Genomic DNA, 138,982 nt, shown 5'->3' with positions numbered 1-138,982 from the left:
CCTCTAACGCGGCGCCGGGTGGTCTTGCTGGCCGCTCCTCTGGGGCAGCCCCTCCTGAGGAGATGGAGGGAGTGGGGGAGGGCTGAGGGGCGGCCCCCTCCCAGGAGAGCAGACTCCGGCCTGGCCCCCTCCTCCCGGCTGCACGGGGTGGGGGGGGACCCGCTCCCGGACTCGCTGAGCCTCGTTTCCTGAGCAACCGGGCCTGGATGCCCCCGGCCACCCCCCAGGGGGGTCCTGGGGCTCTGGACGTGGGTGGGACATATAAGAAGCACTCCCTAGACGCACTGGGCACTGCTCTCTCGGCTCCACTCCTACGCACATGGGGAAACTGAGGCCCAGAAAAAGAGCCATGGCTTTTCCCGGGCCGCAGAGCGATGTCCTGAGCCCTTCCCTGAACTGAACCCCGAAAACTCAGCAGCAGAGCTGGACCTGCTCTGAGGTGGACCAGACAGGGCCTCCCTGGGCTGCCTCGGTGGGGGTCCCCGGGGGGGAGAGGAGGGCAGCCACAGTCACAGCCCCCTGTGCTGGAGGCTTCTCTCTGGGTCCCGTTTCTCCGGGCAGGAGAGTTCATTGCTTCTGTAGCAGGGAGCCAAGTTCAAATCCCCGGCACTGCATATGGTCCCCGGAGCACAGCTGGGAGTGCCACCCCGAGCACTGACCCAGGAATAGACCCCGAGTACTGCCAGGTGTGGCTCCCAAACCAGAAAAACAAACAAAAAAAACACCTAATCGAATCCTGAAAAAGGCAGAAAGTGATGCTATTGTTCCCCCATTCCACAGATTGGGAGACTGAGGCCCCGAGAGGCACAGTCACTTGCCCAAGCTCATAGCAGGAGGATGGAGACCCTTGGATCCAGCCCGAATCCTTAGGTTGGGGGGCTTCAGTCTCCCCCACCACAGAGAGGGAGGCAAGGAGACGCCAAGTCAGTAGCAGGAGGATGGGGGGTCATTAGAAGCCCCCTAAGTGCAGAAAAATGTGAGCCTGGCACCTTTTACCTCCCCCCTCACAGGAGCCTCCTGCGACCCCACCCAGGGGTGCTCTCCTGACACCCGTTCACACACACGTGCACTGGGCCCCTCCCCGAGCGCCAGCACCCCCCTTTCCCACACTGCCCAGGACTCAGTGCACCCCAGGGGGACACGGGGTCTCTCTGCCTAAATTCCTGGGGGGACCCGCTAGTTCCAAGGTCGGCTTCCAGCCCCCTCCCCCTTCGCTCCCCCCCAATCCTCGGACCCTTCCCAGGGGGGTCCTCACCTGCGGGTGCCATTTGTCATAAAGCAGCCCCCCGGGACGCCTCTGCCCCCCCTTCCCAGAGCTCTTAGCCCAGGGCCAAGAGGCACCCTCCCCCCACCCACCCCCAAAGGCGAGCCCCAGGGGACTCCCAGCCGGCTTCTCCCTCCAGGGTCACACCGACCCTCAGCCCCACAGTCACAGACTTCCTTTCCTTTTGTCTTTGTGGCCACACCTGGCGGGGCTTGGGACTCTCTCCTGGCTCTGCACTCAGTGCTCACTCATGGTGGAGCTTGCGGGTCCCTTCTGGGGTGCCAAGGACAGAACCGGGGTCAGCCGCGTGCAAGGCCAGCGGCCCCCTGCAGACAATCCAGCCCCGAGGACTTCCTGTCTGGGCCCCACAAAACCTCCCGCCCTGCCCATCCCCGATAGCTTACCCCAAGTCTGCCCTGGAAGCGGGGGAGGGGGGAGGATTCCAGCCACCACCCCCCAGTGCTCGGGGGCGGGATCGGGGCTCACCGCAGAGCCCCTGCCTCGCCTCGCCTCGCTGAGGCCCTGGCTGCCCTCCCAGGAGGGAACCTGAGCAAGCCAAGGCCTGCGCACAGGGTTGGCACCGTTTGGGCGGGAGACAGCACGGCCGAGGGAGCAAAGGTCGTCCCCTCTGCCCCCCACGCTGCGGGAGCCTCACTCTCGCTGCTGCTGGAAGCTGCCTCACAGCGGGCCCTGGGCATGGCCAGGTTCCCCGGGGGCGGCAGAGGCTGCAGAGTGTGGGTCAGTGCCGTCGCCACCCCCCTCTGCAGCTGTGGTCCCCTGGGCGGCCACATACTGGGGGGTGGGGGGTGGCGGCGGAAGTCCGAGTCCCAGCCCGGGGGGGGCCCTAACTCCATGGGGCTGGAGTCCCGATTTGGAGCAGAAGAGGTGGGGCTGAGGGTCCTACCGGGGCCTCTCGGTCCCCTCCAGGCTTCATAGCCTGCAGCAACTTCGCCAGCCCCACAGATGAAGACCCCCGGGCTGCCGGCCCGCAGAGCCCAATGAAGGCAGCCCCCTCCCGCCCGGGGCAGGGAGCACTCACGCAGTGAGCACCCACCTCCTCAAACTCTTGCTTCCAACCCCTCCCCCTCTGCTCCCCTTCCCTAATCCCTGGACCCTTCCCAGGGAGGGTCCTCACCTGCGGGTGACAACTGTCATAAAGCAGCCCCCCGGGATGTCTCTGCCCCCCCACTTCCCAGAGCTCTTAGCCAAGGGCCAATCGCTGATTTTAGGGCAACTCTCCCCTGGGCCAGGGCAGTAGCACAGAGGGAGGGAGTTTGCCTCGCGCGTGGCCGGCCCAGGACCCAGCCTCGCAGCTCTTAGGGTCCCCTGAGCCCTTCAGGAGCCATTTCTTTGAAAACTTTCTTTTTTTTTTTTCTTTCTGGGTCACACCCGGCGATGCTCAGGGGTGACTCCTGGTTCTGTACTCAGGAATCACTCCTGGCGGTGCTCGGGGGACCATATGGGATGCTGGGAATCGAACCCAAGTCGGCCGCGTGCAAGGCAAACGCCCTACCTGCTGTGCTATCGCTCCAGCCCCTCTTTTAAAACTTTTTTTTTTTTTTAGGGGCTGGAGTGATAGCATAGCAGGTAGGGCATTTGCTTTGCATGCAGTCGACCCGGGTTCGATTCCCAGCATCCCATATGGTCCCCCGAGCACCGCCAGGAGTGATTCCTGAGTGCAGAGCCAGGAGTCACCCCTGTGCATCGCCAGGTGTGATCCGAAAAGCAAAAAAAGAAAAAAAAAAACTTTTAAAAAACAATTTTTTTTGGCTTTTTTGGGTCACACCCAGCGATGCTCAGGGTTACTCCTGGCAGTGCTGGGGAGACCATCTGGGATGCCGGGGATCGAACCTGGGTCAGCTGCATGCCAGGCAAGTGCTGTACTGTCGCTCCAGCCCCAGGAGTCATTTCTAAGCCCCCCCTGGGGATGACCCCAGAACAAAACAAAACAAACAAAAAAGCTGCATCTCTGCCAGCAAACCCCCACATCCAGCCCCGCTGGGCGGAGCCCTGAGACCCCCAGCCTGAGGCCTGAGCACTGACCTGTCCAGCTGCCCCAAGGCAGGCCGGGAGCGGGTCCTGGGCTGTGTGGGAGCTGGGGAGGAAAGAAATGAGAGGAAGAGGCCTCCGGGGACTCGCTCCCACTGCCCTCCCCCCTCTGCCCTCCTCCCCTCCCCCAAACCAGGTTGCCCCTCCCCCCTTCCTTCCCAGCCTCCCCAACAGTGGGAAAGAGCCTTGGTTTCAGCCGCCGTTTGGTAGTTTGTTATGGCAACCTGTGCTGACAAACACACCCGGGCTTAAATTAAATTCAACCGCATCAAATTGAATTAAATCAAAAATGTTCCCTGAGTCCCAGGACTCGGGCGCTCTTCGGGGCTACCGGATTGGACCTACCGGATTGGCCCCGGCTCGCCCCAGGAGGGAGCCTTGCGCGTGGCGGAAGGGCAGGACCATCCCCTGGGGGCCCGCCTGGGCCTTGTTGGTGGGCGAGGAGACCGGTGAAGAGGGGACGCCCAGGACCTGGGGACTTCACCCAGCTCCGGGGCATAGTAGGTGCTCAATGAACACACTGACACTGGTAGGTTATCGCTGGTACCTCACACTTGGATGTCACATCAGACGGACAGAAATGTTTATTGACTGCGTGCTAGAAATAGGTAAAGGGATATCCAGGACAACCACTCAGTATTTGTGTTGCAAACCACAATGCCAAAAGGAAAGAGAGAGACAGAGATGACAGAGAGACAGAGACAGAGAGAAACAGAGAGAGAGAGAGAGAATGAGAGAGAGACAGAGAGACACATACAGAAAGAGAGAGAGGGAGGGAGGGAGAGGGAGAAGAAGAGGGAGAAGGAGAAGGAGAAAAAGAGAAAGAAAGTGCCTTCCATAGAGGCGGGCAGCATGGGGGGGTGGGTGTAGGAAGGTAATTGTTGGTGGGACATTGTTGGTGGGAAATGTCCACTGGTGAGGGGATAAAGAGATGAGGATTGGAGGGACGGGTGTTGGAACACTGTATAACTGAAACCCAATCATGACCAACTTCGTAACTGTGTATCTCGTGGTGATTCAATTTAAAAAAAATAAAAAATAAAGGTTTATTGCTGCCAATATTTCATAGTACACTTCAGGGATCCGATAAATAGCCCCGTGGGTAGGGCATTGTCTGCACACAGCTGACCTGGGTTCGAACCCTGGCATCACATACAGTTCCCCCAAGCCCCACCAGGTGTGATCACTGCGTGTAGAGCCAGGAATGAGCCCTGAGCACAGCCATGCGTGGCTCAAATTCCCCAGGCCCCCAAAATCATATTACACTTGAGTGTGGCGGCATCTGACAAAACAGAGGCGTATTCCTGAAACCTCCAGATGGTGAGGGACGGGAACCGCAGTGTCGCCTCGAGGCATTAAGGATAACTGCTGAAGGGCCGGGGGATAGCACAGCAGGGAGGGTGTTTGCCTTGCAAGCCTCCACCCCCAATGCAACCCTCAGCACCTCCTAGGCTCCCCTGAGCACCGCCAGGAGTGATCCCTGAGCACAGAGGCAGGAGCAAGCCCTGGGCATCATCAGGTGCGGCCCAAACACTAAAAAGCATGGGAGAGGCCCAGAGTGGTATCACGGCAGGGAGGGCGTTTGCCTTGCACATAGTTGGCCTGGGTTCAATCCCCGGCATCCCATACGGTCTCCCGGTGATGCTCGGGATTCCTGAGTGCAGAGCCAGGAGTGACCCCTAAGCATCGCCAAATGTAACCCCAGAAGTAATAATAAACACATAAATGTCAATAAAGAAAGCTAAAAGCATGGGTGTGAGAGAGAAATTCATGAGGTAGCGTAGGGCAGGGACACAGCATGCATGTGACAGCGGTGGAGTGATTCAATGTCTGGTTGATGGTCCAAGGTCCCGCGCTGAGCCCCGATCCCAAGGGAAGAGGCAACTCTGAACCCCAGCTGTGACCTTTGCCTCTTGGAGCCTCCGTTCCCTGACCTGTGGAGTAGGAACTCCGAGGGCTCATCGTACAGATTAAAAATCGGGCCTTGTCAGGGCTGGAGCAATAGCACAGCGGGGAGGGCGTTTGCCTTGCACGTGGGCGACCCGGGTTTGATTCCCAGCATCCCATAGGGTCCCCCAAGCACCGCCAGGAGTGATTCCTGAGTGCGGAGCCAGGAGGAACCCCTGAGCATCGCCGGGTGTGACCCAAAAAGAAAAAACAAATCGGGCCTTGGAGGTGTGCGGGGGGTGGGGGGCTTGGCTCGAGAGATGACAGCGCGGAGGGGAGCGCCCTGTCTCAGCGGGTCACCGCAGGGCAGCGCACACTCGGTCCTTGTCCTGGAAAAGGCCTTCAGGGGCTGCAGCAAGAGCGCGGCGGGGAGGTGCTCGCCCTGCACCCGGCCAAGCGGGGCTGGTCACCCCCGCAACCCCCGAAAGAAAAGAAAAGGTCTTCACAGTGGTCTTGCACCTGCTTATGTCTCTGGGGAACGGCCTCCCCCCATCCATTTGTGCGTTTGTTTGCCCCCCCCCCGCCCCGGTAGTGTTAAGGGGTCGCTGGGGCTCCCTGCACGGGAAGCCATGCGGGGTCAGGGACGGACCCGGGGGCCCTGACGTCACTGGCGTTGGGCAGCCCTGCTGACCCTCCATTTCTCTTTGTCTCTCTTGGGGGCTGGGGGGGGCAGAGCTCCCAGCCTCAGGGCCACTCCCCAGGGTACTCGGTCAACAGTGCCAAAGGGTTCAGTGCTCGTCCCCGAGATCCCTGGACTGGGGTCCACCAGCGCCACCCCCGGCGGTGCCCGGGGCCCCGGATGGTGACGGGGAGGGAACTCTACGCCTTGGGAACTCAAAGCAGGTGCCTGTGACCTCTGACCCCAGCCCCACCTTCCCATCCAGGTGCAGGACCTGAGGCTGGAGCCTGGGGGCAGGTGCGCTGGAGATGGGGCTGCCCCCTCCCCCCCACCCCCAGCACTGGGGACAGTCTCGTGAAGGCCTGTTGTTCTGAGTCTGGCCCCGCTTGGCCAAAACAGGACGTCACCGCCCAGGCAGCTGCGTGAAGCGGGTCAGTGCCGCCGTGGCTACCTGGACCCTCAGAACCTTCCCCTATAAATGGCACCACCCTGGCAGCCAGCATCTCAACATCACCAGCACCCCGACTGGCATGGGCCAAGACCACCAGCTGCACCCCGGTTTTACGTCTGTCATATTCACGGGCCGGAGAGACCAGACAGGAGTGAGGCATCCAGCCGACCCCGGCTCAATCCCTGGCGTTCCATACGGGCCCCCTCGCACCGCTAATTAGGCCCCAGCATGGATGAAGCCCCCTCTCCGCCAAAGGATTGACATTCATGACGTCACTCCACGCCCCTGAAGGGTGCGATTGCTATAGTCCCATTTCACAGATGGGGACATCGGGGAACAGGGACCACTCACTACTATATGGCCCAGCCAGGATTAGTTTGTTTGTTTGTTTGTTTGTTTGTTTGTTTGTTTGTTTGTTTTGAGGGGGGTTGTTTTTGTTTGGGGGCCACATCCGGCACTGTTCAGACCTTACTCCTGGCTCGACACGCAGGGATCACTCCTGGTGGTGCCCAGGTGACCACCACATGGGTGCCGGGGATCAAACCATCAAACCAAGCTTATCTGTGTTGCCAGGCCAACATCCTGTCCGCTGTCTTAGCTCTCTGGCACCAAAGTTTTTTTTTTTCTTTTTGCCCTTTTATGGGCTTGGGTTTGGGTTTGGGGGTCACACCCAGCAGTGCTCAGGTCTTACTCCTGGCTCTGTGCTCAGTGATCAGGACTCCGGAGAGAGAGCAAATGAGTCACACACAGGGGCTGGAACCACAGCCTGCAGGGGGCGCTGCCCAGCCCTTTGTACTAACCCTTTTTGGTCTGGCTGGTATCAGCATCACACCTGGTGGGGCTGGGGAGACACTGGGGGACGGAAGCAGGCCTTCTGCACACCCAGCAAGTGCTCTAGACGGGCTCAGAAGTCCCAGTTCCCACGGCTGGAGGCTGCTGCCGGGTGATGGTGTCACTGAGTGACTGACCTGCCCCTGTGGCAGGCTGGCCCAGGCGGCGGCAGCTGCTGCTTCTCCTCCTCCTCCTCCTCCTCCTCCTCCTCCTCCCCTCCTCTTCCTCCTCCTCCTCCTCTCCTCCTCTTCCTCCTCGTCCTCGTTCTCCTCGTCCTCCTTGTCATTGTCCTCCTCCTCCTCCTCCTTCTCCTTCTCCTTCTCCTCTCCCTCCTCCCTCTTCTTCCTTCTTCTCCTCCTCCTTCTTCCTCCTCCTCCTCCCCTCCTCTTCCTCCCCCTCCTCCTCCCCTCGTTGTCGTTCTGAACTCCTCTCCTCTTCCTCCTCTTCCTCGTCCTTGTTCTCCTCGTCCTCCTCATCATCATCATCTTCCTCCTCCTCCTTCTCCTTCTCCTTCTCCTCCTCTCCTCTTCCTCCTCTTCCTCGTCCTCGTTCTCCTCGTTCTCCTCGTCCTCCTCGTCTTCCTCCTCCTCCTTCTCCTTCTCCTCTCCCTCCTCCCTCTTCTTCCTTCTTCTCCTTCTTCAACTTCTCATCCTCCTCCTTCTTCTCCTCCTCCTTCTTCTCTCCCCTTCTTCTTTTTATGGTGCACTGCAGGTTGAGGGTTTGGGACCACATCCAGTGATGCTCAGGGCTTATTCCTGACTCTGAGCTCAGGGATCACTCCTGATGGTGCCCAGGGGACCATATGCGACGACGTTGGAGATTCGACCGTGGTGGGCCACATGCAACGCAAGCACGCTCCCCGCTGTCCCATCTCTCCAGCCCTGAGATGATTCTTGATTCTGCAAGCTGTGCCCATGTGATCCTGAAATCCATCCCTCTGAGCCTCAGTTTCTTCTTCTGCAAAATGGGCAAGATAGCAGGCCTATCAGAAGGGAATGAATGAAATGTTTCCTGTAAAGTCCCTAAGGGTGCAGTATGTCAGAGCCGGAGCTTTCTTAGCCTCCCGCCCAGGAGAACCCCTGGGGTTTAATTTCTCATGGCAAGCTGGGAGGGGTCTGCCTGGACAGTGTGGGCAACCCTGGCCCCTCTCCCTCCTGGAGAGCAGGAGCACTCTCCTAGCTGCCGCCATCGGAGAGATGCCTGCAGACACTGCGACTGTCCTGTCCGTCAGGGCGGGGGCCCACGGGGATGCTAAATCGCTGGCACTAGGCGCCTCTGCTCAGAGCTTTTGTTGTTGGTAATTAACACCCTTTCCCCGCGGGTGGGAGAAGGAGGCATCTGATTGGCCCAGGCAGCGCGGCGCTGGAAGCCCGAGCTCAGGCGGCCACAGATGGCGCAGGCAGTGACAAGGTTTATTTCCTCAATAATGACATTTATGGGGATGAATGAGCCCTTTCTGTGCCAAGACTCGGGTTTACATTCTGATCAGTCTCCAGAGAAGCGCTGCCTGGAAATTCTTGCAGCTGCGTGGGGCTCTGGAGAGGGGTCCCGGGCTAAAAGCGGGGGCGGGGGGGGGGGGTTGCTCTGATTGCAGGATTTATAGAATTCCTCCCCCGCCTGGGGGCCAGAGAGGTAGTCTCTGACAGTTGAGCACCTGCTTCGTGCAGCAGAGGTCCAGGTTCCCGTCCCAAGCCCTCACGCTCCCCCACGCAACTGTTGGGAGCAGCCTCCAAGCCCAGAGCTAGGAGGACCCCCTGAGCACCCCTGGTGTAACCCCCCAAACAAAATGAATAGAAAAATATCGAATTGTTTTGCCCCTTTCTTAGAGGTGACTTTCTATAGTTTGAACCCACTAGTTGCACATTGCTGCAAAATTTTTTTAAAATATATACAGGGCCAGGGGTTGGAGTGATAGCATAGCGGGTAGGGCATTTGCCTTGCACGCAGTCGACCCGGGTCAAATCCCAGCATCCCATATGGTCCCCTGAGCACCGCCAGGAGTAATTCCTGAGTGCAGAACCAGGAATAACCCCTGTGCATGGCTGGGTGTGACCCAAAAAAGCGGAAATATATATATATATATATATATATATATATTATATATATACAGGGCCAGATAGGTCCTACAGCGAGCAGGATGTTTGCCTTGCATGCGACACACCCAGGTCCCATCCCCTACACCCCATCTGATCCCCCTGAGTCCCACCCGGGGTGATCCCTGAGCACAGAGCCAGGAGTAAGCCCCGAGCACCACCGAGTATGGCCTCAAAACACAAACAAAGAAGAAGAAGAAGAAGAATTGTTGGGCTTGGAGAGAGATAGTCTGATCACAAAATCCCAAGACAAACAAAAACATTTCTTTATTTTATTTGTTTATTTTTTACAAAAAAGTTTCTATGAAAAAAAGTGTTTCCTTGTTTGGGGACTGCAGTGCTCGCGTAAGAGTTCAGAGACTCACCCCGCATGTGGCAGTTCCTGGTTCAAACCTAGGACCAGATGATCCCCCGAGCACAGAACCAGGAGTACCTTCCTGAATACCACCGGGCGGGCGTGGTGCCAGAACAGAAAAAAAATGTTGTTGTTTAACTATTTCAAGTTGTTTTTGTTTTTGTTTTGCATCACACCAGGGCGATGCACAAGGGCTACTCCTGGCTCATGCCCTCAGGAATTACCCCTGGTGGTGCTCGGGGGACCCTATGGGATGCTGGGAATCGAACCCGGGTCGGCCGCGTGCAAGGCAAACGCCCTACCCGCTGTGCTATTGCTCCAGCCCCTAACTATTTCAAGTTTAATAGTTTTACCTTTCACACCCAGTCTGTGGCCCACATTAAACTTCCTTGGTGGAGGGAGTAGGGACAGGGTTAGGGCCAGGAGCTACACCCAACTCTGTGCCTGGTGATGCTGGGGGAACCCTGCGTGACAGGGGATCGAACCCGGGCCTTGTGCATGCAGAGCAGGTGCTCAGCCCACTGAGAGCTCCCTCCCTCCCTCCCTCCTTCCCTCCCTCCTTCCCTCTCTCTCTCTGGCTTCTGAATTAATTTTTTTTTGTTTTTTTTTTTGGATCACACCCGGTGATGCACAGGGGTCACTCCTGGCTCTGCACTCAGGAATTACCCCTGGCGGTGCTCAGGGGACCCTATGGGATGCTGGGAATTGAACCCGGGTCGGCCACGTGCAAGGCAAACGCCCTACCCACTGTACTATTGCTCTAGCCCCTCCGAATTAATTTTTGTATAAAGTTTGAGACTCAGCTCGAGCCATAGTACAGTGATGAGGGTGCTGGCCTCGTACACAGCTGACCCAGGATCAACCTCTGGCACCCCATAGGGTCCCCTGAGCCCCCCCACCAGGAGTGATCCCTGAGCACAGAGCCAGGAGTAACCCCTGAGCGCTGTTGGGTGTGGCTCCCTTCTCCCAAAAGGTTGATTTTCCTGCCTGAAGATGTGCAGATCGTTAGTTCCAGTGTCCTTAGTGAAAAGGCTCTCTCCCCCACGGGGCTCATTTTGCCTTTTTTTTTTTTTTTTTTTTTTTGCTTTTTGGGTCACACCTGGTGATGCACAGGGGTTACTCCTGGCGCTGCACTCAGGAACTACTCCTGGCGGTGCTCAGGGGACCCTATGGGATTCTGGGATTTGAACCCGGGTCGGCCGCGTGCAAGGCAAACGCCCTACCCGCTGTGCTATCGCTCCAGCCCCTCATTTTGCCTCTTGGACAAAAAAGAAGTCGGACGAGGTCAAGAGGCTGCATCCGGACTTTGCAGGAGGTCCGGGTTCCTTCCCGGGCACAGCACAATTCCTGAGCATCTGCAGGGCATGAACTGGAAGGAACTCCTCAGGCGGCCACCAGGTATTGCCCCAGGCCCACAGGAAAATATTCCAATAAAATAGAATAGTAGGGGCTGGAGCAATAGCACAGCGGGGAGGGCATTTGCCTTGCACATGGCCGACCCGGGTTCAGTTCCCAGCATCCCATAGGGTCCCCTCCCCGAGCCTGGCCAGGAGTAATTCCTGAGTGCATGAGCCAGGAATAACCCCTGTGCATCACCCGGTGTGACCCAAAAAGCAAAAAGAAAAAAAAAATAGAATAGTAAATTTGTTGAAGCTCGCTTTACAGTTCAGGGTTGTGTAAAGAGCTGCACAAAATACGGTTCAGTCTATTTTGGCGTCTGTTTTGTAGGCAGTTGAAAAGAAGGAGGATTCAGTTGTCACTTAGTATCCTACGATTGTGGATTCTCTGCCAAGTAGTTCAGTGGCTGAGAAAGGAAGCGTGGAAACCTTAGGAGACTGTGGTGGGCAGGGCTGGTGAGACAGGACAGTGGGCCGAGGGTACGTGCCTTGCACGCTACAGTGCCTGGTTCCATTTCCCTGCACCCCCTGTGGTCTCCTGAGCACTGCCGGGAGTGATCCATGAGCAGAGAGCCAGGAGTAAGCCCTGAGCACCTCTGGGTATGCTCCCCTTTAAAGTATATGATAAACAGGGCTGGAGCGATAGCACAGCAGGTAGGATGTTTGCCTTGCACACGGCCAACCCAGGTTCGATTCCTGGCATCGCATATGGTCCCCTCAGTACTGCCAGGAGTGATTCCTGAGTGCAGAGCCAGGAGTAACCCCTGTGCATCTCCAGGTGTGACCCAAAAAGCAAAAAAAAAAAAAAAAGTAAAAAGTATATGATAAACAAAAGTATAGTGATAGATTTGTGGTCGGTTTCTTCTTTCAGTTCTTTTCATTTTTGGGGGGGTTTGTTTTTGTTTTTGTGCTATACTATTGCTCCGGCTCTGGATTGCCCTTTTTCATTATAGAATATTCCGCTTTGTCTGGTAATTTCTCGTGCTCTAAAATACACTTGTTGAGGGGCCAGAGGAATAGCATGGGTGGGGGGCGTTTGCTTTTCACTCGGATGACTGGGTTTAATCCCCGGCATCCCATAGGGTCCCCCCAAGCACTGCCAGGAGTGATTCCTGAGTGCAGAGCCAGGAGGAACCCCTGAGCATGGCCGTGTGACCCAAAAAAGCCAAATAGAAAAAAGAAAAAAAAAAGAAAAGAAAATACACTCGTTGAAGGGGTAGAGGCTGGTGAAGTGGGAAGACAAATGTCTTACAAGTCCTCAACCCGAGTTCAGTCCCCAGCACCCCAAATGGTTCTCTCGGCCAGCCAGGAGTGTCCCCCAAGTGCAGAGCCAGGAGTAAGCCCTGAGCATTGCCAGCTGTGTCCCATAAACCAAAAAGCTTTAAAGGAAACCAAGAACAATAGAATAGACTCTGGGCCAGAGAGAGTGCACGGGGGTTCAGGCGCCTGCTTTGTACAACACCAACTCTCGCTCCAGCCCTAGCACCGAGGTTGATCCTCCAGGCCCCACCCTGAGTGATCCCTGAGCACAGAGCCAGCCGCTGACAGCCGCAGCCGAGTCCCGGGACGTGGCAGAGCCTCGCAAGGTCTGTGCCACGGGAAACGAGTGTACAACAAGGCTGCTTCATGCTTTGCACATACCCCGCCCCGGGCAAGGTGCTGGGAGCCCGGGACAGCTAAGATGTGGTTAGGGGCAGGGGGAGTAACGGAGACGGAGTCTGTGAGGAGTGACAGGACCACGTTTGTGTCAGCACATTGCTTTTAATTTTTTTTTTTTTTTTTGCTTTTTGGGTCACAGCTGGCGATGCACAGGGGTTAGTCCTGGCTCTGCACTCAGGAATTATTCCTGGCCGGTGCTCAGGGGACCCTATGGGATGCTGGGATTTGAACCCGGGTCGGCCGCGTGCAAGGCAAACGCCCTCCCCGCTGTGCTATCGCTCCAGCCCCACGTTGCTTTTAATTTTTACACCGCTGTTGGCTGTGGAAAGGCCCGATGGGACCAAGAAGAGAGGATGGGAGGTGCACCGTGGGAGGGTGCTTCAGAGCAGAGGTAGTGCAGCGGGCAGGGCGTTGGCCTTGCACGTGGCCGACCCCGGTTCGAGCCCCGGCATCCCATCGGATCCCTCAGTCTGATCCTCCAGCGTCTGGCCTCTGCCTCTCTCTTCTTCACCCTCGTGAGCCATCACCGCCCGGTGTGCAGGTAACACCCGGTGACACCGGCTCTGCCGGGGCCAGGCCTCTCTGTGCCCCCTGTGAGGTCAGACCTTTCTCGGGTCATCAGAAACCACAGGAGGTTTCCAAACGGGACGAAGGCAAGCACGCTGGAGGGAACAGTCTGCTCTGTAAGATGTTCCAGATGTGCTTCGGTGGGCCGAGGAAGGTCAGACATTAGTATGTCCTTTTTTTCATCTCCTGGGTTTTCGGGCCACACCTGGTGGTGGTTAGGGGCCACTGTCAGCTCAGTGCTCAGTGCTGTGTGGCCGAGGGGGGTGGACCCAGCGAAGAATGCATGCTAGGCCTTTCAGCCATTTGTCTGGTCCCAATATGCACTGTGTGTGTGTTTTTTTTTTTCTTTTGGTTTGTTTTATTGGACCACACACAGCTGTGCTCAGGGCTTACTCCTGGCGGGGTTCAGGGAACCATATGTGGTGCCAGGAAATTCCCCCCGCTCAGCTGGCAAGCCCCTTACCCACTGTAACTATCTTTTTGGCCCACATGTTCCCTTTTTTATAGCACTGTAGCACTGTCATCCCACTGTTCATTGAATTGCTCAAGGGGGCACCAGTAATGTCTCCATTGTGAGACTTGGACTGGAGCGATAGCACAGTGGGCAGGGCGTTTGCTTTGCACAAGGCCAACCCGGGTTTGATTCCATATCATGTATGGAATACTACCCATGGCGTATTCCATATGCCAAAAACACAGTAACAAGTCCCTTTTTTTTTTTTTTTTTTTGCTTTTTGGGTCACACCCGGAGATGCACAGGGGTCACTCCTGGTTCTACACTCAGGAATTACTCCTGGCGGTGCTCAGGGGACCATATGGGATGCTGGGATTCGAACCCGGGTCGGCCGCGTGCAAGGCAAATGCCCTACCTGCTGTGCTATCGCTCCAGCCCCAACAAGTCCCTTTTATATATATATATATATATATATATATTTTTTTTTTTTTTTGCTTTTTGGGTCACACCTGGCGATGCACAGGGGTTACTCCTGGCTCTGCACTCAGGAATCACTCCTGGCGGTGCTCAGGGGACCATATGGGATGCTGGGGATCGAACCCGGGTCGGCCGCGTGCAAGGCAAACGCCCTACCCGCTGTGCTATCACTCCAGCCCCCCTTTTTTATATTTTTAATTATTATTATTATTTTTTTTTTTTACTGAATCACAGTGAGATGCACAGTTACAAGGCTGCTCATGACTGGGTTTCAGTCATCTAATGTTTCAGCACCCATCCTTTTTATATTTTACCTGACACATTGTCACGAAATGATTTCTGAGGTGCAGGATTTGGGTTATGGTTGACTTGTCCTTTTTATGTTTCTTGTTCTGTGTTGGTTTTTTTTTTTTGGTGGGGGGAGGTGCATTGCTTTGGGGCCTCTAAGCGATAAATTTTTTTTAAAACTTTTATTTATTTATTTATTTATTTTGCTTTTTGGGTCACACCCAGCAATGCTCAGGGGTTACTCCTGGCTTTGCACTCAGGAATTACTCCTGGCGGTGCTTGGGGGACCATATGGGATGCCGGGGATCGAACCCGGGTTCGCCGCGTGCAAGGCAAACGCCCTACCCACTGTGCTATCGCTCCGGCCCCTCTAAGCGATAAATTTTTATTGTTTTTTGTTACACCCAGTGTTTCTCAGGGCTTACCCCTAGCTCTGTGCTTAAGAATCACTCCTGCTGAGCTCGGGGTACCCTAGGGGGCAGTGGGGATGGAACCCGGGTCAGGCACAGGTCAGGCTGACACTCCACCTGCTGTATGATTACTCTGACCCTGCAATCAACCTTTTTTTTTTTTTTTTTTAGTTTTTCGGTCACATCCGGTGATGCACAGGGGTTACTCCTGGCTCACGCACTCAGGAATTACTCCTGGCGGTGCTCGGGGGACCCTATGGGATGCTGGGAATCGAACCCGGGTCGGCCGTGTGCAAGGCAAATGCCCTACCCGCTGTGCTATTGCTCCAGCCCTGCAATCAACCTTTTTAGAAAGACTTTCAAGACCCGGCAGCAGGGGCTGGAGCGATAGTACTAGGAGTTAGGCACTTGCCGTACACACAGCTGCCCCCATGAATCCCTGGCACCACCAGGGGTCTCTTCTGATCCCAGACAGACCAGGATAAGCTCCTAAATACCACGGGGTGTGGCCCGTCCTCCCAGCCCTCTGAAAAAAGCTTCCCATTTGTAGCACATTCATCATTCCTAACTCCTGCTTTGCAAGGAAAGAAAATCCTAAAAATCAAAACATCCCCCAGCACTCTGCATCAAGATGGATCAATATAGGGTGAATATTAACATTTAACATTGCACAGCAGGTAGAGTGTTTGCTTTGCATGTGGCTGACCCGGGTTCGATTTCTCCGTCCCTCTTGAAGAGCCCGGCAAGCTTCTGAGAGTATCCTGCCTGCACGGCAGAGCCTGGCAAGCTCCCCATGGCGTATTTGATATGCCGAAACCAGTAACAACAAGTCTCTCAATGGAGACCTTACTGGTGTCCGCTCGAGCAGATCGATGAACAACGGGACGGGAGGACAGTGCTACAGGGCAACATTCTCTGAACTCTGTCCCCTCTGTCCCCCATTAGGGGTCTCGATTACTGAGATGACTCCAGGGGTTTTGAGACTTTCCTTTATTGAATATTATTATCACTTGTTAATGCTTCCGGTGAGCTGATTCCCTTGGCTTTCAGGTTGCCCTGGTAACCCAAGACTAATGTCCCCCGCTTGCTAAGAAGACAAACAAGAAAGATGACCCGTTCTGGGGGCCCTAAGTGCAGGTCCTGCAATGCTCCTTACTGCCACCACCTGCCTGCCCCGGGGACTTGGAATCACTCTCAGTTTTCCTCATCATTCAGTTCTCCTTCATTCAGCCTCCGTCAGTAGGCGAAATCATCAGCTCTGGAAAACAGGGGACGATTCTCAGCTCCAGCATCAGACCTGGAACCCTGTGCCTGCGTGCACCCAGACCAGGGTTCTTTGGGTCTAGAGTTCTGGTGAGTCTAAAAGTAGCCAGATCAGGGATGGAGTGATAGTCCAGCAGGGAGGGCACTTGCCTTGCACACAGCAGGCCCATGTTCAATCCCCAACATCCCATATGGTTCCCTGAGCACCACCAGGAGTAATTCCTGAGTGCAGAGCCAGGAGTGACCCGTGAGCATCACCGGGTGTGACCCAAAAAGCAAAAAAAAAAAAAAAAAAAAGTTAGATCGAGGGGCTGATTGATAGTACAGCAGGTTGGGCATTTGCCTTGCAGGTGGCTGACGCAGATTCGATCCCTGGCATCCCGAGCGAGCACTGCCAGGAGTAATTCCTGAATGCAGAGTCAGGAGTAACCCAAGTGTGGCCAGCTGTGGCCCTGAACTAGAGAAAAGTTAGATGGGGCTGGAGAGATAGGACAGCAGGCAAGGCATTTATTTGCCTTGCGTGCAGTTGACCCAGGTTTGATCCCCTGCACCACATATGGTCCCTGAGCGCCAGTGGTCATCCCTGAGCACAGAGCCAGCAATAAACCTGACCACTGCTAGGCTGCAGTGATAGCACAGCGGGTAGGGCGTCTGCCTTGCACGCGGTCGACCCAGGTTCGATTCCTCTGCCCCTCTCGGAGAGCCCGGCAAGCTTCCGAGAGTAACTTGCCTGTATGGCAGAGCCTGGCAAGCTCCCCGTGGCGTATTCCATATGCCAAAAACAGTAACAACAAGTCTCACCATGGAGACGTTACTGGTGCCTGCTCGAACAAATCGATGAGCAATGGGATGACAGTGATACAGTGATACGGCTAGGTATGACCAAAACAAACAAAGCAAAACAGCAACAGCAATAGATGATGGTCTTTTCCTAGCAGAGGGTTGGCTGTTTTTCTTCTGCTTCTGGGTTGCTTAGCTGACAGTTACCGGGCATGGGTGGGTGAGGTGCTGAGGTGGTATTAGGTACTTCCTGTACAAGAATGATCTCCCCCACCCTCTCACCAACCCCTCGGAATAAAACTAGGAACTGAGACAGGCAGCGGGAGGGGAAGCCTCGAGATCCCCATTACTTGGGCTTTGTCCCGTTCCTCTAGGGGTGTCAGCTTCAAGGAATCATGGGGACTTTTACACCATTTCATCGTTTGGGGCCCAGGAGAGAGTTCCTAGGGCTGGAGGCCATGTTCCAGGCCTGATCCCTCGTACCACATGGTCCTCCCAGCACTGTTTGGTGGGTGTTCCTCCCCACTGAAAACTTTCCTCACTTCGATTGGAAAAGAGGGTCCCAGAGAATTAGCACAGGGTAAAGAGTGCTTGGGCCTGGCCTGTGGTCCCCTGAGCACTATCAGGAATCACCCCTGAGCATCACTGGGTGTAGCACCACTCCTCCGCTCCCCAATAATAAAGCAAAACAAACCAGAAAGGGGGACCAGCAAGTCTGAAGTCCCTACTAGCTGCTGGATGCCTCCTATGCCTTTGACCATTGGCACGGCTGCACGGTAGCTGCCTCGCAGTCTCTGGTGACATACGGCCCAGTAAGAGTGAGCGCCGCAGCTGAAAAAAAAAAGTGTGCCCTCCCTTAAATGTTTAAGCATCAAGACCAGGCGTGTGCTGGGGCTGGAGCAATAGCACAGCGGGTAGGGCATTTGCCTTGCACGTGGCCGACCCAGGTTCGATTCCCAGCATCCCATAGGGTCCCCCGAGCACCGCCAGGAGTCATTCTGAGTGCAGAGCCAGGAGTAACCCCTGTGCATCGCTGGGTGTGACCTAAAGAAAAACAAACAAACAAACAAACAAATGGGGCTGGAGCGATAGTACATCAGGGAGGGCGTTTGCCTTGCACGCTGGCTGATCTGGGTTCGATTCCCAGCATCCTATATGGTCCCTCGAGCACTGCCAGGAGTGATTCCTGAGTGCAGAGCCAGGAGTTAGCCCTGAGCATCGCCAGGTGTGACCCAAAAAGCCAAAAAAAAAAAAATTTCCCCCACAAAAAAAGAACAGGTGTGTCCACAAAAAAAGAACAGGTGTGTGTGTGTGTGTGTCTGTGTCTGTGTGTGTGTGTGTGTGTGTGTGTGTGTGTGTGTGTGTAGGCAGAGACAGAACAGAGGGTAAGGAACTTACCGTGCACGTGGTTGACCCTAGTATTACATACAGTCCCCTGAGCACCTGCAGGAGTGATCCCCGAGCAAGGAGTTAGCCCTCAGCACCACTGGGTGTGGCCCCCAAAATAAAAAAAAAATTGTGTTTCCCCATATGATTCCCTGAGTCTTGCCAGGAGTAATCTCTGAGCACTGCTAGGCGGGGCCCCAAATCAACTGAACTAAACAGTTTCTCTTTGCTGTTGGAGCAGAGTCTGAGTGTCACCAGGGTCTGCACACGCACTGGAGGTGCCCACAGACATTGTGCTGTGTGGCGAGTCCTGCTTGCCATACCTGGAGTCACGCGGACAGGGTCCGGGTTGACCCGCCAAGATGTGCATTGGTATCGGGGCTCTTCCTGCCTGCAGAGCCGGGGCTCTGCCACAGGACACATCCCTGGCCCGAAACTCCTGAATCTCGAAGATTACGTGGTGGATGTCAGCACTGAGAGAAAGAGGGCTCAGAGTGGGGAGGTGACTTGCCTAAGGTCACACAGCTGCGACGGCCGGGAGCTCGAATGCAACGCCAAGTCTGTCGGAATCCAAAGCCCATGCTCTTTCCTGTCACTCAGCTCCGCAGGCATGTCCAGGGGATGACTAACTGGCTAGGCACGCAGACAAGGAAGAGCAGGGCTGGGCACGTGCTGGGAACCTGGGCCAGTGCTTGCTCTGGCTCTCTGATTTTCCATCCCGATGGGTGGAGTGAACTGTGTTTGTGACAAGAGCACATGCTTTGCACGCAGAATGCCAGCTTTGCTCCCCAGCACTCAGCTTGTTTCCTCCAGCACAGCCACAGGAACCTCTGAGCACTGGGCACTGAGCACTGGAAGGTATGGCTCCCCCCCAAAAAAAAAAAAAAACCCTCCACCAAAACCCTGTTTGGGTGCCAGAGGGTAGCATAAGGGTTAAGGTGCTTGTCTTACACGCAACTAATCCCAGCCTGATCCGTAGCACCACGAACCACGAGGTTCCTGCGAATCTCTAAGGAGTGCTCATCTTCGAGCACTACTGGGTATGGCCCAGATATGTGGGAGACCTGGGTGTGATTCCCAGTATCACATGGCCCCTTGAGTACTACTGGGCGAGATTCCCTGAGCACTGAGCCAGGAGTAACCTCTGAGCACTTCTCAGGGTGGACCCCGCCAAAAAATTGTTTTTGTTTGGGGAGGAGATAGAGGCCAGATCTACAAAGCGATAGATAAACATTAGCTATACTTTGTTTCCAAAGAAGCACTGGCAACTTGGTTTCCAAGTCCATCTCAAATACTTTCTTTTTTTTGTTTTATTTGCTTTTTGGGTCACACCTGGCGATGTACAGGGGTTACTCCTGGCTTTGCACTCAGGAATTACTCTTGGCGGTGCTCAGGGGACCATATGGGATGCCGGGAATCGAGCCCGGGTCGGCCACATGCAAGGCAAGCGCCCTCCCCACTGTACTATCGCTCTAGCCCCTCAAATACTTTCTTAATTTTTTCTTTTTTTTTTGGCGGGGGTGGGGAGGTGGGGGGGAGGGGGGAAGCAGCCAGGCCAGCAGGGCAGCGGCTAGGGAGTGCCGGGGAATGGAAGTGCCGGATATTAAACTTGGGGCCTTAGCCGTGCTCAACACACATGCACTTCTGTGCCCTCAGCTCTCTCCTGGGGCCCCTTCATCTCCTTTTTTTCCCAGACCCACTCATAACTCATTGTCTTTGTTCCATTTGAGGCAGGACTTGAATGGGGCGGGGCGGGGAGGGGGGGGAGAGAAAACTTCCCCCCAACCTCTTCTCAGAGTGGCTGAATAATGAAATTAACATCAGACCGATGATTAGGAAGGGAAAAAACCAAACCTTTCATTTCCTACATACTGGGAATGCACAGAGGCAAGCGGGAGCTGAGGAAGCAGAAGTCAAGTGAGGTAGGTATCTCTCTCCCCAGAGGCAATGGGCGAGGGACCGGGTTTTCCAGGAGAGAGGGTGGAAACTCACATGATGCAGAGGGGCTGATTCACAGGACAAAGGGCAGATGACAGGGGGCAGTTGTTCTGTTCTGGAGTTGTTCTGTTTCTTTTTTTTTCTTCCCCGTTGCAGTTAGAATGCATCTTCCTCTTGATAGCCTGGATTCTGCATCAACCCCTTAATTTTCATTCTTCTAAGGAATGAGGGAACAATCCAGGTTTCTTGGGTGCCTGCAGGAACCCGATTAACCTGGGATCAAAATGATCCAAGAGCCATGGGGGCCTGTTTCTGAACATATGGGGGAAGGCTGCAGAATTTCAGAATCAGGAGAACCATACATAACTTTTGTGCCTGTCCCCCTGCCCCCCTCCCTCTTGGCACGGCAGGGAGCCTGGTCATCCTCATGTTATTTAGACAAAATGGCAGACCTTGCTGTGGACGGGCGCCCATCCCTCAAGGAATTGGTCCTTGAAGCTCATCACTGCATGTAATGCAGACAGATGACCTGCCCACTGCCGTAGGAAAGGCGGTGGAACTTTTCCTTGGATCGGCCTTATCCCTCTTTTACTGAGGGCTTAGAAGCTAATTTGCTGTGATAACTGCCAGGATTCAAGGGAACTTTTTTTTTTTCCCCCCTGAGACTGACGTTTTTAAAACGAACACCCCTCCCCCATCGCACCCGCATTTGCAAAGATCCTGGCTTTGGGAAATAAGCCGCACCCTTCTCCAAGGCCCTAAGCTGATTCCTTAGGGCCAGTGCTCTAAAATCTCCATGTTGCAGAAAAGGCGGGCGGTTATTTAGCAAGATCAGGTAATAGTAAAGATAGGGAAATCCCGGGCCTGCAGAGGCCAGGCAAGCGCCCAGGACACAGTGAGACCCCGGCAGAGCGGCTGAGAGGGCTGGTAAGGGTTTGCGGGGAGGGGGCGGAGGAGGGGAGCGGTGGTTGCCAAGTTAGGAAGCAAACGCGCGAGGAGGGGGACCTAGGAAAAGGAAAGGGGCGCTCTATGTCCTTCATTTCCTCACCTGCGAAATGGGATCAAGACGGACCCGCCCAAGACAGAGTGGTGGGCCTATGGGAACAGCCCCACCCGGGTACTGGGAATATGACCGGCAGAGAAGGAAAGGAGGGGGAGGATCTAGAGTAGTCAGGGGCGGGACCTCTAGGACCAGAGGCGGGCATCATCTATAGTCGGGGCGGGATCTGTAGGAAGGGGGAGGGGGGGCTCAGCGTCAGGGGCGGGGCCTCTAGAATAAGGGAGGGGTAATTAGGATCAGAGGTGGGGTCTGTAGGACCACGGGCGGGGCCTTTAGAATCAGGGGCGGGGCCTCAGCGTCAGGGGCGGGGCCCTTGGATTCAGGGGTGGGGCCTCTAGGATGGGGGTAGGGCTTCTATAATCAGGGCAGGGCCTCTAGGACCAGGGGCGGGGTCTCTGATAAGCAGGGCGGGGCCTTTAGAATCAGGGGCGGGACCTCTAGGACTGGGGGCGGAGCCTCCAGGGCCAGGGGCGGGGCCTCTAGGGCCAGGGGCGGGGCTTTAACTAGGCCGTGGAGGGCCTCGGAGGAGGGCAGCGGGGCTCAGGGCCAAGGAGGACGCCGCCCGCGGGCTGGAATGGGAGCGGGCGGGGCTGAGAGGCGTTGGCGTTCGGTTTTCCAGGGGTTCTGGGGGAGGTCTCGAGGAATCGGGGGTCCGCGGCTCCACAGACCCTAGAGGGTGAATTGACAGGGCTCTAAGAATCCCGCCCGGGTTCCGAGGCGCCCGTGGGCGTGGCCTCAGGGGGCACCGCCTCCCTTCCCGATGCGCCTGCATCCCTCGGCGCGACCAGAGGGGGCGCCGGAGAGCGCGAGGCGGGGCCCGAGGGTGGGAAGCGGGCTTCCCCTCCGGAAGTGGGCGTGGCGCGGCCCGGCGGCCCCGGTTGGGCGCGGCGCGGCGCGGGGGCGGGGCCTGCGTGCGGCGGCGGCGGCCGGCGCCCCTCCCCCGCGCGGCGCTCAGTGCCAGGCGGGAGGCGGCAGCGGTTGGAGGCTTCGCCGGCTTTGCAGCGGGGACAGCGGCGGCGCCTCCGGCACCCGGGCCCTGGTGAGCTGCGCGTGCGAGCGGGGCGGGCGGGCCTGGCGCGGGGCGCGGGGCGCGGGGCGCGGGGAGGGCCCGGGCCGGCGGGCCGAGGGGCTGCGGACCCGCCCGCTTGGGTGGGGTGTCGGGCGGGGCGGGGCCGCTGGAGTGCGGGGCGCAGAGCCCGGGGGGCGCCGGGCCTGGGGCGGGGCCGGGGGCGCGGGGCGGCGGGGCGTGGGGTGCAGTGCGCGCTCGGGGCCCGGGAGGTCGGCGCGGGGGGCGCGGGTTGAGAGCGGGGCAATTGCGGGCGGGGGCGGCCCGGGCAGCGGGGGTGCCGGGGGCCCGGGGTGGCGGGAGCGCAGGCTGGCGCGTCGGGCGGAGCAGGAGGCGGTGCAGGGTCGGGGCCTGGCGCGGCGAGGGGCACGCGGGGCGCGGTGCAGGTGGGGCCCGCGGCGCCCGCCCGCCCCGAGGGTCTGGAAACGGGCTGGGGGGGGGCGGTCCGGGCTGGGTGGAGGGCAAGGGTCCGCGCTGCAAGGCGCCGGGGCGAAAGGGGCTCCCCGGGGTCGGGAGCCGCCGGCCCTGCCGGCCTTTTTTGGGAGTGTTCAAAGGGTTTTTCGCCGGCTGGAAAAGGAAACGTCGGCTTTCCTGCCTCGTGGCCGGGGAGTCGCATCCTATATATGGCCTTGGTGCCGGCCGCCCTTGTTCTGGCGCCGTCCGAAGTCCTCGCGCTACATGTTGCAAACGTGGGATCCGGCGTGAGAAGCTGAAATTGCAAGTTGCTGGTGGCGGCGAAGGAGAGCGAAATACAAAGTGCTTTCTTTCCCCTAAGATATTTGGAGCGCGGAGCAGAAGATTGTGTTGTTCCACTCGGCCTGGGGTGGGGTGGGGTGGGGTGGGGTGGGGTGGGGCTGGGGGGGTAAGGGTGGGGGGGCTCCGGGTGGGGGCGCGCGCGCCAAGTCCGATTTACTTTGGGAAATCATCGCGGCCGGAATATGAGCCCCCCCCCCCCCCCCCCCCCGCCCCGGCGCCTTTCCCGCCCGGGGTTCCACGCTCAGGCCGTCTCCTCGCCGGGCTTAGTCGCTCTATATAATAATGCGTGTCATTGTCCTTATCTGGCAGCCCTCTCGCTTCACACCAGGGCACGCTGGACCAGACAGAAACATGATTAAGTAGAAGCAGTTGCTTTGTGTCATGTGTTCAATGGAGAGGGCGAGGGGAGGGTTCCCGGCGCTCCCCTTGCCGCGCGCCCCGGGAGGCGCAGCCTAGCACAGAGCCCGGCTCTGCAGACGGATGTGAAGACAGGGGTGGGGGGGGCACGGAGGGACCCTGCGGGGTCTGCCCCGAAGTCCGAAGTCCGGCGGAACTTCGGGTCCCCAGGGGTTGCAGGGATAGGAAAACAACAGCTGTGCATGGAGTTCTATAGGAAGCCTCAAAGCACAAGGCTTTTTTGTTGTTGTTGCTTTTTGTTTTGGGGCCACACCCAGTGGTGCTGAGGGCTGAGTCCTGGCTCTGAGCTCAGGAGTTACCCCCTGGCGGGGGCTAAGGGGGATGCCGGGATCCCTGTGCCCTGGCCCTGGCCCCTCAGGGCACAGCGTTTTGTGGTAGATGACACCAGGTGTACCGAGACGAAGACGGGGCTGAGATTGGGCTAAAGGTTAGGGTCATTCCTTTGGGCCAGATCCCGAAGGTGCTTCGTCCGTATTTGTTTCCGATTGTTTGTGCTGTCAGAGTCACTGAAGTCTGCTGGTTTATTTTTGTTGTTATTGTTCTGGGGGCAACTCCCAGCCATATGGAACAGACTTGGGGCCTTGTACAGACAAGGCACATGTGTGCTCTGCCACCTCCCTAGCCCCCTAGAACCTGATGGGAAAAAAAAAATTTTTTTTTTGCCACACCCAGCTGTGATCAGGGATCATTCCTGGTGATGTGGGGCTAAGGGGACCTTATGCTGTGTCTGGGCTCGAACTGGTGACCGCAAGACCAGCACCTCACCTCCTGTACCCCGCCCAGCCCAAGCCTGATGAATTTTAACAGACACATCTGCGACACATTGTTGCCCACAGTATTAAGTGATTTTTGGTCATTTGTTCCTTTGCCCACAGAGTGCCCTAATCAGCGTCTATGCCTGTTTGTACGTAGTGCAGCAATAGATTCAGGATTGGAAAAAACCTTTTAAAAGCATTGTTGGATTTTTTTAAAATTATTTTTTAACTTTTGGGTCATATCAGACAGCGCTGGCAGTTTGTTTCCATTTGTTTATTTTTTGTTTTGGTGTTTGGGCCACACTGGTGGCGCTCAGGGCTTCCTCCTGGCTCTGCGCTCAGGGATCACTCCTGGCAGTGCCTAGGGAACCGTATGGGGCGCCGAGAATGGAATCCTGTCAAGGCAGGCACCCTGCCCGCTGTGCCCAGAGCCGGCAGGTGTGGGACTGTTCCCAATTCGGTTCTCCAGGGCCACTTGTACCCGGGGCTCCTGCAGGCAACCCATGCCCACTAGCCCTTTGAGCTGTCTCCTTGGCCCGTGATCTGAGTTTGATGCTTATTGCTTCTTTCACTTTGGGGATCTGGCCACCCTTCAGGTCGATTCCCTCTAATACCTATTATGAAATAAAAGATAAATTATTATTAGGTCTTGCTATAGCCCAGAACGTGGCAGTTCAGTTCTTTGGTAAAATTTTGGATACTGTGATTTGTCACCAACCCATGTTTTAGAAATAAATTTTTAATTGGCCTGTTTCAGTCCTGACCTTTTCAGAGCCAGTAGTACAGGGAGATCATTTTTCTACTCAGGATCCTGAATCTGTGTGTGTGTGTGTGTGTTTCATTGCACGACATCCTCTGCTGTTCTGTTTCGAAGTTCTGAAAACTCTTCTTCCCTGACGCTGTCTTTTTAAACTCAAGCTGCCTTTTCTCTATTAAAACATGGAAATCCTCATGAATATTTCAGTATGACCTAGTACCCAGCCCGTTAAGTAACAGAATCTCTCTGGGTTTTCACTGCCCTAGTTCAGGTCCTTGAGCATGAGTGAGCGGGCCGCGGAGGTGACTTACAGGTAGAGCGCCCACCTGCCCTGTACGAGCCCCTCGGTTTGCCCCCAGGTCCTGCCCTCAACGCCCCAAATAAAAACTGTTTAAATGAGTAAGACACGACCGTTCAAGTCCGAGACGTTATTTTGCATTTCAGGACGGTGTGTAATGGAATCTTCTGTTTTGTAACAGCTTTGCTGAAGTGTGATACACCATGCCGGTCACCTAGGAAGGCGTAAGATTCAAGGGGTCCATTCACACGCGACCCTCATTGAATTCTAGAACGTTCACATCAGCCCTCAGAGGAACCTCTCCCCCCTTTTGTAGCCCCTCCCCCCCTCCCCACGTTCCTTCTTCCCCTTGAGAGCCAGTCTCCTTTCTGCCCTTGACCTGTGTGTCCATCCTTTCATCTGAATGGAATCAGAAGGCATTTTTGCTGATGTTCTTAAGGTTCACGTTATTGCACTTATCATTGTTATTTATTGTTTTTTTGGGCCACACCCAGCAGTGCTCAGGGCTTTCTCCTGGCTCTGCTCGAGAATGACTCCTGGCCGTGGGTGGGGGACCCTGTGGAGTGCCGGGGATCAAACCCAGATGGGTCACCTGCAGGGCAAGGCACCTTACTCGCTGTGTTACCTCTCCACCCCACCCCCATCTTACTGACTGAATACTATTCTAACAAACTGTGATAGGCATGTTCTTTTTTATTCATCAGCCTATGAGTGTTTGGGTTTCTCCCTTTTTTGGATTATTTTGAATAATGCTGTTACAAGTTTTTTTTTTTTTATTTAAAATTGTTGTTTGTTTTTGGGTCACACCTGGCAAGGCTCAGGGCTTACTCCTGGCTCTGTGCTCAGGCATCTCTCCTGGTGGTGCTTGGGGGACCATATGGGATGCTGAATAGCAAATCTGGTTTGACTGTGCAGGGCGAGTTTCTTACCTGCTGTACTGTCTCTCTGGCTTCTGTGTTTTTTGGTTTTTTTTTTTTTTTTTTGCTTTTTGGGTCACACCTGGAGATGCACAGGGGTTACTCCTGGCTCTGCACTCAGGAATTACCCCTGGCGGTGCTCAGGGAACCATATGGGATGCTGGGAATTGAACCCAGGTCGGCTGCGTGCAAGGCAAACGCCCTACCCACTGTGCTATTGCTCCAGCCCTGGCTTCTGTGTTTTTGGAGGGGCGGGCGGGGGCCACGGAGCAGTACTCAGGTTTGTTCCTGTCTGGACTCAGGGGCCACGCCTGGCCAGGCTCGGGGCCGTATGGGGTGCGGGTGCCAGGCCGGTGCCCGCCCCCTCTACTCTCGCTCCAGCATTACGATTTCTGTCTTTGTTTCAAAGTTCCATTTTAGGGTGCCACCTGGCGGTGTTCAGGGATCACTCCTGACGGACTCGGGTGCCCAGAGGAGGTGCCAGGGATTGAGCCCGGGCCGGCCCCGTCTTACCTGCTCCACTGCTCAGGTTTCTGCAGAAACCTGTACGCTGACTTCATTTCTCCCGTCTCCGCGAGGAGATGCGTCTTGTTTCAGCTGCTCTCGGGCCACGCCTGGTGCTGCTCAGGGCTCAGACCTGTGTCTCAGCACGCACAGCCCCTGCTCCGACCGACCCGCTGAGCTCTCGCCCGGGCCCTCCTGCGAAACTGCCACGCCAGGCAGGCTTTTAATTTCTCCACATCCCGATCAGCGCCTGACTTGTGATTTTAGTCTTCCTAGTGGCTGTGACAGGCTGTCGTGTTTCAGGGGGCGGGTGTGGGTGGGTCACACGGTGCTGGGATCTCCTGACCCCTGGCTCTCACCGGGGGCCACTCCTGGTGGTGCTTAAGATACAGTGAGGTGTAGGGGATCGAGCCCGAGTTGGTTGTCTGCAGGGCGAGCGCTTACCCCATGCGCTGTGTCTCTGGCGCAGGATTGGGGGGCCAGGCACAGAACCTGGAGCTTCCTTGATCCCCCTCAGCTCTCCTCAGTTTCAGACTTCCTTTGGGTGTGCGGCCTGCGGGGAGCAGGGCGGGGGGTCTGCTTCTAGCTTCGTGTTTGGAGCTTAGACCCGGGGGTGCCTGGGTCCCCATGCAGTGCCAGGTCTCGGACCCAAGCCTCCAGCACTCAAAGCCTTCAGCCCCTTTCTCTCTCTCCCTCTCTCTGAGTCCAGAGTCAGACTTCGAGACGGGGCTGTGCACCCCGGCCCGTCTTACCTCCCGTTACTCGCCTTCCTGTGTCTGCGTTTCGGTGGCTGCTCCCTGAAACTTCCGTTCTTCCCACGGTGTGTTCATAACGAACCCGCCAGCTTTGGAGAGCTCCGGGGAGCCTTCCTTCCCCCCTGGCGGGCAGAACCTCGCCCCGTCCACGCGTGACCTTCAGCACGGCCATGTGCTGCCCGGAACTGCATCGGCACTTAAGGTGGCTCTGTGAAAGCCCCCTCCCCGCCCCCAAGTCAGAATGTGAGAGGGGGAAAAAAAAATGTCCCTTGGCAGGGACCTTCTCTCGCGCCTCCCGGACCCGCGGGGTCGGTGGGAAGGAGGCCGTGTCAGAGAGTCAGCGAGCGGGTTTCTCCCAGCCCTGCCACCTGTGCGGAGATCCACTGAGGTCCGGGTGCAGTTCCCGTCCCTCTCCCCCCACCCCCGCCCCGCCTTCTTGGCCCCCCAGTTCAGCTCTTACCAGTCGGTGGCTCAGATGGAGAGCCATGTGTCAGGCACGCTTTCCCCGGGGCAGAACATTCTCCCGCAGGTTCCCGCGCCCCCGGGAACAGTCATGACGGGCACACGGCCTCCCGAGGGGGCAGGTGGCCCGGGAACGCTCTGGGTTCCGTCGGGTCCCGCCACGCCAGCTGCAGCCGCGCCCCGCTGGTCCCGAGCCTGGGCCGGCAGCTAGCGGCCTGCCCCCGCACACCCGGGCGGGCAGGAGCGGCTCGGGCGCGGCCTGCTTTCCCCTCTTGGCTCTGGCACGTGCCAGTGATGGGATACTCGGGTCATACTTCGTTTGTGTTGTGTGGTCTCGTAGTCACTCTTCAAACAGTGCTCCGAGGGGGCCAGAGGGCTCGGCTAGTACAGCAGGGAAGGGCTCGAGGCCAACCGGGGTTCAGTTCCCCAGCTCCCCAGGTGGTGTCCCCTGAGCCTGGCCAGGAGTGATCCCAGAGCACAGAGCCAGGAGCAAGCGCTGAGCACTGCCAGGGGAGGCTCCCCCCAAACCACAAACCAGGTAGTTCACAGTACTTCACCTAGTATCTTCCTGGCTATTAGGAGCAACCAGCTGGCCCTTTGGGATACAGTGTGTCTCCCCCCTCACACCACCACCTTTTCTCATTCAGGTGGTTTGAATTTGGCCAGGTAGGCGGTAAAGAAAAGAGAAAGGAGTTTCCAATTTCCTCTTTGTCTCCTGAGGCAGGTGAGGCCCCCTCATCTCATTCAGCTTCTTGTTCTAAGTTTTTTTTTTTTTTTTTTTTTTTTTGCTTTTTGGGTCACACCTGGTGATGCACAGGGGTTACTCCTGGTTCTACACTCTGGAATTACTCCTGGCAGTGCTCAGGGGACCATATGGGATGCTGGGATTCAAACCCAGGTCGGCCGCGTGCAAGGCAAACACCCCCCCCGCTGTGCTATCGCTCCAGCCCCCTTCTTGTTCTAAGGTTTTGTGGCCAGAGTATCGTGGGCGGGAGGGAGGCGCAGGGGTGAGAGACAGCGAGGTTCCCGCTCAGAGGGGCGCACCTGGTGTGCTCAGGGGCCAGCATAGTACCCAGGACTGACCCAGCCTTCACGTACTCCAGCCCCTTGAGCTATTTGCCTTAAAGAAAACTACTCCTTGGTCCCTTGGCACTACTTAATATTAGTATTTGGGGGGGGTGCCGGGGGGAGTTTCCGGGGCCACACCTGCTCGTGCCTGCCTGCTCCTGGCCCTGGGCTGGGGTCGCAGCTGGTGATGCTCGGAGCGCGTGTGGTTTGGGAGGCGGCTTCTCCGAGCAGAGCCCGCCGGGCTGCTTCAGAGGCTGAGGCTCTGCCGGGACTTTGGCTCCTTCAGCCTGTTTCACTGTCTGTTGTGGAGATAGTGACACTACCTTGCTGGCTTACATGTCAAGATTAAAGAAGAAAAAAAGATGTAGTTTACCTGTTAATGACTGTATAGCACTGTCGTTCCATCCCGTTTATCGATTGGCTCGAGCGGGCACCAGTAACGTCTCCATTGTGAGACTTGTTGTTGCTGTTTTTGGCATATCGAATACACCATGGGTAGCTTGCCAGGCTCTGCCATGCGGGCGGGATACTCTCAGTAGCTTGCCGTGCTCTCCGAGAGGGACGGGGGAATCGAACCCTGGTTGGCCGCGTGCAAGGCAAATGCCCTACCCTCTGTGCTATCGCTCCAGTCATTAATGACTAGATACTGAATTTATACTCTTTTGCACTTTTTTTTCCTTTTTGGGTCACACCCGGTGATACACAGGGGTCACTCCTGGCTCTGCACTCAGGAATTACTCCTGGCGGTGCTCAGGGGACCCTATGGGATGCTGGAAATCGAATCTGGGCTGGCCGAGTGCAAGGCAAACGCCCTCCCCGCTGTGTTATCGCTCCAGCACCTCTTTTGCACTTTTAAGGTTTTTATTATTATTTTTTTTGGCTATACTGTTGGTGCTCAGGGGCCCTTTCTGGCTCTGCTCAGGAGTGACCCCTGGAGGTGTTCTGGGGACCATTTGTGGCACTGGGTTTGAACCCGGGACAGCTGCGTGGAGGGCTCTGTCTCCTGTCCTATCTCTCTGGCCTCTTAAGTGTTTGCTAATGAATGGACCTGCTGAGATTCCAGTAGAGCCAGTCGTTTGATGGAAGTAGTTTCCGATACTGATCTATGAGTGTATGGATTTCTCACACTCCTACCTCAGCAGTTTAGGCCTTGAATCACTGAAGAGGGGGGAAAAATGTCTAATTTTGGATTAGGAAGGTGGTGGTAAAAATAAGGCAGATTTTCCCCCCCCACCCCCCTGCCCCCCGCCTTTTCTTTTTTTTGCTGTCTCTCTGAATGGGAAATAACTTCAGTCAAGCGCCTATTATTTAGCCCTTATGCATCTATTCATTCTATTTTAAGGAAAACGGTTTCGTTTCTGGCAGAAGCTCCATCTTTTCAGGATTGGGGAGGAGGCTGCGGTCGCCACGGGCCACTCACCCGGGTGGTGTCGCCCGCCCTCCTGTGCTCGAGTATCAGGTCGGGTGTGGGAAAAGGCCCCCCCCCCCCCCGCAGCCTCTGGGGCTGGGGAAGCCGGCCTGTCATTTGACTTCCCCGTGGATGACCAGGCATGGCTCCCCTGCCCCCCACCGCGAAGAGAAACCACGGCCGACCAGGCGGGCGGGTCCACGTGAGGGACTGGGGGGGGTGGGCAAGCCCCTCCCCTGGTACTGAAACTTCGCCACTAACCTCCTCCCCGCTGGTCACTGCAGCTGCGGCCTCTCTCTTCGGGGACATTGTGGAGAACGTTTCATCGCCCCAGTATCTCGCTAAGGAAATCACTGGGAAGGGGGGGCGGGGTGGGGGGCCCTGATTGTCTGGCGGGGGGGGCGGGGTTGGAGCCTGGTCCACGCGCAACCCCATCATTAACCGTCCTGTGAGCCACAGTGCCTCAAATCAAGGAAATCCAGATTGGGAACAAAAAAAATCCCAGCGAGGGCTCTGGGATGTGATTCTCAGCCACCCCTCCCCCCCGGGCTCCGTGGGGGCTTTTAGAACCCCAGCCGCCCGGGGACAGTCCTGAGCTGCCCCCTCGTCCTCCCCGGTCAGGGGCACCTGCGAGCCGGCACTGTGCTCTCCCTCTGCACCCTCCCCCCCAACACCCGCTGTGCGGGGCACTGTGGGCTGAGCACTGGGAGTCGGGTGGCGGGGCAGGGAAGCTGAGGGGACCTTCTTGACTCAGACCTCGGCCTCGAGCACAGTTCTCGTCCCTCTGGGCTTTTTCCCTTTTTTCTTTTTTGTCTGTAGGGGTCACGCCTGGAGCTGCTCAGGGGTTCCTCCTGGCCCTGCACTCGGGAGTCACTCCTGGCGGTGCTCGGGGGGCCCTTGGGATACCGGGGGCCCGGCGCCCTCCCTTCTGGCCTGTCGCTCCGGCCCCTGCACTTCCCACCAGGGTTTTCCCCCAGGTTGGCGTCGGGCACAGAGGGCACAGCGTCCTCTCTTCTGCCTGTCACCACCGTTGGCCGTGACTAGCTGTGCCTGTGTGTCCCTCAGCTCTCGGTGGGGGGGGGCAGCTCGCACTCTGGACTTCACCCACTTCCGGGGGGCCTTTTAGATGCGCTCGGGGAGACACCTGGACCAGCTTTGATAGGCCTGCTTTCCCGTTTTCTTTTCCTTTTGGGTCACACCCGGCGATGCACAGGGGTTACTCCTGGCTCTGCACTCAGGAATTACTCCTGGCGGTGCTCAGGGGACCATATGGGATGCTGGGGTTCGAACCCAGGTCGGCCGCATGCAAAGCAAACGCCCTCCCCACTGTGCTGTCGCTCCAGCCTCCTGGTTTCCCGTTTTCATGGGAAGTTTCTTGTTGGTATTTACTCCTCCCCTCGATTTTTCTCAGTGCTCTGATGTGCCGTCTAGGAAGCCGTGCTTGTATGGATTTCTCTTTGATGAATATTCTTTTGGGGGGGTCACACCGGGCAACGTGCAGGAGTTGCTCCTGGCTCTGCACTCAGGAATTAGCCCTGGCGGTGCTCAGGGGAACCAGGCCGGGCTCGAACCTGGGTCAGCTGTGTGATGGCCAGCGGCCTCCCTGTTGGCTCTGGCCCCCATCGCTAGGCCGTTGGCACAGGAGAAGGCCGAGTTTGACAGGAGCAAGTCCAGGACTGAAGCTTCAGAGGCCGCAGGAGGTGTTCGTGGGAGCCCTCCCTGTTAGCAGAAGTTGGTCACTGCCTCGCCGTGTGACACTCTTGTCACTGGCATCCTGGGGGTGTGCGAGAAGGGCCTGTTCAGGTGACGCCTGCAAGAACAGAGCTGTCAGGCTCCAGTGTTCTTGTTTTGCCCCTTCCCCCCCCCCAAGTGCTCAGGGCTTAACCCCTGGGTCTCTGCTCAGGGGTCACTCCTGGCAGTGCCTGGGGGTGGACCCTTTGTTGGCCACTTGATTTTGGTGAAAGGACTGTCCCTGGAGGGAGAGTGAGACCAGAGAGAGAGAGAGAGAGAGAGAGAGAGAGAGAGAAGGTGTGTGTGTGTGTGTGTTTGACATTGTAGGGATTCTTGACAAAATTCACAAGTGCCATCTCCTTCGCACAAATGTTTAATCGCCATTATTTGCTTACTTCACGAGAAAGATACTGGAATTCCTTTTTATGATGGTCAAGCATTCTTTTCCAGTTAAAGATTCTGATTCCTTTCATTCTTAGGAACTGAAGTTGAGTCTGATTATTTTTTTTTCTTTCTTTCGTTCTTTTTTTAGGTAGTAGGAAAACTCAGATGCTGCCCAAGTGGGGACTTGGGAGACTCATGTGAGCTTGAGCGAGCATCCCGTTAAGCAAGATAATTTATTAGGCGACTAGTCACTTTACAAGCTAGATGGTGATTTAATTTTGTGGCTCGTGGTGTTTTTAGCTGAACACTGTCGTTCTCGTTTCTCTTGGCACGCGGGAGAGGGCCCGGAGCCAAGGCGTGCTGGCCACAGCCCTTTTGGGGTGGTGTTTAATAAGATGCGCGTTATCTGTTTCCGAAAGAGGAGCCGTCCCTGAGGCGTGCTTGCGTGGGCCTCCGCCGCTACTGCAGGAAAGCTGGCTCCCGGCCCCCCGCCGACATGGCCCGTTTGTGCTTACTGTCGGGGGCGGGGGGGGGGGGGGGGATTGCGCACACGTGGGCTGCCTTCCGTCGCCAGGTGGAACCCACGTTCCTCGGCTCTGGAGCCCGGGGGTCTCGAGTCAGAGGGCGGCCAGGTGCCGTCTGTGGCCGAGGCAGCCTGGTGCCCGTGCGGGCTCCCGCTCAGCCCTGGCTGGTGCTCCAAAGTCTAAGTCATTCGGCTGGAACTCGTGGCATTTCGTGTGTGCAGACTCAGAGGAAGTGGTGGGTACGCTCCTGGCCCAGACGGGTGAGTGTGTAGTTCACGGACGTGTAGCCTTGTGGATTCTTTTCTTTTCTTTTCTTTTCTTTTCTTTTCTTTTCTTTTCTTTTCTTTTCTTTTCTTTTCTTTTCTTTTCTTTCTCTCTCTCTCTCTCTTTCTTTCTTTCTTTCTTTCTTTCTTTCTTTCTTTCTTTCTTTCTTTCTTTCTTTCTTTCTCTCTTTCTTTCTTTCTTTCTTTCTTTCTTTCTCTCTTTCTTTCTTTCTCTCTTTCTTTCTCTCTTTCTCTCTTTCTTTCTTTCTTTTTTCTTTCTGCGTCACACCCGGCGATGCACAGGGGTTCCTCCTGGCTCTGCACTCAGGAATCACCCCTGGCGGTGCTCAGAGGACCCTATGGGATGCTGGGAATCGAACCCTGGTCGGCCGCGTGCAAGGCAAACACCCTCCCCGCTGTGCTCTCGCTCCAGCCCCTGCAGCACAACTCTGAAGCCGGTCATGGTGACAGTGCAGTTCAGCATCCTGGGAGCCAGGGAGCATGACCTGGAGCAGGGAACTGTTTGCTCGAGAGAAGCCCAGGCGTGGCGTCCCGTGGCCTTGCGCCACAGCTGCCTGCCAGCCTCTTCCTCCTCCTCCTCTTCTAACGGGAAGCTTGACTCCGGTTAATCCGATCGCTTTTAAGAGTAGTAACGGGACGGCAAGGTAGGACGGCGGGAAAGGCACTTGCTTCGCCCGCAGCCTACCTGGGTTCAGTCCCTGGCGCCCCCCCCCCCACCATGTGGTTCCCTGAGCCCCGCCAGGAGTGATCCCCGAGTGCAGAGCCCAGGGGTGACCCCTGAGCACTGACCAGGTGTTACCTAAAAAGCGAAAGGAAAAGAACAGGAGCAGAGCACACGGCTCGTGTGTGTTCTTGCGGTGCTGGTCCTGGCAGGCGGGCAGGCCCCGCCGTGGCGGGAGCACTGGGCGGCCCCTGCCAAGGGGGCCTTGCTCACCTAGCCCTTATCTGCTCAGGGGTGTGATGTTAATATTTCAGAAGGCGGTTCCTTAATATTTATGTTTTCTCTCTGAGAGCTAGTGACACACGGTGGCCGGGGGCGGGGGGGAGTGGGGCGAGAGCATGTGGGTGGGGTGAAGGCTTGTTCTGGGGGGCCGGCGGCTGCAAGGGGGTAGGCAGCCTTTTCTGCTTTTGAAAGGGCCTTCCTGTTCCCTCTGAAACAGTGATTGTCATGATTTTTTTTTTCCCCCTCCTTAAATACTCGTGATCCTTTTTTTTTTTCTCTCTCTCTCTCTCTCTCTCTCTCTGTTTGGGAACCGCAGCTTGAAAGGGAAAAGAGGGACTTGTTTTCTGTGACCTATGAGAAGGGAGTTCACGGCAGGGTCACGGTGACAGCCGGGGCAGCGGCTTCTGCTGGCAGGACGGGCCGCTCTCTGCAGACCTGTTTGTTCCCTTGTGAATGGCCAGAAAGTCCCCGCGTCCCTCGGCTCCGGGAAGCAGGTCGCCTTTCCTGTTTCATTACTGGCTCTTCCATGAGCTCAGGCCCTAGACTACCTGCTTTCCAAGAACTGTTCTCATTCAAATGTTTCATGGTGCTTTTAGGGTAATCAGGATTACGGATTTGAGTTTTTTTTTTCCTCCCAGTTTTTTTTTTTTCTTTTTGAGTCACACCCAGCGATGCACAGGGGTCACTCCTGGCTCTGCACTCAGGAATTACCCCTGGCAGTGCTCAGGGGACCCTATCGGATGCTGGGAATCGAACCCGGGTCAGCCACGTGCAAGGCAAGTGCTCTACCTGCTGTGCTATCACTCCAGCCCCCTTTCCTCCCAGTTTTATTGAGCCACACCTGGTGATGTTTGGGCTCGCTCCCGGCATACTTGGGGGACATTGAGGTACAGGGGTTCACCGTCCGGCCTCCTGCTTGCAGTCTGCTTGGCTCTTTGGGCTATCTCCTGGGTCCAGGGACTTATTTTTTTTTGTGGGGGGTCACACCTGGCAATGCACAGGGGTTACTCCTGGCTTTTCGCTCAGGAATTACCCCTGGCGGTGCTCAGGGGACCATATGGGTTTCTGGGAATCGAACCCGGGTCGGCCGCGTGCAAGGCAAATGCCCTCCCCGCTGTGCTATCGCTCCAGCCCCTAGGGACTTATTTTTTTAGGGTTTGACACTTAAATCAATTGCTGTGTGTTCAGAACTGTCAAGCGTAGTGCTTTGATTTACTTTTCAAATATGTAATTGTCAAAAGAAACCCAAACCTAACACGCTTCCCCCAGTGCCAGGGACTGAATTCGGTGGTAGGGACCGCCGGCTCGGGGAGCTGAGGGGGCGCGGTCACTGGGCAGTCTGCGTGGGAAGGTTACCTCTCGTTTTCATTATAAATAAAACTGTAGCAGGGCTGGAGAGATAGCGCAGGGAGTGAGGCGCCTGCCTGGCACACAGCTGACCTGGGTTCAGTGCCCGGCATGGGTTAAGGTCCCCCGACCAACACCAGGGGTGCTCCTTGGGCACAGAGCCAGCAGTAAACCCTAACCACACCTGGGCCCCGAAACCAAATAAAATTATATAAAATGTATGTGTGCATAGACACATTAATTCATTCAGACTTGTTTAGTTTATAGAGCAAAATTTAAAGTTCTGACGATTTAAAGCCTAGCTGTATGCTTTTGTTTTCTTTTTTGGGGGGGGTTTCGGGGGTATACTCAGCTATGCTTAGGGGCTACTTCCAGCTTGATGCTGAGGGGAGCTTTGGTCTCAGGGATTGAACCTGCAGACAGAGCACGAGCTATTTCTCTGGCCCTAAGCCTAGCATCTAAACTGTGGTAGGGTTATACCTAAGTAGATGTGGGGTTGTGTAACAATGTTGGGGTCGCAAAAATTTTTGGTAACAGTAAAAGCCTTCTGAACATGCAAGTACCAAAAATGAATTCAGAGTCTACCATGTAAGGAGTTTGAGGTGTTTCTGACAGCCTTAGACAAAAAGTGGTTGGATATGGAGAAATTTTTTTGTTTGTTTGTTATTTTGGTCCATACCCGGGAGTACTCGGGTTACTCCTGGCTTTGCACTAAGGAACTCCTGTGGCCCTTGGGAGACCATCTGGGATGCTGGGGATTGAATCCAGGCATCTAGGACCGGCCACTTGAGAGGCAGCTGTCCTACCCGCTGTGCTAGCACTCACCCCTGCAAGTGGAAAAAACTTCAGAAACCCATGTGAGGCATGAATTTCAATAAATAACGAGACACCGCATCCTGGCCATGTATTGTAAATTTGTGGAAGTGACTTGCATATGTTGGGTATATGAACAAATGTTGGTAGCAGGGAGTTTGTGATGGCTTTGATTTCGTAGTCGGGAGAGAAGCTCTGACGTCAGAACTAAGGACTGGGGCTGGAGAGACAGAACAAGAGCCAAGGTGCTCGCCTTGCATGCGGCAGACTCAGGGTCGCTCTCTGGCACCACGTATGGTCCCCTGAGCACCGCCAGGAATGATTACTGAGCACAGAGTCAGGAGTCACCCTGTGCATCGGCAGGTGTGGCCCAAAGACAAAAACAAAACAAACCAAAATGAAACGACGAAGTGACCTCCTAGCGTAAGCGTGCTTTCTTCTTGAATAAGAACTCTTTGTTGGGGCTGGAGCGATAGCACAGTGGGGAGGGCGTTTGCCTTGCACGCGGTCGACCCGGGTTCGACTCCCAGCATCCCATATGGTCCCCTGAGCACCGCCAGGAGTGATTCCTGAGTGCAGAGCCAGGAGTAACTCTTTGTTAATCGATGAGGAAGGCACCATCAGTTGTCGCAGGAGGAAGATTTTTGCTTAAGTAGCTATCCAACAGTGGACTGGCCTGTAACTGCACGCTCTTCTTACTCTGCAGTGCGTGTCTGACTGGGCAGTAGCCCGAAGACCCCCAGGGCTCAGGGGAATTCAGGTCAAGTTTCAGGACATCTGGTGGTTCTGGGAGCCCGAGGATTTAGTTCATTTGTCTCGTTTTTACTTAAGAATTTGATGAGAACTGAGCGGGAGAGTGCAAGTTGTTTAGCATTTCGGTTGTTGAATGGTCCTATCGTTTATTTCATTTGGATAATGTTAACATTTGAAGATCTGTAGACTCTGGCGAATATGATTGATGTGTGAGTGACCACAAAAAATTGTTCTGTGACTGTGTGTGTTCCCTTCTGGTGAGAGCGATTGTTGAGATTACTATTACAAACGATAAACATAGCTATTTGGGAGAGTTGTAGGGATAAGAGTTTCCCTGATCTTTCTGCTAGTCTTCTATTCCCGAGGCTTTAAAAAGGATTTTTTGCTGCTTTCATTAGCCATCTAATTTATGTTCATTCATACATTCATTCGTTTTGGTTTTGGGGCTGTATCCGGTGGTTGGTGCTTAGGGCTTCCCCCTGGCTCCGTGCTTTAGGGCTCACCCTGGCGGTGTTGGGGGATATGTGGTTAGGGGCATCTAACTAATTCGACATAAAAATTATGGGTTATAGATTTTCTTTGTAAATTTTCATACAGTTTGGGAGGATTTGAGCTGGTTAAGGTTACACTTTGACTAAAGTTGGGAAGGCTGGTGAAAACCTGTATGTGAGGGAGAATTCACTCCCAGAAAAACATTTTTTGGGGTTTGGTTTTTGATTGGGGGGAGGCGCTGGGGCCACTCCTGGTGGTGGTCAGGGCTCCCGCCTTGTTCTGTGCTCAGGGAGCACTCCTGGCGGGACTCAGGGGAACATACAGGGGTGAGGGGGGAGGGATCAAACCCAGGTGGACCCCGTGAAAGGCAAGTGCCTTCCTCACCTGCTGTGTGACCCCCTCACTCCCAGGGCACCTTACCTAAATGTTTCCCCCTAGAGGTGGGCTCACTTTGTTTCCACTCCCCTGAGGTGTTTTCATTTTGTTGCTGAAATGAGACCATCAAAGGCAAGGGGGGAGAGTAAAGTATTTATTGGATAGTAACCACTTTTGCTCCAGTGAGTTACATTCTTACACTTTCTCCTACTGTTTCAGATACTTATCCTGTGTGCCCCGCCCTCAGAAAAAAGGCACGCTATTAAGGAAAAAGTTTTAGAATCTTGTAAGGTACAGGATCAAACAAATGAATAAAACATTTATTTGTCCTAAGGTGCAGCAAAATTTTGACAGATAGGCTTGTGTGTTTCTTTATTTTTTATTTTTTTTTGCTTTTTGCGTCACACCCAGCAATGCTCAGGGGTTACTCCTGGCTCTGCATCTCAGGAATTACTCCTGGCCGTGCTCAGGGGACCATATGGGACGCTGGGAATCGAACCCGGGTCAGCTGCATGCAAGGCAAATGCCCTACCCGCTGTGCTATTGCTCCAGCCCCCTCCCCCCTCACATTTCTTTTTGGCCACATGGGGCAGGGCCGTTGGGGGCAGCTGTTGGCTTGGTCAGCACCACTGAGTGTGCCCCCCCCCCCAACCAAAAAGAAAAAGAAAAAGTCAAGGAGAAAATACGCCTTAGAAGCAAGCAGTGTGTTCAATTTCATTTTTTGTTGTACAAAGTTTTGTTGTTGCTGTTGCTGATTGTCGCGGGGCCATACCTGGTAGTGCTCAGGGACCACCCCCGGCCCTGTGCTCAGGGGTCACTCCTGGCGGTGGTGGGTGGGACCACGGGGAGCCGGGTCAGCGAGGTGAAAGCCTCATGCTCTCTCTCCAGATCCTGTTAGAAGACTCTTGCCTAAGAAGTACTAAAATTGGGGGGGCCAGAGCAATAGCACAGCGGGGAGCGCATTTGCCTTGTATGCCGGCCAACCCGGGTTCGATTCCCAGCATCCCAGATGGTCCCCCTGAGCACCGCCAGGAGTATTTCCTGAGTGCAGAGCCAGGAGGAACCCCTGAGCATCGCTGGGTGTGACCCAAAAAGCCAAACAAAAATAGGAGTATTCAAATCTCACTCCAAGAGAAGCACTGCCTTGCCGACAGGCCCAGGCGGCCCTACACCGTGTGCTTCCCCCAGTTGTTGGTAAGAGAAGTAGGTCGGCCGCGCAGAGCCTTGCAGAGCCCGTCAAAGCCCGGGCTCCCCCGGCTCCCCTCCCCCCTCGCCATTAATCTCTAAGCGGCGGTGCCGGGTCAATGGTGTCTGTGAGCCTTCTGCAGGAGGTACGGGAGCTCCTGGGACTCATTTGGCGCTTCCAAGACTGACGCTGAGTTCTGGCTCCCGCCTCTGCTCTCCTGTGATGCCCTCGGGGGAGAGAAGGGCCACGCGGGCCGTGTGTGCGGTTCCTCGGGCTTCTGCGGGCCGCGCTCCGGTCTCCCGGGAAGGGCAGGCGGCCGTGTTTATCCCGGTGCCGGGAGCGGTGAGCGACACGGGGAGACCCGAGGGCCCGGAAGCGTGTCCTGTTTGCTCATTATCGTCTTTTTGACGGTGCAGGAAAGTGTCATTGGCGAGGGGTGGAGAGATGCCTCAAGGGGCCGGGCGCGCACTTTGCCCGGAGGAGGCCTGGGTTTGATCCCTGCCGCTGGGTCCCAGCACTGGGACCCCCAACCCCCCCCCTGTCTGCCCCCTAGCCCCCCTCACCAGTTGTCTGTCACCGAAGGAGCAAGAGATCTGAACCCTTTAAATCTCAGATCTTTGCAGCTGAGCAACATTTCTGTAGTCAGGGTTTTCCAGTTAGTTTTAAAAGTGACTTAAGGCCACAGTGGGGCATGTTTTGTTATCAAGGGTCTCTCTAATACAAATGTGAGAGACCCAACTCCAGAGTTTATTTTCTTGGTGCCAGGAATTGAAGCCAAGGACTTCTGTGTGCGTCATATTCTGCCACTGCCACATCACTGGCTGCTCAGGGCTTTCGGGTTTTGGTACTTATTGTACAGTATTGTACAGGCAGGTCAAGTGGAACTGTGTTTTAGCTATTCTCTTTTTTTTTTTTTTTTTTTTTTGCGCTTTTTGGGTCACACCCAGCGATGCTCAGGGATTACTCCTGGCTCTGCACTCGGGAATTACTCCTGGCAGTGCTTGGGAGATTGTATGGGGTGCTGGGGATTGAACCTGGGTGGCTATGTGCAAGGCAAATGCCCTACCCGCTGTACTATAGCTCCAGCCCCGATTTTAGCTATTCTCAACATATTTGTTACATTTTCAAAAAGTCTTAATGAGGTATAATTGGGATAGAAATACACTTAGAATGTACATCAGATGAATTGTGTATGTAGCTCATTTCATTTCTTGTTAGACTTTATTTTTAGCAGTCACGTTCATATCTCTTGTTTTTCTTTTTTATTTTTTTCCCTTTGGTTTTTGGGCCACACCTGGTGGTGCTCAGGGCTGACTCCTGGCTCTGTGCTCAGGGATCATAGATGTTAGGGCTCGAGGGGTACCAGGCATCAAACCATGTCAGCCGTGTGCAAGGCTGGTTCCATACCTGCTGTCCTATCTCTCTGCCCTGTTGCTTCCATTCTGAATCATCAACACATACTTCAGTTGGTAGAGTAACAAATTCCTAACACATTCCTAAAATGAGGCAAAACTGGGAGCTCAAAAAGTAGTACTCTTAGTTGGGGCTGGAGCAATATAGCGCCTTGCACGCGGCCGACCTGGGTTGATTCCCAGCATCCCATGTGGTTCCCTGAGCACGCCAGGGGTAATTCCTGAGTGCAGAGCCAGGAATAACCCCTGTGCATCGCCAGGTGTGACCCAAAATGAAAAAAAAGTAGTACTCTTTAGAAAAGTAGTATCACTGTATCATTGTCATCCCGGTGTTCATCGATTTGCTCGAGCGGGCACCAGTAACGTCTCCATTGTGAGGCTTGGTGTTACTGTTTTTGGCATATCGAATACGCCATGGGGAGCTTGCCAGACTCTGCTGTGCGGGTGGGATACTCCCGGTAGCTTGCCGGGCTCTCCGAGAGGGACTGAGGAATCGAACCCGGGTTGGCCGAAACGCCCTACCTGCTGCGCTGTCACTCTAGGGCTGGAGCGATAGAAAAGTAGTACTCTTAGAAAGCTTTAAAAAGTAGAATCTTCTTGATCTCTGCGTTGCTCTCTAGACCTTCTGCGTGCCCTCTCACACGCTCCTTGCCCCAGTTCGGCACAGTATCTCTTGGCTTATCCCCGTTTTTGACCCCAGGCCGGGGTCGGCTTCCTTTGGCCTACCCGACGCTCGCTGCGGGTTGTGTCCGTACATGTGAAGGCTCACGGCCAGTTTCTGGTACTTGGAGTTTTCCATCTTCACTCACCCTCCTGAAGTGTGGGCAGAGTGTAATTCCATATTCCAGGGTTGTACGGACAGGCCGAGTGGAACCAGCAGCTGTCGGGGCCGTGCCCTCATGAAAGGCCCGAGGGGACCCTTGGCGGGCGGGCGTGGGCCGGCCAGATTGTGTGGACGGTGAGGAAGTTTGTCATGGAGCAAGTATGGGAGTCCAGGGGTTGGAAAGTCGGATTGCCCTGTACTTTGCGGTCTCCGCTCATCCTCTCTCCCTCTCTCTCTCTCTGAAGTTCTTTATTTTGGGGTGAGTCACATGTTTCCAGACTGAAATCTAAAAGTCTTGGGGTTGTCGAGCTTTGGAAGTTCTATCTTGGTGGCTCTTGGCAGATCAGCTCTTGCCTTTTCACAGGAACATTTACTTAAATATTTCTTGGGCCACACCCAGCAGTGCTCAGGGCTTACCTCCTGGCTCTGTCCTCAGGGGCTACTCGTGGCGGGCGCAGGAGACCGTTGGGGTGCTGGGGATTGAACCCGGCGCGCGGGCAAAAGCCCTGTTCCTTGTGCTGTCACTCAGCCCCTCTTTAAAAGTTTTTTTTGTTCCTTTTTTGTTTTTGGGTCACACCCAGCGATGCACAGGGGTTACTCCTGGCTCATGCACTCAGGAGTTACTCCTGGCAGTGCTCGGGGGACCATACAGGATGCTGGGATTCGAACCCAGGTTGGCCGTGTGCAAGGCAAACGCCCTACCCTCTGTGCTATCGCTCTAGCCCTGCCTCTTTAAAAGTTTTGATTTTTTTGGCTTGTACCCCACAGTTACCCCTGGCTCTTCCCTCAGGGGTCACTCCTGGCACTGCTTGGGGGACCGTGAGTGGTACTAAGGCTTGAACTGGTGTTGGACAGATGCAAGGCAGATGCCCTAACCCCTGTACGCTCCAGCCCAGGTATAAGCCCTTTTTCTAGGGGCAAAAAAGCCTTGTTTTTGCAGACACGTCACGTCGTTGCTGGTGTGCCAGTCATCGTAGAGCCGCTGTGTTAGGATGAGGTCTGCGCTGTCTGACTCAGTGCTGTGTTCTGTCCTTCACGTGGCCTGTGCCCTCACTCTTCTTCATTTTGGGGTTGGTTTTGGGGCCACATACCCAGTGGTGCTCAGGGCTTACTTCTGGCTCGGTGCTCAGAGGTCAGACCTGGGGCAACTGTGTGCAAGACAAGTGCCCCTTCCCGCTGTGCTCGTTTTCTGGTTCCTTCTCCTTCTTTTCTTTTTTACATGCAGCTGCTATTTCTGGAGGTAAGTGACACACTTAGGTTTTCTTAGAATGTCTCATGTACAGACCTGCTGATCAGGGAGTGAAAATGATTTGTTAGGTAAACTCTTTGGGTATTATTGGTGTTTTTCTTTTCTTAATTGTTTCTCATCTTTTTTTTTTTTTCTTTTCTTTCTGGGTTACACCCAGCGATGCTCAGGGGGTTACTCCTGGCTCTGCACTCAGGAATTACTCCTGGCGGTGCTTGGGGGACCCTGTGGGATGCTGGAAATCGAACCAGGGTCGGCCGCGTGCAAGGCAAACACCCTACCCGCTGTGTTGTCGTTCCAGCCCCCTAATAATTTCATCTTTTGAGTCATTCCTGGCCGCCCTTGGGGGCTTCTCCAGCTCTGTGCTTGGTCATTGCTGGGGGTGGGACCAGGCCTCCGGCTGTCACAGCTGTGCTCGCCTCATCGATCTCTCTGACCCTTCATGACTTTTTCCCCTCTTGGTATTGTTTTGGGGTCACACCCGGTGGTGCTCTGGGCTCCGCCTGTCTGTGCTCAGGGGCTTGTGGTGACAGGAATTGGGGCTGGGGCCTCCCCCCGGCGACGCCCTCCGTCCGTCTGGCCCGTGGAGCGCGCTCCCTGGGGGGAGTTTGATGCTCCATCCAGAAAAAGCTCAGCGTCTCCTGCCCAGAAATGAGGAGTCGGAGTTCTGTGTGTAATTAGGGCGCCGCCCGTGTTTGTTTTGGGTGGCTGCTCCCTCGCGAATGTATATTCTCTTACGCGCCGCCCCTTTTCCAACCCCGTCAGCGGAGTTCGGAAACCACCGGCCCTGCTGTTCCCGGGAGCTGGTTTCAGGGTGCCCGTTACCACCTCTGCTGCTCTCAGCAGCGTTCTTCCGCATCCAAAACTGCTGCCGGGGGCTGGAGTGATAGCACAGCGGGGAGGGCGTTTGCCTTGCACTCGGCCGACCCGGTTCCATTCCCAGCATCCCATAGGGTCCCCTGAGCACTGCCAGGGGTAATTCCTGAGTGCAGAGCCAGGAGTGACCCCTGTGCATCACCGGGTGTGACCCAAAAAGCAAGCAGCCAGCGTGCGGGCACAGGCGTGTCTTCCCCCCCCCCCCCCCCCGTGGGACCGTCTGCAGTCCTGGCTGCGGTCACCACGGGCCAGGGGAGCGTGCCCAGCCTGGGGAGCCGCCGCGGTGAGCGATGCCCCGGCACAGCCGCCGTGCCCTGGCCCTCGCCCTGGCAGGGCCTTTCCTGTGCGTGTCCCAGCAGGACGCGCTTCCTTCCCGACAGGCCGCAGAGCGCGTCTGCCGCAGCCTCGGCACAGAGGACTCCCCAGTAAACAGGAAGGCGGCAGAACCGCGCTTGGTGAAGCAAAGAAAGGAGGCCGATGGCAGGAGAAGGGAGACGCTGTCAGAGCCTTGACCCACGTGGTCGGGGGCTCTTACTGGATGCCACTCCGTGCAGTGCCCCGTTGCGTCTCCATTCCCCCCTCGGCTCTCTCTGTTTCTTTCTAACGGACTCACGGTGAGGTCAACCCTTCCAGAGCTGTTCGTTTCAGGCACAGTGTCCCAACACCCGTCCCTCCCCCGGAGCACGTGTCCAGCCCCCGGGTTCCGTGTTCCCCCTTTGGACACCCAGCTCCTCTTCTGTGACCTGTGAAATCAGGTTCATCTCTTTCAGTCGACCTGGCAGTACCGGAAGAAACGAGCCTTTCCCCTCTCCTGCAGGGTGGAGGAATTTCTTTTCTTTTATCTTTTTTTTTTTTTTTTTGCTTTTTGGGTCACATCTGGCCATGCACAGGGGTCACTCCTGGCTCATGCACTCAGGATACCCCTGGCGGTGCTCGGGGGACCCTATGGGATGCTGGGAATCGAACCCGGGTCGGCCGCGTGCAAGGCAAACGCCTTACCCACTGTGCTATCGCTCCAGCCCCAGGGTGGAGGAATTCCAACGGGCCGGGAGATGGAAGCTTTACTCAGAATGGTTGTTGTAAACTGTCTCTGGGCACTTTTAAGTCCCCAGCACTTGGCCTCATCTTGAGGTTTTGGTTAAGGTGTTTGCTTTTCCAGTATATGAGGTTTTGTGTGTGCATGTGTGGGTTTAGGTCGGACCCTTAGAAAGTTGGGGGGCTACTCAAGGTGGTACTCGGGATCAAATCCAGGGCTCCCGTGTGTATACACTCTGCCCCATTGAACTTCATGTCTCTCTGGCCCATACAGTTTTGGTTGTTTTGTTTGTTTTCTTAGATTTCCTAGATGATCTGTTAAGTACTGCAAATAGCACTTGTCAGCATTTAGATTTTTCTTGAAAATTTTGTTTACTTTTGTTTTCGGACCATGCCAGCAGTGCTCAGGGCTGACTCCTGACCCAGTGCTCAGGGCTGACTCCTGGTGGAGCGCGGGGATGGAACCCGGGGCAGCCGTGTGAGAGACACGGGTCCTACTGGCTATACGCTCACTCCGACCCCAATCCCTTAAAAAAATAAAAACTTCCTTTACGGCGCTGGAAATTGAACCCCGAACTTCTTACGTGTGCAGGGAAGCAGGGCCTCAACCACCGAGCCACATCCCCAGCCCCATACCTTTCTTTGTGGTGTCGGTGCTTCGGGCCATCGCTGGGGTGTGTGGTGCTGGGGATCAGATCCGGGTCAGGCGTGGGCCAGGCCAGAGTCTTCCTCGCTGCCCTGTCTCTGGCCCCCACTCCCTCCGTAGATTGCTTTGACGTGAAAAATGGGAGCGTAGATGTTATCTGCTGGTCAGGAGTTCACTCGAGCACTTTCCGGACAATCAAGCCCTACGTGTGGGTTCTCTGTCGGCCTTGGCTTCCGCCCGGGGGCTTGAGGGCCAGCGGCCGTCCTTGTTTCGAGAGTTCCAGAGGGAGCCGCCTTCTCGCTTTGACCCGGCGATGCACAGGGATATCACTCCTGGCTCTGTACTCAGGAACTACCCCGGCGGTGCTCAAGGGACCACATGGGATGCTGGGAATTGAACCCGGGTCGGCCGCGTGCAAGGCAAATGCCCTACCCATTGTGCTATCACTCCAGCCCCTGGTCTGCGTTTCTTACTGAAGATGGGTAGAATAATAAATTGCATTTTTTTGGGGGGGGGGGATTAGGGTGTTGGCCCACACCCGACCGTGCTCAGGGGTCACTCTTGGCTGTTCCCGGGGCAGTGCCAGGGATCACACCGTGGTCCCCTGTATGCAAGGCATACACCTTGTGCTGCCTCTGTTGCTACTTGGCATCTCAGGAGGCCCTTCTGCGTCTTAGAGCTACGGTTCGTGACGCACAGTCTTACGGAAATGAAACGCGATGTTGCTGACCTGGCAGGAGGTTAAGGCCGTCCCTGGTTTGATTGCTGGCACAGCACTGTCGTGTTGTGCCCGGGCAACCCTAGAGGAGCCCGGGCATCGCCTATGTGCTCTGCAGGACCGAAGCACCAGAGGGGAGGCCTGGGTGGTCCCGGGCACTGCAGGCCCTGCCATCACCGAGGCACCCTTGGGCCCTAGCCTGGCGCTCCCTGGCTCTGTCGGATAAATGACTCGTAAGCACTTCCCCGTCCTGTGGATCGTCCTTCCACAGCCCAATTTTGTTTGTGTTTTGGTTTGGTGCCACACCCCTCGATGCTCAGGGCTGACTTCTGGCCCTGCGCTGAGGAATTACTTCTCGTGGCGCTCAGGGGACCCTCTGGAATGTCGGAGAATTGAACCTGGGTCAGCCACATGCAAGGCAAGCGCCCTACCTGCTGAGCTATTGCTTGGGCCTGTTTGTTTTCATGCCACATCTGGAGATACGTGGGACTCACTACTGGTGGTGCTCGCTTGCTGCAGCCTTAGGGGTTGGACCCAGAGCATCTGCTCCAGTGGCTTTGGTCGCATTTCATCTTCCGGATGGAAGCACAAAAGTCTGGTGAAATCCAGCTCACCTCCTTGCATTGCTTGTGTTTGCTGAGTGGGCGTGGCAAGATTGGATGTCTTTTCTTCTTTGCTCTTTTGCCTTTTTTGGGGGGAGGGACTGGAGCAAGAGCACAGCAGGTAGGGCGTTTGCCTTGCATGTGGCCGACCCAGGTTTGATTCTTTTGTCCCTCTCGGAGAGCCTGGCAAGCTACCAAGAGTATCCTGCCCGCACGGCAGAGTCTGGTAAGCTACCTGTGGTGTATTCCATATGCCAGAACCAGTAACAACCAGTCTCACAATGGAGACGTTACTGGTGCCTGCTCCAGCAGATAGATGAGCAACGGGACGGCAGTGCAGTGCTATTTGGGGGTGGGGGGGGGGTCACACCTGGCGATGCTCAGGGGTTGCTCCAGGCTCTACACTCAGGAATTACTCCTGGCATTGCTCGGGGACCATATGGGATGCGAGGGATTGAACCCATGTCGGCTGTGTGCAAGGGAGTCTCCCTCCCCGCTGTACTGTCACTCTGGCCCCCATCTTCCCTGGTTCCTGTGGTGTAGACGCATAGTGCTAAGATGTGTTCTCCATGAGAAGGCGTCTTTCCCATTGAATATTTACAGCACTTTTGAAAAACGTCAGCTACGCTGGAATAAACCTAACCAAGAAGATAGATGTGAGGCCCCAGCACTGATGACTATAAAACTCTGCTGAAAAGTGACCAGAGGACAGTGAACTTAGAAAAGCATCCTGTCACAATTCCAGTTTCTTCATAAGATCTGACCGAGGAATTTGAAAATTCATCTGAAAATTAAAAAAAACCCAACAAAATAGGCAAAAACAATTGGATTCTTTTTTACGTATTTTTTATGTTGTTTTGATCTGTTTTTTGGGGGTTTCCCTTCCAAGTGAGTTCTATTTTTTTATTTTATTTATTTTTTTGCTTTTTGGGTCACACCCAGCAATGCTCAGGGGTCACTCCTGGCTCTGCACTCAGGAATTACCCCTGGCAGTGCTCAGGGAACCATATGGGATGCCGGGGACCGAACCCGGGTCGGCCGCAGGCAAGGCAAACGCCCTACCCGTTGTGCTATTGCTCTGGCCCCCCCCCCAAGTGAGTTTTAAAATCACTTTGTTGTGGGAAAGATGCCTGTAATTCTAATTGGATGCCTTACATTTAATTCTCTCTCCTTTTTTAATTTTTTTTTTTTTATTGAATCACCGTGAGAATTTCTCTTAATTTTAGAATCAGTGCGTCAAGTTTTATAAGTAAGTTAGCTGGGACCCTAATAGTAATTGCACTTTTACAGTTTTTACATATTTGGGAGGTGCTCGTGCGCCAGGCAGTGCTCAGGAGCTCTCTGGTGCCAGGGATCGAAGCCAAGTCTCCAGCAAGCGAAGCGTATGCTCAGTCCATCTAGCTGCCTCTCCATCCCAGCTGTGCCTTTCATTTCATAGATGAGAATGCTGAGGCCCAGAAATGTTTGTAGGGGCTGGAGCGATAGTTCAGCGGGGAGGGTGTTTGCCTGACATGTGGCCGACCTGGGTTTGATCCCCGGCATCCCATGTGTTCCCCTGAGCACTGCCAGGAGTAATTCTTGAGTGCAGAGTCAGGAGTGACCCCTGTGCATCGCTGGGTGTGACCCAAAAAGCAAAAAAAAGAAAAAAAAAAAGAAGTAGGCTTTGTAGTATGTCAGTAAGCAGATATGTATATAGTATTTCTTTTTTCCCCCTAGAAGCAAGTTTATGGAGTGGAAGGAAGAGACTCCCGTGGGGGCGGGGCTGGGGCGGGGTGTCTGTAGCATCTCTCGGTGGCTGCCGTCGAGAGCTTTGCGTAGCGCCAACACCTTCCAGCACTCGACGTTTTGTGTCGGGGTTGATTGTTGTCGGAGATGAGTCGGTTCCTGGCCTGCTGGAGTCAAGAGGAAGGTGGCTGCTAATTTCCAAGTGAGCGACCTTGAGCGACCTTGCTCGCCCGCGCCTCGCCCGGAGAAGTAGGGTGCGAGGGTCTGCAGAGACCCCCCCCCCCCCCGGGCTGGGCACAGACTGGCTGCTGGCTGCGGCTGCTCCCGTTCAGTCGTGTTGCCTGGAGTCTTGCAAGGTGCAGCCTGGGGGGCCCCCGAGCACTGTCCGGTGAGCCGCTGGAGGCCCTGGGGTAATCCCCAGCAGCCCGAGGCCCTCCTGCCTGGCCAAGCGCTGCTGGGGGGGGGACGCGAGGGACAGAAACGTAGACTTGCTCCGTGTCCGGGTGTGGGGCCGGGAGAGGGGGTGCGGTGAGTCCTGGTCTACGAGGTGGGGCCCCCGGGTGGGCGGGCGGGCGATCCCGGAGCCCTGGAGCTCCAGGTGGTCAGTGGCACCACGGCTCACCCCTGCGTCAGCCGTGCTGGCTGCCCTGAGGAGACTGTCGCCGGGAGGAAGGGTCTGGCGTCCTGCTCCTCCTGCCCCTCGTCCCTTCAGGCAGGCTCCAGTACAGCCCGCCCCTCTCGGGCCCTGGAGAGACCGTCTCTCGGGAGGGCTGAGCACGCGCGTGTGTGTGAGAGAGAGAGAGAAGAGAGAGAGAGAGGGAGAGAGAGAGAGGGAGAGAGAGAGAGAGAGGGAGAAAGAGAGAGGGAGAGAGAGGGGGGGGAGAGAGAGAGGGAGAGAGAGAGAGGGAGAGGGAGAGAGAGGGAGGGAGAGAGGGGGGGAGAGAGAGGGAGAGAGAGGGAGAGGGAGAGAGAGGGAGAGGAAGAGAGAGAGGGAGAGAGAGAGAGGGAGAGAGAGAGGGAGAGAGAGAGAGGGAGAGAGAGGGAGAGGGAGAGAGAGAGGGAGAGGGAGGAGGGGGGGGAGAGCGCGCCAGGCCTTGGCATCCTGTCGTAAGCCTCTTCTCCTGAGACTGTTTCAGTCACATCTGCTCCCATTGAGTCTCTTCTTGCCTAATGGGTCCCATTTGCGCCTCTTTCTTCCTTTCTCCCTCTCCCTTTCCTTTCCCTCTCGCTCTCTCGCTCTCTCCTCTCTCCCCCCTCTCCCTCTTTCCTCTCTCTCTCCCCCTCTCTCTCTCTTACTCTCTCTCTCCGTCTCTCTTCTCTCTCCCTCTCTCCCTCTCTCCCTCTCCCTCTCTCTCTCCATCTCTCTCTTTCTCTCCCACTCTCCCCTCTCTCTCCCTCTCTTCTCTCTCTCCTCCCCCCCCAGCCACGCCCAGCGTGCTCAGGAATCTCTCCTGTTGGTGCTTGGGGGACCGTAAGGGACGCCTGGGACTGAACTGGGGTCTGCCGTGCGCAAGGCCAAGCCCTGCCCGCTGGGCTGTTGCCGCTGTCCCCCCAGGCGCTCTCCCCAGGGCTCCCTCTGTCGCCCGGCTCTGCGCTCCCTTGCTTTGGTGTTCGGGTCACACGTGGTGTTGCTGGGCTGCCACGGCTCTCGTGCTGGGGGCCCTGGTGGGGTGGAACCCGGGCCGTGCGCACGTCCCGTCCCTTTTTCCTTTGGACTGGGGCTTGGGGAAGGAGCGGGGAGAAATGCCACGTGTGTTTCCTGTGAGTGACCTTTCCTGCGGCCCTGGGGAGGTTTCAGTCGAGGTGTTCGTGTTTCAGATTTGTATAAACTTGGCCCATCAGGGTGGGCGCTGGCCGGAGGGCCTTTCGTCCCTGTGAACTTCCAGTGTCCACTCCCCAGGATGCCCAGCAGACTGGGCTGGAGGGCCAAGCTGGGCTCAGCAGTGCCAGGGAGCCCGGGGCACACCCACCGTCTGTGCTCAGGGGACGGGGAGGCGGGGAGGTGCCAGGGTTTGAACCTGGGTTCTGTGCGTCAGGGTTGCTGTCAGGGGAGAGCCTAGAAGTGGGAAATTCACCTGGACGGACCAGGCAAAGCCTGCCAGTTGCGGTGGGTTTTGTTTGTTTTTGTTTTTGTTTTTAAAGTGGGGGCGACTCGGCACCGCTCAGCCTGGCGGGGAGGGGGAGCCTGCGCGGGTGGGGTCTGGCAGGCCCCCCCCTGGCGGTGTTGGGGAACCCGGCGGGCCCGACCTTCCTGCAGCATCAGGCCTCCCAGATGCCTCACCTGCAGGGGTTTCTGCGTGCTTCCTTCTTGGCCTCTTTCTCTGTGCTGGGGGCTCCTGGCTTAGTCACCGAGCCACGCCTTACCCTTGGGGTCTTTGTCATCCAGGGAAGAGGTGAGGGGGGATGGAGGGGTATGTGTGTGTGTGTGTGTGTGTGTGTGTGTGTGTGTGTGTGTGTTGTGTGTGTGTGATTCTGTTCCAGGATGGAGGGGTGTGTGTGTATTATTCAGTGTGTGTGTGTGGGGTGTGTGTGTGTGTGTGTGTATGTGTTATTCTGTCCCAGGTGTGTGTGTGTGTGTGTGTGTGTGTGTGTACTATTCAGTTCTTAACCCTTCGTGTGTGTGTTATTGTGTTCCGGGTGTGTGTGTGTACTATTCAGCTCTTAACCCTTCGAGTGTGTGTGTGTGTTATTCTATTCTCTGTGTGTGTGTGTGTGTGTGTGTGTGTGTGTACTATTCAGTTCTTAACCCTTCCGAAAGGTTAAGTTTTCATTATTATTTTTATTATTGCTGTTCTTAGTTTTGCCTTAGTCTTTCTCCTAGAACTAATTGAAACAGTTGAGCTGTTCTGGATCTTGAAATGGGAGTTAAAATATATATATCTTTTTTTCTCTGTAATTCTTTCTTTCCCTGATGCATTTCACAGTTTTCTCTGGGTATGTGCAGCTGAGGGAGATTTGGTTTTCCTGTTTGGCTACTTTCAGGGGAAAGGGGGCAAAACCCATGTCCTTTTCTCCTCCCTGCGCCCCCTACCCCGCCCTCTTCCGCCCGGAGCTTTCTGTCTGTAAAGCTCTCCGCCAGACCTAGCTACCCCTCACCTGGTCCTCGCTGGGCCCGGCTGACCCTCTCCTGGTCCTCGCCGGGCCCGGCCGACCCTCTCCTGGTCCTCGCCGGGCCCGGCCGACCCTCACCTGGTCCTCGCCGGGCCCGGCCGACCCTCACCTGGTCCTCGCCGGGCCCGGCCGACCCTCACCTGGTCCTCGCCGGGCCCGGCCGACCCTCTCCTGGTCCTCGCCGGGCCCGGCCGACCCTCTCCTGGTCCTCGCCGGGCCCGGCTGACCCTCTCCTGGTCCTCGCCGGGCCCGGCTAACCCTCTCCTGGTCCTCGCCGGGCCCGGCTAACCCTCTCCTGGTTTTCCCTCTCCTGCAGACACGATGAGGCGAGTGGTGCGGCAGAGCAAGTTCCGGCACGTGTTCGGGCAGGCGGTGAAAAACGACCAGTGTTACGACGACATCCGGGTTTCTCGCGTGACCTGGGACAGTTCCTTTTGCGCTGTCAACCCCAGATTTGTTGCCATAATCATAGAAGCGAGCGGGGGAGGCGCCTTCCTTGTGCTTCCATTGCACAAGGTAAGTAACCCGACTCTCCGTCCTGCGCCCCTCGGGGCCGGGGTGGGGGAGGGCCCAGCAGGACAGTGGTCTGGAGGTGGCCGGTCGCGGCGGGGTCCCAGAGGGCTGCGTCCAGCACCCCTCACTGGCTGTGAGTCACTGGTCGTCTAGTGACGCTGTGGACATAGGCAGGGGCCCCCGAGTCAGAGGGTCAGCGTCCACGCTCACCCAGAGAGTGTACCGAAAGGGGCACTTTCAAAACAAGTATTTTGTGGGGGCTGGTGAGGGGAAGAGGGTTTGGGGCCACCCTTGGTAATGCCCGGGGGCTACTCGCAGCTCTGTGCTCTGAGGTTTCTGCTGCCTTGGAGTTTGGGGAGCCAGGCGTGGCACGGGGTGAACCCTGGCTCAGCCCCGTGCAAGGCCGGCTCCGGATGCCAGCCCCAGCAGGTTGGAGTTCGTGGGTGGCAGGTGGGACGGTCACTCAGCTCGGACAGTAGGAGCAACGTAGGGGAACCGGTAAGTCTGAGTGTAGGCTCCACGGAGGGGGGAGATCAGGGGTCTCCTCCGCTCTGGGCTGCTTCCGGGAGCTCCCCCTGCAGCGGGCTTCCTTCCTGGCTCTCCTTCCTCCGACTCGGTCCTCCAGGCGCCTTTTCCGGGGTGGGGGTGGGGGAGAAGAGAGGAGACTTGAGGCCTCTCAGCTGTTCTGGAGTATCGCAGGCGGAAGTGGCCTGGGCCTTAATAAGAGGCCCCGGGACTGCTGACTCGCGGGCGTCATGACTGCTTGAGCCGAGGAGCCGCCGAGGGCTCCCCGAAGAGGCCTTTCCCCCGTGCTGGGCGCGGTGGCCCCCCCCCCCTGCACCTGGACGCATTGCGTTCTGGCCCTCGTGATTCCAGCAGCGGCCGCCACGCAGGAGATTCCTGCCCACGTGGGGCTTCCCCAGCGTATTTTGGTGTTTCTCCCTAAGGACAGTTCTCCCTGGGAAAAGGACTCCTCTCAGACGCTCGTGACGGGCGAGGTTTCGCATCGGATCTTGATGCGTGTGGCCGGGGCGGCGGGGCCGTGGGGAGCAGGACGTCTCGTCACGGGAACGGGAGACGGGAGACGGGCGGCTCCGGGAACACAGCCGCAACTCGGCAGAATAGGTGGTCCTATAAATAGATTGAGTTTGGGGGCCCTGGTTGTGGTCAGGGACCACTTTCGGACCAGCGCGGTGGGGGGGGTCAGTCCTGGGGGTCCTTCGGGGACCCTGTGGTGCTGCTGGTGGCGGTCAAACCTGGGCACCTGAGCGCAGAGTGTCTGCTCCGCCTCTCGAGCTCTCTCTGACCCCTGGGTATTGTTAAAGGCTCTTTCCACCCCCCTTCCCTGGACATTTGGTTTTCTCACGGGGCATTTTTATTTCCATGAGGACAGTTGCCCCTGACTGGCACCGAGGGCGCCGGGCTGTGCCAATGCCCACCTGTTTGGGGCGTGGGCGTTTGCTGGGAATATCAGTTGCATTCCCATCTGCAGAGAGACCAGCTCCACAGTCTTTTTTTTTTTTTCTTTTTCCAGGGGGAGGGCACGCCTGGCAGTGCTTAGGGAGCCACGTCGTGCCAGGGACTGGGCCCCGGGCTCCGTCGTGCAGCACATGTGCTCTGGGACGTTGAGTCGCCCTCCCTGCCTCAGTCTCCAGGGCCTGGCGCCGTCACGGAGAGCAAGGCGCTTACGGGACGCTGGCGGTTTGGGAGGGCTGCGGGGAGGCCACACCTGGCAGTGCTAAGGGGCTGTTCCTGGCCCTTTGCTCGGGACTGACCCCTGGCAGTGCTTGGGGCGGGGTGGGGGGGCACCACATGCAAGCCGAGTGCTTTACACTCTGCATCTTTTTTTTTGCTTTTTGGGTCACACCCAGCGATGCTCAGGGGTGACTCCTGGCTCTGCATTCAGGAATTACTCCTGGCGGTGCTTGGGGGACCATATGGGATGCCGGGGATCGAACCTGGGTCGGCCGCGTGCAAGGCAAACGCCCTCCCCGCTGTGCTATCGCTCCGGCCCCCACTCTGCATCTTTGTTTTTTTTTTTTTTTTTTTTTTTTGCTTTTTGGGTCACACTCGGCAATGCACAGGGGTCATTCCTGGCTCATGCACTCAGGAATTACCCCTGGCGGTGCTCAGGGGACCATATGGGGTGCTGGGATTCGAACCCGGGTCGGCCACGTGCAAGGCAAATGCCCTACCCGCTGTGCTATTGCTCCAGCCCTCACTCTGCATCTTTGAGCCCCAGGAAAGTTGATCTTACAGCCGTGGGTTTTGTTTCGGTGTTTGGGCCGTACCTGGTGGGACTTTGGATCCCCAGGGGTGCCGGGGACTGAGCCTGTCTCAGCCGGGTGGCGAGGCAGCTGTCTTGCCTCCGGCTCTGTGGAGGTGGGAGTTTTGGTGGAGCAGATGCCTCAGCTGCCAGCCAGGGCCAAGCTCTGGAGCACTGTTTTGGAGTTAACGGGTTTTGTTCCCCATTTTACTGACTACAGGATAAATTAGACGTGTTTTCCCGTAAAGCAATGAAACAAGTAGGTTAAGGAGTTCTGGGTGAGCTTAGTGTGTACATGCGAGCGGGTGGGGGCGGCGTTCCCACAGTACTCGGGGGACCGGGCAGTGCTGGGAACCGAATGTGGGACTCCCACGTCCCAAACAATTTTTCCCCCAGCCCCCTGAACAGGCACCGTGTGAGTCTTTGCTTTCGCAAACCTCGGGAGACTTTCCCTTTCACTGATAGAGACCCTTGAAGGAGAGACCCCTGCGCGGTCCCCAAGCTACCTGGAGCAGAGGTGTTTCCACTTGCAGTAAACAGCCTCTAGATAATAAACGCACCTTCAGTGCTCTGCTTTTTAAGCAGGTTTACAGGCGTTCTGTTCGAATAGATGGTTTCAGTGATAGGGTTTGGGTGAAGTGGCCATCGAGAAGGCTCTTGGGGGGTCTTTCTTTCCTAAGCAGTGCCGTGGTGTTGCTTGGCTTCGGGAATTCTCGTCCTAGCCCCAGGACGAGGGGTGGGTGGGCGTGGTCTTCACTGGGGTTAGTTTCCTGGTGTCTGGAGGGGGTGGGGAGAGGTTGGTGCTGAGGTGTTTGGCGCCTCTCTGAGGGAGTGCGGCGTGACGGAGGTCAGGCGGTGCTTTCGGACACTGCATTGTCTTGACGAGTTGCAGATGGTCTGGGCACTTCTCCTTTTGCTTCAGGGATCGGCCGCTCTGGGTGGTACCCAGCGCCGGCTCCAGACCTCAGCCTTCTGCGTGCAGAGTGCGGCCACAGCCTACCGGGCTCTCTCTCGGGCCCCTTTGGCGTCGTTTTATAGTGAGCCGCTGCTTTCATTCAAGAGCAGAGGAACACCCAATTTCGACATCTGTTACGAAGTGACACTGGAGTCAGGCGCTGGGAACTGTCGCTCCGAGTGTTCGCTGGGCTTCCGTACGGTGGCCAGCAGCCAGGGCTGCTCTGAGCAGGACCCTGAGCAGGGAGTGGGTTTTATTTTTTAATTTGTATTATTATTATTATTATTTTTGCTTTTCCGGTCACACCCAGCGATGCACAGGGGTTACTCCTGGCTCTACACTCAGGAATTACCCCTGGCGGTGCTGGGGGACCATATGGGATGCTGGGATTCGAACCCGGGTCGGCCGCGTGCAAGGCAAATACCCTACCCGCTGTGCTATCGCTCCAGCCCCATTAATTTATATTATTTTTTTATTATTATTTGGGCCGGGCTGGAGCGATAGCACAGCAGTAGGGCGTTCGCCTTTCACGCGGCCGACCCATGTTCAATTCCTCCGCCCCTCTTGTAGAGCCCGGCAAGCTACCGAGAGTATCCCACCCGCACGGCAGAGCCTGGCAAGCTCCCCGTGGCGTATTGGATATGCCAAAAATAGTAACAATAAGTCTCTCAATGAGAGACATTACTGGTGCCCGCTCGTACAAATTGATGAACAACGGGATGACAGTGACAGTGACCAATATTTGGGCCACCTTTGGCAGTGCTCAGCGTTTACTCCTGACTCTGCACCCAGGGTTCAATCCTGGGAGGGCTTGAGGGACCATATGTGTTTTTTTTTTGCAGGGGGTGTTGGGGAGGAGTCACACCCGTCAGTGCTCAGGGGTTACACCTGAACTACTCCTGGCGTTGCCCAGGGGGCCTATGGGATGCTGGGGATTGAAAGGCGAATGCCCTCCCCGCTGTCCTGTCTGTCTGGGCCCACCAGGGACCCTGTAGGGTGTCCGGCGAGCGCCTTGCTGAGTGTCCCCTCGCTCTGGCCCTGACTTTTCTTATTTTCCCACACTCATGCCAGCAGTGACGGGGCCTTGCCCTTGCAGCCTCACCAGCCTGAGGTTAGAGTCTGGGCCCGTCGCGGTGGCTGTCGTCCAGGGCTTAGAGCTGGCAAGCGGGAGGGACGGGCAGACGGGGTGCGTGCACAGGAGGTGCCCGGGAACACGCGTGTTCAAGTCCATGGCCCCTGGGCTGGTGTGGGAGGCATCTAGGTGTGGGTGTTGTGCGTTCGCTCTGCTGCAGGGCACCGGGCTGGGGTGGCGGAGCCCGCCCGACCCCACATGCCCTGCGCAGACGTCTGCTTCCCCTGGCCTTCGGGAGGACGAGTCTGGAGCAGCAGGAGGCTCTGCGCCTGCGCTGAGGGCGCCCTCACAGCCGCACAGGTGTCAGTCGGGTGCGTCGCTGCGCGGGTACCAACAGGCTCAGACTAACCCAGCAGTACTGGGGGCCGGCGGCTGCACTGTGAACCTGAGCCCCCAGGGGCTTGTGGTAGGGACCCGAGTCCCCAGGGGGGTTGGGGTAGGGACCCGAGCCTCCTGGGGACCGGGTTGACCCTTAGCCTCGGTCCTCTGGCAGTCGGGCTGGAGGACGCTGCAGAGCTGCAGAGTCCCTTGCTTGCTTCCTCCCGTGGGCCCCCTTTCTCCTTGCATTGGCAGTGTTGCGAATCATCCTGCCCGTCGCCGTGCCAGGGGCCGGGGTGTGGCCAGGTGCTGTTGCTGACCTTTGTCACTGTCCCTGCCGCTCCCTTGGGGAGCTCGGTGTAACTTCTCAGGAATCCGTGCTGGAATCTGGCCCTCCGTCCGCACCATCCTCTCAGCTGATTTTACAGCCGTTCTCCTGATTCATGGTTTCTTCTCTTGAGGATGATTACATGGCTGTATGCTTTAGGTCAACAGCAGAGAAATTAATCATTATGTACTTATAGTAACTGCCTTGGGGCTTATGTCTCAATTAAGTTGCTTTAGAGTTTTTTCCAGCCTTTTTTTTGTTTTTGGGGGGAAGGTTTGGCCACACCCAGGGGAGCTCAGGACTCACTCCTGTGGCTCTTGGGGGGTCATAGGCGGGGTCAGCAGCATGCAGGGCAAGGGCCTTACGCCTGTACTGTTTCTGTGTCTCCTCTCCCCCTCCTCCCCTCCCCCTGCCCCGGCCAGGGGCCCATGTGGTGCCAGGGATCAGACCGGGGTCAGCTGTATGCAAGGCAGATGCCTTATCCCTGTACTGTCTCTCCAGCCCGCCTCAGTCATTTTTATCTTGAAAGAAATGTTCCCAGCCATGGTTTCGCCTCTTCTTACTGGTCATCTCCCCGTCTGGTGTCACCTTGGAGTGAATGGAACACTGACCACCCACCCGTGGGGTCCCTTCATTGTTTCTCATCCCACTAGTTTGTCTGTTTCTGGTCTGGGGGCCACACCCAGCTGTGCCGGGGCTTACTCCTGGCTCTGTGCTCAGGGATCACTCTTGGTGATGCCCCGGGACCCGGGGTGCATGTGAGTCAAACCCCCCACCGCTGCCCCACTGTCTCCCTCCAGCCCTGCCCATCCCGCGAGTCCCACACTGCCACGTCACGCCGTGCCAGGAGTATTAGTCACTTGACAGACGTGCCTGGAACAGCTCTCGCCTGGGCCGTACGGTCCCCTCTGGGCTCTCGGGACATGGGCCCCGGGAACACCTGGGGAAATGGCACAGTGGAGAGTCATGGCAAGAGAAGGGGGCCGGAGTCACGGCACAGAGGGGCGGGCGTTTGCCTTGCACGCGGCTGACCCGGGTTTGATCCCTGGCATCCCATACGGTCCCCCGACACCGCCAGGAGTGATTCCTAAGTGCAGAGCCAGGAGTAACTCCTGAGCATTGCTGGGTCTGACCCAAAAAAGCAAAAAAACCAAAACAAAACAAAAAAAACTACACAGATACACAAACACGCAGTCTGAGAGGTGGTCGGCGCGTGAGGCTGCCCGCCTTGCATGCGGACGAACCGGTCAGTCCTGGGCACCACGTAGGGTCCCCGTGAGCACCTCCTGAGTGATCTCTGAGCATGGAGCCAAAAAAACAGAGACTTAAGTACCTAAATGTATTGGTTTCCTTTGGTACTGTTTCTCTGACCCTCGGGAAACAAGTCTTCGATGGTTCTTAGCTGAATGGTCGAGGAATTCTCTCCAATAGCAAAAGAAAGTTATTCTGGGGACCGGAGAGAGAGTACAGTGGCAAGGGGGTTGGCCTTGCACACAGCCGACCCTGGTTTGAGTCCCAGAATCCCAAGGGTCCCCCAAGCACTGCCAGGAATAATTCCTGAGTGCAGAGCCGGGAGTAACCCCTGAGCACGAGCATCGCTGGGTGTGACCCAAAAAAGCACAAGAAAGAAAAAAAAATAAAGGAAAGTTATTCTGTATAGCAAAACTTACTTGGTTAGTCCGTGTTCCGTGAAACACAACGGCCAGTGGTGCCGGAGCTCGCGATAGCCGTGTGTGTGTGTAACTTCAGATCCTGTCACTGGTCTGGGCGGGGAGGTTTGGCATCTCAGCGACGACGGTGTTACTGAAGGTGATCTTAGTGGCTTCTTGGTGCCTAACCTGTAATCTAGTGTTTTTCTTTTTTTCTTTCTTTCTTTCTTTTTTTTCTTTTTGGGTCACACCCGGCGATGCACAGGGGTCACTCCTGGCTCATGCACTCAGGAATTACTCCTGGCGGTGCTCAGGGGACCATATGGGATGCTGGGAATCGAACCCGGGTCGGCTGCGTGCAAGGCAAGCGCCCTACCCGCTGTGCTGTCACTCCAGCCCCAATTCAGTGTTTTTCAAGGAAATAACTCAAAGCGTATACAGAGACCCACTCGGTGTTCAGGTTTTAAGCAGAGCCTACCTGATGCTTGAAGACTGTCATACGCACGAACTCCTTCCCGACACAGGCGCCCCCGCCGTCGGGCGGCCCCCCGTGAGCACACTCAGCGCTGTCGGGGAGCAGCCAGGACCCAGGTCACCAGGCTGGCCGTGGCCTGGTGACAACACGGAGGGGACCCCCCACAGTGCCCTCGAGCCCTGCTTCCCGGGCGGCGGGACGTGTTTGGTGGGGTCATGAGAGGCACCACAGGAGAAAACTGCCCACCTCGACCCTTTGTGGCTTCGCCTCTGCGGGCTCTCATGCAGCCCTGGCGTTCCCCTTCCTGGGATCTCCCTCGAGAGGGCCAGAGCTGGCCCTGCTCCGCGCCTTAGGGTCAGCACTCAGTTAGGCCAGAGAGCATCCTTCCTGTTCCGCCCGAGAACAGGCAGTGACTGCGTGTCGTAGTCGTAAAACTCAAACGCTGGAACGGCATCGGCCTTGTTTTCTGCACAGGCGGGATGTGCCACCGGGCCTTTGCTCCACTCTGGCAGGATGGGAGGCACAAAGCGGGTCTTCCGTGGCCAGGCACACTCAGCACTCGGCAGTGACCAGTGTTTCACCTGCATGGTGGTTTTTTTTTTTTTTTCCTTGCTTTTTGGGTTACACCCTGGCTCTGCACTCAGGAATTCCTCCCGTGGGTGCTCAAGGGCCGTGTGGCTCGGGGGACCACAAGGGATGCTGGGAATCGAACCTGGATCAGACGCTTGACGGCAGACGCCCTCCCCGCTGTACTGTCGCTCCAGCCCCTCACCTGTGTGGTTTTGCTGTACAAAGTTACTGCACCGTCACCACCACCACGGTGCCCGGGGCCCCCCACCCCTGTCCCTGCTCACTTCTAGCCCCCCTGGTCCCTCCACCCGCTCTCCCACTCCCCCCTTTATTTGATTTCTGCATTTGGACGTTGTGACCGTAATCCTGGACTATCTGTGTGTGTATATTTTTTGGTTTTGAGCCACGCCCAGCTGTGCTCAGGGGTTACTCCTAGCTCTGTGCTCAGGAATCACTTCTGGCACTGCTCAAGGGGACGATATGGGGTGCCGGGAATTGAACCCGGAGCGTCTCTGCACAAGGCAACCCTGCCCCCCCCACCTGTGTTGTACGTCGCTCCCGTCCTCTCTGTGTATTTATTTCCCGTCTTTATTTAAGAGAGAGACTGTGTGTATCTTTGACAATTTTTTCCGTTAGTGTGAAAGGTAGGTTCTGGGTTTTGCTGTTTTGCTGGGGGGGCAGTTTTCGAAAGGGGTCTGCCTGACACGGAGTCCCCCGCATTCTCTCTTTGCGATTAGACGGTTTGATCACCAAGGCACTGCCCGGCGGGCTCTGATTTCCCGGCTGGGGAGCCTGCAGGCCGGGGGAGCCTTGTTCCGGGCCCCGCCTCGGGGGTGCGGGCCTGGCGGTTGGTGCTGATGCAGCCCCCGGGCCGCCCCCCCTGCCCTCTGCCCCTGGGCACTTCCCAGAGTGCCGCTGCGTTTCGGGCCAGGGTGACCCTGCCCGTGTCCCCCTGGACATCAGTTGGGCCCGTGGTCGCTTTGGGGCTTGGGGCAGGATTTTGTCTGTGGTCCTACTCCGGCCAGCCCCCCCCCCCCTCCGGCTCCCTGCAGTCGCCCTTGCGGGGGCTGTGACAGGCGGGGAGGGAGGGGGCCCGCGGGGGGAGGGCACCCGAGTAGAACAATGCCTTGGGGATGATGTCACGCGCTGCCCGGCCGCATGACCGCACGATGTGGCACAGAGGCCATTCATGTTCTCCGGGTGACAGGGAGGGGCACCCCCTCGCCCGCCCAACAGTGGTGCAACAACGGGCGCAGAGGCTGGCCCGGGAGCCTCACCGCGGGCCCCGGGGCTGTTCTTGATGACCGTGGCAGTGAGTCACCAGGAGCTGGGCGGGTGCCGGCCTCACCCCTGCCCTGGAGATGAGCAGGCCCTGTCCTTTGTGCACCAGCCCGGTTGCCGGGTTCCGGCTGCAGCTTGCTGATCTGTCCGCCGCGGCCGCCCGCAGGCCTGCCGGGCCCTGATGGTGGTTTTTACCATATATGGCCATCAGCGCGCTGGGGCTGTCAGCTGGCCAGCAGGGCTTCCTTCCCGGGACTGGATTGGCTGCACGCTGGGGCCTGACGGCACCCGGGAGAGCAGGAGCCACTGAGTCAAGCGTGGGGAGCGTTTAACTCCTTCCCGGGGTCCCCTCGCGGTCCTGCGGGGTGCAGGCTGACAACCCCGTTTGCCGGGAGTCTCCGGCCGGCCGGAAGCCGTGGAGGCAGGGAGAGGGCTCAAAGGGCGGGCGTGCGGATTTTGCCTGCAGGAGCCCCAGGGATGCTCCTGTGGTCCCCAAGCACAGAGCCAGGAGTCGCTCTGAGCACTTCGGGGTGCAGTCATGAGACTGGTGGGGGGGGCGTGCTGTGGGAGAGGAGCAAGTGCCCCCGTCAAAATCAGCCACCCCCCTGTCCCAGCTTCCCAGTGGGGCCACGAGGCCGGTTCAGAGTGTTGGAGAACACGCCAGCTTTCTCAGGAGCGGCTGAGCACTAAGCCCCGAGTCAGCAGTCTGGGCTGCCGGGGTGTCCCCTCCGGTCCCCCGGATCGACTCCGACTGACACTGCCCGTTGTGAGCTGCTCTGGTCAAGGCCTCCGCCCCCCACCTCCCTGAAGAGAGGCACGACCCCTTGGCCTTTGTTCACACCGCCCCGCCCCCAAGGCAGGTGGGGTTCAGCTGGAGAAACCGGCCCAGAGCTGGCGCCTCGAGGCCCCACCGTGGGGACACATGTCTGGCGTCCTCCGCTTCACGGCGGGAGGGGGCGAGCCCGGCACAGACTGCCTCGTCCCCGTTCCCTCCCTCCTCGCCGTCCCGCTGAAGTTGAACTTGCCGGGTTCTGCGCGTCTGGTCGTGCTCAGGTCCTGGGTGTGCTGCGGAGTCGCCGTCTGCAGCGAGGGGGCTTCTGTCTGCATTTCCCTGGCGAGCCGGGAAGTCAGGCAGTGCCCTCTCCCCGCGGCGGTGGACACACCCGTCCCTGGACTCCCTTTGCTTTCCGGCTGAGTCCCGTGGCGTTAGTCACCCCCCTAAGCTGGGTTTGAAAGCGGCCTTTCTGCGGGAAGCCCACCTGGGCCCCCTGACGGTTGGTGTGGAGGGTTCCCCGTGCCCCTTGCTGTCTGCTCGCAGGCAGGTGATGAGACTCCTCAGCCTGGCACTGCCCCTCCCTGGCACGCCGGCTGCTCACCCCCTGGGGCTGGTGTCCCGGTCTGTGCTTGATTCTAGAGCGCCTCTGCTCCCGTGAGGGCGGGGGTTCCCTTCGCCTTAAAGTTCAGCCTCTGCAGAGCTGGGGCGGGGGCCACACCTGGGGGAGCTTGGGGGCTACTCCTGGCTTGTGCCCGGGTCACTCCCAGCAGTGCTCGGGGACCCCCGGGGTGCCGGCGTGCCAGGCAGGCGCCTGAGCTTCTGCCCCATCTCTCCGGGCCCTGCGTGAGGTTTGGTTCCCGGGCCAGGAGGTGCCCGGGTGCCGCTGCCCTGCAGGAGACCCTGTCCGGGTGTCTGTCCGGGGGTCTGCAGCTGTCCTGCCTCTGGGGTCGGAGGGTCCAGCGGGCCGTGTCACACGCCCAGTGCTGTGTCACACGCCCAGTGCTGTGTCAGCACGGAAGGGGAAGGCCCTTCGGGACGCAGCCTTTCTGGGTCCCTCTGAGCTCCATGCGGGGAGAGCCGGGCCCTCAGGCTGGCCCGGAAGCTGCTCCTGGGCTTTCGAGCACGTGCTGCACTTCTCCCTTCTCCTGGCCGGGCTCATCATTCCCGGCGCCCGGCCCCAAGGCCATGATGAGTTGTTAACGGAGAAAACACCTTTTTTTTTTTTTTTTTTTTTGCTTTTTGGGTCACACCCGGCCATGCACAGGGGTTAATCCTGGCTCTGCACTCAGGAATTACCCCTGGTGCTCAGGGGACCCTATGGGATGCTGGGAATCGAACCCGGGTCGGCCGCGTGCAAGGCAAATGCCCTCCCCGCTGTGCTATTGCTCCAGCCCCCCGAGAAAAGACCTTTTAACTATGGACAGTGTGGTGAAGATGATACATTCTGGGTGCAGAGAGTGATTTTAATCATATTTTTCCTAAATCAAAACGGCTATAAAAGTAGTGTGTGTGTGTGTGTGTGTGTGTGTGTGTGTGTGTGTGTGTGTGACTGTACCTGGTTATGTGCTCCTGAACCAGGCAGGACCAAGGATTGGACCTGGGGCTCCTACATGCAAAGCGTGTGCTCCAGCTAGTTAAACTTTTTTTTCTCCCCTTCTTCCTGGTGCTGCCAGGGATTGAGCCCAGGGCCTCACGTGCTCGGCACGTGCTTTACCACTGGGCACCATCCGCAGCTAAGGAAACCCCCCAGTGTCTCTGGTTCGGGAGTCGGGATGGCGTGAGGGCTGTGGAGATCGCCTCTGTCTGAGGGGGTGTCCCTGGTGTGGGCGCCAGACACACGCTAGGGCCCTCACGAAGGGGCTGGACTTCACGACGGTGCCGCCTCGCCGCTGGGCAGGACCTGGGAGGCTGCCGCGCCGTTCCGGAGGGGGCAGCAGAGTGGACGGTCGAAACCCAGACCCCTCGAAGGGGTGGGTCTGCTGGGAATTGAACGTCGGGAGGAGAGCGCGGGAAACAGCGAGTCCCACGACTCGAGCTTCTCCAGGTGGGAGAGTTCGCTCTGACTGATGAAGCTGTGTCCCTCCCTTGATGACACGGGGTGTGTGGTTTCTGTTTGCTTTCGCCACACTCAGCGGTGCTCGGGGCTTCCTTCTGGCTCTGTGCGCAGGGATGGCTCCTGGCAGGCTCGGGGGACCATCTGGGGTGCCTCGGAGAGAGCCGGGGCCTGCTGCCCGCAAGGCCAGCGCCCCGCTGTGCTGTCACCTGGCCACTGCGGTTGGTCACTTTTGCGGAAAGCACTTTATTTATTTATTTATTTATTATTTTATTTTTTTTTGGGTCACACCCGGCGACAATGCACAGGGGTTACTCCTGGCTCTGCACTCAGGAATTACTCCTGGCGGTGCTCAGGGGACCATATGGGATGCTGGGATTTGAACCCGGGTCGGCCGTGTGCAAGGCAAACGCCCTACCCGCTGTGCTATCACTCCAGACCCCGCGGAAAGCACTTTAGTTGTAAGGAAGAGTCAGCTTGCCCGGCGAGATGTGGGCCTTTAACAGAATGTTACTTTGCTCAGGGGTGACTGCTGGTTCCAAGCTCAGGAATCACTCCTGGCAGTGCTCGGGGGACCATATGGGATGCAGGTGATCGAACCCAGTCAGCCTCATGCAAGACAAATGCCCTCCCCGCTGTGCTGTTGCTCCGGCCCCTCAGCCATCCCCTATGATGCCCAGGGAGCCACTCCTGGCTCTTTGCCGGTGGGATGCTCTCCGAAGGTCTGGGTGGGGCGGGGGCGGGGACGGCTGGGGAGAGGGTGCGAGGTCAGGGGTTGAACCTGGGCTTCCCAAAGGCAGAGCATTCACCCGGCTCTTTGAGCTCTCTCGGCCCTTCAGCCCCGTCTTGAACGAGCTCTGAGTCGATTGGAAACAGGATCCCCTAGAAAGGGGTGGCTCCTGGCGGTATGAGTCATGTTCTGGGTGGTCTTTCACTGCGTGCATGTGCCACACCGGAAATGCCCCAGTGCTGCATTTGGGGGTTTGGGATGGCGAGGATGTCTCTGTCCATCTGTACCGCAACTGCAGTTAAAGACGCTTCCCTCGGGCCCTGGCACTGAGCTGGACGTCCGGTTGGCCCAGAACCTCTGGGAGTGACCCATGGCCCCTGAACATTGCTTGGAAGACCTGGGGCTGTGTCCTGGGGGGCGGGACCCACACAGACTCCCTTGTAAGAACGTCCCTGTGAGGAACTGTGATTTGGAATGTTTCGAGTGCATTGCAGTGACCTTAGGTGCAGGAAGCGTGCACCTCAGGTCTGGATTCCTGTTTGAAATGGGGCCCGAGAGAGAAATAAGATTGAATATCCTATATAAGACGGAGCAGTGATGGTGTTCCCGTCGAAACTGGTAAGAAATAGCCGTTTCGGGGGCTGGAGCGATCGCACAGCGGGGAGGGCGTTTGCCTTGCACGCGGCCGACCCGGGTTCGATTCCCAGCATCCTATATGGTCCCCTGAGCACTGCCAGGGGTGATTCCTGAGTGCATGAGCCAGGAGTGGCCCCTGTGCATCATCGGGTGTAACCCAAAAAGCAAAAAAAAAAAAAAAAAAAGCCGTTTCATCAGAAATACAATTTCATGAGAGTTATGTGGAATTTAGTGTTTTTGGACAGTTACTTAAAATCACCAGCATTCATTTCGCTTCTTCCTAAAAAATTTCTTTCTTTTTCTCTTTTTTGGCCCTCGCGCCCACACTCATTTCAGAGCACGTAGATCAGTCGTTACGTGTCTAGTGCTGCTTTGTTCTCGTTTTCCCCAGAGCCCCTTCGAGGAAGGCGCAGCCTCAGCCAAGCACGGGGAGTTTCCAGGACCTTCTCCTGAAGCCAGGGCGAGGCTTAGGGCTGGGGTCTCCCCAGCGGGTTTCCTGCCTTCCCGGCTGGAAGCTCCCTCGGGCCAGCTCGGGTGGAGAGTACCAGGCAGCCCGTGGGCCCCTCTCCGTGCCACCTAGCGGCTGGGGAGCACGGGGAGGCTGTAGGAATGGCTCTGAGCTAGTGTCTGGTCTGTCTCGGGAATTGCCGTGTTTCTTCTTTTTAAAAAATTTTTATAAAATTGTTCCCGGCAATCTATTGCATTCAGTATTCCAGCGCCAACCCACCACGGTTGCACCTTCCCACCACCATTATTCCCTACTTTCCCAGCCACCACTCCAGCCTGGCCCAACAGCAGGCCGTAAATAATTTAGTATTGCTTGTTATGAATAATTCACTAAAAAATGATGGAATAAAGATTTCCTCAGGAGAGAGTGTGTGAAGATTGTTGTATCTCACCCTGGAGCCATTGAAACAGTCGCCAGGTTTCTCAGCCAGACTCTGGAGCCAAGACTGTGGGGGGTGGGGGTGGGGTCCTCAGCGCTGGTCATTGAGCCCCTGGCTGGCGAGCACCCCCAGTGGAGTCCTTTGCTCGAGAAGGTCAGAAAAGCTCTGTCTGGGCTGGAGCAATAGCACAGCGGGGAGGGCGTTTGCCTTGCATGCGGCCGACCCGGGTTCGATTCCCAAGCATCCTATATAGTCCCCCGAGCACTGCCAGGAGTAATTCCTGAGTGCAGAGCCAGGAGTAACCCCCGTGCATTGCTGGGTGTGACCCCCCCAAAAAAGAAAGAAAAGCTCTGTCCTCGCCTGGGATCGGGGCTCGTCAGTGCGAGTGACCGGCTGGCACTGTGGACGCTCCCCCGTGAGAAACGGTTCCTCGCTGCTCCTCGGGACTGGGCAGGCAGCAGCGGCAGGCCGGCCCATGAGGGAAGCCGTGCACAGGCGCCTCGGAAGGCGGGTGGGTAGCTGGTTTCGTATTTTCTTCCCGTTGTGGGGGATTCCTGGCCATGCTCGGGGCTGCCTGGGGAGCCACGCAGGTGGGGACCAGGCCAGAGGCGCCCGCGTGCAAGGCGTGTCCCGTGGCCCTTTGATCTGTGTCTCCCCAGCAGCCCCAGGGTCATTTATTTTTTTTGGGGGGAGGCACACAGTGGGTGGCACAGTAGGACACTCCTAGCTCAGGGGGCCTGGCAGTGCTGGGGGGGCACCTGCGGCCCCGGAGTCGAGCGAGGGTCGCAGCTGCTGTGTGCAAGTCCTTACCCTGCGGCTGTTTCAGTGAGATAGTTCTTCTTTTTTTTTTTTTGCTTTATTGGTCACACCTGGCGATGCACAGGGGTTACTCCTGGCTCTGCACTCAGGAATTACTCCTGGCAGTGCTCGGGGGACCCTATGGGATGCTGGGAATCGAACCCGGGTCGGCCGCGTGCAAGGCAAACGCCCTCCCGCTGTGCGATCGCTCCAGCCCCCATCAGTGAGATAGTTCCTCCAGCAAGTCACAGCTGGGCATTCCTGCCGCTCGGCTGCTCTGCAGGCCTCGGGCTCCACAGCTGGGCGCGGCAGGTGTGCCTGACCCACGGCGCCTGCCGTTCCGCGGCCTCCCCGGGGTACTGGGGCCCAGAGAACGAGCCTGTCCTGGAGAGACGCCTTCTCGCCAGCTCCTGGGCTCTGAGCAGGGAGGCCGCCCCGCTCTGACCGTCTGAGGCCGTCTTTGGCTGGCTTCCTGGCTCTCTACACGTGTGGCCCCTGGGCGGCTCCTAACTGCCCCCCCTGCCCCGCCCTCCTGATAGCAGAACTGCTCGGCCCCAGCCTGCGCCCCCGGGAGGTCACCGGGAGGTCGTGCTGCCCCGTGATTGGCTTGTGGGTGAGACTCTGACACCGCAGGCCCTGGGGAGCAGTGCCCGGGCCCTGGTACCTGGCCGGGCACCGGGAACCTCCTGTCCGCGCACAGCCGGTGTGTGTGTAACCTGCCGGTTTTTCTCACACTTGCTTCCCCCTTCCACCCCTTCACCAGAAGCCTTTAGTCGGCTCTTCTCCCTTGCTCACTCAATGCTGCGTTTGCTGCTGCCAGAAGAGTTTGTGACGGCGTCATAGCCAAAGGACAACACGTCTTAGTAGCGTCGTGATTCCTTCCCGTGACCGGCTGCCTCTGATGTCACCTCGTGGGTGTTTTCTGCTGTCGGAAATCTGGTGTGGATGCCGGGTGATGCTTTAGCCGTTTGCCTCCCGCCTTTCCGGGCCACAGTGTCCTACCAGTTCGCACTCATCGATGTCCCTCCCCCTGCGGGTGCTGATGTGGGGGTGGTGACCGGCAGCTGTATGAAACCCTGCACGTGGCTCCTGGGCCCTGATTCACGATGCTGGCCCTGGGGGTCACACACGTCACCTGCACACGGCCTCATGGGGGCTCTGCTCTTCAGTTGTGGTGCTTGTGCACGTTCAGGCAGGGTCACACTCCCAGCCACAGTGCTCGCACATCCCTTTGGCCGTGGTGCTCGCTGGGACTCAACACCCTTTGGTTGTATACTTGCATATACCTGTCGGGTAGTGTGGGTTGGGGGGTGGCCCAGGACTGTACTTGGTTCATGCAGTCGCCCCAGGTATGGGGTTCGCAGTCTCACTCATGCATGCAGTAACCCCAGGGTGGAGCTCTCAGCCTTACTCTCGGCACATGCATGCAGTGACCCCAGAATGGAGCTCTCAGCCTCAGTCATGCATGCAGTGACCCCAGGATGGAGCTCTCAGCCTCACTCTCGGCACATGCATGCAGTGACCCCAGAATGGAGCTCTCAGCCTCAGTCATGCATGCAGTGACCCCAGGATGGAGCTCTCAGTCTCACTCTCGACACATGCAGTGACCCCAGGATGGAGCTCTCAGCCTCACTCTCGGCACATGCAGTGACCCCAGGATGGAGCTCTCAGCCTCACTCTCGGCACATGCAGTGACCCCAGGATGGAGCTCTCAGCCTCACTCTCGGCACATGCATGCAGTGACCCCAGTATGGAGCTCTCAGCCTCAGTCATGCATGCAGTGACCCCAGGATGGAGCTCTCAGTCTCACTCTCGGCACATGCAGTGACCCCAGGATGGAGCTCTCAGCCTCACTCTCGGCACATGCAGTGACCCCAGGATGGAGCTCTCAGCCTCACTCTCGGCACATGCAGTGACCCCAGGATGGAGCTCTCAGCCTCACTCTCGGCACATGCAATGACCCCAGAATGGAGCTCTCAGCTTCACTCTCAGCACACGCAGTGACCCCAGGATGGAGCTCGCAGCTTCACTCTCAGCACACGCAGTGGCCCCAGGATGGGCTCGCGGCCTCGCTCTTTAGGGCGTACTGTGCTCTTGAGCCCCTCAGCCGTCTCTGGCCCCTGTGACTCTTTTCCATTCTGTGTGCCTGTGTGTGTCGGGGGGCAGCCTTCTCAGTTGTGAGGTTGGCACCCAGCTCTGCTGCTGTGGGTGGGCCCGGGCAGGCGCTGTGGGTCACGGGTGCTGGTGCTGCCGGGATCTTGCCGCACTCCTGTATTCAGAGACGTGGCAGAGCAGCGGGCAGAGGTAACAGAGTGGAGACGTCAGGGTCCTTTGGAGCTGCTGCCTGTAGTAGGCGCGTCCACAGAGGGTTGCTTGTTTTTGTTCTCGGTAGAAAGGAAGGGAACAGGCGGCAGCTGCCCTGTAAGTGACGCTCCACCCAAGACCCTTCAGACGACGGAGCAGCGTCCCCAGACGCCGGCCTGACAACGTCTGTGTTACAGACGTGTCGGGGCTGACTGAGCTGAGAACGGCAGAAATGGGTTTTTGCCACCATGAAGTGTCGTACTTGACTGAAGAAAACTGGTGAATAGCTCTTTACTTCCAGCCAGACTTCCTGAATTTTAACCAAAAAAAAAAAAGTCAATTAGTAAGCTTCTCCGTGTGTGACCCAGCGAGTGTCAGTACTTCCACGTTCCCGACTGTGCCGTATAGCCAAGCTGAAGTTCTTCTTGGCCGAGAGAAATGTCCTCAGTGTCCTTGGCTATTCTCCGTCCCCTCAGGTCTGGGGCGGAGGGTGGGGGGAGGCGAGGCTAGGGCAGGGGCCCAAGGGAAGAAGCGGCTGCAGGTCAGGGGGTGGCTGAGGGTTGGCCTCGGCACAGCCCCCCTTGGGCCTTCGAGCACCCCTGGTAGTGGCGCCCCCCCCCCCGCAACCACGAAACCCAGAGAGAGAAATGGTTGCCTTAGGCCCATGTTTTTGTTGTCGTTGCCGAGTTGTTTTTCGACTTAAGGTTAGTAACTGTGCGTTCATGTTTTCTCAATTCATTTAAAATTCTTTTTTAAAAAAAGTAGGAAAGAACTCAAACAAAACAGTAGGGTATGCATTTACTCAGCCACAAGATTAACCAGATGTTCGAGAGTTCCACCATGTTTCATAATCTCATTTTCAGAAAACAGCAAAGCATAACAGATGTAGGGAAGCGCCGTTCCCCTTCCCTTCCTCTCCCCTCTCTCTGAGGTGATTCTTCAAAGTCGGCGTGCATCATATCTTCCTGGACTTCATACGTGTGTGTCACAAGCCATGGTGGTATTTGTTCCTGTACCAAAGTCCCATCTGGGTCGCACGGAGATTAGTTTGGGCTGGAGCGATAGCACAGCGGGTAGGGCGTTTGCCTTGTACGCGGCTAACCCGGGTTCGGTCCCTCGGAGAGCCCGGCAAGCTACCGAGAGTATCCCGCCCGCATGGCAGAGCCTGGCAAGCTCCCCATGGCGTGTTCAATATGCCAAAAACAGCAATAAGCCTCACAGTGGAGACGTTACTGGTGCCCGCTCGAGCAAATCAATGAGCAGTGGGATGACAGTGCTCTAGTCCTACGGTGATACCAAAGGACCGTTGAATTGCTTTTGATTCCCCCCACTATTCAGATGGTGCTCTCATCCATACCCAAGTTGGGCAGGATGCCAGCGCCTCTCCCACCTGCCCCCGGGGCTCCTGAGCGGGCTGCCGTGCCCTCAGCCCCGCTGTGAAACAGCGAATTCCCGTAGTCTCCTGGGAGCGGGTTTCTCTTCTGCTCCGAGGCCTCACCCTGCAGTGCTCAGGGGCTTCTTCCATCAGTTCAGCATTTGGGTGAAACGGTTTCGCTCCGAGGCCGGAGCCCAGGGCTCCCACGTGTGACGCTTGCACACCAGCCCCCTGTGAGCCGTCTGCCAAGTGCCCCTCTCTGTGCCGGCTTTTATGTGACACTTCTGTTCTCAGGTGTCAGGTGGTACCTGTTTGTCTCGTTTACGGTTTCGCTGACCCCGTGGATCTGGGTGTCTTCCCGTGCACCCTCCCCCTGCACCCGTTCGCTTCCCCACTCCTTTCTTCTGAGTCCCCTGCTCAGCCTGTTGTCTGTCTTCCTCTTCGCTTGTCTTGACTTTGTCAGGTAGATACAGTGTGATGCGTGTAGCGCGGGGGGCCGTATGGTATGTCGGGGATTGAACCCGGGTCAGCCGTACGCAAGGCAAGGGCCCTACCCGCTGTGCTATCGCTCTGGCCCTATAGAGACTTTCTCTAAGACTTTCTCTGTCGGAGGCATTGTTTCCTCTACGTGATTCTCTGTGTCCCTGCCTTCAGCAGGGTCCTGGGGCAGGTTTGTCCTGGGGCATCTCTTCCTGACCGGAAAAGGCCCCTGGACTGTCAGCTGGCCGCGTGAGTCGGGGCATTTGAATGATTGACTGATGTGGCCCAGGTCTATTGATCCCTTCATGTATTTACGCGTTGACACTTTTTTCTTGGAGATTGTATGGCTCATCTGGAGAGTTCCGTTTTCCCCATCAAGTGCGTGTTGTATTTTGTAAATGTCTGCCGTATTTGTAAGTTTATGTCACTCTTATGTCATTTTATTTTGGAGGTGTCCGGGATTACTCCTGGCTCCGCACTCAGACTATATGGAATGCCCGGGATCGAACCCAGGCTGTTTTGCATGCGGGGCGAGTGCCCGGCCCGCTGTGCTGTCCCTCTGGCCCCGGCTTGTGTCTCTTTTAAGAAATGTCTGGTATTTGTGACTTTCCTTCCCCTGCCCCAAAACTATCCAATTTTGTTGCTTTGCTTTCTTAATTGTTTTCTTTCTCACTAATCTCTTTCTCAATTTTATATTCTTTGGATGCGCTATTTAATGTTTAACTTCTCCAGCTAGATGCTCGGCTCCTTCTCCCAGTTTGCTTTTGAGCTCTGGGCCAGGTCCGGGTGCCGGGGCCGCTGCCCCCGTCCAGACACCGACCAGGCCCGGCCCCGCTTAGCGCCCAGGGTCGGGTGACATCAGGCGAGACGGGGCGCCTGCAGGGTGCTGTGGCCCTGGACTTGGGGCTGCTTCTGACTCGAGAGGGTGGGCGCCTGGTGGTGCTGGGTCGGAACCGGCAGCTGCAGTGCGCAGAGCCTGACCCCAGCCCGCGGGCTCCTGCCGCGCCCATGGCTGAGTTCCGTGTTTTATAATGTCACTTGATAGGTCACTTTTTACTGGCACATTTTTACTGGCCGTTATAACTTGCTATGTTATTTTATAAATTGGATTTTTGTCAGATGAGTGTTTGGGAAAAGTTTTGGTTTTAGTTTCTATTAATTTTTAGTTAGACTGTGCTCTCTGACAGATCGATTTTCTGCTATTTTTGCAGTTTGATTTGTGGTCTCCTAATGGATTATTCAAAAAAAAAATTGTGTGTGTGTGTGTGTGTGTGTGTGTTGGAGCCACACCTGGCTGTGCTGAGGGCTTGTGTGTGTGTGTGTGTGTGTGTGTTGGAGCCACACCTGGCTGTGCTGAGGGCTTGTGTGTGTGTGTGTTGGAGCCACACCTGGCTGTGCTGAGGGCTTGTGTGTGTGTGTGTTGGAGCCACACCTGGCTGTGCTGAGGGCTTGTGTGTGTGTGTGTGTGTGTGTGTGTGTTGGAGCCACACCTGGCTGTGCTGAGGGCGTGTGTGTGTGAGTGTGTGAGTGTGTGTGTGTGTTGGAGCCACACCTGGCTGTGCTAAGGGCGTGTGTGTGTGTGTTGGAGCCACACCTGGCGGTGCTGAGGGCTTGTGTGTGTGTGTGTGTTGGAGCCACACCTGGCTGTGCTAAGGGCGTGTGTGTGTGTGTGTGTGTGTGTTTTGGAGCCACACCTGGCTGTGCTGAGGGCTTGCGTGTGTGTGTGTGTGTGTGTGTGTGTGTGTGTGTGTGTGTGTGTTGGAGCCACACCTGGCTGTGCGGAGGGCTTGCTCCTGGCTCTGCCCAGGGACCATCCTTGTACTCCGGGGCCCGTGTGGGGTGTGGGGGCTCAAGCCCAGGTGGCCGCTGTACTGTCTCTCTGGAGCGCGTCACTACGAGCTCCTGCCACCCCGGCAGTGTTGGGGTCCCGGAGGGGCTGGGCTTTGAGCTCGCCGGGCGTGTGCTCCCCCCCGGTCCCGGGATGCGCATCGCTCGTGATGAATTCGTCCGTGTTCCTGGCAGAGCCGCCCGCCCGGTATACGCATGTTTTTCTTTTTCTTTCCTCTTCCTAGTGCGCTGGGTCAGATTTTCTTGTTAAAAAAAAAGTTCTGGCTCCCTCCCTTCCCGTCTCTCCTTCCTTCCCTCCCAACGTGCTTTCTGAAAGTTAAACATTCTCTTTCCTTTCAGTGTTTGTGCTTTCACGCTCTTACGTAACCTGCCGTCTGAACCCAGCCCGCCGCCGTTGGAGTCTGACAGTGCTCTGACGTGCTCTCGTTTGATACCTCGGCCCCGCCTCGTTCTGTCAGCACCCCAGTTAGTCACCGTTACTGCTGTTTGTACTGCCAGTGCCAGTGAACTCTTAACACATTTATAGATTGTTGTTTTTTTTTTTTTTCCCCTTGCTCATTGTTGTTCTGGAGTCCAGGTTTATTCTAGTTCTTGTTATTTTCCTGAAATAAGCCATTAAAGTTCATTCGTAATCTTTGGCATCAATCTTAGGTGTAAACCCCTAAAGGCTGTCTATGGTCAACTGCCTTTTTGTTTTTTTATTTTGAGCATCATCAATTTTTTTGTTTATTTGTTTGTTTGTTTTTGCTTTTATGGGTCACACCCAGCGGATGTTCAGGGGTTACTCCTGGCTTTGCACTCAGGAATCACTCCTGGCAGTGCTTGGGGGACCCTATGGGATGCTGGGAATCGAACTCAGGTCGGCCACGTGCAAGGCAAACGCCCTACCTGCTGGAGCATCATCAATTCTATTTATTTATTTATTTATTATTTATTATTATTATTATTATTATTATTATTATTTTGGTTTTTGGGTCACACCCGGCGATGCACAGGGGTTACTCCTGGCTTTTCACTCAGGAATCACCCCTGGCGGTGCTCAAGGGACCATATGGGACGCTGGGATTAGAACTCGGGTCGGCCGAGTGCAAGGCAAACGCCCTCCCCGCTGGAGCATCATCACTTTTGGACGGTAGTTGTATCTGGCTATAGAGTACCGGGGTGATGGCCCGTCTTAGCCTTCCGGGATGTTGCCCCTTGACTTCTGTGGCTGCTTTGGAGAAGCCTTCTCCCTTCCAAGGAGTCTGGTCACTCTCGGTGTACACCGGTGTTCTTCAGCCGCCTCACTCCTGGGCTGAGGCAGATTTGGTCCGCAGGTGTAGAAAAGCTGGTGAATGCTGGTGGAAATACTCTTTTTTTTTTCTTTCTTTCTTTCTGATTGCCTTTTGAGATCTCCCCCCCTCCGATGTGCAATGGTGGCGTACAACAGCCAGTCTTGCACACCCGCACTCGTCTTAAACCCGGGCCCGCCGGCCTGGGTCCTGCCACGGTGGGCGCAGGCAGCTGGGAGGCCGCCGTCTCTGGTCTCCGCCGGCAGAGGGTGCAGCCGCAGCTGCCGGTTGCCCTCTGACGTCAGCCCCGTCGGGTTCTTTCTGCCTGTGCTGTTTGGGGCTCGGGCGTCTTGGGTTTGAGGCCTTAACTCCTGGACTTGGGAAACTCGCAGCCCTCTCTGCAGCCTTGCCTCTCGCCCGTTCTCTGCCTCGGCTCCTTCCGGAGCGGCGGCTGGAGTGTGCAGGAGTGTGTGCCCTTCCGGTGTCGGCAGGATGCGAGTTAGGAAACGTCGGTCTGAAGGCTCCGTCGCCTCTGCTCCAGCTGTAGGTCATACCCGGCAGCATGTCACACGAGGGGGCTGGAGCCACAGCACAGCAGGGAGGGCGTTTGCCTTGCACGCGGCTGACCTGGGTTCCATCCCCAGCACCGCCAGGGGTAATTCCTGAGTGCAGAGCCAGGAGGAACCCCTGAGCATCGCCAGGTGTGACCCAAAAAGAAAAAAAAAACAACCAGCATGTCACATGGAATGCAATGTGCAGTGATCTGTGTGGGGCTCCTGCCAGCCTAGTGTGGGGGGGCTACGGCCACCGGGCGTTGGGGCCCTGGTGGTGCCAGGCATCGCCAGACCCGCGGGCAGGGAAGGCAGAGCTGTGGGATGGTGACGTGGGTCCGTGTGAAGCCCCTGTCTGGGGCCCTGCCCGCCGGCCACCCTTCAGGAGACAGACAGCGTTCCCGCCCTGCCCGGCCTCTGCTCTGCTCCCCCCGCCGAGGGCCCCCCCCAGAACAGCTGGGTTCTGTACCCACGGTGCTGTCCTGTGTGAGTCCCCCGCTGGGGGGGAGGGGGCCGGAGCGATAGCACAGCGGGTGTTTGCCTTGCACTCGGCCGACCCGGGTTCAATCCCCGGCATCCCATATGGTCCTCCAAGCACCGCCAGGAGTAATTCCTGAGTGCAGAGCCAGGAGGAACCCCTGAGCATCGCCGGGTGTGACCCAAAAAGCAAAAAAAAAAAAAAGAAAAAAAGATGGTGGGGAGGGCTGTTGGCCACGAGGTGTGCCGACCCAGCGGGGACCCCGCCTTCCTCCCGAGAAGCTGTCCCCGAGGCCCACTGGAGGGGTCCTCTGGCCCGGCCTGCCCAGGAGTGGCACCCGCATGGCACCCCCGCCACCCCGCACTGGCGCCCTGGTTCCTGGCTTCCTGCCGGTTCCCGAGGGCTCCGGGCCGGAAGTGCTCGCGGGGAACACACAGGTGTTCTCTGTGGTGGTTTTGTTTCGGGCCCCGCCTGGCGGTGCTCAGGGATGACTCCTGGCTCTGCTCGGGGATCACTTCCTGGCAGGGCTGGGGGGACCAGAGAGGGGCCAGGGATCGACGTCGGTTGGCTGCGTGCGAGGCAGGCACCCTACCCGCTGGCCTGTCTCTGCAGCCCCAGGGCCGGGTGTTCCTCGAGTGTTCTCTGCATTCCCGTACGTGCCGTCGGAGGAGCTGGGAGTGTTTCACTGCACAGACAACAGGCTGGAGGCCGTGACTGAGGCCCGGTGCTGCCCAGACAGCAGGTCCCAGACCTGACCCCAGAGCTCCGAGGCTGCGGCTGTGACCTTTGCACCTTACACGCCCGCTTCCCTGGCGGGCCCCCGCAGCCTGGCAGCCTGGTCGGAGCAGAAAGGATCGATCCGGCTTGAGATAAGCAAGTCCCGTCCCAGGGGTTAGTGGCTGCAGCGAAACCGGGCCCATCGCTGTGTTGCAGAATCACCGTTTGCAGCCCTGCTTCTTGAGCCCGCTGACCCTCAGAGCGACCGCCACTGGCCTGTGGGCTTGTCTTGGCTGCCAAGGCAACTGTCTGACAAGCTGGGCCGCTTGTTAGGGCCGGCATTAGGTTGTGTCCGAGGGTCATTACCGAGGCAAAAGAACGTGTTCCTGGCCGGGGTCTGAGAGCAAGCACAGCGGGGAGGGCATCGGCCTTGCGTGCAGCCCACCCACATCCCATCCCCGGCATCCCATGTGGTCCCCCGAGCCTGCCAGGACGGCCCCCTGAGCACAGAGCCAGGAGCAAGCCCAGAGTGCCTCCGGGTGTGGCCCCTAAAACCAAACCACCGTTCTCCCGCTGCTGTGTCTTTTGCGGTTGGGTTTGGGTTTGGGGCCACTCCTGGGGGCCCAGGGCTGCTCCCCACTGTGCCCTCAGGAATGGCGCCTCAGGCGTGGTCGCTGTGTCCTCCGTGTGCCCGGCCGCTCCCTGCCACCCCCTTGCGTGTTCCGAGTGGGACGGTGGGGGATGACCGAGTGGGAGTGGGGGATGACCGAGACGTCGGCGGGTGTGACTCGGACAGCCTGGCACTTGGGTGAGAGGGGACAGGGGACAGGGACCCGGCGTACACTCAGCTCTGGGCCCCCAGTCAGTTCCCCGGGGGGCAGGAGGCGGCCTGGCCCCGGCAGGCAGAGGCGCGGTGTGGACGGGCGTGCTGACGGCGGCCTTCCTTCCTGTCTTGCAGACCGGCCGGATCGACAAATCCTACCCGACAGTATGCGGCCACACAGGACCCGTCCTCGACATCGACTGGTGCCCACACAATGACCAGGTCATCGCCAGCGGCTCAGAAGACTGCACGGTCATGGTGAGCCCCGGGGCGGGGGCGGGGGCGGGAGCGGGGGGGGGGGGTGGGGGGCAGCACACGGCCCAGAGACTCGAACTCGGACCCTCAGAGCGGCTTCCAGTGTCCACTGACGCGGGCCAGGATTTGGCCACGCTGAAGTTTAGTGACAGCTGAATCTTTGCACGGTACTGTAATATCCAGACCTGCTGCTGAAGGGTCTTCTTTGGGGGTCTGTGAGTGAATGGCTCACACGTCAGCTCTGTGGGGAGAGTTGATTTTATTTTTTTCACAGTGAGTCAAATGTTCTTTAATTTTTTTAAAAAAATTTTTTTCACCAGTGCCCATATCCCACCACCATCCCACTGGTGAAGGGATGGTTGTTTCAGCATTGTGTAACTGAGACTTAAGCCTGAAAGCATTGTAATTTTCCACATGGTGATTCAATAAATAAATAAAAATTAAAAAAACATTTTTTTAATGAATCACTGTGAGGTACAGTTACAGACCTACAACTTTTGTGCTTACGTTTCAGTCGTACAATGATTGAGTACCCATCCCTCTGCCAGTGCCCGTTCTCCACCACCAATGTTCTCAGTATCCCTCCCTCCTCCCTCCCCCACCCCCCACCGCCCGCCTCTGTGGCAGGGCATTCCCTTGTACTCTCTCTCTCTCCTTTAGGGTTTTGTGGTCTGCAATACAGGTATTAAGTGGCCATCGTGTTCGGTGTATAGTCTACTTTCAGCCCGCATCTCCCATCCCGAGCGGGCCCTCCCAGCACCCTCTACTCGGTGGTCCCTTCTCTCTCTGAGCTGCCTTTTCTTCCCCCAACATGCAAGGCCGGCTCCCAAGCCATGGCGCCATCCTCCTGGCCCTTATCTCTACTATCCCTGGGTGTCAGTCTCCCATTTTGCGTGGGAAAAGTTTAGGGAAAATAAAATGACCTTCTGTTGAACCTCAAGCCCGCTCCCCAAAAATTACAAGGAGAGAGAAAAGTCAGGGCGAACCGTGTGTTAGGAAGTGGAGCGAGGTGGGACGGGTTGGACAGGCGGGCGGGCTGTGTAGGCGGGGAGAGGGCAGGGGCCCCGCCCGTCCCTCGGCGTCTCCCGCCCGAAGGTGTGTTCCCTTGGGCCCACCCAGGGCAGACACACAGACCACCTGAGAGAATTGGGGCAGGGGTGGGGTGGGGTGGGGAGCCCGCCTGTGGAGGGGGGGCTCGGGGATCACTCCTGGCTAGGGCTGCGGGAGGGGCAGGCGCTGTGCTCGGCGAGTGCCCTCACCCCTGCGCTGTCCCGCCGGCCCCGCTGAAGTATTTCTCCCGTGAGTTCTTCACATTCCCTTCTCAGATTCCCACAGGAGATTCTGTGTGAAACTGAACCCCGGGGTCCTGTTCTTCCCCGTTTTTTCCCTTTTGTGGTGCTTGCTGGTGGCTAAGCCCAGGGCCCGCCTCACCCCTGCTGAGTCACATCTCAGCCCTCGGGTCTGTGTAAATGTAAACTTTCTTGAGGATTTGCTTTTGTGGGTTTTTTTTTTTTTTTTTTTTTTGCCACACCTGGCTGTTCTCCGGGCTCCGAATTCGGGGACCACTCTCGGCGGTGCTGGGGGACCACACGGGGTGACGGGGATGGAAGAACCCAGGCGGGCCCTGGCAAGGCAGGCGCCCTGCCCGCTGTCCTCTCTCTAGCCCCCTCCAGCGGGAAGTGTTTCCTTCTTCCGAGCCTTAAAGTGCTGCTGGTGTGGGTCAGTTCTGACCTCGCCCAGGTCCGCGGTGGTGCTCGGGCAGCCGCCGAGGCGGGCAGAGCCGCAGGGGGCGAAGGGGGTCCTTGCTGGGTGAGGGCCCCTGTGCCAGCCGGGCGGCGGTGGCACCACGCTGCTTTGGATTGCCCACCTCGTGTTCTGGGAACTGAACCTGACGGAGAAGCAGTCTGTGTCGAGACCCTTCTACCGCGACACCCTCTCCTTAGCTCTGTCGTTGAAACGTTGACCCCGTTTCCCTCCCCGGCCCTGGGCGGAGGGTCTCGCCTCCTGTGACCTTCTAACTTGGGCACCCAGAGCCTCGCACAGAAACATGCGGCTTTTAAAGCAACGGATCCCCGTAGCGCACCTGCCAAACCGATCATCATCGTTAAGTGGCTGCGGACACGTTCTCTGAGGACGGGGACGGGTTGTTCCATGAGATCCCGGGCCCTCTGGGTCCCACATGGCAGCGAGGCTCCAAGCTGCTTCCTGGGGGTAGCATCAAGTCGTGTGTAAACCCCGACCCCAGTCTCATTGTTCCTGCTCTCTCGGGGCTTCTCCGGAGGGAGCCGGGCTCGAGCCCAGGGCTGCGGGGCCCAGGGGCCTGCGGCGTTGGCCTTTATCCACGCAGCTGGTCACTTTTAGTTCATAATGCCCGAGAGAAATCCTCCTCCTCCTCCTTCAGCCTCGTGGGCGTGGCACGGATGGATGTTTCAGTCACTTGCAGCCTCTCTTCCCCCGCGTTTGTTTATGATTGGGGTCGTCCTAAGACACCGCCACCGCGTAGCATAGAAACGGACACACATGCTTCATCTTCTCCTACATACCTGCTGAACGCCTTGTTTCCTACTTTGTGCTCCTGGAGGGGGGGAAATATTGCATGGTTAATGAATTCTAGATTTCCCCCATCCCCTTGGCTGTCAGAGGGACACTCCTGCTGCAGGTAGGTTTTGTTCTCCTTGTGAATTCCCTCCGCTGGCTTTGCTTGGGAAGAAGGCGGGAGTGATTCTGCAGTGATCTCGGCCCCTCTCAGGCTGAGCCTGTTGGTTTCAGCCTGTGCCGACACCCCGGGCCGCTCCCCAGCAGGGGGGCAGGTCACTTCTTGACCCGGGGCAGGTCACTCTTGGTTTACTCCACCTGGATGTTGCCCCAGGTCTCCCAGGCCTTGAGGCGTGGCCCCTGTGGTGGATTATCCTGGTGGATTGTCCCCAGGTTTCTGTAGGGAATTGTGCTGTCCTCTTTTTTTTTTTTTTTTTCTTTTAGGGTCACACCTAAAAGAATGCTCAGGGCTTACTCCTGGCTCTGCACTCAGGAATTACTCCTGGCGGTGCTCAGGGGACCATATGGGATGCTGGGAATTGAATCCGGGTCGGCCGCGTGCAAGGCAAACGCCCTACCCGCTGTGCTATTGCTCCAGCCCCCCATGCTGTCCTGTCTCCTTTTTTTTTTCTTTTGCTTTCTGGGTCACACCCAGTGATGCACAGGGGTTACTCCTGGCTCTGCACTCAGGAATTACTCCTGGCAGTGCTCAGGGGACCATATGGGATGCTGGGAATTGAACCCGGGTCGGCCGAGTGCAAGGCAAACGCCCTCCCCGCTGTGCTGTCGCTCCAGCCCCTGTCCTGTCTCTGAAGGCGTCTCAGTCCCTCAGATTCCCTTTGGAGTTGGTTACCGCTCCGGGGGAGGGGAATAGCCTTCTTCTGGCCGTCACTCGAGTGCCGGTGGCGAGTTGGCGGTGGGCGACCCGCGGGGGGACGCACTGTGTCTGGGCGCGCTCTCTGCGAGACTGTGTCTGAGACGCTGGTGCCTCCAGAGTGCTGCTGGCTCGGAACCCGAGTCTCTCCGTCCCCTGCTTCTCCCTTGGCGGAGCGGCTCTCTCCCTGCATCTAGGATTCCTGGGCAAGGAGGCTGCCAGCCATCGGGCTGTTCTTTTCCACACACGCGCGGTCCCGCGTTCGAGGTGCCGGCGCCGTGTGAGCCCAGCCTGTGCCTGCTGCGAGTTTTCCCTGAGTGACTCGCTGGTTCATCCAGACACCCTCGGCGCTGGGGGAGGGAGGAGTCTCCACCGCCCCCTCCCTGTCCCAAACAGAGCTTTGCCTTCGTCATGTGTTGTCCAGATCAAAGATCATTTCAGGAACAAGCCTTTATTTAAAAAAAAAAACAAAAAAACGGGGCTGGAGCGATCGCACAGCAGGTAGGGCATTTGCCTTGTGTGCGGCCAACCCGGGTTCGAATCCCAGCATCCCATAGGGTCCCCTGAGCACCGCCAGGAGTAATTCCTGAGTGCAGAGCCAGGAGGAACCCCTGTGCATCGCCGGGTGTGACCCAAAAAGCAAAAAAAAAAAAACAACAACACAGTAAGCTGGGGTGGTTGGCTTTTGTCCCCCTGCCACACCCCCCGCACCCGTTGCAGGCCCAGCCGAGGGTCTCCGGTGCCCACCCCTGGCGTCTGCGTTCGTGCGGCCTCGGCCCGGCCTGCAGACCTGCGCAGTGGCCAGCGCTGCTGTCTGGCCCTCACTGACCGCGGCATGAACCCGCGCCTTCCACACACGATGCGAATCAGGTGGTGGGTTCAAGGAAGGACAAGCGCCGTCCTCAGAGCCCCGCTGTGGTGCGTGGGGGGCCGCGGGAGGGCCAGGAAACTAATCCCAGACGCCCGCTGGCCCCTTCTCCCGTCCCGTGGCAGTTGCTCAGGCAGGAGGGAGACACGGGCCAGGAGCAGGGGGGACGCCACAGGCTGTCCCCGGTGTCTCCCCAGGAGGCTGAGGGGCCCGGCGCGCACACGGTGGGACAGGGGAGGCCCCTGTGAATCCCTCGTTACTTGGGGGCCGGGGCGGGGCTGGCTCACCGGGCCTGGTGCTCAGGGAGCCGTGCGGCGGGGGGGCCCGTTCCCCCGTGCCCGGCAGCAGGGCATGGCCCGGCCCTTGGAGGCCTCGCCCGTCCCCGTGAACCTCCTCGTCTGTGAGCAGGTGACCCGGGAGTGTCCCGTGTCCCCGTGGCCGGCCAGTGTTCCTTTCACCACCCAGGCCGAGGCCCAGATCAGGCCCGAGTGCGAGGCCCCGGGCGGGGCTCCTGCTCCTGTTTGTTCCCAGCTCCTACGAGGGCAGAGAGCCTCCTAATGACCAGGTGGGGAAGGGGGCCCAGGTGGGAGGCGACAGCTCCCCCAGCCCGCCCTGGCCTCTTGTCACCCGTGTGGTCAGTCCCTCCCCGTCACTCTGTCGCCTTGCCCCTGCCCCCAGCCCCTCGGCCACCCTTCTGGGCACCCGCTCTTTGGAGACCCTCCCGCCGTGGCCCGGGGCAGGTGGGCCTCAGATCCACCCCAACGGGGGCTGGTGGGTCGTGGGCCCCCCGTAGCAGGAGGCGGCCAGGGTGAAGGGGCCCGAGGGTCACGGGCCGTGGCAGCAGCATTCGGGCCCGCACTGCCTCACTGCAGGACCCATGCTCTCGGCACTGGGCCTTGTGGTTCCGGGGGGGAGGGGCTCCCTCGCTCCCCAGCAGCCCCCGCAGACCCACTGGCCCAAGTGGCCGCTGGGGGGTGGGGGTGGGTCGTGCCCGGCCCCCCTTTACACTGGACTCTCGGGCGCAGGCCCAGCTGTTCTCTCGCCCTGGCTTCTCCCCTGGCCTGGCCGAGGGCCCGTCTCCGAGTGCCCGCTGCAGTAACATGAGTCCGTGAATGAGTCGCCGGAGGCGGCCAGGCGGGCGCAGTGCCCACAGCCGGTGCAGGAGCCCGAGGGCCACTGCATGGGCTGGAAGGAAGGGGAGTGAGCGGCAGGACCCGGGCCTCAGGGCACTTCCAGTGGGGCTGGAGAGAGCCCAGCGGGTGAGGTGTTTGCCGTGATCGCGGCCCAGCCGGGTTCCATCCGTGGCACCCAAGAGCCCCCCAAGCACTGCCGGAAGTGGCCCCTGAGCATGGAGCCCGCAGTCAGCCCTGGGCGCCTCCGGGTGTGGGGCGCACACACAGGCGGTTCGCAGTCGAGGTGTCCCGACCGTTCAGGGAGGAGTGGGATGGAGAAGGGAGAGACGGGAGAACGGGGTACGGCCCTGGGTGAACTTTGCCTCTGGCATGTGTCGGGTTGGCAGTGCTGTTGGTAACCGGCCTCACCCTGGGCTCCAGCCTCCCCGGGGACGCAGAAGACGCGCTGTTTATTCAGGGTGCAGGAGGCGGCACTCGGCTGGGCTGGCCGGCCCGGGCAGAAGCCCCAACCCGTGGCGGCGGCGCCCTCTGGCGGTGGCAGGTGGCATGACCCTTTCCGCTCCAAGCCGGCCACAGTGTATCCTTATCCTGCGAAACGCATTTCCTGTTTTGTCTCTCAAGGCCCCTCGCAGAACCATTTCTCTGCCGGCACCTTTGCTTGGATGCAGTGGGCAGTCGCGCCTGTTCTTCCCGGTCAGAATTTCATCCCTCCCCTTTGTGCAGGGGGGCCTGTCCCGTTTGGAGCTGCGTGCTGGGTCTCGGACCCTGGCAGGCCGGGTAGGGTGCTGAGGGGGCCGAGGAGAGCAGGTGTGCAGGGCTGGGGGTGGGATGGGGGGCGTGCAGAGGGACAAGGCGGCCTTCCATTTGGCCTTCTGCAGCGGTTCCCGCCGGCCTTGTTCAGGGAGGAATTAGGTGCCGGCCTGACCTTGGGCCTCAGGAAGCCGCTGCATCCCACCAGGATTTGCAGAGGGGCTATATTTAGCCCGGGAAGAACTAGCTGTAAAAACGATCACTTCAACCAGAGGCTTCCAGACTTATTTCGTTTGCTGTCCCCTTTTCAGGGGGAACAAAACCCCCAACCCAACCCAATACTCTGGCAGCCTGGCCGGCTGCCTCGATTGAGTGGGCGAGGAGAGACCCCAGCCTGCTCCACGTGGCCCCAGGGCTCCTGCCACCCACGTACCCCCCCATCACTCAGCGTCCCCTAGGGGGCGGGGTTGCCCACTTTGGGAAGTTCTTGCTTGAATCATGGCTTTACCCCAGTTATCAGAACAGCAACATTTTTTCTAATTTTTTTAAAAAATTATTTTCATGGGGCTGGAGCGATAGCACAGCAGGTAGGGCGTTTGCCTTGCATGCAGCCAACCCAGGTTCAATTCCCAGCATCCCATATGTCCCCTGAGCACCGCCAGGAGTAATTCCTGAGTGCAGAGCCAGGAGTTTCCCCTGTGCATCACCAGGTGTGACCAAAAAAAAAAAGAAAAAAATTATTTTCATAAAGTTGTTCATGATAATTGATTGCATTCAGTATTGCCACCCCAACCCCACCACCTTCCCACCCCCGTTATTTCAGAGTTTTCTCACCACCACTCAAGCCGCCCCCCCCCCCCCGGGCAGATGCTAGATCATTTATGTGGCATTGCTTGTGTAGCATGAGCTCCTGGAATTCTGAAATGTTACACAATTAGTGTCCGGAGAGATCTCTGCCGAGAGCCGCTGGGTTCTGAGATTCATTGTGGGTCTCTGGGTCAGGGCCGTTGCTGCGCTTAAGTGGCCCCCCGGAGGCAGCTGGTGGGCGTGGCGGCCAGGACCCCCGTAGGGCGGGGAGATGGGAAGGAGCGGGCAGTCCCCGGTCCCTTGAGGCCTGGGGCTTGCAGTCACGGGGCCCGCAGACCTGGCTGTTGCATTAGGCTCCGGAGGCTCTCGGCAGGTGGAGGGACGAGGCTTGCTCCCGTTTGAGGTACCCGGGTGAAGTCGGCCTGGCGCAGGGTCCGGAGACATCTCTGCGGCCAGCTGCTCGGGTCGGACACTCATTTTCCTAATTTTTTGAAAGACAATCAAGTTGAACTTAAAGACTTATTTATTTATTATTTTTCATGGGCCTGAGCGATAGCACAGCGGTTGGGCTTTCGCCTTGCACGCGGCCGACCTGAGTTTGATTCCTCCGCCCCTCTCGGAGAGCCCGGCAAGCTACCGAGAATATCGAGCCCGCACGGCAGAGCCTGGCAAGCTACCCGTGGCGTATTGGATATGACAAAAACAGTAACAATAAGTCTCTCAATGAGAGACGTTACTGGTGCCCGCTCGAACAAATCGATGAGCAACAGGATTATTTTTCATGTGCCTTTTGGCCATTCGAATTTCTTCTTTGAGAAAGTTTGTTCATTTCTTCGCCCCATTTTTTGATGGGTTTGGATATTTTTTTCTCCGAGGGTTCAACCAGAGCCATGTATATCTTTGATATTAACCCCTTATCAGAAGGGCTTGGGGTGAATAATCTTTCCTATTCCATAGGCTGTCTGTGTATCTTGATCACTGTTTCTTTTGAGGTGCAGAAGCTTCTTAGTTTAGTGTAGCTCCATTTGTTTATTTTGGCTTCCACTTGCTTGGTCAGTGGCGTTTCATCTTTCAAGATGCCTTTAGCTTCATTATCGTGGAGGGTTTTGCTCATGTTTTCCTCCATGTACCTTATGAATTCAGGTCTGATGTTGAGGTCTTTAATCCATTTTGATCTGACTTTTGTGCATGGTGTTAGATACAGGTCTGAGTCTTTTTTTTTTTTTTTTTGCATGGAGCTGTCCAGTTTTGCCACTTAAACTTTCCTTGTTCCACTTCACATTTCTTGCTCTCTAATCAAAGATTAAATAATCATAGATTTGACAGTCTGTGCCAGGATATGCGGGTCTGTCTTCAGCCCAATACCTGCTGTTTTAATTACTACTGGCTTGTAGTACAGTTTGAGGTTGGGGAAGGTGATGCCTCCCATCTTCTTTTTCCAATAATTGCTTCAGCTATTCGCGGGGGTTTATTGTGCCATATGAATTTCAGGAGTGTTTGATCAATTTCCTTGAAAAGTGTCATGGGGATCCTTAAAGGGATCGCATTAAATCTGTATAATGCTTTGGGGAGTGTTGCCATTTTTGACAATGTTAATTTTCCCAATCCATGAGCAGGGGACGTATCTTCATTTCCTTATGTCTTCTTTTATTTCCTGAGGTAGCGTTTGTAGTTTTCTTTGTGCAGGTCCTTTACCTCCTTAGCTAGGCTGTTTCTGAGGTACTTGATTTTCTGAGGCATGATGCGAGCAGGATTGTTTTTTTAATATCACTTTCTTTAAATTTTTTTTTTCTTTTTCACACCCAGCAATGCTCAGGGGTTACTCCTGGCTGTGCTTGGGGGACTTTATGGGATGCTGGGGATCGAACCTGGGTTGGTCATGTGCAAGGCAAATGCCCTACCCGCTGTGCTATCGCTCCAGCCCTTAGTATCACTTTCTTCCCTTTCATCATTTGCATATAGGAAAGCTCTGGACTTTTGGGTATTGATTTATAACCTGCCACTTTATTATACAAATCTGTTGTTTCTAGGAGCTTCTTGGTAGAGGCGTTAAGGTTCTCTAAGTATAGTATGTCATCTGCAAATAGTGAGAGCTTGACTTCTTCCTTTTCTGTCTGGATGCCCTTAGTATAGTTTTCCCTAACTGCTACTCAGGTCCTTCCCGTACTATACTGAACAGAAGTGGTGGGAGGGGCACCCTTGTCTCCTCCCTGACCTTAGAGGGAAGGCTTTTAGCTCTTCCCCACTGAGGACAATGCTTGCTGTGGGCTTGTGGTAGATGGCTTTGACTGTATTGAGGAAAGTTCTTGAGTTCCCATTTTGCTGAGAGTTTTCATCATAAATGGGTGCTGGATCTTGTCAAATGCTTTCTCTGCATCTGTTGATATAATCAGATAGTTTTTATCCTTTTTTTGGTTGTTGTTGATACGATGAATTATGTTGATTAGCTTGTGACTGTTAAACCATCCTTGCATCCCCGGGGTGAATCCCACGTGCTCGTGGTTAAACACTTAATCCAGAATTGTGTCTCCTTTAAAATTCCCAGCAAAGGGGAGTTGGGTTTCTCACTTGTGCCACTGCTGAACATAATGTTTCACTGACAGGCATGATTTTTATATGGTTCCTGTAAGAGGTTGTTTGTTTGTTTTTTTAATTTTTATTTTTTTTGCTTTTTGGGTCACACCCAGCGATGCACAGGGATCACTCCTGGCTCTACACTCAGGAATCACCCCTGGCGGTACTCAGGGGACCATATGGGATGCTGGGAATCAAACCCGGGTCGGCTGCGTGCAAGGCAAACGCCCTACCTGCTGTGCTACTGCTCCAGCCCCTGTAAGAGTTTTTTGATGGTAGACTTTTATGTTTCTGTCTTGGTGTGTAAAAGGCCAGTTGACTTTGAAGGCCGGCCTTCTCTCCCATTCCTCCTGGCATAGGATTGCTCTTCCCTGGTGCTGCCGGGGTTCCAATTGTCCTGTCCTCACAAGAGGCCATCCCCCCTCCTGTACACCCACCCCTTTATGTGAGCCTCCACTGAGCCCCCAGTAAGTCTCCACTGAGTCTCTGGTAAGTTTCCAGTAAGTTCCAGAGTCTTTAGGGAGCCCCCAGTGAGTCTCCAGCGAGTCTCCAGGGAGCCCCCAGTGAGCCCCCAGCGAGCCTTCTGTGGCGTCTCCACTGCTCTTGTCCGCCTTCTCCTCCTGGGTCTTCCCCTTCTCGAGCGCCTCTGTTTACATGGTACAAGTCAGTGTTTGGGACCGTTCAGACGTCATGCCGTTAGCCGTCACTTCCTCCGTCTGAACAGGGCCGCCCCACGGTTTGAGTGCCTTAGGTTTCCTTGTCCTGTGCTCAGTTTGACTCACAGCTACATGCTAACCACCAGCTTTTGTTTTCGAGCAGGTCCTCAAGGCATCTGCAGAGATGATTAGTCACTAGGGAAACCCTGGCCGCACATCCTCCCACGGCGTTAGCAGCCCTTTTAGAATGTGTCGGCCAGGTGTTCCGGCTGCTACTGGAAAGCCCCCCCAAAAGAGAAAAGAAAATCCACCCTTTCGCACCCTGGGCCGCGGGAGGAGCGGGAGAGGGCGGCCTCGGGAGCCCCCATGGCCCGTCTATTCTTCCCATTTGGACGGGGCTTCTTATAGTACAGTTTACAGAGCTGTTACTCCTGTCCTCATTTTCCAAATGTAAAATTAAAAAACAAAAAAACAAAAAAAAAAACGAGGATTTTTGTTTTGTTGCGGGGGGCCACACCCAGCAGTGCCCAGAGCTTCCTCCTGGCTCTGGGCTCAGGGATCACTCCTGGCAGTGCTCAGGGCAGCCGTGTGGGGTGCCGGGATCGAACCAGGTCAGCCGTGTGCAAGGCAGACGCCCTCCGCGCCGCCCTGTCCCTCTGGTCCCGAAATCCAGGATACGTTAGCGGCCCGAGAGAGAAAATTCCGCGTCCCACACACGTGGCTCAGTGGCAGAGCACCTGCTGTGTGTGTGGGGCCCCGGGCTCCAGCCCTGGCTCGGCCCCAAAAGAGAAAGCAGGGGTGGGGGGAGGGGGGGAAACGGAAGAGAAACTCCGTATTCTCTACCCACCCAGCTGTTGTCGGAGCGTCTCTGGCTTCCTGCTGGGGACCCCGCGTGGTGTCCCACACACTGCTGGTGCTGTCCCCCGCCGGGCCGAGGGGCGGGGCCTCGTTGGGACAGCCCGTTGTGTGCACTGTTGCGTGCATTGTTGCGTGCACTGTTGTGTGCACGCTTCACGCCGTGCTTGTTCTTCCGTTGCTGGACATCGGGGCTGTTGCCAGTTCTCCCGAGAACAGGCGTGACTCCAGGTGTGCACACCAGTGTCCTTTGCCGTGTCCCGTGGCAGCTCCGGTCAGACTGTGATTCTCTCGTCCGAGGGGCCCACGCCCTGTGTCCTCCCCCCCCCCGGGAGTGTGTGAGGGTCCCTGTGTCTCCACGGTGCTCTGCTGCTCACTCTCTCGCTCACCAGCCTCCGGGGGTGAGAAGGGATGTTTCGCTTGGTATTTCCGAGTGACTAATCGCTTTTTCACATGCTCTTAGCACCTTCTCCTGTGCTTCGGGATCACTGGTACAGCCTCCTGAAAGCAGTGTCTGTTTCCTGCCCAGAAAGAAAAAATGCATGGGCTGGAGCAATAGCACAGCGGGGAGGGCGTTTGCCTGGCACGCGGCCGACCTGGGTTCGATTCCCAGCATCCCATATGGTCCCCTGAGCACCGCCAGGAGTAATTCCTGAGTGCAGAGCCAGGAGTAACCCCTGTGCATCGCCAGGTGTGACCCAAAAAGCCAAAAAAAAAAAAAAAAACACGCAGGGGCGGGGAGGGCAGGATTATTTCTCTATTTAATTTTTTTTTTCTTCTGGGGCTTTTTGGGTCCCACCCGGAGATGCTCAGGGGTGACTCCTGGCTCTGCACTCAGGAATCACCCCTGGCGGTGCTCAGGGGGCCCTGTGGGATCGAGCCTGGTCGGCCGTGTGCCAGGCAAGCACCCTGCCTGCTGTACCGTTGCTCCAGCCCCCGGATTATTCCGCCTTTTGTCCTGGATTTGCAGGAGTTCCTTATAGACTCTGGATGCCAGACCCTCGCCTGGCATGTGATTCGCAAGCCGTTCCTCCTCTCTGCCCCCTGGCATTGGTTTGTGCCCTACCGCCGGGCTCACCTCGCAGCAGCCCGTTCCTCCCCGCCTGTGTCTGCGTTGCGTGGGTCTGTGCTGGCTGATGCCGTGGTGCCTCGAGTCCCCGCCCGGCCTCAGGCCTTCTCTCGGTCTCTGGCCCCGCCCTTCTCTTCTTTGACCGTGTGCTTGGAAAAAAACAGGAGTTTCTCCCCCTGGTGAGGGCCCCTCCAGCGTCTGCTTTCGCAGGCACCTTTTTATAGCCCGTGTTACAGGTCTGTTACTTTGATCCCCGTTTTCCAAATGTAAAATTACAAAACGACGTAATGTCTCAGGAGCTGTCTGTCTGACGGGCCGGGAGCCCTGGGTGGCTGGGGTCAGTCCCTGCGACAGCCGGGGACTCCACTCTGGGTTTCCGCCCCACGCTGCCTTCGTGGATGCTTCTGTTCCTTTTCATAGCCGTTCACAGAATAATTCCTGAGTGCAGGAATTACTCCTGGCAACGCTCGGGGGACTGTATGGGATGCCGGGGATCGAACCCTGGTCGGCCACGTGCAAGGCAGATGCCCTACTCACTGCACTATCGTTCCGGCCCCCAAACTGCATAGTTTTATCTTTTTTTTTTTTTTTTTGCTTTTTGGGTCACACCCAGCAATGCACAGGGGTCACTCCTGGCTCATGCACTCAGGAATCACCCCTGGCAGTGCTCAGGGGACCTTATGGGATGCTGGGATTTGAACCCGGGTCGGCCGCGTGCAAGGCAAACGCCCTCCCCGCTGTGCTATCACTCCAGCCCCAAACTGCATAGTTTTAAACGTAATAGGTAATTTAAAATAAAATCGCAGCTAGTAGTAAATAGAAGTGGAAAGTTCACATTTTGCAAGCCTTATGGATAGCCCAGCGGGGAGGGCGTTTGCCTTGCATAGAGCCGACCCAGGTTCGATTCCTCCGTCCCTCTCAGCCCGGCAAGCTACCGAGAGTATCCCACCCGCAAGGCAGAGCCTGGCAAGCCCCCCGTGGCGTATTCGATACGCCAAAAACAGGAGCAACAAGTCCCACAATGGAGACTTTGCTGGTGCCCGCTCGAGCAAGTCGATGAGCAACGGGACGACAGTGCGACAGGGCTACGGTAACTCCGGTCTCTAACCTCCAAGTGCGCCTGGATGATATTCACACACGTCGGTCCAGTGTCCCCCTTTCACCCGGCGTCTGCAGAGCGGTTGTGATGCAGCCGTGAGAGGCCGGCGTTCGCGTGGCCTCAGGGATCTCTCTCTCTCTCTCTCTCCCCTGACAGGTCTGGCAGATCCCCGAGAACGGGCTCACGCTCTCCCTGACGGAACCGGTGGTGGTCTTAGAAGGCCACTCCAAGAGGGTCGGCATCGTGGCCTGGCACCCGACTGCCCGCAACGTGCTTCTCAGCGCAGGTGAGAGCCCGGCCGACCTCTTCTCCGGCCAGTAGCCCCGGGGGCGCGGCAGGGGTCTGGGGCAGACCATTGGGGCCACGGGGAGTGCACGTGCCCTGCACGCAGGCTACTTTCTGCGTGGCACGAGGAACAGGTCCCCCCTGCCTGCAGTTCCAGCATCTGCTTCCTGCCGGCAGCTTCCGGGAGCCCCAGCTCAGTGACTCCTGATGCAGTGCTCCTGGTGCAGGGGACGGGTGGCCAGTGGCACTGGGGACGCCGCCAGTCTGAGGTGCTCCTGTGAGGCAAATGGTGCTCCTTTCAAAAAGAAAACAGACCTTTGGGCCGGGGTAGGGAGGGCGTCTGCCGTGCACACAGCTGGCCCGGCTTTGAGCCCTGGCGCCACGTCTGGCCCCCCCGACCCCCAAACCTCACCGGGAGCGAGCACTGAGCACCCCTGGGCGTGGCCCCCAGGCAAAGCAAAAACCCCACTTGAACTTTCCTCCTCAGGCAAGCAGTAGGTGCTTATTGCGGAGAGTGTTGGTGAGAGGGAGAAAATAGGAAAACATGCTGCTCTCTTGTCCCAGGGGAAGCTACGGTATTCCCACTGGGGGGTTTGTTATTTTGTTTCTGTGTTCTGGGCCACACTCGGTAGTGCTCAGGACTTACTCCTGGCTCGGTGCTCACTCCTGACAGTGCTCGCGGTCCGTGCTGCGTGGTGCTGGGGATCGGACTGGGGTTGGCCTTGCCGTCTGCCGCTCCAGCTCCTCTCTTCCTGCTCCAGTGTGCTGTTGTTTCTTGGGAGACATTTCTTTCTCTTAAAAGTTTCATAATCCTAATGGTCAGTAGCTGCTGGCCGGCCCAGTGGACAGTTCAGCAGTGTCCTGAAGGCCCCTCCCCGCCACGCGCGCATGCTTGGTAGCGCTGCTGCCGCCAGTCAGGCCGACACAGCCTCAGACCCGCATCTCGGTGTGACAAGTCAGTAAAAACCCTGGGCGCACCAGTGGTCTGTGTCACTTTAAAAAAAAAAAAATGGAGCAAATACTAAACTAAGTTCCAAGGGACAGAGCAGTAGTACCAGCGGAGAGGGCGACCCGGGTCCCATCCCGGAGTGCAAAGCCAGGAATAAGCCCGGAGCCAAAATAGCCGGGTGTGGCCCGAAAGCAAATTAAAAAAATAAATCAGGCCTGGGGCGCTACCGGACAGCAGGTGGCGCATTTGCCGTGACCGAGGCTGACCCGGGTTCCATCCCCAGCATCCCACATGGTCTCCCAGGAGCAGCGTCGTGAGTGCAGAGTCAGGAGTAACCCCTGAGCATCACCAGCGGTGACCCAAAAACAGAATTAAAAAAAAAAAATTAGCCCAAGGCCTTCCCGCTGGCTCTGGAGCGGGACTGTGACTGTGGCAGTCTGAGTACTCTGTCCCCGGTGGGCTGGGTCGGTCGCTTCTCTCCCTGTCGGCCCGACTGCGGCCATCCCCGCGGTGCAATCTGCTGACCCTCTCCCATGGTCTAGCGGGGCCCGCGGGGCGGTCCTGCTGTGCCAGCTCCCCTGAGCGGGCGTCCCCTGGCCCAGCGTGTGTGTGTGTGTGTATGTGTGTCTGTCTGTGTGTGTGTGTGTCTGTGTTCAGAAATCCAGCTCCTCTGAGCGGGCATCCCCTGGCCCAGCCCCCGGGTGGAGGAAGTGGGTCTGCGCAGAGCAGGGCCAGTGGAAAGAATTCCTTTTTCTCGTGTGTGTGTGTGTGTGTGCGCGAGAGAGAGAGAGAGAGAGAGAGAGAGAGAGAGAGAGAGAGAGAGAGAGAGAGAGAGAGAGAGAGAGACAGACAGACAGACAGACAGACGAACGGACGGGTGGGGGAGGACATGCCCATCTGTGGTCCGGGATTGCTCTTGGCTCTGTATTCAGGAATCACTCCTGGTGGGACTTGGGGGACCCTGTGGGGTGCCGGGGGTTGAACCTGGGCCCGTCCCACGTGAGGCAGGAGTTCTGCCTGCCGCGCTGTCCCTCTGGGCCTGGAGCTGACTCGGAGTCTTTTGAGTGACTCCCCGGGAGCATCTCGGGAGCCTGGGGCCCAGAGGTCGGGCCCCCGCTGGCCCCGGCATCCTGCTCTGGCTCAGAGCCCCATTTCCGGTTCCCCCGCAGCCACGGAGCCGCAGCTGCAGCAGGCCCGGCTCACCGGGTGCCGTGCAGGGGGTCGGCCCTGCTGGGCACGGGGTCACAGACCTCCTCAGGGACGTCCCTGGACAGCGTCCAGCCCTGCTCTGCGCCTCCAGGAAAGCCACAGCGTTTGCCCAGAGAGGGTTCGTTGTCTGGCCGCCTCTGCCCGTCCCCTCCGTCCCCTGCTGGCCAGCCCTGCGGAGACGCCCCTGACTGAGCCGCCGCTTCCCCGAGCTCTCCCCCCAAGACAGAGTCTCCTGACCTGACTTAAAACCCAGGGGCCGGGGCTGGAGCAATAGCACAGTGGGGAGGGCGTTTGCCTTGCACGCGGTCGACCCGGGTTCTATTCCCAGCATCCCATAGGGTCCCCTGAGCACCGCCAGGAGTGATTCCTGAGTGCAGAGCCAGGAGTAACCCCTGAGAATCGCCGGGTGTGACCTAAAAAGAAAAAAAAAAACAAAAACCCAGGGGCTTGATCTTTTCGACACTGCACAGGGCACCAGGGGGCAGTGTTCTGTCTCCCGATGCTGACTCAGGCTCCGTGCTTCAGTGAGCGCATCCTGGCCGTCCTGACTCGGTGGGGCACTGGGGAGTTAGGGTACCTAATGGCAGGGGCCTACTGACCCCAATGACTGTTTCAAAAACCCCCTAGGGCTCTCCTTATTCAAAGTTACAGTCCACTCTTCCTGGGCGTCCTTCGGATGTCCTCCGAAACCCGGGCCAGTAAGGAGAGGGGAAAAACACAATCCAGAGGTGGAATTCCACCCTGGAAAATTCCTCGCTGCTCTTCCCGACTCGGTCAGACACAGGCCAGCTGCCGGACGCCGGACGCCTCGCGCCTGCCAGCCAGTCAGGGTGGAGGGCCGCAGGGCTCTAGAGGCGTGTCTGGGACCAGAGACCCCGGCCCCCGGCCTGTCCTTGGGGCCGAAGGGAGCTGAGCTGACCCCGGCAGAGGGACAGTCAGGCCTCCGTCCTGGAACTGGCCCCTGATCTCTTGCTCTGTGTTGCCACTTCCAGCCGTTCCGTGGTTCAGGCGTCCTCCATGGCTTTTTTTTTTTTTTTTTTTCTTTTTGGGTCACACCCGGCGATGCACAGGGCTTATTCCTGTCTCTGCACTCAGGAATCTCCCCTGGCGGTGCTCAGGGGACCATATGGGATGCTGGAATCGAACCCAGGTCGGCCGCGTGCAAGGCAAACGCCCTCCCCGCTGTGCTATCGCTCCAGCCCCCATGGCCAGTTTTTCACTCGGTGTTAGTGGCTGGTTTTTCAAAAGCGTTCGCAGGGTTGGTTTCTGGGTTCCGTGTCGCCTTCCCCTTATTTCACTGCCGTTGTTGACCCCATAGCCCGGAAGCAGTAAACGGTGCTTGTTCTCAGAGCACCCCCGTAGCTGGGCAGGCGGCCCGGCAGGACGGTGTTGGGCAGCGCAGAGTTGTGGCTGTCACCAGTCTGGCCTCTCCTGGGGGCTTCAGCCCTGGGGCCTGCGTGGTTGTAGCCTGAGCGGCTCCTCAGACCGGGCCGGTCTTGGCCTGTTTCTGTGCAGATAACGGTCTGCTGTGAGCAGCCTCGGCTGCTGCCCGCGGCTCCCCCCCCCACCCACGTGGGGCTCTGCCCACCGCGCAGGGAATGACCTGCCACCAGCGTGTCTGAGCGCTTGGTGCCCTCGTTTCCGGCTTCTCTGGAAAGCCGCGAGCTGAGTTCTTCCTGAGGCTCATTTTACCAGCCCAGGAACCATCACTTAGGGCCCGGCCGCCCGGAACCTCCTCTGAACCTCAGGGCGAGTTTCCTTACGTTTCTTGCTGTGTCCCAAACCCAGACTTGACGAGCCGCGTCTTCCCTTGCGATGCCTCCATTCCCGGCACCCCTCCCTCCCCTCCCCACCCCGCCCCTTCCCTCCCGGCAGACGGGCACGCTTGCTCGCGGCGCCGGCTATTTTCGGGTCCGTGTTGGGGGCCGCCCTTCCCCGTGTCCCAGGCGGTGACTCCGTTTGCCTCCAGGCTGCGACAACGCCATCATCATCTGGAACGTGGGCACGGGGGAGGCCCTGATCAACCTGGACGACATGCACTCCGACATGATCTACAACGTCAGCTGGAACCGTAACGGCAGCCTCATCTGCACGGCCTCCAAGGACAAGAAAGTCAGGCTGATCGACCCCCGGAAGCAGGAGATCGTGGCGGTGAGTCGGCCCGGCCCGAGCCCCGGGCATGGTGCTCCCGGCCGCCCGCTGAGGCTCCCACAGCGGGCCGTTGACGTGCGCCCAGGCTGACCCGAGCGCCTGCCCCCGCCCACCTGTCTTCCTCTGGTCCTTTGGGTCACGGGTGGGGCCCCGCCCAGTGGTGATCAGGGGCTGCACCCGGCACGCCCAGGAGGCCCCCAAGCTGCTGCACGCAGAGCGAGCACTCGGCTCCTGAGCCGTCTCTGTGCCCCCCCAGCCCCCCAGGCAGCATTTATTTTAGTGACCGTTTCCACAAAAGCAAGGTCCTTACTGAAGTAGAACCCCCAAGTCTTTCTGTTATTGTTGTATTTGGGGTCTCACCTGCCCGTACCCAGGACTGAGTCCTGGCTCTGAGCTGAGGGACCGCCCCCCCTGACGGGGCTCGTGGAGCCTCTTGGGGTGCTGGGGGTCAGGCCCAGGGTGGCCACGGGCGAGGCACGCACCTTCCCTGCTGCCCGCAGACTCAGAGGGGGGCCTGTGCTCCTGGCCCACCCCGCTGATTCACCCCCTCCCTGCTGCAGAAACGGTTGTTAAAATGCCGCAGATAAAGAGGCAACTCAGGGCTTATTTATTCCTGTTCTGCGGACAGCTCAGGGCTTATTTATTCCTCGCGCTTGCTCCCTGGCTCTTGCTCCCTGTCCGTAAGGGGTCACGGCCAGCCCCCACCCCCCCGCCCGCCCCAGCCCCTCCTGATTTCCTCCTGTCGACGGCGCAGGGGTGCGTGGGTCAGCAGACGGCCCCCTCCCCTCCCCTCGCCCTGCACTCTGCCGTGTCAGGGTCGGTGATGCTCCCCTCTGTCCCCCCGCAGGAGAAGGAGAAGGCGCACGAGGGCGCGAGGCCCATGCGGGCCATCTTCCTGGCCGACGGCAACGTCTTCACCACCGGGTTCAGCCGCATGAGCGAGCGGCAGCTGGCTCTCTGGAACCCGGTACACCGCCGCGCCTGCCGCCCCGGCCCCCGCGCATCCTCGCCTCCGTGGGCCTGGGGTGGGGCTGGGGCGGAGACCGTGGGGCTCGGGCTCTGGGCGTGGGGGCGGAGAGCGGGGTGTCAGCTTCTTACTTCCCCCAGAGACTTGCTGCACGTGTGCGTGCCCATTGTGTTTTGGAGACCCCGCCCCTGGCGCCTGAGCAGTATAGAGCCCCCCCCAGCCCTGCTTGGGAGCCCCCGTCCCTCTCAAAATCAAATTAAACTTAAAACGATTCTCTGATACTCGCAAGGAGTTCTGTGTTAGCCGTATTTCTCTTAGAGAATATGGGGGAGAGTCCATTGTTTTAGAATTCTAAACCTGGTCCTGTTTTATTTTTAAAAATAATCGTGTCGGGGGGCTGGAGAGATAGCACAGCGGGTATGTCGTTTGCCTTGCACGCGGCCGACCCGGGTTCAAATCCCAGCATCCCATATGGTCCCCTGAGCACGGCCAGGGGTAATTCCTGAGTGCAGAGCCAGGAGTAACCCCTGTGCATCGCCAGGTATGACCCAAAAAGAAAAAAAAAATTGTGTCGGGGCTGGAGTGATAGCACAGCAGGTAGGGCATTTGCCTTGCACGCAGCTGACCCGGGTTCAAATCCCAGCATCCCATATGGTTCCCTGAGCATCGCCAGGAGTAACCCCTGTGCATTGCCGGGTGTGACCCAAAAAGCAAAAAAAAAAAAAAAAAAATCATGTGTCTTGCCCACAATAGTAATGCTTGGGACAAAGTAGTCCTGTTTGTTATCTTATTCATAATAATATGGAAGTATGGCAATACCAGTGTTGCGTGCGCACTCTGTGTGTGTGTGTGTTTGTGTGTGTGTGTGTGTGTGTGTGTATGCCCCTAACCCATTCTCCCACAGGATTTGGGATGATTTTATTGTTTCCTTTGTGTCTTTTAGCTTTTTAGAGAGTGCATTTATTTTGTAACCCAGAAAGTACCCTTAAAAAGAAAGTGACTCACACAGAAAACTGATTCCTGGCCAGCAGCCACGCTGATACACGCATCACGATGTGACCGAACCAGCGCAGTTTTCCTCCTTTTTGTCTTCCGGGCCATACCCGACTGTGCGCCTGTTCCCCCTGGCTCCGCGCTCAGGGCTCAGCCCGGCAGGCCCGCGGGGCCATCTGGGCTGCCAAGGATCCAGCCTGCCGGCTTTGTGCAAGGCGGCGAGAACCCTTCTTGCGCTCGTACACCTCTGGCCCCTCCGCACAATTTGCAGTGGGTTGGGGCCAGCTTTAGTCTCTCTGCAGTGGCGTTGCACTCACAGACACCCTGGAGACATGGTTCAGACTTGAATTGTTTGAGGGAAACAGCTAAGCCAGTACGGGACAAAAGGGTGTATAACAAGGTCTCAGGAATGTGTGTGTGTGTGTGTGTGTGTGTGTGTGTGTGTGTGTGTGTATGTATAACAAGGTCTCAGGAATGTGTGTGTGTGTGTGTATATAACAAGGTCTCAGGAATGTGTGTGTGTGTGTGTAACAAGGTCTCAGGAATGTGTGTGTGTGTGTATAACAAGGTCTCAGGAATGTGTGTGTGTGTGTGTGTATAACAAGGTCTCAGGAATGTGTGTGTGTGTGTGTGTAACAAGGTCTCAGGAATGTGTGTGTGTGTATAACAAGGTCTCAGGAATGTGTGTGTGTGTGTGTGTGTATAACAAGGTCTCAGGAATGTGTGTGTGTGTGTGTGTGTATAACAAGGTCTCAGGAATGTGTGTGTGTGTGTGTGTGTGTATAACAAGGTCTCAGGAATGTGTGTGTGTGTGTGTGTGTGTATAACAAGGTCTCAGGAATGTGTGTGTGTGTGTGTGTGTGTATAACAAGGTCTCAGGAATGTGTGTGTGTGTGTATAACAAGGTCTCAGGAGTGTGTGTGTGTGTGTGTGTGTGTGTGTGTGTGTGTGTGTGTGTGTGTAGCCACACACACTCACCCACATGTTTTTTTCTCCCTGCCCAGAAAAACATGCAGGAGCCGATCGCCCTCCACGAAATGGACACCAGCAACGGGGTGTTGCTGCCGTTCTACGACCCCGACACGAGCATCATCTACTTATGTGGGAAGGTAACGGGCGCCCGGGGGGTCTCTGTTCAGTTTGGTACGAGCCGGGCCTCCCTCTGGGGCTTGTGCTGGAGCGAGCGTGTGTGGCGCTGGGGCGGGCAGGTCTGTGTCCTGCTCTGTCCTGGCCCCGGGGGCCGGGGGCCGTGGGGGCTGGCCTTCGCCTCGCGGGGACCCCTGGTCGGTGGGTTGAAGATTTCTCCGGGTCGGGTCGGGGACGGGGCTCAGAACGGAGTCTCGCAGGAGTGGGGGGTCAGGCCCCGGATTTGGTCGCCCCTCCCCCCGCCTCCTCCCTGCATACGGGTTTAATCGGACGATTCTCGTGGAGGGTGCCGGGCGGGAATCCCCGACGCCGTGTCGCAGAGCTGAGGCGGCAGCTCGCCAGGTGACCCCTGCGTGGACAGGGGCCCTGGCTGCCTCAGCCTCTCCAGTGGGTTGTTCTTCCTGGAGTTCGGGGGCTTAGAAATCTGTGCTGTGGGCCTGGCCTGGGCTCGGCACAGCAGGGGTTGGGGGGAGGGCGCCTGCCTTGCCAGCTCGGGGCTGCCAGTCTGCTCCCCGGCACCACCCGCCGGCAGCACCGCTGTCTGCAGGGACCACGTGCAGGCCAGGTGTGCGAGCACTGCGGATAGGGGCACTTGTCTGGCACTGCAGCAGCAGCTGCCACGGGAAGGAGAGGAGGGGAGGAGAGGAGGGGCGGGTGGCCGTTCCCAGAAGACCCCATACTGGACCTGGCCTGCCCTTCATCTCTCAGGCCTGGCGGGGGCGCTCTCTCCCCCCTCCCTCTCCCTCTCTCTCATTCATTTTAGTAGATGGAGATTCAGTTTTTTTGGTTTTGTTTTTGGGTCACACCCGGTGATGTACAGAGGTTCCTCCTGGCTCTGCACTTAGGAATTACTTCTGGTGGTGCTCAGGGGACCATATGGGATGCTGGAGATCGAACCCGGGTCAGCTGCGTACAAGGCAGACGCCCTCCCCACTGTGCTATCGGTCCAGCCCCACATTCCTTATTTTCTTATAGGCTCAGTTGTCCTGGCCGGGGGCAGGGAGAGGGGGACTTTTTTAAAATTATTATTGTTGGTTTGTTGTTGTTTTGGGTCCACACCTGTTGGTGCTCAAGGCTCGCTCCTGGCTCTGAACTCAGGGGTCACTTCGGCCGGGCTCGGGGGACCCCGTGGGGTGCTGGGGGATCAAACCCTGGTCAGCCTCGTGCGAGGCAAGCGCCCTCCCCGCTGTCCTGTCGCTGCGGCCCCCCTGAGACCTTGGTGTCGTGGCAGTGATCTGTTCTGAGCACAGCTGCCGCCTTGCTGGGGGCCGCGGGGCCGCGCTTCCTCCTTGAGCAGATCGCCCGCCTGCAGCCCTGGTGACACATTTTTAGTCAGTTCCTTAGAAACTGAGATCTTGTCTGTTTTTCTTGAAAGTCACTCTATTGCCACGCTAACGGTTGTTAAGTGTATCTTACCTTGCCGCTGCTGCCATAGATTGTATCAAAACAAACAAAAGCAGCGATTCCCTAGATGCAGTTACCACTGGGCGGGAAATCACTCTGAGCTCTCGGGAAGCAGCTGGCGCCTCTTTCTCCCTGCCGCAGATGCTCCGGTCTGCGGGGCAGGCGGGGACCCGAGCCCTGAGTGGACGGGGAGGGAGTGACGGTTCATGCCCATCGGGAATCTGATCCGTGTCTGTAGCCCTTACGCCAGAGGGGGGCCTCTATCATTCGAGCTAATACAGCCGTGTGATAGTAAAGAGACTGCAGTAAGCAGAACTGGAAATAAACGGACTCGGGGTGAGGAAGTAACCCTGCCTCCGAGGCTCAAGGAGAGCCCCTCAAGTGGGCTTTTCTTTTTTTTGTTTGTTTGCTTTTTGGGTCACCCCAGCGATGCTCAGGGGTGACTCCTGGCTCTGCACTCAGGAATTACTCCTAGCGGTGCTTGGGGGACCATATGGGATGCTGGGAATCAAACCCGGGTCGGCCGCGTGCAAGGCAAACGCCCTCCCCGCTGTGCTAGTGCTCCAGCCCCTAAAGTGGGCTTTTCTCTAAGTAAAAACTTTCCCTTTTCAGGGCTGGAGCGCTAGCACAGCGGGGAGGGTGTTTGCCTTGCACGCGGCCGACCCGGGTTCGAATCCCAGCATCCCATATGGCCCCCTGAGCACCACTAGGAGTAACTCCTGAGTGCAGAGCCAGGAGGAACCCCTGAGCATCGTCGGGTGTGACCCAAAAAGCACACACACACACACACAAATAAAACCAAAAAAAAAAACCAACTTTCCCTTTTCCACCTGCTGGTCTCCGGGCAGTGCTCCAGGCCCACCCGTGAGCGCCACTGCCCGGCACCAGTGACCCGGGCCACGTCAGCAGTTGCCCCCGGGATAGTCCCTTGTTGGCTCTGTTCGGGGCATTGAAACTGGGAAGGAATAAACTTCTTCCTTTCTGCCTTCGCTTGGGTCCCCGGTCAGTGACGTCACATTTAACCCTCGGGAGGGGACCCGTGGCGACTGCGTGAAACCGGTAGGTCAGCAGCTGCAGCCTCAGGGCCAGAGCGGGGCAGCCCGCCGGCCCGTCCCGCGCGACCCAGACCGTGTCCGTCTCTCCCAGGGCGACAGCAGCATCCGCTACTTCGAGATCACGGATGAGTCCCCCTACGTCCACTACCTCAACACGTTCAGCAGCAAGGAGCCGCAGCGGGGCATGGGCTACATGTCCAAGAGGGGGCTGGACGTGAACAAGTGCGAGATTGCCAGGTGAGGGGGGCTTGGCCTGCAGGCCCTCATGGCCCCGCGCCGGGCACGGAAGCCGCCTCTCGGGAAGGCTGTGCGTGAGGCGGGAAGGGGCCCGTCCTTCCAAGTCCTTCGTCCCTCCTCACCCCTCAGGTGCCGTCCTCTGGGGCGCGGGGCCCTCTCTCCCCGCCAGGGGGGAACAGCAGCACGCGCCTTGCTCTGTGTGGCATCAGGTGGCACCGATGCGCTGCCCTGGGCACACACTCAATAATTGGCATGTGGGCCAGAGCGGTAGCACAGCGGGGAGGCGTCTGCTTTGCTCACGGCCGACGCGGGTTCGATTCCCAGCATCCCATAGGGTCCCCCGAGCACCGCCAGGAGTGATTCCTGAGTGCAGAGCGGGGAGTGACCCCTGTGTTGGAGATGGAGCCCGGGCCTCCGGCCTGCAGACAGCTGCCCGGCGCCGCCCTCTCAGCTGTCCCCCAGCCGGGCAGGCGAGGCGTGCTGGAGTGGTGCCCCTTCTGCACCAGCTTGCTGACTGCTCACCTTTCGGGCCTCCCCTTCCTGCTCTCGGCACGTTTTGGGTAGCTGCAGGTTTTTCTTGCCTTTGTTATGTACCAGGTGTCTTGCCTGGGTACCAGAGTTTTCATTTCTAGCCCTTTCAGAAGCCCTATTTGCATGTGCAAATGCCCAGGATGTCAGACCAGCGTCCGAGTGGTCCAAGCTGCTGTGTTGGTGGTGCAGGTGCTCCCCTGGGAACTGGGTGATTTCGTTTTATTTTGGGGCCACACCCGCTGTGTTCAACAGAATCACTCTTTGGTTGGTGGTGGTTTTGGGGCCACACCTGGCGATGCTTAGGGGTTACTCCTGGCCCTGCTTTCAGGGGTCACTCCTGGCGGACCATGTTGGGTACCAGGAACCAAACCCAGGTCAGCTGTGTGCAAGACAAACGCCCTCCCCGCACACTGGCCCGTGGTGATTGTGTGTGTATGTGTGTGTGTGTGTGATCCCCCACACCATACACACACACACACACACACACACACACACACACACACTGGCCCGTGGTGATTGTGTGTGTATGTGTGTGTGTGATCCCCCACACCATACACACACACACACACACACACACACACACACACACACACACACACACCGTGACTCATTGTCATGTGGTGTTTCCTGCAGAGCTCAGCTGTCCGGGGGTCATTGGGATTGCACGGTTCCAGAATGCACAGTCCTCTCTCCACCCTCACCCCTGCCTCCCCTCCCCCTTGTCCCAGCGTAGCTTCCCGTGGCTTCCGTTGGCTGTTTTCATCGACAGCAGGACCACGGGGTTGATGGGGTGGGGCGGAGGACAAGGCGTTTCCCATCCACCCTGCACCCGGCCGGCGGGCCGCTATTGGTGGGTCTGACCTGCTCCTCCCCTCACTGCCGCTCTCCCTCTGTTTTCTCCTGCAAGATTCTTCAAGCTCCATGAGAGGAAGTGTGAGCCCATCATCATGACTGTCCCCAGGAAGGTAGGTGCCCGCCGACCCCGAGAGGGCAGCCGCGGAGGCCCCAGGCCCGCCTTCCCTGGGCTTACGCCCCCCCCCCCCATCTCTCGTAGTCTGACCTCTTCCAAGACGACCTGTACCCCGACACCGCGGGGCCGGAAGCCGCGCTGGAGGCCGAGGAGTGGTTCGAGGGCAAGAACGCAGACCCCATCCTCATCTCCCTGAAGCACGGCTACATCCCCGGCAAGAACAGGGACCTCAAGGTGGTGAAGAAGAACATTCTGGACAGCAAGCCCTCGGCGAACAAGAAGTGCGACCTGATCAGCGCCCCCAAGAAAGCCGCAGACACGAGCAGTGTGGTGAGGCCCGTGGCCGGGCGAGGAGGCGCGTGGCTGGGTCCCCACGGGTCCCGTCCCTCCCGTGCACAGGCCGGGCTTTATCCCGGTGACCCCCAGGGTGGGGGTCATGCCACCCCTCGGACTTGGGGGTCACGGTGCCTTCTTGCGTGTACGATTCCTGGGAGAGGAGACGGCCACCTGCGCGTACACCGGAGCCTCTGATGAGCCCGTGGGCGCAGGGAGACGCTAGTGAAAGGGGAGGGAAGGGGCCAGCGTGATACACAGCGCGTAGAGCATTTGCCTTGCACGCGGCCGACCCGGGTTCGAGTCTCAGCATCCCATATGGTTCCCGGAGCACCGCCAGGAGTGATGCCTGAGTGCAGAGCCAAGGGTAACTACCCCTGAGCCTCACCAGGTGAGACTCAAAAGGCAAAATTAAATAAAAGGGGAGAGAAAGGCTTGGGAGCGGGCAGCGCCCCCTGAGGTCAAGGGGAGGAACTGCATGGCCCGACTGGTGCCCTCTAGGCTCCTGGAAACCATCTCTCCCGGACCGTGCCCACCCACCTCCAAGTCAGAAATAGGGAGACCGAGGCGGGCACAGCGCTGCCGGGAGGGGCCTCCCCAGGGCCCAGGAGAGAGGCTGCAGCCCCTGCTGCCGTGTGATGGGGACGGGGGGCTTGGCCTGGCCAGACACTGCTGCTAGGGGCGAAGGTCTGAGGACCGGAGGCAGCACGTGAGAAGCTGTCGCTTGGCCCTGCGGCAGGCGATTGGCCATCCCGGGGTTGGGGCCCGTGACTGCCGCCCGGGTCAGGCCCGACCTGGTGGCTGGTGAATGACCCTTTGGGACGGGAAACCTTTCCACTGTACAGACTCTGTTACTGCCTTCCCGTCGGCCTTCCCATTCACCCACCACCCCTCTGTGCCCCCCTTCTGTCTCCTTAGCAAAATGAAGCCAAGCTGGATGAGATTTTGAAAGAGATCAAATCGATAAAAGACACAATCTGCAATCAAGACGAGCGAATCTCCAAGCTAGAGCAGCAGATGGCCAAGATCGCAGCGTGAAGTGCCGCCCACCCCCCACCCCCCCAATGGGAGCAAGGACTCGTGCCCGGTAGCTGGCTGTCGGTGTGGGCCCCGGGAGGGCGAGAGGGTGGCCCCGCCGTCGGAGGGGACGGTCCACTCCCGGCCCGTCAGCCAGCCACAGGCCACATTCCAGCGCGAACTCGATTCGTCTCTCAAATTTGCGGAAACAAAATGTGATTTAAAAAGCTGCGCTTTTTATCAGAAAGCTTTTTTTTTTTTTTCCTCCTGATGTTTTAAGTGTTAACGTGACTCTTGACAAAAGTGCGTTGAAAATCCCATCTATTCTGAATTCTAGAAAACCAACTCGTTCTGATTCGGTGTCATGCCCAAGTTTTTTTTTTATTTTAACAAATAGGGACCAATGCCACATTGCTTTTTATATTTCCTTTTTTTTTTCTCCCTCTTCGTGTTGCCAAAACCAAAAGTAGCTTTTATTTTTTTCTTTGTCTTTTGCTACTTCGCAGTATTCGTGTGTGGGTATTTTTTTTTTCCCTCTCTCCTTCTCTCTTAATTTTGAAAGGGACAACACTGTGTATGTTTATAAACTCAATGCAGATAAGAGATTCTTTTGTACGAACACTCGTCCGAGAACGGCCTGAGCAGTGGCTGCCTGGGGCAGTGGTCAGCTGCAGAGGACAGGGACCCCCAAGGATTCCTCGCCCTCCCCCCTCCCGTGTCACGGGGCCGGCTCTCTCCCCCCCACCCGGGAAGCCGGGTGGCCCTACCAGGACGGAGCTTGGCTTCTTGCTTATTAGCCTGTGCCCCGGCCGGTCCCGGTCTGCCTTGAGCTCGTCTGAATTTCCACCGTGTGTCCCCCCAGTCCCCCCCACCCGCCACACAGACTCCCGCACACTCGTCACTTGAAACAGCACATTTCCGGGGTGGGTCGATACTTGACAATGGTGCCCGGGACAAGGGCTCTGTCTTGCCCCTTTCAGCAGCTTGCCTGGCTCTTGGGTACAATGAGGGACGCAAAACCAGGGGGACTTGGAGGGGAGCCACCCTGCCCCTCTCCCCCTGCCCCTGCCTCCCTGCACTGCCCCGCGCCCATCACCAGCAGCCCCCGCCAGCCCGCCCGCCCGCCCACCCGCCCTTTCTCCTGCCTCCCAGCCGTGATGGGGGCTGCTGGGACGGAGGAGCATTCCCAGGGGTACAGAGCTGGGCCTGGGCCCCGCCCACCCTACCCTGGGCCTTGTCCCCGGGGCCGTAGCAAAGCACAGACGCTCCCCCCCTCTCCCAGGCCTCCACCAGCTCCTGTTTTCTCCGTGTCCACGTTCTCGTCTTGCATGCTTGACAGCCAAGATGTTAAAGGTGTTGGTGTTTTGTCTTTTTTTTTTTTTCCTTTTTGGGTCACACCCGGCAAATGCACAGGGGTTACTCCGGGGGACCCTATGGGATGCTGGGAATCAAACCCGGGTCGGCTGCGTGCAAGGCAAACGCCCTCCCCGCTGTGCTTGTCGCTCCAGCCCCGGGTGTTTGTGTATGGGAAGGGACGAGTGTCGGTGGCTGAACACAGAACGAAACAGTGCCATCGGGGACCAGGCAGGGAACTCTTCACGTCGTCCAGGTGGGGGAGGGACCGGCCTGGACTGTCTGGCCGTGTCCAGGGGACCAGGATGTAGTGGCACGGGGCAAGCTCGGGTCGGCGCGCGGCCGAGCTGGGGGAGGGGGCGTGGGTGGGACGTCCACACAGGAAAGGTACCATGTTCTTGACCAGTACTGGGGTCACTGCCTCCCCCGTGTCAGGGCATCTGAATGTGTGATGTGGTCTAGTGTGTGTGTACGTGTGTGTGTTTTATATTGAAGTGGATAATGCGATGTAAAGAGAACAGTGATTGCAGTGGCAGCCACGCCCGTACGTGTTCACCGACGTGGTCTATTACGGACCTGCTTCGTTTCTAAGGTTCTGATGACAAATTCTTTTTTTTTTTTTTTTTCTTTTTAAGCGTTGGTGGTGAGACCCCGGAGGGACTTGGTTCAGAGAGGAGAGGGGCAGGGGTGGGGGCAAGGAAAAGAAAAGAAATCGACCCCGATCTAGCGCGTGTAGCCTCCGACTAATTTCATGACGGGATGCCCGGCCAGGCCGAGTCCGGTGCCTGAAGCATTGTGGATCATTTCTCTTGTTTTGTCTCTTCTTCCCGCCCCTCCTGAAAGCCGTGCTACCCCAGGAGAGCCAGTAAATCACTCCTAGATCGGCTCTTATAGAGCGGCCATAGTATTCTGGCAAAAAAAACAAAGACACTTGCTTCCATTTTCAAAGATTAAAGAAAAGTCATTGATTACAAACGGTGTGGCGGTTCTTTCCCCCTCGCTCCCCGTCTGTGCGCTCACGTGGCCTCTGAGGGTGGTACCAGGCTGCGCGGGCACCTCTCCACGCGACATCCGGGGGGCATCTGAGGGTGGGGGGCGTGCTCCCCGTCCAGCCTGCCTTGGCCTCTGGCGCCTGCGCCCGGCCTCGTCCAGGCTCTGCTCTCCCAGCCCCGATTCTTACCCCGAAAGTGGGACATGCGGGGCTGAGGGGGCCACTCACCCCCCACTCCCAGGAGCTTCCCACAGACGCTGGTTTCCCTGGAAGAAAGCCTTGGGGTCTGGCTCTGGCTTTTCCCCTTATTTTCAGCAGGAGAGTTTCTCTTTTTGTTTTGTTTTGTTTTGTTTTGTCTTTTGGGTCATGCCCGGCAATACACAGGGGTCACTCCTGGCTCTGCACTCAGGAATTACCCCTGGCGGTGCTCAGGGGACCCTATGGGATGCTGGGAATCGAACCCGGGTCAGCCGCGTGCAAGGCAAACGCCCTCCCCGCTGTGCGATCGCTCCAGCCCCCTCGGCGGGAGAATTTCAGGGTGACCTGCTCTCTTAGCTCCCCAGTGATGAAGCTGGGAGTCTCCTCCCCCCCACGGCCAGCCTCTGGACACGCGCGAGAGGAGGGCAGGCGCTGGCCCGGCGCCCACGCCTCAGACACTGCGAGTGGCCACGGCCTGACTGCCAGGCCCCGGGTTCATGGGCCGCCGCGTGGCAGGAAGTGGCCGTTGGCAGCTGCCCTGAGCAGCCTCCCCGTCCCAGTCGGGGGGACATGCGTGGCCCCCGGGGTGCGCGGCTGGTGTCTGCCTGCCTCTGCCTCCCCCACCCCCCGCGGCGGTGCCAGAAACGTCCCTCACGTCCGCCCCAGATGCCGGCGGGGAAGGACTTCTGCTTTAGCCTTCAACGGCCACTTCCCTGCTGGGCTCGGGGGGCGGCCGTTCCCGGGAGAGCGTTTCGTGGCTCCTCCATGTTGGGCCTCTCTCAGCGGCCAGCCTCCTCCAGCCCCCTCCAGCCCCCTCCAGCCCCCTCCAGCCTCCTCCAGGACGCCGTGTGCTGCTCTCGGCAGAGGGACCGTCTCCAGAGGCAGCTGGGCCCGAACCCGGCCGCGTCTGTGCGCTCACCTCCTCGCCGACGTCGGTCCCAGCCCAGGAGGCCGGGGGGAGCCCGATTAGCTCCAAAGACGGGGCAGCTCGTCCGTTCCATGGTGTGTAACAAGTGTGCAGCCTAATCATTGTCAGTGTGTCAAGGGATTGGACACGGGGTGGGGCACTCGCTTTGCACACGGCCCCAGTTTGATCCCTGGGACCATCCCTGAGCACAGCCAGGAGTGATCCCTGAGCTCTGCCAGATGTGGCCCAACCGCCACCCCCCAGCACCCTCCCCCCCCAAAAAAAAAAGTATCAAATAGGAAACTTTTGACTGAGAACAAGAAGGAAAAAATAATTTTTTTTATTTCCCGTTTTTGGAGGGAGGCCCACACCTGGCAGTGCTCTGGAGTACTCCTGGCTCTGCACAGGAATCACTCCTGGAGAGGCGAGCGCCCAGGCCAGAGGGGACACCCTTGTCCCTAGAAGTGCGCCAGTAGTAACCCACGATCTGCACCTGCGTTTGGCCCCGCCTGCCCCGGGTCCCTCAGCAGGGGTCGGGGGGCCGCTGGCCGCCCGTTAATTTCCCCTTTCTTAGTGTGTTGGACCCATCTCAGCCTCTGATCCTGGACTCTTCCGAGGGCTGCCTGGCCACCCCAGCCACATCAGGCCAATCGTCCACTAGCTTGTCCCAATCAGAAGCCCTCCCCCCCCCCCCAAACTCACCCAGACAGAGATGAACACAGGAATTACTCCTGGAGGTCCTCGGATATGGGATGCCAGGGATTGAACCCTGGTTGGCCGTGTGCAAGGTAAGCGCCCTGCTCACTGGTCCCCAAATAGGGAACACTTAAAACACAGATTTCCTAGGGCCAGAGAGAACAAAACGGGCCACACGCAGACTTTGCATGTGGGAGCCGTAGGCTTGGCCCCCGACCCAGCATCACTGGGTTTGTCCCCTAAACCCAAAAAACTACAAAACACGGTTGACTGTGACTTTTCAAAGTACATCTAAGAGTTTTGTTTCTGGGTATCAGGTGCCCCCATGGTACCACAGGGTCCCGGATGACCTCAGAAAAGCAAGACTCGGCCTTGTGAAATGAGCCACAAGCTGTGGCTTGGAGCAGGCGCGGGGGGTGGGAGGGGGGAGTTGCCTAAGCGATGACCGTGGCTTTCTCCTGTCCATCAAGGCCCTTGGAAATCAGTGCCACGGGTGGGCGTACTGAGAACATTTTCAGAAGACCGTGGTGGGGGGCGAGGCTAATAGACGTATCAGCGCCCAAGATCAGCATCTCAGGACAGTCTAGGGAGTAGACCCGTGACCTTGACTGTGGGGCAGCAGGATAGCGTCACAGGCTGGCCTGGGCTCCCCTGACCTCGGCATGTTTGGATACTGAGCAGACTCCTGAGTCAGATACAACTCCAACTGCTGTGTGAGTGTAGCTTTTGCTTAACTGGGTTTTCCTAAAATATCCTACAACTATTTTTATTCTCGAAAAATGGTTAAAGTTAATAAATGACTCACCAGAGTCCAGAGCGATAGGAGAGTGGGTAGAGTGCTTGCCTTGCACAGGGCCGACCCGGGTTCGATTCCTGGCACTGCATAGGGTCCCCCAGCACTGCCGGGAGTAAGCCCTGAGCACTAAAACCAAAAGTAAATCAGTTTCTAACGCAAGCAGCATAAATCAGTAGGGAATTGTCAGGAGTGGCTCTGGGGACAGGAAGTTTGTAGAACCTTAGGTGATATCAGGGTACATTCTTTTTGTTTGTTTTTGCTTTTGGGTCACACCCAGCAATGCTCAGGGGTTCCTCCTGGCTCATGCACTCAGGAATTACTCCTGGCAGTGCTCAGGGAACCGTATGGGATGCTGGGGGTGGAACCCGGGTCGGCTGCGTGCAAGGCAAACGCCCTCCCCGCTGTGCTGTCGCTCCAGTACCTCAAGGTACAAAGTGGCCAGTAGCTGAGTGGAAAGCAGGAGAGTGCAGGGCCGGGTAAGGGGTGGTGCCGGCGTGCAGCCCCCTCCAGTCAGGAGCCAGGCACCGCCTGCAGGGACCCCGAGCTCTTACTGCCAGGAGTGGCCCTCAGGCACCACCGGGTGCGACCCCAAAACTAAAATTTTACAAAGTGAAAAAAGAGACTTTGTTTTTCAAACTTAGAAGAAAAGATAATCCTCTAATAGGCGGAGGAAAACATTTCAAATCCCCAAGCGACTGGGCTAACTCACAGAGGAAAAGAGAGCTTGCCGAGTTATGTAAGTGTGGAACCCACAACAACATAGCCGACGCGGCCAAATTTCTCCTGGGGGCTGTCCGAGAGCATCACACACACACCTGGGACACACACGCACCCTGGGACACACACACACACACCCTGGGACACACACACACACCCTGGGACACACACACACACCCTGGGACACACACACACACCCTGGGAGACACACACACACACCCTGGGATACACACACCCCCTGGGACACACACACACACACCCTGGGATACACACACACACACACCTTGGGACACACACCCCCTGGGACACACACACACCCTGGGACACACACACACCCCCTGGGACACACACACCCTGGGACATACACACCCTGGGACACACACCCTGAAACACACACACACACACACCCTGGGACACACACACACACCCTGAAACACACACACACACCCTGCCACACACACACACCCTGCCACACACTCCCTGGGACACACACACACCCTGGGACACACACACACCCTGGGACACACACACACCCTGGGACACACACTAGGATACACACACACCCTGTGACACACACACACACCCTGCCACACACACACACTCACACCCTGGAACACACACACACACACTGGGTCTGTCCCACGTAGAAGCGGGAGGTGTTGTCGTGGGCACAATCACAGCCTGTTTTCTAGGACATCCCCAGACGCCACGTTTTGGGAGAGGTGAAGTGGGGAGTGGAACCGCTGCGGACCCCCAGGCCGACGAGGGGGACGCGGCTAGACGTGTCCGGCCGAGACACAGGCGTGCTCGGGAAGGCGTGCGGGAGCCGGCACCGTGCTCACTAGCCTTGGGTGTCGGGACCGTCCCTGGGAGTGCCCGGGGGTCCCTCCTGGAGGGGCTCCGGAGACGGAGAGGAGCTGGGCTGGAACCCGGGGCCACCCTAGGAGGAGGAGGTGCCCGGCCAGCCCGCCTGCCGGGATGGATACCAGTAGTTCTGCTTCGTTGTGTAGAAATGAGACTGCGAGGGGGAACTGAGACGGAGAGCCCAGGTCGGTCGAGGGGCCTCGGCAGGTGGGGGGGGGGGCTGAGCTGAGGCAGAGAGCTCTGCTTCTGCGGCAGGACGCTTGGCAGGGACCCAGGAAGCAAGGCAGTGCCAGCCCCCTTGTCCTGGGTGTGGGTCGGGGGACGGGACGCCCGCCCGCCAGCCCTCCACCTGCGGGGCGTGGAGAGGGAAGTGACCCTTTCCTGTAGACCGCAGGCGCCGGGAGCTCATGGGGTCTCCCCCACGGCGGCCCCAGAGTCTCGGTATGGTCGCGGGGGGCGGGGGGGACAGACTGTAGGCTTGGCGTAGCCCCTGGAGAGACGGCTGCAGCTTCAGCACTCCTCCCCTCCCCTCCCCACCCCTCCCGCGGGCCCGCACCTGTCCTGTGGGTAGGCTGGCAGTTAGATCCTCCAGGGGGCCACGAGTGAATATCACACTAAAGGGTGGGGGGAGCCACGGGGGGGGGAGGGGTTTGACTAGGGGGATAATCAGTAGGACGGGGGTTCCGGAAAGGAAGGAGGGCGGAAGGGGGCCGTGGCGGGGGAAAGATGGAGAAATCCTGGTAGGCAGAGGGGCGGACGGGGGGAGCCGGTGGGCGCTGGAGAGGTAGCACGGGGGTTAGGCTGCTTGACAAAACGCCCCGGCCTGAGTCGGACCCTTGGTGTCCCATATGGTCCTCCGAGCCCACCGGGAGTGATCCCTGAGCACAGAGCCGGGAGTCAGCCCTGAGCACTGCTGATGTGGTCCAACAGCAAAGAGAGCCGAAGAGTGTTTCCAAGTGGAGCAGCGAGGGGGGGTCGGGGGATGGGGGGGTCGGGTGCATCTTTGCCTCCCACGGCCTGGGGGGTGGGGGGTGGGGGGGGAGCCTGTGTCTGAGGCCCTGAGCCGCCCTCCCCACCCCCCACCGGGCTCCGCGCTGGTCCCCGGCAGCCCCGGGCAGAATGGCCGAGCCGGGGAGCGGAGCCACCAGCCCTCGGGTGACCTCCAGGCCGTGCCGAGGAGCCCGGAGAAGGGGGAAGTCGCCCCCTGCATAACAGGAAGTTGCCGCAGGTTCGTTTCCGGCCCAAGAGGCTGCTCGTCTCGCAGGAGGCGATAAAGCACCTTCTGGGGAGCAGCCGGACTCCTGCTGGTAGCCCGCAACGCCCGTTCCCACAGCAACCACGAGCAGTTCTTATCTGGGCCTTCTGGGGGGGCGGGGGGGGGGCGGCAGGTGACACAGCGGAGATTCCCGGGTGGGACCTGCACGTTGGCGCTGCTGCTGCTGCTCCTGTTCCCACTCCGCCTTCTAGGGGGACGTTTTCTAGAAGCATCTGTCAGGGTCTCTGGAGGGGTGAGGCAAGATTCTCCTTCTTGGCTGGCCAACGCCTCTGCGACCCTTGACCCAACCTGCCAGCCCACGGCCGACTCCGCCGTCCTGTCTAACGGGACAGGCAGGCTGTCCCCAGCCAGTCCATGAGTCAGCTGGAGCCCCCCAGTGGGTGTGGGAGCCCCCCCCACCTCTGATGCAGAGGGAGGGGGAGGGCATGGGAGAGACCGAGAGCCAGTGTCCAGCTCCCGGCCGCAAGCCCCCCAGTCTCCCGGGCGCCACGTCCAGTGGGTCTCAGTTTGACTCCCGAGGGTGCTGAGGGCTCGGCAGGCTGGGCCCCTCGGCCTGGGGCTTTGGGTTCCGGTTGGACAAAGCCCACCTGCATGGCAGGGGGTCTCTGGGCTCTCTCTCTTCCACTGATCGAACTCGCCCAGAAACACCCCCAGGCTCCCGTTACCCCAACTCCGCGGGCCGACCGTGCTGGTCATCATAGCGCCGCGTCCACTCGGTGCCCCCCCGCCCCGGGCTGTCCTCAGCCCAGCAGCCCCCGAGGGGTCTTCAAGGGTCCTAAGGCCAGGTGGGCAAATCCAGCCTGCTCGGAGCTCCTCTACAGCCCCCAGACTAGGACGACTTCATATTCGTGTGGATCATTTGGGGAAAAAAAGCAAAATTGAAATAATTCCAGGGTGCCAGAGCAATAGTACACTAGGTTGGGCACTTGGCCTTGCACACAGCTGACCCGGGTTCGATCCCCGGCACCCCATATGATCCCCCAACACCCCCCCAGGAGTGATTGCCGAGCACAGAGGCAGGGGTCAGCCCTGAGCACTACCCGGTGTGGGCCCCCCAAACCAAAAAAAAATTATTTTTCAATTTATGTTCACTAAGAAAAAATGCTGGATCCCATACAATAATTCAATTTTTAAAAAACATTGTAGTGGTGGGGCTGGAGTGATAGCATAGTGGGGAGGGCATTTGCCTTGCACTCGGCCGACCTGGGTTCAATTCCCAGGGTCCCCTGAGCACCGCCAGGAGTAATTCCTGAGTGCAGAGCCAGGAGTAACCCCTGTGCATCGCTCGATGTGACCCCAAAAATGAAAAGAAAAAAAAAAAGAATAGTGTAGGGGCTGGATCGATAGCACAGTGGGTAGGGTGTTTGCCTTGCACGCAGCAGACCTGGGTTCGATTCCCGGCATCCCATATGAGCACCGCCAGGGGTAATTCCTGAGTGCAGAGCCACGAGTAACCCCTGAGTATAGAGCCAGGAGTAGCCCCTGAGCATCGCCGGGTGTGACCCAAAAACCAAAAATAAGAAAAAAGAAAAAGTAGTGGAAATCACAGGGTTACAGTAGTGTTAACGTTTTTTGGTTTTGGGTTTGTTTTTCTGGTTTTGTGTTTGGACCGTGGCCAGCAGTGTTCAGGGAGCACTGTGATGCCGAGATAGAGCTGAGGTCGGCTGGTGCAGGGCGAGCACCTTCGCCCCTGCACGATCTTTCCAACATTCATGCACTTGAGGGACGAGGAGACCACACACCGCCACCCTGCTGTCACCCGCTTCTGGCTGGCTTTGCTTTGTTTGGGGACCACACCCTTCCGTGCTCAGGGCGTCCACCCGGCCCTGCGCGCACGGCAGCGGCGGGACCCTCTGGAGCGGCAGGGACCCGACACGGCTCAGCCCCGGCCAAGGCGAGCGTCCTCCTGCTGTACTGCAGCTCGGCCCCACATCACCCATCTTTAATTTCATTTAATTAATTTATTTATTTGTGCTTTTTGGGTCACACCCGGCGATGCTCAGGGGTCATTCCTGGCTCTGCACTCAGGAATTACTCCTGGCGGTGCTCGGGGGACTCTATGGGATGCTGGGAATCGAACCCGGGTCGGCTGCGTGCAAGGCACACGCCCTCCCCGCTGTGCTCTCGCTCCGGCCCCTGCCCATGTTTCAAGAGTGTCCCCTCTGGCCGCTCTCAGTCTGTCCCGTGGGGCTGGGAGTTGCCGTAAGGTGAAACCTTCAGGCCTAAATTCTCCTGATTCCTCATCACACAAATGAGAGCAAAGCTCTGCCCATTCAGCTGCCCCCCCACCGACGGGGTCTGGACTCCCCCTAGGCCCAGAGTCGACCCCGTGAGGACGGGAACTTGGAGGCTGCCGCCTAGGGACCGGGGGAGGCAGGGGTGAGGTGTTGAGGGAACGCTCGCCCAGCAGCACTGGCCCCGAGGCTGCTCCCCTCAGTGGCCGTCACCCCCGGCTGGGCGGTGGGCTCCAGAGGCACCGGGGCAGCCGTGACGCACACCTGGGGGTCCGAGATGGGGGGCAGCTCAGAGCCGGGGGCCCTGGTGGAGAAGGCCACTGAGCCCCACTGCCCTTGGCCTTAACCAAGCTCACAAGCTCTCCCAGGGCCCCGGGGCCCCTTCAGCCCCTTTGTGCTGGTTTTGCCTGCGAGCCTGTAGGCCCTACGACGACGTCTGTGTCCTGCACCGGGGCTGGGCGCGGCCACCGGCTGGGCATGGACGCAGCGCGGAGGTAGCCAGTTCCTCGGGGGCGTCTCCGTTGGCTTGTCCAGAGGCCAGAAGGCCGTGGGGGGCCGGGTCCCTTTCCTTTGGGGGAGCAGGAGCCACTGTTCCCTGCCGTCGTCGCCCCGTGCAGAGGCCTGTCCCCGGGGCCACCTGGGCTGCCCGCTGGGCCCGCACCTGAGGCTGTTCCCCTGGAGAGGGGAATTGAGCCCTGGCCGCTGCGGAGCGGCTGTTTCCCGTGGGGGGGGATGTGGGTGCAGCCCTGAGCCCCCCGCCAGGGTGAAAGAGGATGTGGGGGCTGCAGGGCGGAGTTGTCGCGGGGCGAGGGATGCAGGCAGTTGGATGCGCCACCCCGGGCTCTCCCCAGCCCCCGTCCCACTCTCTAGGAGACTTGGCTTGCCTTTGTTGGCGCAAAGGCCGCCTTGTGGGTCCATCTGAAACCCGGGGCGGGGGAGGGAGCCCCGTCTCTGCGGGCCCCACCCTAGGTCACACCCTTGGGGGGGCAGGGAGGCTCCTGGGGCCGCTGCCATGACGAGAGGCCACCCCCGTTTTTTAAATACATATTTCCCATTTTGGGGGGAATGGGATTAGTCAGACAGGAAGTGAGCCGCTTACGGGCAAGGGGCCCTTGGGGGTTCTCGGGAACCCCATACGAGCGCCCGCCTCAGCTCCTCGGGGACAGCCCTCGCCCGGCCAGTCCCTCCACGGAGCCACGAGCCTCTCCTGCCCCCGCTCTCCGGGGGACGGCAGAGTTGGCAGCCTGGCTGCTGACTGGGCCGCCGAATGCTTCCCCTCTGTCTCTGCACTGCCAAAGGTCACTGCAGCCGGCGGGGGTGGGGACAGCGCCCCACTGCCCCCCCCCACCCAGAAACAGCCAGGAGCAAGTGCAGCCAGAGAAACCCCGGCGTGGAGGGCTCGGGCCGTGCCCGTGCCGGGCCTGGGTCAGGAGTCAGCCCTGAGCGTGGCCGGGCTCGGCCCCCATCACAGCAGAAATGACATTCTTTTGTGGTTGCGTTTGGGCCACACCCGGCGGTGCTGACTCCCGGGCTCAGGTATGGCTCCTGGCGGGGCTCAGGGGCTCGTGCAAGGATCGAACCTGGGTCAGCTGCGGGCAAGGCCGGTGCCCCAACCCGCCGTACTATGGCTCTGGCTCCCAGAAATAAAATTTTAATAGAAATGCAGGAGGGGCCGAAGCGGGGAGGGCGTTTGCCTTGCACGTGGCCGACTTGGGTTCGATTCCCAGCATTCCATAGGGTCCCCTGAGCACTGCCAGGAGTAATTCCTGAGTGCATGAACCGGGAGTGACCCCTGTGCATCGCCGGGTGTGACCCGAAAAAGAAAAAGAAAGAAACGCAGGGCTAGAGAGAGCAGGTGGCCGACCCCAGTCTGTTCCCCGGCACTGCCGCTGGGTGTGGCCTTAGCCCCCCTGAGCAGCTCCAGGCCCCGTTGGCTGAGAATCTCGGGAGACACGGGGGAGGGCTCCTGGTCTTCCGGAGGCTGCCCCTCCCCCAGTCATGGCCAAGAAACCAAGCGGGCTGCTTCGTACTGCTGCTCAGTGCAGCGGGTATGAAGCCGGCACTGGGCCACTGGGCTCTGTGGTGCTGCCTGTGCAGTGGATGTTGCTGGCGGTGGGCTGGCCCTGTGCAGTGGATGTTGCTGGCGGTGGGCCGGCCCTGTGCAGTGGATGTTGCTGGCGGTGGGCCGGCCCTGTGCAGTGGATGTTGCTGGTGGTGGGCCAGCCCTGTGCAGTGGATGTGAAGCCACCGCGGTGCTCCAACTGTTCATGCTTTGTGACGGGAGCGAGAGCGTCTGTGCAGATGGTCACGGACGTGTGCAGGTAAGGACAGTGGCACGGTGGCCATGATCAATCTGCAGCTGCACATAGGGCTCGATGAGCCCCACCCCCACTTTTGGTTGGGGCCACTTCACTCCTGCAGAACAAGGTACCTGGGACCCAGGCCCACGACCCCCTTTAACAGCCCCTCCAGCCTCGCCCTGGTTCCCAGGCTAGCCCATGCCTGCACCCCAGCACCAAGAGGAACCAAGGGCCTCCCGGTTTGGCCGATGGTGATTCCCACCCTGCAGCTGCTCCCGGTGGTAGTGGACAGTCAGCACAGGGCAGCTGGACCCTCCACGCGCCTTCAGAGCACAGAGGCAGGGGTAAGACCCGAGTGTAGGATTTGTCCTTCCTCCCTTGCTATGCCACAGAGAGCTTAGGTTTTTCGGGTGACACCCATCACAGTGCTCCTGACGCACCTCCATCCCTCTGTGTTTATTGGAATGTGGCTCTAAACATTTTAGGACAACATGGGTGTGTCCTGTTCCCCTTGCCACAGGGAGCTCAGGTTTATCACAGTGCTCCCGAGGCACTTCCATTCCACTGCGTTATCTGTAAACTCCTCTCTGTGCTTTCTTCCCCAACCCTCTACCACCTTTCCCCCTTAATCAGACTCTGTTAACTTGTAAGGGCAGATTCCTCAAATCTATGGTTTTATAGGTATGAGTGAAACACTGCCTTTCTCCTCTCCTTATGTCTTTTGAATAGTTTACTTTAAAGCAATGTCCTTTTTGTATAGACACAGGAAGACAGTTAATATTATGCCTTTGTAACTTGGGATTTCATTGGCTTTGAATATTATTCATTCCCGGGCATTTGCTTTCTCGACTTAAGCCTCAGTTGCCCTTAGTTCCTAGCACCCCAAAAGCAGGGTCCCGACGAGGGACTGAATGGATCCAGGGCAGGCTGTGAACTACCCTGGCATTGAAATTGGTCAGGCCAAAGCGCCACGATTCTTGACTATAAGTGAAGAGCTTGATCCTGGACAAATGCTGTCCTGATCCAAAAGTAAAAGCGAGACTAGGACCCTGGTAGGGGTAGGAAAGAATAATCTGGCCTGAGCACTGTAGTCTGAGGTAAAGATGACCCCAAGAGAGCAATTCTATAAGCTTAGTGTATCTCTTACTGTGTCCATACAAAATGATTAATATTATGAGTGTTTATATGTTAGTTGGACAGAAGAGGAGAAACACACCCATGGGATTCCGCCCTTGGGTGGGTGTCCTGCTGAAAGATAATCTGTCCTAGAAGAAGCATCCCCTGAGGGAAAGAACTTTACCCCTGTTGATTGTGACCACACCTGTGTGTAAGCCCCAACCCCTCATGTTTGGGGATTTATCTAGGCTGTAAGAGGGGGCTGGGAGTCCCAGTTCCCAGATCTGGAGAAGCCAGATCCAGATCCAGAGCAAGAAGGAGAATGAAGTAGCATTGGGGAGAGAGAAGCAGGAGGAGAATGGAGATGGGAATGGAATAAACTGCAACTGGACCAACCAGCCTGGCCCTTGTTCCTTCCTTCGCCTGCCCATCGCCATCGACCTCCCTGGGGTGGGGGAAGCGGCATGAGACTACCAAACGTGGGTGGCGGGAGAGAGCGCCGCTGCCCCGTTGTGATTACACATCTGGCGTCCCTGGGTGGGCATAAGCCTCCAACCGGTGCGCAGCTAAAGGTAAGAGCACTGTTCAGTAGACACCCACTCTAGAAAAGTTTAGTAGGACAACAGGATTTGGTGGTGCAGTGAATTAGAACACTCGCCGTACTTCCCCACTGAGATGGGACAAGAACAGTGCCGAGTAAGCCCTTTCAGAATCTTCCACGCCAAACTGAACGTGGCACGTTTTTTATTGAATTGATTAAGCGTTTTGCACAGAGAACTGGACATCATGTTTCTCGGGACCAACTCGGGACCTGCCTAAAAACTGCAGATTTCATCCTTGGTTTCCAGAGAAGGGTACTTTGGAGCCTAAGGTTTGGGAAAGGATTAAGGAGAATGTCTTCAGGGGATTTAAAGAAGGGGTTCAGATCCCACAACAATTCTGGGCAGCTTGGGAAATTGGTGACTCCATTCTCAAAGCTTTGGAAGGTTCGTCCGAGGAGATATGTTAGGTATGATACGGAAGGCTTTCCTCAGGAGCCAAACAGAGAGGATTTTTTTTTTCTTTTTGGGTCACACTCGGCAATGCTCAGGGGTTACTCCTGGCTCATGCACTCAGGAATCACTCCTGGCAGTGTTCAGGGGACCCTATGGGATGCTGGGAATCGAACCCGGGTTGGCTGTGTGCAAGGCAAACGCCCTCCCCGCCTGTGCTATTGCTCCAGCCCCCCCAAAACAGAAGATTTTAAGATTAAGGATGAAATGAAGAAAGTTCCTACTACTGAGAGAGCCTTACCCTCGGCTCCTCCCATACCCAAGCCCAGAAAGAAGCCGGGTTCGAATCCCAGCATCCCATATGGTCCCCTGAGCACCGCCAGGGGTAATTCCTGAGTGCAAAGCCAGGAGTAACCCCTGTGCATCGCCAGGCGTGACCCCCCCCCAAAAAAAAAGAATGGACTCACTCAGTCATTTCAAAAAGGCCTGTGCCTCATACGGACCTACATCTCCATACTGTAGGGAGTATCTTACAGGCTGGAATAAAAAGGCTCATTGGGTCCCTCAAGATTTCCATGTGGTCGCTATGACGCACTTAAGCCCTTCTCTGTACATGCGGTGGAGGATGTGGTTCAGTGATAAGGCCGAGGCAAAACTTCAGGGGCCTAGACCATGCTGGACGGAAATTTTCAGGGATTAAATTGATTTACAAGATGTTAATAGGTGAAGGGAAATAGCATGACCCTAAAAAGGGAGTCACCTTGCCTCGTGCTGTTTCTGCTCATGTCCGTGAAGCCGCCCTGTGGGCCTGGGAGAAGATTGATGCGGATGCTGAGTTTAAGGGAAGCGACACAAAGATTATTCAGGGAGCTTCAGAACCTTATGCAGACGTCACAGGGAGGTTGATGGGAGCCATTGAAAGGCAGGTGAAGGGTAAGGAAACTCAGGAGGTTTTGTCCAAACAACTGGTCTTTGAAAATGCTAACGAGGATTGCCAGGCCATTCTGCACCCCATTACGGAGAAGGAGGACATTATGGGATACTTGAAGGCATGTCGGAATGTTGGTTCTATCAAACCTCAGGCACGTATTAATGCTGTTGAGGCCTATGCCGTACAGAGTCAAGTTCAGGACAAATGTTTTAATTGTGGGAGATTAGGCCACTCCCGTAAAGATTACAGGGGACCTCCCAACCGTGCCACTGTGAGAACACCACCTGGACCTTGTCCACGATGCCACAAGGGAAACCATTGGGCCAGAGATTGTCCCTCCCATCTTGGCGTGGCTGGTGACCCCAATTTGGGAAACTGGCAGTGGGGCTAGCCCCAGGCCCCGCAAAATCAGGGGATGTTCCCAGCTGCAGCCCTTCTCCCCAGTGTGGAGCTTCAGAGCTCCAGCCAGTAGATTCACTGCAACCGGCCACGGCAGGGAGCAATGCCTTGGAGATTCCCTACCCTGACACAGTTAACCATCTCTCCCATCCAGAGTCCCTACAGATTAAATTCTGGGGTAAGGGGACGAGATTTGAAACCCTAGTAAAAAGGGAGCTTGCTCAAGTGAACCTTACAAGCGGCACATCAGGCTTTCATGGTTGTCTGGAGGATTCCCTGAAAGCGAAGGTAAAGGCGTCTCAATCCCTGACTCCATTCCTCACGGGGCACATCTGGAGGCTCACAGACACGCAGCTGGCTGAGTTCAGGGAACAAGAAGCTGTCCCGTATATGGGACATGCAGAGCTGAGTTCTGTACCTAATGGGCATCAGGTTTTGAGTCAGAATAAAAGTGAGAAACTTTGGAATCAAAGAGTTGTGTCTAGAGGGGCTGGAGCGATAGCACAGCGGGTAGAGCATTTGCCTTGCATGCAGCCGACCCGGGTTCGATTCCCAGCATCCCATATGGTCCCCTGAGCACCGCCAGGGGTGATTCTTTTTTTTTTTTTTTTCCGCTTTTTGGGTCACACCCAGAGATGCTCAGGAGTTACTCCTGGCTTTGCACTCAGGAATTACCCCCTGGCGGTGCTTGGGGGACCATATGGGATGCCGGGGATCAAACCCGGGTCGGCCGCATGCAAGGCAAACACCCTACCCGCTGTGCTATCGCTCCGGGCCCCAGGGGTGATTCTTGAGTGCAGAGCTGGGAGTGACCCCCCCAAAAAAAAGCCAAAAAAAAAAAAAGAGTTGTGTCTAGGGCCTCCTGGAGCCATAGCACAGCGGGTAGGGTGTTTGCCTTACACGTGGCTGACCCGGGTTCGATCCCTGGCACCCCATATGGTCCCCCAGGCACTGCCAGGAATAATTCCTGAGTGCAGAGCCAGGAGTAATCCCTGAGCATTGCCAGGTGTGACCCAAAAAGAAAAAATCAAAGTTGTCAGCAGAACTTTGTGTGAAAGGGCTCAGCTTCCCCGAGAGCCCTCAGTCAGGTCAGAGGTGAGAGATCCTTCCCTTGTTTCTAGTTTTTTCTAGTTTTAATTCCCAAGAACATCTGCCAGGAACTCAGTCTGGACAACTGACTCAGGTTTTTTTTTTTTTTTTTTTTTTAATCAGAATCTGTGGTGATGTGCCAGTCCCAAGGAAGGTTATTCAAAGGCTCAGGCTAGTACAGTTTTATTTTAGGGGAAGTGGACTTCCACGTCTAGTTCATGGGATGCCACCTCTGGGAAAACGGCTTCAGGGCCCGTGGGTACGTGGTTATTCTCCCACTCGGCAATTGCTTATTGACCCAGGAGGCACAGAGACGCCTCATCCCTGGGTGCTCACCCACTCAGCCATGACAGATGCTGAGTCTGGTGAGGGACAGAAGGCATTGTCACTAGGATACTTCTGCTTACGTGTGTGCAGGCTATGAACCAGGTTGTTTCTGATATCAGGAAAGAGCTTCCAATGAGGGCTGTAACTTGCCACATTGGTTTCTTCACTCGCCCATGTGCCAGGGCCGGCTAATATCCTCTCAGACTCAGTTTATATTGTTGGTTTCTTCCCTGGTATTATGACTGTGTCTCTAAATGCATCAAACACTATAGTTCAACAATTGCTTCAGCAGCTACAAGCTGTTTACAAAAGTGCTCTGAACTTGTTTTTATTACTCATATCAGATCTCATTGTGGTCTTCTGGACCTATGACTAGAGCACAGTTGTTTTTTTTTTTTAAAAAGGAAGTATGTCCCATTTGACTCATTGTCCTTGACATTGTTTTCTTTAAATATTTTGAATTTACCTCAAGGAGAGCCTTATACAGCAGCTGAAAGGCGTTTTCAGGAAAACGCACAGTCTTAGGAAATTATTAATTCTCCTAGTTGGATCAAAATTGACAAAAAATGGATAGCAGGGAGACTCCTCGTTCGAGGAAAAGGCTGTTTTTCTTTCAACAGATAACCCCATCAAGAAACTTTGGGTCCCATTGCATTTCGTCAGGAGCCGAATTCATCCGCCTGCTTTAACTTTCAGACCTTTGCGGTCTTACAACCCTCCAAACTCCAGCCCCAAGTCATGGCCCAACTGATTTCAGCTGGAAGCCACAAGGAAACCAGAGAAGGAGGCAGCATCAGAGGGCCTGCAGCAAAGGCCTCTAGCTCCTTTGACATATCATGAGGTCACATTAAGAGCATTCCTCATACCCTTCTTTTACAGGTCATGGATTAGACAATGCCAGGACCCCATACATTGGATCAACAATTCTTTTTTTATTTTTTTTCATTGAATCACCACGTGGAAGGGGCTGGAGCGATAGCACAGCGGTTGGGCGTTTGCCTTTCACGCGGCCAACCTGAGTTCGATTCTTCAGCCCCTCTCGGAGAGCCCGGCAAGCTACTGAGAGTATCGAGCCTGAACGGCAGAGCCTGGCAAGCTACCCGTGTGTACTGGATATGCCAAAAACAGTAACAATAAGTCTCTCAATGTGAGACGTTACTGGTGCCCGCTCGAACAAATCAATGAGCAGCGGGATGACAGTGACAGTGACAGTGACCATGTGGAAAGTTACAAAGCTTTCAGGCTTAAGTCTCAGTTATACAATGCTCGAACACCCATTTCTTCACCAGTGCACATATTCCACCACCAAGAACCACAGTAAACCTCCCCCCCCCAAGCCCGCTACCCCCCAGCCCCCCACCCCACCTGTGTAGCTGATAAATTTCACTTTACTTTCTCTTTACTAAGGATCAACAATTCTTTACTTTTACCCTCTCCTTGGAATTCACAGGTGCCTCAGCTCCCAAAGGAAGAAGAAATGACTTTTTTTTTCTTTTTGGGTCACACTGGTGATGCTCAGGGGTTACTCCTGGCTCTGCACTCAGGAATCACTCCTGGCGGTGCTCAGGGGACCATATGGGATGCTGGGAATCAAACCCGGGTTGGCCGCATGCAAGGCAAACGCCCTATCCGCTGTGCTATTGCTCCAGCCCCGAAGAAATGACTTTTAATAGGAACATCTTTTCATTTCTCTCTAGGATAACTGTTTGTGTTGGGATTCCCCCTGCCTTTTTCTCCACCCCCTAGGCATGGAGATGTACCAAATAAACCCTGATGCTCAAAGCCTCTGATAACTTTAAAAAATAGTGTTTTTTTTTTCCAAACATAAGCGAGGTCGCACATATATGACTGCCAGTGAACCTGACAAGAGAACGGCTGCATTCCCCTGCTGAAGACCTCCTGACAGACGTTGTGATGCTCCTTTTCCAGTGCTCCCTGCCTGATCCAGTGCTCCCTGAAGTTCATCGGACTCCTATAGCTGCCCCCCTGGGACTCATTGCTGTGACCACTACTGCTGCTGTTGCAGAAACAACTCTTCAAATTTTTTTTTTTTTTTGCTTTTTGGGTCACACCTGTTGATGCACAGGGGTTACTCCTAGCTCTTCACTCAGGAATTACCCCTGGTGGTGCTCAGGGGACCATATGGGATGCTGGGATTTGAACCCGGGTCGGCCGCGTGCAAGGCAAACGCCCTACCCGCTGTGCTATCTCTCCAGCCCCAACAACTCTTCAAATTTTGATCCGGACACTTCATTTCTTCAGAATGTGACTAATGACCCTGATCACCCCTGGACAGTGCAGGACAGTCGGACACTTGACAACAAGCACTGCTCTGGGTTCAGGGGCTGACTGACGTTTTAGTACAACTAATGAGACTTTTCTTTTGGAATTGTTACTCTTTCTATTTCAAATTTTTGTGATTTTGTAGACAGAAAAGGGGGAGATGTAGGATATCATTGGTTTGTCCTTCCTCCCTTGCTGCAGAGAGCTTAGGTTTTTCGGGTGACACCCATCACAGTGCTCCTGACGCACCTCCATTATTGGAATGTGGCTCTAAACATTTAGGACAACATGGGTGTGTCCTGTTCCCCTTGCCACAGGAAGCTCAGGTTTATCACAGTGCTCCCGAGGCGCTTCCATTCCACTGCGTTTATCTGTCTCTGTGCTTTCTTCCCCAATCGGTCTATCACCTTTTCCCCCTAATCAGACTCTGTTAACTTGTAAGGTCAGATTCCTCAGAAATCTATGATTTTATTTGTATGAATAAAATACTGCCTTTCTCCTCTCTTTATGTCTTTAGAATACTTTAGTTTAAAGCAATGTCCTTTTTGTATAGACAACAGGAAGACAGTTACTATTATGCCTTTGTAACTTGGGAGACAATTGTCTCCAAACAGTCCACACTCCAGGGCATCTGCTTTCTCGACTTAAGCCTCAGTTGCCCTTAGTTCCTAGCACCCCAAAAGCAGGGTCCCGACTAGAGACCAGATGGACCCAGGGCAAGCTGTGAGCTACCCTGGCATCGAAATGGGCCAGGCCAAAGAGCCACGATTCTTAACTCTAAGTGAAGCTCACGGACAAATTCAACTAGGCTATAAAGTGGGCTCGGGGGATTCAGATCCAGAATGGGGGCCAGAGGAGAAGGAGAATGAGAGGCAGAAGGAGGTCGAGGAGAGAGCGAGAAGGAGAATGAAGTAGCATGGGGGAGGGAGAAGCAGGAGGAGACTCGGAGGAGAACGGAGATGGGGATGGAATAAACTGCAGCTGCGACCAACCAGCCTGACCCTTGCTCCTTCCTCCACCTGCCCATCGCCGTCGACCTCCCTGGGGTGGGGGAAGCGGCGTGAGACTACCGAACACGGGCGGCGGGAGAGATAGAGCGCCGCTGCCCCACTGTGTGGCCCAGCTGCCCACCTCCAGCCCGCCCGGCCAGGTGGAGCAGCCCCCAGGGTTTGGTGCCCATCAGGGGCCACCTTGGGCAGTGCTCAGGGCCACACCTGAGATGCTCGGGGCACCCGTGCAGCACTGGGGATCCCACTGGGGGCCTCGCGCTACTGCACGAGCTCGCTCTGCACCCCTGCCCTGATCCCGGGCGGCATTGCTCAAATCTTGGCTGTGCTCCGGGCCTGGGAGTGGAAACCGGCCCCGTCCGAACGTGTGAAGCCCTGGACACCCATGAGATGCGGCTTCCTGCCCAGGGCCTGGCCCATGACCCCAAACCTCTTTAGCCCTAGGGGCGTCCCCCCGGCCAGCAGCTGAGCGAGCCGGAGCGCCTTCCCGAGGCCTGGCCGGCTGGGGTCCCAGGGCACAGCCATCAAGGGGGGACCCTTGGACGGTGCCCAGGAGGTCAGGGGCCGCTCCCAGCCACACACGGTCTGGCTGTGGGCAGCAGGCAGCTCCGTGCCTCAGGCCCAGCCGCGGGGACGCAGCTGGGGTCCATGGCGACCCACCCAGTGTGCCGTCGTAGACACCCCCGTCCTTTCCTGCCGGCCTCGGTTTCCTGTACCCACCCGTGACCTGGGCCCGGTACACCCTGGTCGCTCCTGGCTCCACGCCCTCGTGATGGAGAGGAGATTAGCAGAGGAGGAAACTGAGGCCCGAGAGGAGGCACTTGTGCAGGACCCCATAGCTCCCCCAAGGTCGGGGAACTGGCCACGCCTCCCACCCACCCACTCTGGGCCCTGAAAGTACCACCTCGGGGGCCCTCACTCAGCCCTGGGCAGCGCCCCCCCCGCCTGGCCCCTTCTTGGGGTCTCAGACGGAGCACTGAGGCCTGGGAGCAAATTCACCCCTAGGCACCTCCTCGGACCAGCTGTGGCTCCAGCTCCGCTTCTGGAGGAGCTGCCGTCGGGGGGGGGAGGGGGGGCACTCTGGCCAGGAGGCCCCTGGGAATCCACAGCAGGGGCGGTCAGGGCCTCCAGGGGACCTCAGTTTCCCCACCTGTCCACTGGGGAGAAGGGGGGCCGCAGCTGCAGCTCCCTAAGGTTGGGGTAGGGCTCTGCCCCTCCCCCCGTCATGCCAATGCCAGGCTCGGGACCCTCCACCTCTTCCTCACTCCCGGGGGCACCAGGCCCTCGCTGCCCCCGCTCACCCTTTCTCCACCCCCTGCCTGCCTTGGTGCCTCCAGTGTTTTTCTGTGGCTCTGCCGCCCATGCAGGGGGCCCGGGTTCGCACCCCTGGCACTGCCCAAGTAGCACCCCCCAAGTAGCACCCCCCAGAGGCTCAGGGACCCCCTGTGTTGGAGATCCGCATGGGTGGGCCACTGTGGGGGCCACAGCCGGGGGCCCAGGGGGAGCGCCAGGAGCCTCCCTCCTGCCCTCCCTGCCGGCGGGTCCTGCTCGGGACCCCTGCCCCAGACGGCGTCCACACCGTCTTGTCTTCTCCTGGGGGTCCAGAGGGCGGTTGGGCTCCTGCTGCCCCCACCCTGGGTCCCGGTCCACGCTGCCAGCGGCTGTTACAAACAGCGGGCGGGCGGGCCATCACGTGGTCCTGCCCGAGGAACCACACTCTCGCTTCCTCCTTTCGCACACAGCCGTTGGGGAGGCCATCGAGGGGCCGCCACAGCCGTGCCCGGCGGGGCCTCGTTGCACAGCCGAGCGGCAGCTTCCCCGGGGGCCCGCGGCCACTGTCCCATGGTCTGCTGAGCGCGGTGAGTACAGCTGACTGCAGGCGGGCAGCCTCTGGGGAGGGCCTGGGGGGCCCCGTCCGCCCCCGCGAGTGTCTGCTCCCCCACAGAGCGCGTCTGTAGCGGGTGTCAGACATTCGGAGTCGGGGAAAGGGGAGGACCAGTCCCAGTGGTGCTCAGGGCTCACTCCCGGCTCTGTGCTCGGGGCTCACTCCCGGCTCTGTGCTTGGGGATCACTCCCGGCTCTGTGCTCGGGGCTGACTCCCGGCTCTGTGCTCAGGGCTCACTCCCGGCTCTGTGCTCAGGAATCACTCCCGGCCCTGTGCTCAGGGATCACTCCCGGCTCTGTGCTCAGGGATCACCCCCGGCCCTGTGCTCAGGGCTGACTCCCCGCTCTGTGCTCGGGGCTCACTCCTGGCTCTGTGCTCGGGGATCACTCCCAGTGGGCTCAGGGGATCACCAGGGGTGCCAGGAACCAAATCCAGGTTGGCCATGTACAAGGCAAGTGCCCTCCCTGCTGTGTACCAGCCCCAGTGTTGGGAGGGAAACTGAGGCCTAGAGGCGGGAGGAAGGGGCTGGCTCCTGAGCACAGTGGGGGCTGGGCTGGACGACCCCTGAAAGGGGGTGTAGGGCTGGCAGAGACTCTGGTGCATAAACCGTTTCTGAGGCACCGTCCTTTCCACTGACTCCTGGCTCTGTGCTCAGGGCTCACTCCTGGTCCACCGTCCTTGGTCGGAAGACCGACCAAGTTCCCTCGCCGCGGCCTGAAGGATCCAGTGGGTGCCGGCCGTGAGGGGGCATCACAGGGCAGACTCCCAGCTCGCCAGTCTGTGCTGAGGGGGCATTAGGAATGGGGGGGCTGCTGGCTGGTCCACTGGCCCCACGTACAGCCCCAAGCACACGCCCCTCTGCTCCCTGCACAGACCCCACCCTGCACCCAGGGCCCTGGAAGTCCCGGGCTGCCTCTGCCCCACCCTTCCCCACCCTGGAGCTCTCGGGGCCAGGCCTCTGGAGGGTGTGGGGGGCCCAGACCCCCGAGCCGCTTCCTCTGTGGTGGCCAGGGCGGGGGGCGGGGGGCCGGGGGCCGGGCGTGGCAGGGAGAGTGAAACTCGGTTCCTGGAAGGACCCAGGGGGCCCCCTGGGGAGCGAGGCGTGCAGAGGCTCGAGAGTCATCGAGAGTCACCGAGGCTGGTGAGGCGGCCCCCTTCACAGGCTGGGAAACTGAGGCTCGGCGGGCGGGGAGAGACCTCGGCCCTGGCTCAGGGCCCCTTCATGAGCCTCTGCAGGAAGGGGGCCGACGGGGGCCTGAGGAGGGAGAGGATGGCAGGGGCGGGGGGGTCTGTCTGATTGTCCCTCATTGGAATACGGCCAGCGGAGCTGAAATCAGGTGTGGGGGCGCCGCGTCCATCCGCACAAATACCTCCCGGCTCTGGGGCCTGGGGAGGGGGTCGGGCTGGCGGGCAGGGACGCCCATCCTGCCCGGCGGCTGATCGTCTGCTTCTGCCCCTGTCCCTGGGCCTCAGGCTGGGCTGCGGGTCCCCTGGACGCTGCCCTCCCGCTCTGTTGCCCGTCCACACGCCCTCTGACCCCCACCCATCGGCTCAGCCCAGGCCGTGTCACCGAGCTGCACCGCCCTCGTGGCTCCGCCCCCTGGGAGCTTTGTTCTGTTTAGGGGCCACTCCTAGAGGTGCTCAGGGCTCACTCCTAGGGGTGCTCAGGGCTGACTCCTGGCTCTGTGCTCAGGGCTCACTCCTGGAGGTGCTCAGGGCTCACTCCCAGCCGTGTGTGCTCGGGGCTCACTTCTAGGAGTGCTCAGGGCTGACTCCCAGCCGTGTGCTCAGGGCTCACTCCTAGGGGTGCTCAGGGCTGACTCCTGGCTCTGTGCTCAGGGCTCACTCCTGGAGGTTCTCAGGGCTGACTCCCAGCCGTGTGCTCACTCCTAGGGGTGCTCAGGGCTGACTCCTGGCTCTGTGCTCAGGGCTCACTCCTGGAGGTGCTCAGGGCTCACTCCCAGCAGTGTGCTCAGGGCTCATTCCTAAGGGTGCCCAGGGCTGACTCTTGGCTCTGTGCTCAGGGCTGACTCCTTCTGGCCTGGCCTCTCTTAAGGGACATCAGAAATTAATTTTTAGAGGGGAAACAGTACTTTTGTTTGTTTGGGGACCTCCCAAGCAGCCCTGCAGTCCCGGAATGCTTCTCCCAGTGGGACTCGGCCAGCCGGGCCTGAGGTCGGATGCCCAGGACACAGGTGCTGGGTGAGGGTGGGGCACGCTCAGTGCTGCCATGGCAGGCTGGCAGGGCTGGTGGGGGGTCAGACTCAGGGCCTTGCCCAACCAAGCAGGATTTCCAGCCCCCTGAACTCTTTATCCAGACCCAGGAAACCTTTTTAAAGGGTGCGGCAATAGGAGCAATTAATTGTGCCTGGGTAGTCCAGGATGGCTCCTTGGAGGAGGAGAAATTTCAGATTTGGAGAAGGATCATGGCCTTGACTATAAGGTAGAGGCAAACTGTCCAGGTTCAAATTCTTGCTCCCCCTGTTTTTGGAAGGGGAGGGGAGATTCCACACCCGGAGATGCTCTGGGCTTACTCCTGGCTCTGCACTCAGGAATTACCCCTGGCGGGGCTCGGGGACCCTAAGGGATGCTGGGATTGAACCCCGGTCAGCTGCGTGCAAGGCAGACGCCCTCCCCGCTGTACTGTCGCTCCAGCCCCTCACCTGTATGGTTTTGCTGTACAAAGTTCCTGCACCGTCACCACCACCACGGTGCCCGGGACCTCCCACCCCTGTCCCTGCTCACTTCTAGCCCCCCTGGTCCCTCCACCCGCTCTCCCACTCCCCCCCTTTATTTGATTTCTGCATTTGGAGGTTGTGACCATAATTTTTTTTTTTTTTTTTTGCTTTTTGGGTCACACCTGGCGATGTACAGGGGTTACTCCTGGCTCTTCACTCAGGAATTACTCCTGGCGGTGCTCAGGGGACCCTATGGGATGCTGGAATTAGAACCCGGGTTGGCCGAGTGCAAGGCAAACGCCCTACCCGCTGTGCTATCGCTCCAGCCCCCTGTGACCATAATCTTGTACTATCTGTGTGTGTATATTTTTTGGTTTTGAGCCACGCCCAGCTGTGCTCAGGGGTTACTCCTGGCTCTGTGCTCAGGAATCACTTCTGGCACTGCTCGGGGGGACGATATGGGGTGCCGGGAATCGAACCCGGAGCATCTCTGCAAAGGGCAACCCTGGACCCCCCCCACACACACACCTGTGTTGTATGTCGCTCCCGCCCTCTCTGTGTATTTATTTCCCGTCTTCATATAAGAGAGAGAGACTGTGTGTATCTTTGATACTTTTTTCCGTTAGTGTGAAAGGTGGGTTCTGGGTTTTGCTGTTTTGCTGGGGGGGGGCAGTTTTCGAAAGGGGTCTGCCTGACACGGAGTCCCCCGCATTCTCTCTTTGCGATTAGACGGTTTGATCACCAAAGCACTGCCCGGCGGGGCTCTGATTTCCCGGCTGGGGAGCCTGCAGGCCCGGGGAGCCTTGTTCCGGGCCCCGCCTCGGGGGTACGGGCCTGGCGGTTGGTGCTGATGCAGCCCCCGGGCCGCCCCTGCCTGCCCTCTGCCCCTGGGCACTTCCCAGAGTGCCGCTGTGTTTCGGGTCAGGGTGGCCCTGCCCGTGGCCCCCTGGACATCAGTTGGGCCCGTGGTCACTTCGGGGATTGGGGCAGGTTTTTGTCTGTGGTCGGACTCCAGACCAGCCTCCTACTCTGGCCAGGACCCCCTGCCCCCTGCTCCCTGCAGTCGCCCTTACGGGGGCTGTGACAGGCGGGGGTCCTGGGTCCTGACCCTCTCACTGCACTCGGAGCTGCTGCATGTCTCAGCCCGGCTGCTGCGGCCCAGAGAGGCGAGTGCAGTGGTCAGCGTCACTCGGCCACGAGCAGCAGCGCTGGGGCTGGCCACCCTGGACAATGCCCCTGACCGGGTCCACTGCCAGGACTGAGCCCCGGCTGCGACCTCTCTTGGTCCCTCTTTCCTTCTCCGTGTCCATCTGTCTGTCCCTCTTTCCTCCTCTGGCTGGCGGCTCAGCCCACACCTCAGGCCACTCGGCCTTTGGGGGTCTAGGCTCCCCCACCAGTCCCTCCCTGGGGAGGTCCCCAGGCTGGCTGCAGGGAACCTTGGGGTGTCTTTCCTGAGCAGCGCTGGGGGCCAGGACTCCGGAGCGAGGGTGTGGGTCCCCCGGAGCCGAGAGTGCAGAGCAGCCTGGTTTTGGGGTGAAAAACCAGAACTTGGGGCAGCGGGTGGGACCGCGCCCCCCACCCTCCCCGCAAGCCTGACCCACCCCTTCTTGTGGGCGGGTGACTGAGAGTGAGAGAGTCGAGGTGAGAACAAGCCCAGGGGAGGTGACATCAGTGTGCTGAGCCCCATGGAAACAGCCCAGCCCTGGCGGGCTTTGGGGGGCCTCGCCCTCGCCCAGTGACTTGCCCCCAGTAAACATCGGGGACTTTCCGCTCTTCCTGCCACACCACCTATGGGCCGGGGGGGCGCGGGGGGCCCAGCTCACCTGCACAGGCGGCTTTGGGGACCGGGGGCTATGACCGTCTGAGTCGGGGGTCGCCCTCGGACAGACCCGGCACCCGTCTCATCACAGTGGGTGGGAAGGTCCCTGCCTGCCTACGGCCCTCCCACACCAGCGCCCCTCACGGCCCCTGCACCCGAGGGGGCCCCCCTTAGCCTCTGCTTCTCTCACCCACAAGGGCGTTGCCCCGGTGGCCACTCCACGCCAGATGCCTGCAGGGGGAGCTTTGCTGCCTCTTGCCTGATCCTCCTGAGCGCGCTGCAGCTGCAGTGTCCATGTTATAGATGGGGAAACTGAGGCTCAGAGAAGCTGGAGCGACCGGCTCCAAGTCCCACCATTCTGTGGTCTCCACCTCGCTGGCATCCCCTGTTTGTCTCTGCAGTGGGAAACTGGGCGGGTGGGTGGGTTGTGGCCGCCCCTCCCTGGGCCTGAAGCCGGCCTCGGGAGAGGAGGCTGGACTGGAGGCCGGCCTCCGGGAGCTGGGCTTGGCAGAGGTTTACCCATGGGAGCACCTGCTCCTGCTGGGTGCACTGGGAAGGCCGTGGGGGCATCGGCGAGGGGGTAGCGGTGGGGAGAACCCACCGTGGACAGCACCCACCCCTCCCGCCCCCCCCCCACACTTGGCCCCCACTCCCGTGGCCCCGCCCTTCCACTGGGCCCGCCCCTGTTTCCAGGAAGTGGCTGAGCCTGTGTCTTCGGGGAACCAGGGCGGCCCGAGTGGGGGAGGGCCCGAGTCATCCAGTTACCAGGAAACCGGGTCTGAGCCTCCTCCGGCTCCTTCCTCAGGTGCCATGTGTGTTTGTGAAACGAGTAAGCAGCCGGCGGCTCTCTCTCGCCGCCTGCCTTCGAGGGTCTGGGGCCACTTCCCCACCCGGGACGGCCGATGCCCTGGGTGGACGAAGGAGGAAGCGAGGGCCAGGCTGGTTGGTACCAATCGCCGTTTATTCCACTCTCGTCTCCATCCCCCTCTGCCTCTCCTTCCCCGAGTCTCTTTCTCTTCTCCCAGATTCTGCTGGGTCCTCCCTGATCCCCCGATTCTCCTTGGTTCCTCCCCAACAGACCCTGCTCCTACATTCTTCTCCTCTACGTTCTTCTCCTCCTTGCCAGTCTCTTCGCACTCCTCACACCCTCCAAACCCTGGCGGTAGCAGCCACACCCAGGTCTGGCGGCACAAACAACATCTCGAAGCCCTTCCTGTTCTCCTGCAGCCAGGAGATGCTCAGGGGCTAAATACCGAGAGATACATTAATTAAGCTTATAGGATGGCTCTCTTGGGGGCATCTCGCTATAGATCTCAGACTATAGTGCTCAGGCCAGATTAATCTTTCCTGACCCTAGCAGCGTCCTAATCTAGCTGTTACTCTTTGGATCATGACAGAATTTGTCCATGACCGTGCTCTTAACTTATAGTTAAGTATTACGCTGCTTTGGCCTGGCCCATTTCGACGCCAGGGTAGCTCACACCCGGTCTCTAGTTGGGACCCTGCTTTTGGGGTGCTAGGAAATAAGGGCAACTGAGGCTTAAGTCGAGAAAACAGATGCCCTGGAGTGAATATCATTTGGTGTCGATTAATTTCCCAAGCTTACAAAAGCATAGCATGAACTGTCTTCCTGTGTCCGTACAAAAAGGACATTGCTCTGAAGTAACTATGCAAAGGACTTAAGGAGAAGAGAAAAGCGATATTTATAAGTTAACAGAGGCTGATTAGGAGATAAAGGTGGTCGACCTGTTGGGAATGCAGAGCACAAAGAAAGAGGTTACAGATAAACACAGAGGAATGGGAGTGCCTCCGGAGCACTGTGATGGGAGTAACCCAGTAAACCTAAGCTCCCTGTGGCAAGGGAGACAGGACAAACCAATGTTATCCTACAGTGCCCACCCTGGGAAGCAGGGCCAGCGGGCAGGGAGCACCCTGTCTTCTGATCCTGGCTAGGGACCCCACACGGGGCAGAGGTGGTCTCCCAAGGGCAGCAGGGAGCCTGGGTGTGTGGGTACACGCATATTGTGGGGGCCAGGGGGGCATGTGGATGTGACTCCTTTATAAAACACCGAGTGAGAGCCAAAAGCTGGATTTTGGTTTGGAGTCATACCTGGCAGTGCTTGGGGGGTCACTCCTGGCGAACTCAGGGGCACCAGGAATTGAACCCAGGCCAGCCACATGCAAGGCAAGCGCCCTCCCCACTGTACCATCGCTCTGGCCCTGAGAGCCAGAAGCATTTCAAATTTTATTTTATTTTATTTTGTTATTATTATTTTTTTCTTTTTGGCTCACTCCTGGCTCTGCACTCAGGAATCACTCCTGGCGGTGCTCAGGGGACCATATGGGATGCTGGGGATCGAACCCAGGTCGGCCGCGTGCAAGGCAAATGCCCTACCTGCTGTGCTATTGCTCCAGTCCCTTAAATTTTATTTTAAAGCCACACCCAGCATTACTCAGGGGGTCACGGCTGGTGGTGCCACGCAGTGCTAGCCATCAGTCCGGAGGCGCTGGAAGGATAGGACAGTGCGTAGGGCACTTGCCTTGCATGCTGCCAACCCAGGTTCAATCCTCAGCATCCCCTGAGCACTGCCAGGAGTGGTTCCTGAGTGCAGAGCCAGGAGTAACCCCTGAGCAAGTCTGGGTGTGCCCCTGTCAGCCCTCCCCCCTTAAAGGAAGTTAAGGTGTGGTCAGAGTGGCATTTTATCTTTTAATCATTTTTTTTTTGGCGGGGGTTGGGGGGGATCTTCACACTTGCCCATGCTCAGAGCTTATTCCTGGTTCTGTGCTCAGGGCTTATTCCTGGCGGGGCTCAGGGTACTATATGGATTGCCAGGGATTGAACCAGGGTTGGCATACTGTACTATCGCTCCAGCCCCAGAGTGACGTTTTAGAGAAGAACATTCTTTTTTTTTTTTTCTTTTTGGGTCACACCTGGCATTGCACAGGGGTTACTCCTGTCTCATGCACTCAGGAATTACTCCTGGCGGTGCTCAGGGGACCATGTGGGATGCTGGGAATCGAACCTGGGTTGGCCGCATGCAAGGCAAACGCCCTACCCGCTGTGCTATCGCTCCAGCCCCGAGAAGAACATTCTTGAGCTGGGGAGATAGAGTGCTTGCCTTGCATGTGATCAACCCGGGTTCGAGCCTCGGCATTGCATCTGGCCACCCCCAGCATCACTGTGAACAAGCCCTGAGCGCAGAGACAGGAAAAAGCCCTGAGCACAGCTCGGTGTGACCCCAGAAAGACAGTGAGAAAAAAAAAACTATAGAAAGAGAAGTTAAAGAGGGGTGAGAGCAGGGCCGGGAGCAGAGACCTTGCAGGTGTGAGGCCCCAAGGTCAGCCTCAGCACGAGCTGGCGCCCTGAGCACTGAAAGCTGAAGCCCCGGGAACCCCCAAGTATCTCGGGGTTCACCCATCAGGCCTGTGCCTCCAAGCTGAGTTTCTGCAGGGTGCCCTCTCGCCCCACCCCAGGGAGACCTCGTCAAAGAGAAGGGAAGGTGTAGACACCCGTCTAGCCCAAAGCCCTGATAGTGCCTTTCTCCACCCCAAAGGATTGTTTTGCTCACAAACAACAAATTTTTGTCCCAAAGGTGGAAAGGCAAATAGTTTTCTCTGTGGCCAGAGAGCGGGGTGCAGGGCCCCAAAAGGATTGGTGGGTGCTGCTAAACGGTAACAGCAGCTGTGCCTGGGAGCGCCGGGTTTGATCCCCAGCGCTGGATGGTGCCCTGGGGCACTGCACCAGTCGTTACTCCTGAGCACTGCCCAGTGAGGCCTGCTTGCTGCCGCTGTGCTCTGCACGATGTGCGGAAACCGGTGCTGGGAAGAGAACTGGGTACACACCCCCCACCCCCTGGGCGCGGGCGGCCGGGGAGCCCTTGTGACCCCCTGCGTGTGTCCCCCCAGGTGCCATGCGTCGGCAAGTCCTCCTGCTGCTGACCCTGCTGACCCTGCTGGGCCCCGGCCGCAGCCTCCGGCTGGTGCACGCCGAGGGCTCCCTCGACCCTCCGGCTGCCCGGGCTCGGAGACAGGCCCCCGTGGAACATGACGATGAGGACTATGTTGAGGAAGACACGGACCCTCCAGAAGTCCTTGACAAAGCGTTGGCCACCACCCACCACCCTACCCCTGTGACTGAGCTGAGAACCCAGGGACGGGGGGACCCCGCAGGGGCTCGAACTCAGGAACCGGAGCCTTCAGGGGCAGCCAGCAGCCAGGACGCAGGAGGAGCAGACGCGAAGAACGTGAGCAGCCAGGAGCCCCCTCCTGTGCAGGTGCAGCCCACCCCAGAGGCCCCGCCCACCAAGGAGCCCCCACCCGCCGCGGAGGCCCCGCCCACCACCCCGGAGGCCCCACCCACCACCGCGAAGCCCCCACCCACCACGGAGGCCCCACCCACCACCAAGGAGGCTCCACCCACCACGGAGGCCCCGCCCACCACCAAGGAGGCTCCACCCACCAAGGAGGCCCCGCCCACCGCAAAGGAGGCTCCACCCACCACGGAGGCCCCGCCCACCGAAACCACGCCCTCCGAAACCACGCTCACTACCGCCGAGGCCCGGACCACAGGACCCACGGCCACAAAGGTCCTGCCCGATGGCCGGGCTATCCGAGAGACGCTGTCTACTAAACTTCCTGCCGTGGCAGACCCTCCCACGGAGTCCACTACCACCAAAGTCCAGACCGCACTTCCTGCAGCCCCCGGGGACCTCACCCCCGCGGCAGGGGGCGATTTCTTCCGCCAGAAGAACGGGACCAGCGCGATGCCTGGGAGCTCGGCGACCCCCGGCGCCACGAAGGCCTCGGACCACATCCCCGTGAAGCAGTGCCTGCTGGCCATCCTCATCCTGGCCCTGGTGGCCACCGTCTTCCTGGTGTGCACCGTGGTGCTGGCTGTGCGCCTGTCCCGCAAGACCCACATGTACCCGCTGCGCAGCTACTCGCCCACCGAGATGGTCTGCATCTCGTCCCTGCTGCCCGAGGGCGGCGGCGGCGGCGGCGGCGAGGGCTCGGGGACCGCGGCCAACGGGGGTCCGCCCACGGGCAAGAGAGCAGACTCCAAGGCGAAGCCCGGGGAGGAGCGTGAGGACGACGACCTCACCCTGCGCAGCTTCCTGCCTTAGCCCCATCCCGCTCTCCCGTGCCATGCGCCTACCCATGCACGTCCATGCATCTGCCCATACGCGCGTCCACATGTCCACGCGTCCATGCATATACCCATGCACGCGTCCATGTGTCGACACACGTCCATTTATCTACCCATGCGCGCATCCACGTGTCCACACGTCCATGCATCTGCCCATGCACGCGTCCACGTGTCCACACGTCCATGCATTGCATGTGTCCATGTGTCCACGCGTCCATGATCTACCCATACACACATCCACATGTCCACGCGTCCATGCATCTGCCCATGCACGCGTCCACGTGTCCACACGTCCATGCATTGCATGTGTCCATGTGTCCACGCGTCCATGATCTACCCATACACACATCCACATGTCCACGCGTCCATCCGTCTACCCATGCACGCGTCCATATGTCACGCATCCGTGCCTCTGCCCATCTACATGCCCATATGTTCCCCCGCCCACCCATCTGTGCGTCCATTCATGTGCCCTATGTCCACCCATCCATGCATCTGCCTGTCCATGCGCCCACCCCGTCATGCACCCACGTGTCCAACCTGAGCAGGACCTGACCTCCTCACTCCCTCTGCAGAGTCTGGGACTAACCGTGGGCTCCCGTCCACAGGCCTGGCTTTCCAGGGAGCCCGCTGGGATTGAGATCTGGAGGACAGGAACAGTGGCCATCCCACCTGGTACTGAGACCAGCAAAGCGTCGTGCTGTAGAGTACGTCTGGCCAGTGGCACCTTGTTTTCCTTCCTGCCTCTTGTGTCCAGTCTGTGCTGGCCTCTCAGCGCTGTCTCCCTCCTCCTGGAGCACCCAGGGAACACCCGGGCTTGTCTCCCCCCCACCCCCTCACTGCCATTCCTTTGGGTCCTCAGAGTCCCCGCACAGGAAGTGGGCCTGGGGGCAGACGGGCCTACCCCTGGGGTCTTTTCCTGTGGCGCCTCCATGTGGGGCAACTTGGGCACCTCTCTGAGGGTCCGAGCCGAGGCCCGGGCTGGACTTGGAGGGCCCACAGACTCTTCGCTGGAGCTGTGGAGAAGAATGAACGACCATCGGTGACAGAGAGACCCAGGCACCCTTTCTTGCTTCCGCGCGGTCCACATTTGGGTGGGCTCTGCCTGGCTTGATGAAGGACAGACTTCCCAGGCCAGAGCCCGGTCCAGTCTGGACAGGTACTAAACGTGGCCACCGAAGGAGGCTGAGTGCCCGGAGGTCTGAAGGCACCTCCTTCTGGTGAGTGGGGGGCCCTGCTCCCTCCACACCCCCTCAGGACGCTCCCTGCGAGCTCCTTCAAATGCCATCTCTTGGATGGCAGCGCCAGCATAGTCTGTCTTGAGTGGCCTCTCTTGGACAGTGTCTGGTTTAGGCTTAGAGTCTCAGACTTATAATAATTATATAATAGTTATAATATAATAGAATAGTCTAAGTCTACGTAAGTCTTTTGGGGACAGAACTGCAGACCAACTTCTGTACTGCTGATCTACGCCCTCTGCAATGCCAAGACCATCCTTCTAGAAGCCTGCCAGGTCCTCCATCCCCCACTGGGCCTGTCGCCTAATAACTACCTTTTATTTTTGCTTTTTGGGTCACACCTGGCAATGCACAGGGGTTACTCCTGGCTCTGCACTCAGGAATCACCCCTGTCAGTGTTCAGAGGACCATATGGGATGCTGGGAATCGAACCCGGGTCGGCCTCATGCAAGGCAAACAAAACACCCTACCCGCTGTATTATTGCTCCAACCCCTAATAACCACCTTTGTACCCCTTTTAGGAGTGTAACTATGCCATTATTAGAGGAGTGTAACTATCTGATATTTATCAGAGGAGTGTAACTGCAATTTATCACAGGTGTGTAACTATCTGCAATCTATCACAGATGTGTAACTGCAATTTATCACAGGAGTGTAACTATCTGTATGCTAGGACAGGAGTGCAACTATCTGTAAGCTACGACAGGAGTGTACCTATATGCAACCTGTGATGGAGTGTAATATCTGTAACCTATGAAAGGAGTGTAATCTGTAATCTAAACGAGTAGGTCACTTGCCTTGCATGCAGCAGACCCAGGTTCAATCCTTGGCATTTTATATGTTCACCTGCCTACTGCCAGGAGTGATCCCTAAGAACGGAGCCTGGAGTCAGCCCTGAGCACTGCCCGGTGTGAACCCTCCCCCAGTAAAATAAAGTAAATGTTGACATTCGCCAATTGCTTTGAAAGGGCCAAGCAGTATCTCTTGGGGGTCTTGCAGACACCATGGTCTCTGATGTTCCCCTTATATACTGTCCTTGTAACACAAACGCACCATCAGCAAAATGTCACAGTGACTGGGGGGGTGGGACTGAGTTCTGATAAAGCCTTATTTACAAACCGGTGGCCGCTGGATTAGGCTCTGTGGGTTGGTGGGGCCTGGCCTCAGTGGAGGGTTGACCAGATGTCCCAGTTTGTCGAGGCCTTTCTGAACGTCTGCTCTAAAGGCCCCAACTGTGCAAAACTCTTCATTCCTGCAAGTCAGGCACGAGCTGCTGTGTTAAGGCAACCTTCAATACCTGCATGCATGACCATATTGAACACCTGATGAGGGTTGGTGCTGGAGCCCAGAAGAAGCAGGTGACCCATTGGGAATGCCAACTTCCGCTCCTCGAAGCTGGAGGCACATTTGCACAGGGGGAAGCTGCTCTTCGGAGCACTGCTCAGACTTCTCCAAGGGGAAAACCTGAATCAGACTCGGGGGAGCCTGGTTCCCCTGCAGCAGTCTTCTTGGGAGGGAAGGACCTTCCCAACCTGCAGTGCGGGGGCTACTCCAGGCGGGGTGTGGGCTGCAGCCCAGGAGAAAGGGGCTGGGGAGGAAAGGAGAGATTGGGTGGAGGGGGTGGAGCGGGGCGGGGGCTGCAATGCAGGTGGGAGGGGGAGGGTGTGAAAAGCACACGGGTGTCTCCTGGCTTTCAGTCTAGAGCAAGTGGCTACACAGGGAGGTGTGTTCCAGGGTCTCTGTGGAGAGAAACAGTCAAGAGGGCCGTCCATCATGGGTGGGGCCACTAGCCCTGGACAGAGAGGCTGGCCTTTAGGAGGAACATAAATTCCTGTTTTTTGGGGGATGGTTGAAAAAAACCCAGTTGGGGTGACACCATAAGTTGAGAGACGCAGGAACAGAAAGACTTGGAGGGGGGTTGTGGGGGAGAAAAACTTGGAGATCATCTAAGTCATCCCGTGCTTTTTAAAAATTATTTCTTTTATTGAATCATCATGAGATACACTTACAAAGCTTTCATGTTTTCATGTTTGAGTTTCAGTCATACAATGATCAAACACCCATCCCTCCACCAGTGCACATTCTCCATCACCAATGTCCCTAGTATCCCCCCCTTCCCAGCCCTCCCCCTGCCTCCATGGCAGATAATCTCCCCCATACTCTCTCTCTACTTTGGGGCATTATGGTTTTCACTATGGATACTGAGAGGCTGTCACATTTGGTCCTTTGTCTACTTTCAGCACACATCTCCCATCCCGAAGGATCCCTCCAACCATCATTGACTTAGTGACCCCTTCTCTATCTCAGCTGCCTTCTCCCCCAGCTCAT

General features: G+C 57.7%; 2 protein-coding genes across 3 annotated transcripts; both read left to right on the top strand.

The window, feature by feature from the left end:
* The first annotated feature begins 22,198 nt into the window (after positions 1-22,198).
* On the top strand, positions 22,199-105,740 carry CORO1C (coronin 1C). 2 transcript variants are annotated; one of them, XM_055147318.1, is made up of 11 exons: positions 22,199-22,327; positions 51,794-51,993; positions 76,826-76,948; positions 90,322-90,451; positions 94,578-94,759; positions 95,607-95,726; positions 97,724-97,828; positions 100,416-100,561; positions 102,000-102,057; positions 102,147-102,392; positions 103,314-105,740. In XM_055147318.1, exons 2-11 carry the CDS (start codon positions 51,799-51,801, stop codon positions 103,431-103,433), a joined length of 1,425 nt encoding a protein of 474 aa, XP_055003293.1. In that variant the 5' UTR covers positions 22,199-22,327; positions 51,794-51,798; the 3' UTR covers positions 103,434-105,740. The 2 variants fall into 2 exon arrangements, with proteins under 2 accessions (XP_055003293.1, XP_055003294.1); XM_055147319.1 differs by lacking the exon at positions 51,794-51,993 and having other exon boundaries at positions 22,215-22,327.
* Positions 105,741-125,628: 19,888 nt separating this feature from the next.
* SELPLG (selectin P ligand) lies at positions 125,629-137,605 on the top strand. Its single transcript, XM_055147072.1, has 2 exons — positions 125,629-125,747; positions 134,177-137,605. Exon 2 carries the CDS (start codon positions 134,182-134,184, stop codon positions 135,391-135,393), a length of 1,212 nt encoding a protein of 403 aa, XP_055003047.1. The 5' UTR covers positions 125,629-125,747; positions 134,177-134,181; the 3' UTR covers positions 135,394-137,605.
* Positions 137,606-138,982: the final 1,377 nt, after the last annotated feature.

This window comes from Sorex araneus, chromosome 9 (genome assembly GCF_027595985.1).
Source record: "Sorex araneus isolate mSorAra2 chromosome 9, mSorAra2.pri, whole genome shotgun sequence".
NCBI classification, from domain to species: Eukaryota; Metazoa; Chordata; class Mammalia; order Eulipotyphla; family Soricidae; genus Sorex; species Sorex araneus.
Note: the sequence above shows the minus strand (reverse complement) of the source record. Positions and strands in the feature narration are given on the sequence as shown.

Coding starts and splice junctions, on each gene's coding strand:
- SELPLG (XM_055147072.1), top strand. CDS start 134,182: ATGCGTCGGCAAGTCCTCCTGCTGCTGACCCTGCTGACCCTGCTGGGC.
- CORO1C (XM_055147318.1), top strand. CDS start 51,799: ATGAGGCGAGTGGTGCGGCAGAGCAAGTTCCGGCACGTGTTCGGGCAG. Junction 102,058..102,146: donor TCATGACTGTCCCCAGGAAG/GTAGGTGCCCGC, acceptor CATCTCTCGTAG/TCTGACCTCTTCCAAGACGA. Junction 102,393..103,313: donor CCGCAGACACGAGCAGTGTG/GTGAGGCCCGTG, acceptor CTGTCTCCTTAG/CAAAATGAAGCCAAGCTGGA.